The sequence below is a fragment of the Perna viridis genome, chromosome 6 (assembly GCF_037379345.1).
Source record: "Perna viridis isolate PV_CMFRI_1.1 ecotype Kerala chromosome 6, ASM3737934v1, whole genome shotgun sequence".
Taxonomy (NCBI): Eukaryota; Metazoa; Mollusca; class Bivalvia; order Mytilida; family Mytilidae; genus Perna; species Perna viridis.
The window spans coordinates 25,304,726-25,448,904 of NC_142450.1; the positions used below are offsets into that span (position 1 = coordinate 25,304,726).

General features: G+C 31.9%; 1 protein-coding gene, 1 long non-coding RNA gene and 1 pseudogene across 11 annotated transcripts; 1 reads left to right on the forward strand and 2 right to left on the reverse strand.

Moving 5' to 3' along the window:
- Positions 1–10,851: 10,851 nt before the first annotated feature.
- Positions 10,852–105,896, reverse strand: LOC148614239 (glutamate receptor ionotropic, kainate 2-like). 8 transcript variants are annotated; one of them, XM_088588210.1, is made up of 19 exons: positions 93,582–93,714; positions 88,811–88,969; positions 76,863–77,026; positions 35,262–35,420; positions 31,188–31,442; positions 22,753–22,934; positions 21,161–21,214; positions 20,763–20,936; positions 19,810–19,962; positions 19,102–19,203; positions 18,219–18,314; positions 17,802–17,831; positions 17,011–17,223; positions 15,813–16,373; positions 14,599–14,824; positions 14,008–14,273; positions 12,917–13,186; positions 12,067–12,156; positions 10,852–11,719 (listed from the first exon to the last, which is right to left on the reverse strand). In XM_088588210.1, the coding sequence occupies exons 3-18, from the start codon at positions 76,951–76,953 to the stop codon at positions 12,133–12,135; spliced, it is 2,856 nt and encodes a 951-aa protein (XP_088444336.1). In that variant the 5' UTR covers positions 76,954–77,026; positions 88,811–88,969; positions 93,582–93,714; the 3' UTR covers positions 10,852–11,719; positions 12,067–12,132. The 8 variants fall into 8 exon arrangements, with proteins under 8 accessions (XP_088444336.1, XP_088444338.1, XP_088444340.1 ...); XM_088588212.1 differs by lacking the exons at positions 88,811–88,969; positions 93,582–93,714 and adding an exon at positions 105,634–105,896; XM_088588214.1 differs by lacking the exons at positions 88,811–88,969; positions 93,582–93,714 and adding an exon at positions 100,045–100,198.
- LOC148614240 (uncharacterized) lies at positions 69,904–72,247 on the reverse strand (annotated as a pseudogene).
- Positions 85,120–104,231, forward strand: LOC148614241 (uncharacterized). Of its 3 annotated transcripts, none has more exons than XR_015923605.1 (3): positions 85,120–85,242; positions 90,870–91,062; positions 104,017–104,231. It is a non-coding gene; the product is annotated as an uncharacterized LOC148614241 (long non-coding RNA). The 3 variants fall into 3 exon arrangements; XR_015923604.1 differs by lacking the exon at positions 104,017–104,231 and adding an exon at positions 93,145–93,588; XR_015923603.1 differs by lacking the exon at positions 104,017–104,231 and adding an exon at positions 92,755–93,125.
- Positions 105,897–144,179: the final 38,283 nt, after the last annotated feature.

Sequence of the window (144,179 nt, forward strand, 5' to 3'; positions counted from 1 at the left end):
TCCCTTCGTTAATGATGAGAATTTCGATTCTTTTATATATATCAAAGTAAACGCTGGATCTACATTGCGTCATTATATATATTTGGTAACGTTTAAAAGAATGCGTTATATATATTCTTATATATTCTGACGGACATTAGCTGATGAAAAAGATATACATAGCACCATAGTGATGCTTATTTGAATAACGCACTGCACACATTTATTTTACAACGTTGACATATATGTGCATGCTTTAAGCCACATTAAGTTCCTGTCAGTATGCTTTTTTGTGTTTAAACACTGAATGTTTTATTATCTAAAAACAATTTTCGTTTTCACAAAACAACGTTTTAGAATAATTCAGTAACTCTTTTGCGACAATCGGACTCCTTAATATAATACCGTCTCATTTTAGTTTGATGTTAATTCTTATTTTTTTCTTGTATTATTTGCAATGCTGATATACCCGATTTTGTTAAACCGAACTGTTTTATTATATTTCATGTTTTTAATAAGGAATGCGAAGCCTTCTATATTGATGACCATCTCCATACATTCAAGTAAAGGAACAAACCTCTTAAAACTTACTGTATTATTAGTATTCAAATACAAATACACGTTGGGTAAAGGGAAGCCTTCTATATTGATGACCATCTCCATACATTCAAGTAAAGGAACAAACCTCTTAAAACTTACTGTATTATTAGTATTCAAATACAAATACACGTTGGGTAAAGATAACAATGAGCGTAAACATTAAGAGTTATTCATCCAAATATCGAAAACAAAATATTGTCAAAATGAAAATCAAGAAACAAACCAAAAACAAACACGTACATAATTCTCTGAAATAAAAGAAAAAAACAAAACGAAAAAAACAAAAAACAAAACAAAAACAAAAACAAAAAACAACAAAAAACAACAAAAAACAACAAAAACAAACAAAAACAAACAAACAAACAAACAAACACAAAAACAAAACAACTAACAAACAAACACAATTATAGAAAAGCACTTTACACCACAGATGATCTCAAAGAAGTGATTGAATGTTTCGTCTATAGTTGTTAAAGAATAACCGCATTATTTTTTTCGTTGACGCAGTTATTGAGAAGAACTCGAGAAGTACGAAGCTATACATGGTTCTTTGTTCTGTCATTGTAATGAAAAAAAAATGTTTGTTGCTTTGTACTCTTCAAAACCAGTTGAAATTGGGACAAAACGACGATGAATTACCAACTTTGTAGAAAGTGTTCTATAAGTCGTTAACTTTCTGTCAGAGAAATGTTGTTATCAAGACAAGGATAATTCCTTTCCTTTTCCTTGACAGCGTCAAGGATAATTTCACTCCAAATTTAAAACCCAATGTCATTCAATCAATGTTAGCCATGGCTTACTTGATCTATTTATTACTGAAATAACCTATTGTGAAACATCATAATCCGTAGGGTTACTTCAAGATTCAAAGCATGCTTGCCTCTGAGGGGATGTATTGAATTCGTCTTTATTATGATTTTGTCACATGTAGAAAGTTAATTGCTGATAACACCTGATATTATCAATGATATTTGAAGTTCATAAATGGTTTTGATAGGCTACATTTTTATTAGTTTGATTCTGTTTTTTTTATGCATATGTTATGACTTGTTTTGAATACTGAAAGACATTTATGCCGTATTGAAATTGAAATATATGATCATGTTGGCTGGCTTGTAGTTATGGAATTTAAATTTAATGATACCAGGTATAACGTCAAACTGGAGCACCTTGCGGTTAAGTCTAATATGATGCTAAATTGCATTCTGAAAAAAGAGCCAGCCAGCTCACATCCATTATAAACGATATACCTAAAATATACTTATATATGTCTTTGTAAGAATTGGTTTGTGTTCGCGGAAATTAAAATCAGCGCAGTAGGATAACGTTTGTTTGATATAATAAATAAAATGTTGTTCTAAAATTGATTAAGTGTCAATTCATTCCAATATGTTGAAATTGCATGTTCGATGTTTCATGAATTTTATTGTTTATTTGTTAAAGTGCCAGTGATTCATTTCCTCTGGGACTTTGGTACTGATACGGAAGTATTATGAAACAGTATGCTGTGCTATTGAAACATTTCACAATATGCAATACTATCAATGATATAACTCACTGCGTCCATCGTTTTTCGTTATTTTGGTCATTTGATACATAATTCAACGGAATTGGTTCATAGGGTGTTTCTAACACTTAGAAATCGATGGTAAAACAAAACTATTGACCGAACTTTACGACAAACATGATGACGTTTCATTCAAAATTGTGAACTTTCCTTTCATCTGTGGCAACATCCATTCAGCACCTGCGTACGGAGTATTCATATCACAACTCATACGTTAAGCCAGAGCTTGCCAAAACGACGTAGACGTTTTGTATCGCGCTAGGATTCTAACAAATAGGCTTCTGAAACAGGGTTATGTTGCTACAAGATTGAAGTCATCACTACAAAAGTTTTATGGTCGTCATCATAAACTCGTGGATCGTTATGGTGTGACCATCTGCACCATAAAAACTCATTTATTCAACGTCATAGTTTTCCTTTCCTCGTTTGTCTACCCCGGAGTTGACTTTTTATGAGCAACTAGGCGTGTGTTTCCAAAAAAACAGAGGATGCTTACCCTACCAGTGTACCTGGTCCATACTCCCAGTTTTTAGTGGAGTCCGAGTTATAAAGAATAATAATAAAGAAAGAGAAATATCGTGAAGTAGTTTGCTTTTCGGAACGACGTCGAGTTTTGAAAATGTGATTTACTTTTGTGCCGTAAAAAGTAATATCGTAGGAAGATAAATGACTGACTCTAAGTTGTGCTAGATTTCCCAAGATCATAATGTTCCCTCAATGATCCAAGCTGTGTACTAATTGTTACTTTAGTATTGAATAGCCATAACTCACCCGGGACAAAAGCACGCTTCTTGTGGTTGATTAATCTGGAAAGAGGAAGATTCAATTATTTTAAATGTCTTATCTCTTTTGTCAATCGGCCTTGAAAATTAAACGTGTTACAACTTATTGTTCATTCTACAACAAAGAAGCTAATTAAATGATATTACACAAAATGGTATTAAGGAAGGATAGTGGCGAATACAAATATGAATACTTGTTTGATAAATGAATATATCTTAGTGAATAAGCATTGGATGTTTTTCTCGCGATGCCCTCTTTTCGACCTAAAACTTAAAAGTAACTGAAATGAATGAGCTAGCGTACATCGACAGCAAAGTTTTTAATTGTTAAATAGATGTTTCATTGCATGTAAATAGTGCATACTGGACAGTGTTTCAAGGCAATTATTTTGCAGTAAATTGGTTAAACCTGATTTAGTTTTAGTGTTTTTTTTATTTATGTAGTAAAATATACGTCCATCTAAATAATGTTGTTTCTTTGTAATTTGTCTTCATTTGTCTGTAGAGCAAACTTTGGAATCGACTTGGTTTACTTGACAAAGTAGCAAATATCTTAAGTCGAAATCAGAAAAGTCGATAATTATAAGAAATAAAAATAAAAACTAGGTGAACAAATGATCCTGCATTCAATTTAAACAAATAAATACGCTCCCGAAGGAAGCGTAAATGATTGTATTATCGACTTGGTTTCCCAATACTTATGCCCTAAAAAGTATCAATATGCGGTCTTGCACCTTCGTTCAGGAGTTACAAAATGGCATCATGACAATTCTATTTTCGTGTATAGTTAAATGGGATTGAGAATCAAACCAGTCTCAGAAAAGAAAACATTCGCGGCCTTTGATAATTAAATACAAATAACATTATATCTTTATTTCCAAGCTATATATGGCTGAAACATCCACAGAGTTATTAAAACAATTGACGTAACGTCTTACCCAAAATACCATACGAACGTATAATGATATACATTAGAAACAGACAAACAGACTGGGAAATTTGAATCGTTTTATAGTTCTAAGTAGAAACGTGGTTTATATTAAATGGTATCTACTTACTCCTACTCGGCGAAATATGACGTTTACATATGTTATTCACTCCCTTCCATTACGAATCAACGTAAACACTACAATTATCGAGCATTGAAATCACAGCTTTCTTACATTCACAACTAAAGATTGTTTTTTTAACATAAAAAAAAAATTTACAAATATACTCGAACATTGCCTTACTGTATGGTATTCTATGAAGCAACAAGCTTTGAATTAATATTCCCACAGGTTATTGACAAATGATACACTAGAAGTACGATTTTTATCTTCAATGAAATGAATAGTTATTTCCTCGTGTCACCACGAAAATCGAACATACTGAGTAATTCTGCAACTTTATCTTTGAAACAGATTCTATAACATTACGTCTCTAAACATTTATGTACTCAAACCTGTACTTCGCGACCACCTGTATTCAGCGCACACCTGCCTTAAAATGTTTGTCCAAGTATCTCTATGTAGTGCATTTTATACGTAAATAACCTATTTATATAGATCACCTGCTTAATGTGGCCAGGGTTTTTCTCCTGCTTTTTAGAAGGTAATTTTAGACAGATTTACTGCAGTTCATTGCCTCAAAGATAAACAGAATTTTCATTGCTGAAGGAAAGGATATTTTTAATACTTAGTTTTTTAAAAAAAACCACCGCTTAAAAAAATGCTTTTGGGATATCTATTTGTAGAAAAAAATTCTGTAGAGAATTTAGTAAGACTGCTTATGTGTTATGTGGACATTTATTCAAGAGAGTTCGAATAAACACAGAAATTCAATAACAATGTAATGTAACGATCAATATTTTATTGATGTTATACAAACATGTTATGCATGATTGAAAAATGAAAGCTAAAACAAAACAGAAATAGAACACAAACCCGAATCAACCATGGAAAACTTATGTGACAATTTATATATCAAAATATAAGCTTTACTTTGATGTATTCATTACATATCTGTCGATGATGTCTTCAATACTCTCATCAATTCTCCAAATTTCGATTTATTAGCCCTACATTATCGAAGAAAGAAAGAAAGAAAACACACCCAGACTCCCAAAACAAAATTTAATGAAAGAAAAACTAAACAAAAAACCCAAGTACTTATAGTTATATAAACTAACAAAAAAATTAACCACGAAGTAAACAAAATTTTCTCTTTGTTATCGAAACTTTCTACTTCTTTACATTATATCAAATAATACAGTGGAAAAACTAAAGATCCTAGAGTTTGTTCGGACAAAAATGTTAAAGCATATTTTAAAGTCCATTTCATCACTTACTGAAACATCCTTAAACCCACGTATTCTACAGGAAGTTACGATATTTTGACAAACAGGAATAAGTTTACCACTTTCACAGTAGTCAAACAAGTTTGTTTTAAAAGTAAATCAGCTATTGAAATCATTGGAATACTTGCTATTCTCGTTATATTGCTATAGAGAACAGAAGCAGGGTTTTGCAACGAAGTTTATTGCAGCAAGTCATCTTTATCATCTTGGTCCTGCCTTACACAATAAGAAAGCCATAAACGGTCTAATGTGTACTAAGTTACGATTAATCATGTTCTTACTCGCAGCTTTGGTGAGAACTAACTACTGACAATTCGAACCTAAACATGGTGCTTGCTTAATGGGTTTTAACGCATGTACTTTTGTTAATGGAAAAAAATATTTTTAAGAAATAGTACCATCAGCACAATACCATACATATGCTGAACATGTTACTTGTATTTGCTTATGCACGTCATATTTATTTGGTCAATTGTTCAGTTATAAAGGATTTGTGTTTCACACGATTTCAGACGAGATTCTCTGTTTTTCTTCCCATACATTATTCCAAAGAAAACCTTTCCATGATTTACTGATTCATGATTCCATTATTTTTCTGGGTTAACATTATAGCTTTGATTCATGTAAGGCATGACTATGAGGCCTTTGGTCACAAAGCAAATCCATTAAACGAAATATGGCCTTCTCTTTCTGACTCATAACATAAAATGTGATGGAACTAAACTCATACGTTATGGCAGAACTTGCCGAAACTACGCAGACTTATTGTATCGCGCTAGAATTCTAACAAATAGGCTTCTGGTGCAGGGTTATGTTGCTACAAGTTATCACTACAAAAGTTTTATGGTCGTCATCATGAACTCGTGGATCGCTACGGTGTAACCATCTGCGCTATGAAAACTGATTTGTTCAACGTGTCATAGTTTTCTCGTTTGTCTACCCCGGACTTGACTTTTTATGAGCAACTCGTCGGGTGTTTCTAGAAGAGCAGAGGACGCTGACCCTGCCGGTGCACCTGGTCCATGCTCCCATTTTTTTAGTGGAGTCCAAGTTGCTGATTCGGTTTTGTAACTTTGTATGTATGATTTTAGTCACTTTATGTTCTTTGTTGTGTATGTCTGTTTTCCATGTCTGGTCTATGTCCCTGGATTACATTCTTTTGATTACCGCTATAACCTTGCTTGATTACGCTTACTCTTGATTCTATTATTTTTCTGGGTTAACGTTAGAGCTTTGACTCATGTAGGGCATGACTTTGAGGCCTTTGGTCTCAAAGCATATCCATTAAACGAAATATTGTCATTTCTTCCTGACTCATAACATAAAAAAGTGATGGAACTAAGTGGTAGAGTCTTTATTTGAGCAAAACATGCAAGTCTCATCCAAAATTATTTACTAATAGTTACAACTTGATTTAATTGATGGGTACTTTGGACCTCGATTTAAGATAGAAAATCAGTCAGGAATGATAAATCTAATACCGTATATAGTTTGTATGTCAAGTTTAGAGTATATTTTCGTGAGCAATTAAAAATTGCTCTGTAAAATGTCGTAGGAGTAGTATTTATTTTATATCTTACTTCTCATGAGCACGATCAGAAGTCTATTCTGAATATTTTGAATCAATATACTAGCATTTCACATGATTAACACCAATAAATACATTGAAAATTTACCATGTAATGATATTTGTTTGTTGAGAAGTCTTTTATTATTCTGCTAACCTCAAATACAGAGAAACTTGTTATATGGAATTACTTTTAATTCCGACTCAGAAGACACTGAAAAGATCTACAAAAAACTGGTTTCACACACACACACACACACACACACACACACACACACACACACACACACACACACACACACACACACACACACACACACAATAATAATAATAATTAAAAAAGGGACAAATACAGAACTCAGTCCCAAAGTGTTGATAGGATGTTGTCTGTAGACATTGCAAGTTAATAACCATTTGATAGAACCGGTTCTCTAAAAGATTAGGGCGTGTTTTTTTAAATCATCTAATAAGTCTACGAACTGCTTCTTGGTCGAGGATTTCTAGTCACAGCCAGAATTATTTATTGGAAATCTGTTTCCCTATAAAAAATTCATATCGCTATTATTTCCAATTAAAATTGAACAAAAATAATGTATTGTGTCTGACTTCCTGTAAAACCATATTGCGAGGCTGCTAGTGTTTCGTTGATCAATACAATATCAAGAAAATCAAAATTTATAACCGCATTCTAATGCTTAACTTTTTGTCAAACTCAACATCTTGCTATGATTTAGAATTAGCAAGACAAGCTTTCGTTGAAATCACATTTCAACAGTAACAAAGAAAAGAGTAGTTAGAACATATTTCCCTTTGATGTAATAAATGTGTCAGCTTTACACAATTTGTGTTTTTTTTCTTAAACATTTTCTGCAATATCAATATCTTAATGGTGTAAACTTAACAGCTTTATTTGATAATAGAAAAAAAGTATCAAACGTCAGTTAGGGGACAGTTCAGATATATCAAAATCCAAGTTTGTGACCTGACCGTCTTAACAGAAAGACCATCTACATACACAATTTAAAAAACTTAATACAATACATTTACATATGAATTCTTAGGATAAAGAAAACAAAACAATACACAAAAAATAAAACCAAACAATCAAATGATATCGCCCTCTAAAAAAAAAGACGTGAAAAAAAACTGAATGCGACATCAAACGCTCCTTAAAGTAGAGCATGGCATACTCAGCTGGCGACGCCAATTACATTGCAAATGAGAAAAAATCCGCTGAAAAAGAATTCAACGAAGCGATTCACAGTTGGGCGATATTATTCAAATAAAAAAGTTTCATGATGTTAATGAAGTAATCAATTAGGAAATGATGAGAAAATATCTGCAATAGATGAAAGATATCATTATATTACATCGAACAATATAAACTAAGAACACTAAGCAGCTGACCTTGTTCTTGATATCACGTAGCAACAAATCATGCAAAACTCAATTGACCCAGCGTCTGAAACTTTCTTCAAAATCTTAAACTTATATTGTAAATCTAGTAACAATTACCTTCGCACCATTAAATATGAAGCCATAAGATAAAACAAAAAACATAAACAGACAAACAAACATACCAAAACACAAATATGAAAATACAATACAATAGCAAAATCTAAATAATTTCAACCAAGCAAAAAGCCATAACAACCCTGCAAAAAATTGTTCCAGTTCTGACATTTTACAATTTTATAAGTTGTATTTTTATACTTCATGTCAGTTTGTTGAACTTTGATTTCGTCAATACGAGGGTAATAGTCTGCTCTATCACATGGGTCAGAAGGTGTCTATTACCCTATTGTGAAAAGCTGAACTGGTTCTAGTAAAAATTAGGTACCAGGTCAATCTAAGTCACACATCTTATTGACATATGTGTTTGTAAGCAGGGAAACGGTCCACCACCGATACATTGAAAAAAGGTCCCAAAAGTGGTATCATCCACAATTTACGTTTACAGTTTCAATTGAATGCAAAATTTAAAGAAAATAAATAAATTTTAATGAGGAAAATAATAACAAAAGACAAACGTACAAAACTTATTGTTAGGACTTACGTTAAAAAAAATGACATTTCGTATAATAAAATAAATAACATATAGCTTAGAGGGTGATAGAGAGTCTGTTACCCCTTGAAAATACACTGTCACCCTCGGCTACGTCACGGAGTGACAACGATTTATATGGGTAACAAACTACTCTATCACCCTTTTATCTATATGTTATTTATATAGTATAACCCGGCCATCTCAAATAGACAAATTTAGAAGCAAAAGTATGCATGGCTTGAATTTTGATTTGACTCGTTTAATTCCATAAAACTAATCCTTTAAGTTGGCAAGTTGGTTAGAAAAGTTCAATTTTGTCCCCATGTAAAGTGTTTGTATGGAAAGACTTTTCAGTGTTGCATGATTAAACTTCAAACTTGTAAATTTTCAAATATTTATAAAGATTCCTTTTACATGACCCCTTTCATTAGGTTCAAACATATTTCTTTGACAACAGGCTAATTAAATGGAAAGAGACAGTATCCAAGGACGACTAGATTTAACTTGTTTTACACATGAATTAAATGTTCTAGAGTTTTTGGTACGAATTGCCTTATTTGGTTATTCACGAATTTGATTGACAATAATATTTCAGAAGATGGTTTCGTATTGTTGTGGTCATTGAGTGTTTATATGAACATTAACCACACCATTTTATCCCCTTTTCAGAAAACCCCTTAAAATATGTCTGTTTTACTGGTACGACTTCAGAAAAAAAAAAAAAAAAAAAAAAAAAAAAAAATAAGTGAAAGTTCCAGATGTCAACTGACAACATTTTGAAACATTAGGTATTGTGTTTCATAGCTGACGATATTATACATACCTTAGTAATCTAATAACTTCCAAATATACAGTCTCGCTAAGGATAACTTTAACCATTAATCTAAATTGCTGCCGGAAAACTTGACTTTGTCAAACGTTTCATTCCCCCGTAGGTTTTTGCCAATCTTGAACGTAGTGTTTTATGATTGAAACCACTCATTAGTTTGGTTACAGTGTCATCCTTGGAGACCAAGCCGATGATGAGAATTCGGTAGGTAGTTTATCTTTCTTAATCACGTTGTCATAGCCAGACTAATCGTGTGTTAACCGGGTTAGGTTTAGGTACAAAAGGTTGTGAAAAAGGCACGTAAAGTTGTACAAAAGAGCGTTAGATTGATGGATAAAACGTTTTTTAATTATAGTTCTACAAAGCGCATATTTGTATTTTTCATATGAGTTGTCCACTTGTTGTGGTACAGCCAACATTAAAAACAAAAAGAAAAAAAAGAAGAAGACGAAAAAACCAGTGAATTGAATAGTTATGAAAAAAGAAAAGAAAAGGTCATTTTCTTAATCGATGTTTCGAGTAGTATGTGGTTATCTGTTATAAGTACTTAAATAACAAAAGACAATGAAGATGTATGACTATAAAGTCATAAATAATTTATAATTATACTTAAACTAAAATCAAGGTATCTTTTGAAATAATTATTGTTATACAATTGATTTTGTTTTCTCGAACTATAGTATGATCAATATTTAGCTTGACATCATAAAAACTTTTAATTGGAAAGATCATCTCATTTTTTTTCCAGTAATGTAACCTAAAGCTGGTACTGTATGTAAACTTTGAGATCACGTTCAAACTTTATGAAAAAAGACTTATATACATTATAGATGAATTTGTTTGGGGCAAACGTTGGCTCAGGAGGCATTATTACAAAATCTACAAATATGAAAGACAATGTTCTGGTCCATACACCGTGTATTGAAGAAATTTAAGTCATTTGCTCATTTCTGTTTTCGTGTGTGACAATCTTAAGTCTCTCTTCGTTGCATATTATTTCTGTCTCTGTGGTTACTGCCATATCTCTGTCATATTACTTCGTCTCTGTCACATAACATGCGAATATTGAATTTCGTTTTGAAGTTTGTTTTACACTTGGTTCGCGTCAAACGTAGTCTAAAGGACAAATGAAAACAAGCACATGAGTGGCATAGTTTTATTTTTAAAAATCATGTCCTCTTCTTCGAAAAGATTCGAATGATCAATATGCATTGGTTCATAAATATTTATATTTAGATCAAAGTAAATGGAATGATGAACGATATGGTTACATTGACAATACATAAGGATGGTAAAATGCATTAATAAAAATATACGTCATTTTGAAGGTGCACTTTAACTATCATACACTGCAATTACACACCGAAAGTTTAAATTTGACAATAAAGACAAGTCAAAGGAGTCCATGCGACGACCAAGGAATGATTGATGGAAGGCCAGGACGGTACGTTGTTCTTTTAATACAGTGCTGAAACTTTTTGTCAATTTTTTCGCTGTTTCCTTAAATCCGCCAAACTGTTGTTTCGGAATGCATGAGGTTTTTGGGTGATAGACTGAGAAAGAAATAACATCAAAGATTTAAATATGAATCAAATTTTTAAAGTTAGAAGGCATGGTAAAGAATACAAGAATTGCTAAGGATATTTCATACCTATTTCAGTTATTCGACCTGCTTCTTTTCGTTGTTGATAATATATAATATCTAAAATCAAGATGTGCATGGACTCCAACTATTACAAATATGTATGTTATTTATGACTGCGGTTTTAAAATGCTATGGAAAGTTTTGCATGAACACAACCATGTAATTCTTGGGTTACTCCTAAACCTATTAGTCATCAAATCAAAAAATCTTTTAAAAATCTGTAACATTTGTTAATCACATTCTTCAAAACTTGCTACTTCAGTCAGAAAGGAATATCAACCGGTGTCAGAAAAAATAATATCATAGCTGCCATCATAAAAATCCGGATCCATGTTTCTGCTGGTTGTAAGTACCTTTTTCAAATTCTGAAAATTGAAATGAACTTTTTGTATAAACATGACAATGATCAACTGTAACATTTCATATGAAATCTTTCAACAGTTTACATGACAAATATTGATTTCATTTTACGTAATTTGCAAAGTTATCTCTCCAAATCAGATGTACAAAAGAAATCAAACATTATTATTTGAAATGAAGGTCAATGCATAATTGACGATATAGTATCATTGCCAGTGCATAAAACTGATAATATGCATAAATAAAAAGTAGATTTCTTTTGACAGTGGAATTTATCAATAAAACATTTGAACAGATTGATTTTACCAAGTTTTGACCAAGAAACTATGAACAGATTTTGAAATATTCTCACCAGCTTCACATATCCTTCTCAAAGAAGCCAAACAAACTATTTTTCTCCACCACTTCAAAAGAACCTTTAACAGGAACTCCAGCCAACCATCTGAAATATTGTCAAAAGTTTTATATATTTGAACTGGAGAGGGAAAGCAGACATGTCATTTACGATCACTATGCACATATTGGTATTATTTTATTTGTTTTTGGTTGTGACGCATTTTCAAAAATCGACAGTCAAAATAGTTTAAATTGTATAACAGAGACAATTCGAAATCCTTTGTGGATCTTGCGTTAGTTTCTGACTTTCTATCAACTTTACTAAAGCGTCTCAATGTTGATCATGTAAATTTAACATGAAAAAATCTCAGTCTTACTTACATTTGCTCTACATTTACGTATGTGTTCTGCGCTAGTTCATTATAAGACAAGGAAAATCTTTACAACATGTTTTAAAATGGTTTACTCAAAACATCTGCCAAATATAAATCAAACGATCAAACATCGAAATGTAAAGAGTTTTTGCGTGCATAGATGCACTTGCATATAAGATGAATAATTATTTATGCTTCGAGAGCGTGTATATCTATATGTACATTTTGCACCAAGAGGCCAACGTTAATCGATTTTATTACAAAATATAGCCATAAAGTGTCAGCACAAATCGTATTAGCTCAAAAAGGAAGTCTGAATGATAGAGTTCACCATTATTTGTAGTTACTCTTCTTTTCAATTTAAAATCGATGAAAACCTGAAAAAAAACCTTTCATTCAATAACATGCGGAACTCTCTTCCTGTCACTGTCACGAAACAAGAAAGTATGTCTCAGATGCTTTATATATCAGTTTGAACAAAGGTTTTCATACCTCTTTTTCGCCATTGTACACGGGTAAATAGCCAGAACTGCCTGCAGCACGGCTACTCACATCTCTTCGAATATGATTATTCGGCTGGTAGTGTATGGCTTGTAACTGCACTCCTCCATTAGGTAAAATGTCAGTTGGCTCTGATTCATCGATTACACATGTCTGTGGAAACCTGTTATCGTTAGATCCCGCTTTTCGAATTTTCTTCGATGAACCGTGGCATTTCAAAGCAAAACGTAGTTCTTTAGCCATTTCTGAACACATTGACTCCTGTAAATGACAAGGCAGCATAGTGTCATTCAAACTTAAAGACCATTTCCAATGCAACATAGATTTATAAGATACAATTTTTTTGATACATTATGGAAGCTTTCATGGGTTTAATACTACATTACATCTCAAACATCTGATGAACAATCATAAATAAGAAAGAACTATTTTGTCATAACCAGAAATATTCTAATAGTTATATTTAATGAGTCATACGTCAATGAATTTCAAAACCCGAAAATACATTATTTTAATTATTTGATGTGTAAGAAAATATCATAGAAAAAGAATTAAGATTCCCTGACAGTGTCAACTGACGATATAGGATTTCAGCTTATTTATTTATTGTGCTTGTTTTCCGCCTCCAATTTCAAAGATGGAAATAAGATAAATGAGTTTGTCGAAGTTAATGGAAAATTTCTCAGATCTACGTATTTGTTTCCTTATCTAAAATAAGTTTTCCATGGTTGTCAATTTGTGATGTTTTGCCTGCCTTTCTGAGAGATTTTCTTGCTTTCCTGATCGAAACATGGTAATAAAATCAACAAAACTGAGTGGAATAGTGACACGTTTCTAACACGGATGAACACTAATCTGTCTTCATTGTCTATTGGTATCAGCTAATGTCAGACTAGCCAAAAGAAAGTCAATATGAATTTTATATTTGGAAATAGTATTTGAAATTATTTGACACACAGATACGGTCTGGTAGTTGATAATAGAATCAACGTATTGATGGATATCTTAAATAGGAAATCATTTGTGGGAACAGAAACACATTTCAAATGAGCAAGTTTTAGAATTTTACAGAATAATCTTACCCTATCTTCTTTTGCATTTTTTCTGGTTTTTACAATGAATTCTATAATAGCTACGATCACAGATAATGAAAGGCCACCCATCAGCACAACAAATATTCCACCAACATTGTACACTCCCAGAGGATTGGCTTTTCCTGCGGTGGTACCACTATTTTCTGCTTCACAGTTTTCCGTGCCAGTCCACCATTTATCGTAAAGGGCTTGAATTTTGCCCTCTTCTTGGAAATGTAAAATGGCCATGGAGAGTTTATCCCTCAGTGGAGATCCTATAGTATATGATATATTATCAATAACCAGTACGGATTTAAAACCACGTGCTATGTATACAAAATGGACACCGCGAGACATTTTATACGTAATTGCAATGTATGAAAATATGATTTACATTTACAAGATTGCGAATACAAATACATGTATTCTTTAAAAACAAATAGTGTCTATTAAAAAGTATCTGAAACATTTGAACAACAAAAAATGTTGTTTTTCATTCCTTATCAAAACTATAAGTTTATTAATTTCCTAATAATACTTGCTGAAAATACGAACGATATGATGTATAACAAATATGATGTATAAAGTAGCATGCTTTACCCATTGGTGTAGCCATTCCAAAACCTTTCGAATCGAGTAGACCGCCTACTTGCATGAGATTACAGTTTTGTTTAGTTATATAGTCTATCCCCGTTGATTCCATGAAGAAAGCATATCCTCCTTCTTTCACTTTTTCTATACCCTCATCTCCTGATTTTGTCATCACAGTGTGCTCATTTAGTTTCATGTAATTCCACATTCGTTGAAAAATTTCGAACTGAGAATTCTACATCAAAAGAAATTAAGTTTGATGAATTAACACGTCCCCAAACGAACTATTACAATATGAAGATTAAGGTATTGTCTACATTTAAATTGAAAGTTAATGGTTCACTTTTGCATTTCGAATTATCCTTTGCCTTAAATCTTTTCACTCTATTTGCTATAAAATAAAATAGCATTATTCAATCTGCCAAATGAACAAGACCAAATACTTTGAAATATAAACTACATCAACTGTGATATAATCTTTTAAGTGTGTGTTTTTAAACTATTGACCAAACATTACGACAAACGTGATGACTTTTCATTTAGAATTGTCAACTTTCCTTTCATCTGCGACAACATCCCTTCAGCACCTGCGCATGGAGTGTTCATGTCACAACTCATAAGTTATGTCAGAGCTTTTTGTATCGCGCTAGAACTCTAAGAAATAGACTTCTGGAACAGGGTTATGTTGCTACAAGATTGAAGTCATCACTACAGAAGTTTTATGGTCGTCATCATGAACTCGTGGATCGTTATGGTGTATCCATCAGCACCATGAAATCAGATTTATTCAACGTCATAGTTATCCTGTCCTCGTTTGTCTACCCCGAACTTGACTTTTTATGAGCAGCTCGGCGGGTGTTTCTAGAAAAGCAGAGGACGTTTACCCTAACGGTGGATCTGGTCCATGCTCACAGTTTTTAGTGGAGTCAGAGTTGCTCATTTGCTTTTGTTATTTTGTATGTATGATTTTATTTACTTCATGTTATTTGTTGTGTATGTCTGTTTTCCATGTCTGGTCTTTGTCCCTGGATCACATTCTTTTGATTACCGCTATAACCTTGGTTCCCTTGATTACTCTTTTATAAAGCTGACATTTATAACCTGTTTGTCTACCATGTCGGTTTATGAACGTCAAAGATTTTAAATCCGCTCCCTTAACCTATGTAGCATGAAGCTGCTACATGTACAAAAATATTCATTGGCACATGACAGAATATTCTAACCTTAAAGAATGCCATGGTAGTTCCGTCATGGCGAGTACCATATTTTATTTCAGTTTGTTTGGCTAAATCTTCAACGGTTTCAATAGGCGACACCATTCGCTCAATTGTCAAAAAGGCAGCTAGGTTAGCAGTATACGATGATATGATAATTAAAGTAAAAAACCACCAAGTAGATCCAACAATTCTAGTCGAACACGCTCTTGGGTTAACGTCTGAACCTTGTTGCATAAGTGTTCCTATCGCAAACCAAAAACTATTAGATAGATTAAAAGTGTTCTCGACTGTATCGGAATCTGGAATGCATGGATGAGGGTTGTACCACTCGTACGGACTAAATCGTGCCAACACGAATATACTAAAACTCACTGTTAGATACGCTGCAATGAGATATATCCATATTTCCATTGCTAGCGGATTTAAGAAAGAAAATAATCCTGGTTTCTCTTTCTTTGGCATTTTGAATAATATACTTATTCCAAGATTAAGGAATGGTTTTGAAAAATCTACATATTGTTCACGTTCATAGTTTATTGTCAATGCCGCCATGGACATGTCTGCTCTCTGAAAAGAATTATATATATTTAATACTTGATTCCAAAGCTGCCTAAAAATAGTTACCTGTGGATATTTCTCCATAATAAATGTATTATTTCAAAAAGTATAAGTTTCTGTAAAAAATGCTTTGAGTTTCTCATTTCTGATATTAATTTAAGCACCATAATAATTGAATAACACTGTTCAATTTAAGAATAAGCACAATATAATAACTGAAAAATAAAATTGAGAATGTTATAAAAAAAGTCATATTGTATTGACCTATTTATTTGACCGATTTATCATTTTCGGTCTTTTCGGATACATATCTAAGTACAATAATATTTTTACTATGTTTCCTGATCTTTATATTCTTTACTTAAACCATTTTTGTTAAAAGTTTTTTATTTGACTAATAAAGAGCATGTAAATGTGTTTCAAAATTAGGAAGCCGATGCTGAGTTTCAGTGGATCATAGGTACAAATTTAGGAAAAGTAATGTTATATATACCCGAAAAATAAAAAAAAAAAGAAGTTTATTTACTACGTATAAAATACATTAAATAACATAGCAACAACAGTTTGCTTGATTTTATCAAGCATCTACATAGCTTTTGAGCTTTATTTACAATTTCGTTATCACGTGAACACACTACAACAATACCTTTTCAATAAGTTCTTGAATAATGCCATTCCATCTATTCGTTGTTTTGTCGTAAGAACCATATACTTTGTCCGGAACTATCCGAATTTCGTAATCAAATCCGACGTGTTTTGCGATTTCCTTGAGTAAATCAACACAAAATCCTTCATACCGGTCGTTTCCCTTTAAACCACTACGTTGAATGTTTTCTTTTTCGGTGACATACGGAGCTTCCTGAAAAATACGTCGACTTCAAAGAAAGTAATCTGTAATATAAGACAATTACCTGTTGAAGCTGCATTTCATTATTTGACATTCTTGGTAAATAAAAAAGTTGTTTATTTCGATTCCATACAATTACCGATTTTGCTAACTGAAAAAAAAAAAAAAAAAAAAAAAAAAAAAAAAAATGTAATGATTCAATCAAATACTGCCTATTCCAAGTTATAGATTTGAAAAAAAAATATTAAATGTTTTCTTGGTGAAACTTCCAGATTAGTTTTTGACTGAAATAAAAAAAAACAAAACAAAACAAAAAAAAAAAACAACAAAAAACAAAAAAAAACCAAGATGTGAAACACCAAATGAATGGCAATGAATGACAATTATATCTAGTATATTGTACAACAAATACTTCATTAGGAGTACATGGCGAAAAAGTAAGACAAATGTATTACAAAATTTGAAAGTGTAAATTAGAATATATATAAGAATTTTATAACAATTTGCTAAGCACTACTCTAGAAAGCAATAACTACTTTAGGATGTTAAGGCAGACATTTATTTCCTAATCTAGTTTTGTTTACACTTACAAGAACAGTTGATACAATAAATGGTCTATCCTGAAAATAGAATTACAAATATAAGAAAAGAAGGACCCTGGTTTCATCTGCTTTACGCTACCATGAGGGCGGATTTTCTTATTTTACAGACCAAATCATTGCAGTAGTGAAAAGCCCCTAAACCAGCCATTTGCCATATCCAAACTTTCCACTCATTTCATAAATAACACATGACCATAAACACATCTACTGATTTGAGATAAAAATAGCTCAACATGAAAGTAGCAAATAATGAAGCGACATAAATACTCTACCGAAACAAATTATAGAACAGGCTTCACAAAGACAACAAAACCAAAGACATCAATAAATAACATATGTACACAAAATAAGTAATAAAAATGAAAATAACTTCCTTTCATTAATCGTTAACATCCAAAAACATACCAGATTCGTAGAAACTATTAGTGTTTTGTTTCCTAGTAATATGTATGGTACTTCTGAACTTATGTTTAATCCTTTATCAAGAGTCCACGTGCCAGTCTAAAATAAAAGGTCAAATGACCATTGTACATATAAGGTTTCATGATTTTCCTGAAATTCTACCACCAAATAAATAAATTCAAAATGTATATTTTGTCGTCTCCATCGTCATCAAATAACAAGTGTTTACTAAAAGTATGTTTAAAATCAAAAAGTAAACCATTATTACCAAAATAAGTAACAATTAATAAAATAGTCACAACTTTCTACAAAGGTACAAAGTTGTTTGTCTTTTTTGATTAAATGGCCATTTCTTGAAGAACTTCTTTAGGTAGAAAAATATACAATTTCCAAAAAAGACTTATACGTCATATTTATCCATAGGTATTTAAAATTATGTAAAATGATAGCAAGTTTAAATCTCCTGTTCACTTGTGAAGCCAACTACCCAAAGCAACTCTTTAGGTAATTTTCCTGAATTCACAGCATGATAAACAATATACACTAGCGTTAAAGTATTTACTAGTACTGAATATTGTTGTATCATTCGTTTGTTACATGAAAGTAATAAAAGTCATGTATTGTTTTTGTATTTCGTTGTTTTTAAATGATTTTTTTGTTGTTACCTTTCATTGTTGTTACTTTTTATTGTTGCTATCTTTCCATTTATTTTTTTTTTCAGAATTTGATTTGATTTTTTTTTTTTGCGATCTCTATTGTTTGACGAATGTGGTTATGGATATAATGGAGCGGGATCCATTGAGGTATGAATCATGTACCGCATCTGTTTAATCTACGCATTGACAATAAACGTTTTAACTGAGCCTATCTCATAAAGTATACCTACTTTTTCAAGACCTTCCTTTCTCAACTGAACAGTGTCTAGGCTGAACAGCAGCCTCCGTCCATTGTGAAGAGACAAATCACCGGTTAACCCTTTTACGTGTACCTTTAAAATAATGACTTTAAATTAAAACAGAAGAAGTACAACGTTTAAAGCGAAATACTATCCTCTATCCAAATAAAGAACAATAATAAGACAAAAGTAAACCAAAAAAAAAATTAATAAAAACAAAGAAACAAAAACAAAACAAAAATAGAAAGAAAAACAAACAATATAAAGCAATAGAACAAAACAAAAACAAAAAACAAAACAAACAATTCACAAAAACAAAAACACAAAAAAAAACAAAAAACGAAAACGCAAAAAAGAAACAAACAGCAAAACAAAACAAAACATCAATCACATAGATTTTAGCTCTTGCAAATAACTATCGGAAAAAGCACATCAGCTGTGATGTTTTTTTCCATGTCAGGCCGTATTAATGTGTACAATTGGTATTCAAATACTTAAATAAAACTTAGAAGTTAATATCGGTTTATATATCGTATTTGCCAATCTGTATATACAACCGAATGAGATATTCTCACCTTCTCAGCTGAGGATTTGATCTACCACACTTTCGTAATCATTTGACGAGGCTATGTTGATACTGTAAAAATAGAGCAACTGCACTTGCTTCCAAAAGCTTTATTAGTAATCTTACTGACATACCGTATTAAGATAATCATACAAATTGAGACCAGATTTCCATGGATCGTCCCAATCGCACGACACGTTGACTGGGCGAAGGGTATGGCGTTTATCAAGTTCGTCTAATGCTTTGGCATAAAGCAGTACCGCATCAAATAAAAGTGCAGATTCATACTGCAACATAGAAATAAAAAAGAGCATATAATCTTGATTACAGATTATGTCATTTTTAAATGAGGTTTTGATTCGATTTAAATAAATGTAGGGTGGTTAGATGGATGAGCACAGAGACAATAATTATATTTAGATAAGAAAATATATCGACTTCTTATCTGAGAGTCACAAGAAGTAGAGAATTTATCAAAAAGTCTAATAGCGCATGAGAAATGGGGAGTTTCATTCAATTTGTTTTCGATAATTCGACATTTATAACTGATTGTTTACAGACCTAAATAGATACTTTGATTCATTGCACTTTAGGAGAGGTCTTGAAGTTAACAAACCTAGACACTCGGAACAATTTTTATGTCACAATTTGTTCAAGCGTTTGAATATTGAATGGTTTGGAAAGAAAAAAGCAGCTTTCCCGTCGTCAATATTATGAATTTATAACCTATGATATATTGATATGTTTATATGCATTAAGCATGTAGGAGTTGTATAAATCATTCATAAAGGAAATAACCCGCACGAATCATGTTTAAATGCATAAAAATCTGTCAATACCTCATTTAATTCAAGGAAACGATATTGTCAAATGCTTACTTTACTCAAAAGAGAAATGATAAACAATATAAACTTCCTGCTTTGTAATTTAAACTTATCTAAGTACTTCTCGAGAAAAAATTACATTGTATTTGATTCCCAAAGTGAAATATGAATTAAAATGACAATGCTAATCGAAGGCTTTATTCTATAAATCAAAATGGAAATCAAAATACAGAAATTGATAAGTCAACATATATGATAATTACTGGAATGACATTCTGGTTCTCCATACTGAGCAAAGGAAGACGTGTGTTCATCTGGTACCAGTACATGTCATCAGATATTGCTTTCACAAAACCTCTGCTTTGGTCAACCAGTCGGAAACCGGTGATGTTCACGTGGTTATATTTATAATCATTCAGATTGATAGTTTCAATGTCCTAAAACAGAATTCGTCCAATTATGATCATTTCTACAAACAAACGTTACGGACAGCTTAAGCAAATTTCAAAACTGGAACAATTTTTCATATTCTTCTTTACATTATAAGATAGGAATAACGAACATACTGATCTTCTTTTATCATATCAACTCAAGCTATAATTGGAACTTGAATATTATTGAAGTGTTATCTATTTCGTAAAGAATCAATACATTTACTTACCAGTGTGGTCAGAACAAAATGATAATAAGGATTGATCATGCCTTGCTGCAATGCCTGAAATACACGAGTTTTTAAAATGAGAGCTGCATTATTGTTGATAGTCTATTGCCGGATTATACTAACTTGCAAATGACGGGTGCCGCTTGCACAGCAGGACACGCTTACTCTTCCTGAGTACATAATGTCATTCCCATTTTTTTGTGATACTTCATATTACAAGTGTTTTATTTATGTGTTAAATGTCATTCGGTTTGCTGTATTTTGTATATAGATATTCCTTGTTTTCTGTTTTCACGTTCCGGCAATGTACTTAGATTTTGATATATTTGAATTGTCGGAATTCGCATCGGAAACTTTTTTCGATTTGTTTTTAAACATTTGATATTTTTACGAGTTATTTGGTTAAAATTACCATATTACATAAACTATTGCTTTAAAATATGCATTAACACGGTAGTTCGTGGTCAAGCACCACTTAGTTCGGGTATTAAGAAAGTCGCAGGAAAACATATTGAGATTCGAAAACTTTGCAAAATGCAAATTCGACCATTACACGACGTCTTATTTTCAATCAAAACGTAGTTATTTACATTTAATTTATATTTCCACCTTTGCAGCTCAGGGTAAGAGATAGCATTCATTTTACTTAAAGATGTAATATGACCTTTACTTGTTTTATGATGAAAATAGCGTCGTCGTCGTATCTTTCAAAAACATTGAACTATTACGTATCAATCAATTATGTATGAATTTATTGTAACGTTACGAGCAAACAATTAACAACAGTAACAGGTAATTGGTAGTAGTATCATAAAATTAATTATTAACCACTTTTGTTAACATTCCTCAATATCAACTCCAAGAAACACACCATAGAATCTTCTTTGTGATGTTTACCTACATTGTTTTTGCAATACAATTAGACACCCTCGTGAGTGCGTCTCTTGTATGTCAAAATCTTAATTACATTTTGTCAATTGGCAATATGTTCATATTATTGGTACTGACAGCTAATGAGTAAACAATCACTTCATGTTTCTGCTTAGATAATTAACAGATACTTTTAACAATTACTTGTATGAGCGTTTGTATGTTGATCGTAGGTCAGGAGTTCACGCAGTCGAAATTATTTTTCAATCGTTTAAAACAAAGTAGACAAAACATCCGACCAAAATAAAAACAGTGTATGAACTAACATTGCACTATATCATACATTTTTTAGTAATACGGAATAATGTCTATCTGTTTAGATCTGATACATAGATGAGAATGTTTATCATTTAAAATAAATAAATAAATAAATAAATAAATATGTAAATAAATCGCTTTTTGAAAATGGAAAGACCCAACGTTGTACCAATAAGACAAGTACTAAAGCTGTATAAATATCAAGAACTTAGTAGACTAAATAGAAAGGAATACAATTACATATAACATTTATTAAGCCTACTTAAATAAATGATAAAATAACAACACAAATAACTCCCTCAACATCTTACAACTGCACCAAATCAAATCAGAATTCAGAGACTTGTTCTATTGAAATGTAGTGTAAGGAAATTACTTTGCTGCAATGGTGCTAACATTATTACCATTTTAAGCAATAAAGACGTCTGGGGAGCAGTGAGATCAACTATGATATTGGTCCAGTGCTTTCTCTTTGCTTCCGTTAATAACTCCCTCATATTTTCACCCCCATCTGTCTGTCGTAGATGTATAGCTTTTCCCATTTGTTGCGAGAAGTGTCTTATAACATATTGCATTTTGGCCAAACCTAGAACAAAAACGTGATAATGCATCTGTGTTGTGACAATATATATTTCAAATAAATAAAATCAATTCCTTTGTGATCCGGAGAAGACCAACTTGTGGGTGTCTGGTTCTCTAATTCTTTTCCACATCTAAGACAATGGAAATATAATAGATAATTGTCGACAAACATACAGTCATGCGTACAAAAGTTCGAAAAAGTATAACCTGAAGATACTGATTCTCTGAAAGTAAAATTTATTGTTATCATAATCGGAGCATAGTGAACAATCAACTCTTTATTAATTTGACAAAAAGTCAAAGGTGTAAAATTCACCGTAAATTATGACGTTATAATTACATTTTATGACATAATTAATTACGACCAAATTTACATTTTTTGTGAACATGGCTTTTTGAATAATGGCACCATGTTGTTTTGAATAGAAAGGTATCGCAAAGAAATCCAACAAATAAAACTATTAGTTTAGTTGTAAAGTAACACGGGTTCGAATAAATCTCTAATAATGTAATAATAAATCATTTGCACCTTTTAATGGCTTCCTTACTGACGAATATGTGTTTTGCTACATATGCACGTTTTTCGTTATCATTAATCAACTAATTGCTGGCTCTAAACGTTTGTAATACTTATATCCTCAACCTGCCGTTAACGATAGTTGAATTAACAGCACTGCTTTAACTTCAATCTAATTATGAAATATATTGCTACACGAGAAGACATTTTAGCTGCGCCACACAAGGCAATGTCTAGAGATTGATTATTGTTTAATGGAAACAAGTTAACCATGAATAATTCTGTTATAATCATCAACTCTCTGCTCTATAACCGATGATTGGCGTCGTTTATTGTACAATTGATATTGATTGAAATGCTTTCCCCTGCCAATACAGATTATTACGTTGCAATATTTATTTTCACATCAGGAAGCCACTCTTTTCATTGATGTTACGCATCAGTGTTCCTAACGAAAGGTCAGTGGATGATTACTGGGACGACTACAGGCTATATTTGGTTTAATAAAACATAAATTTAAGCATTTAAAAATAGTTTTTGCTTGCCTTTGCTTTATCCTTTATTTAAAGCGATTGGTTGTGTATTCTGATTTGAAAAAAAAAACGAATTTGATGTGTTAAAAAGTTATGACAGCGAATCCTCTGTGTTAACGCCATAAACCTTGTGTCCTTCCATATTAAGACTATACATACACTGTATTAATAGCTAATTCAAAGACTTAAATAAACCTTCTGTAAACAATATCAAGAATCAAGAAAAGTGTCATTATAATTAATCGTCAAAACTGACGGTATATTTACTTGATATTTTGTCACTGAATGAATAATAAAGAATGAAACGTCACAAATATTGCTTTGTTTTGTTCGTGGATACTGCTACTTTTAATTTTGTATCTTTTGTGTGATGCTTAAAGCGTTAATTTCCAAATATTTGCAGTATAAATGTAATGCTATAACACTCAGTTGACAAAAACTGTAATACTTGAATATACGAATTCGACTTGAACCGGTGGAAATGCACGAACAGCCTCGTATTTTTCAGCAGTTTTGGACCTCTTCCTCATTCAAAACTTGTCAGTGCTATTTTATCATTCATATTATTTTAAAGAACATTTCGGACAAGAACAGAGTTGCTTTTTATCAATAATAATCACTTAAGCACAAAGAATAATATACAGAAAACATTCATTACTCATTATTTTAGAAGAAACTGAGTATTTTTCAGCCAAGGACCGATATCTTAAAAAAAATAATTTGGTAAGAGACCTTTTGAAACGCATTTCCTCAAACCCCTAATGCAGGAGTCTGTTACGCAGATATTTATGGCGTTCAAGGAATTTAGAATAGTTAGTACTTTGTCAATTGTGAAATATAAACACCACATACAGGAGATGAAGGTATATTGCTGCTCAGATAAGGACAATGTATGATATTTAAATTTAAGTCGTCTCTTTTATCATGAATCTTGGTGCTGAGAAGACCATTGTTGTCAAATTCGAGATGTAGTGCCAAAAAGATGCAGAACAAACCGGTTCTGTCGTCTCCTTTATTTCGAGCTCTGGTGGATATATTAAGGGTAACTATTTACCAAAAGAAGGGTTGTTGGTGGACAATACATGTTCAATATATCTGTATGTAAAGTAAAAGCATTTTTTATATATCGGCTAGGAGAGGAACATAGCAAGTGTCCATTGGAATGTCAATTTATGATGAGGCAACGTATTGTAAAGAATTGAGAAGTAAAACAGTTTGGAGAGGACTAGTTTCCGAAAATCTGCAGGATTTTAGCTTTTGAATTAAATATTTCGAGTTGTTAGGTATCCACATATGATTAATGCCACTACCAGAGTAGGTGGTATTGAAAATTGCTTGCTGTCCATCCTTCACTACGAACAATATCTTTGTAAGGTGAATTGACATCTCCTTGATGTCAATTCAAGATGAAGATCCAGGCATATATCTTTCTTTGTATGAATTCTTATGAAGGTCGGGTATCCAACACAAGTAAGGTAAGTCTTCACATTTTGTTTCGATGTTGAAAGAAGGCATGAAGGACTAATGGTTGTTTAAGACTTGGAAAGTAGTAGGTTTGTATGTGGCATTACCTGGGGTGTTACCATCAATGCCCAGTGCCTTAATAGGACAACTGAGGTAATGGGTTGTACAAACAAAAACAATGTTGTTTAAAGCTTTGTTCCCAGGGACTATCAGGCGTAGATTGATATAAAGTTAGCTTAAACAAAAAAAAAAAAAACAAAAAAAAACAAAAAAAAAAAAACAAACAAACAAAAAAAACAAAAAACAAAAACAAAACAAAAACAAAACAAAAAAAAAAACAAAAAACCAAAAAAAAATAAAATAAAAATAAAAAAAAAAAAAAATAAAATAAAATAAATTAAAAAAAACGAAACAAAACAACAACAACATTGATTCTTCAAACACAGGACGAACATATACATACAATATTAAAAAAAAAACTTCCGACTAAAAACCCATCTTTACCATATTCACTACAAACACATTTCTACCATTTTAACATTTTTTCTTACCTTTAAACAGATTTGTACAGTTTTAATTATAACAGTTGTTGCCCATTTTTTATTATTTTGATTATAGGTATAATTCATGTGTTATGTAATGTTGAAAAGGAAAGACAATCACTATCTATTTGATTATTTCAATCGGTGAATGCCACAAACATCAGTTATACATGGAGTAATTAGTTAATTTACCGAAAATCTCTGTCCATCAAAGCATTTAATGTATAGAAATAATTAATGTTTCGAATAAAAGGTTAGACACGTCTGAACTAGATGTACCTATTGTACCACTCAGGGGTTGTCCGAAAAAAAAAATTGACATTTGATTGAAACAACTTATCAAAGTTATCTTGTTTCAGCCATGTGCTTTCTTTCATGGTCAAAATTATTGTCTTTATTTATGTAAAATTCGTATTGACCAAATTGTTTTCTACAGCCATAAAAATTATCGGATTACCATAGGAGGTATTGGTTCTTATCAGCGAACGTTTAAGCTACCAGAGCTCTCTTGGGTTGTGATATAACATATGATGATGTAGATAATTTCTGTCATTAGAGACTTCAAATTGTATTTGTAGTTTTTATTTTAAAAGATTCTGCTTCTTTAATGTGTAAAATATTACTTTAAGTCATATTTTGCCATCTAAAATAAACTGCAATGTGTCTATACAGCAGACAGAATATAAATAATTTCAAATTATTTACGAGCTGTAGCTGATGATATTAGGTCGTCTGAAAAGTAGTTATGATAAGAGCAAACACCACTTAAACCTTTTTAACTGGCTTAATCTAAATAAACATTTATGGTGATGTCTTTTTTTCTGTAATATATACTGTTAAATGCACACAACATCAAAATCAATCATATTAAAAACGGCAAGAACTAAATATCATTAAACAGATAATAACAATGAAATGATAAATGAGAACAAATACAAATGAATGAGGTCCATGCTCCCAGTTTTCAGTGGAGTCCGAGTTGCTCATTTGCCTTTTTACTTTGTATGTATGATTTTAGTTACTTTATGTTCTGTGTTGTGTATGTCTGTTTTCCTTGCCTGGTCTTTATCCTTGGATTACATTCATTTGATTACCGATATAAACTTGGTTCCCTTGATTACTCTTTTATAATAATGCCTTCGAAATCATTTGAGATATTTTCTATATTTTGCGACGTATTTCCACTTGGCTATTAGTGGTCTTGTTTGCTTCAACCTAGAAATCCTTTATTTTTCTTGTATAAAACCATGAACCAGATTCCACCTGGTGAGACGTAAAAGACACATGTAAATTGCGGCTATGGGTAAACGTCGAACATTTCATTTATTGACGAAAAAGCAAACATTTATAAAAAAAAAAATGAATTCAGATGTGAATATATTATACTTGAAGTTTTTAGTTTTACATTTAGTCCTCAATATTGACACACCGGTAAATCAACTCATTAAAGAAAGAAAAGGTTGTAATGTTTTAAAAAAATGAATATATTTATTTATATCCTTCTAATTTTTTCTATTTTAAATTGAAATCTTGCCACATTATTAAGCCATACGGTGCTAATCCACTTTGCTTCCAATATGTTCGTCGACGTATTTCCAGTCACTGGCGCCTTAAAATCAGATAAGCCTCTGGTACAAGGGGCTCGTAAACCTTGGAGGGTAGCCCATCTAGGAGAAGGAAAACTCTGATCTAAAACCTCTGCTACCTTGCGGCTACACCCTTCGACAGGGAAAGGCTTTAGGAGATAACCTCGAGGAAAATCCAGAACTAGGAATCTTCCTTCCTGTACTTCCAGGATCAGAACTTCTGTTTAGAAGCTAAGGGTGAGGTAACCCCGACAGAAAACATATAGTGCTGAAGACGGAGGTGTTGAGCGATACAGCGCACTCGAACAGACCACAAAACTACGCACAAACAGTCAAAATGACACTTGAAACAATGAACAAACGATTTTGTGCTCGCCCTGTGAGGACCTACCAGGAAGGTGCAGTGCCGGTCTCTCTGTCTCGAAGGAGCCCAACCAATGCTACCGGAGGTACCTTAATTTTGTCTTGTGGAGTCAGGAGACAAACAAGGAGAGCTACTGACCATAGAAAGATCAAACCGAAAAAGAAAGAGCAACTTCATATTAACATCGTGCAGTGGAATGCAGAAGGGTTATCAAATGAGTGCGAAAACAATGAAAACATGTAAACAATGTGAACATCTGCTGTATTACAGAAGCAGAATACATTGAAAGCAACTATTGGGAAAAGCTCGTATAACATCGTAAACTTCTACTGTTCAAATGATAAGAAACTGTCACTAGACACCATACAAATACCAGACAGTTCATTCCTCATTGTAGGTGATTTCAACAGCCAATCACAAAGTTGGGGATATAATACCATAGACAAAAGAATGGAGACCAAAGAAGACTGCCATGATGAAAACCACCCTAAAGAATATTAACAATATGGTGAAAGCATTCAACATTGTTGTATTAAACGCAGCAAAGGAAAGTATATCAAGAAGTGTAAGAAAGGACTTAAAGCCATACTGGTCCAGTGAGATACAGGCAACACATGAGGCACTCACAAGGGCAAGGGATGATGCAGAACTTAATCCCAGTCAGGAAAATAACATCAAACTTCCAAAAAGCAAGACCAAACATATAAGAACAAAGATTGAATGTCAAAGGAAATGGTGGAGAGAGAAAACATCATCTATGGATATGGAAAAAAAAATACAAAAAAGCTTTGGAACTTGACAAAAGCACAGAATGATGAGGGAAGCAAAGGTGAACAGATCATGCTAGAAGTTGAAGGAGAAACAACCATAGTGAAAGCGGCAGCAAATGATTTGGTAAAGGCTATGTGAAAGAAAGCAACACTGATATACCACCATCACGGAAAAAAGAAGTAAGAATTGAGTGAAAGATCAAAGGTGCCAACACATGAACTTATGCAGCGAAATATCACCATATTTGAGATGAAGGCAGCCATCAGAAAAATGAAAATGAAAAAGGCACCAGGTCCAGATAGCATCACCAATGAAATGCTTCAACACCTTGGCTTGGCACCTTAGCATTAACAACTTTGCTAGAGATTCTCAACCTGAGCTGGAGACAAGGTAAAGTCCCTCAATGTTGGAAAGAAGCTATAATGATGCCAATACTAAAGAAGGGACAGAACAAGTCGAAAGCCTCAAGCTACCACCCAATTAGCCTAGCAGGCAGTTGCTGCAAATTAATGGAGCGTATAATCAACACGCGGCTACAGACATACTTGGAATCGGAGAACATTCTTGGTCATGAACAAGCTGGTTTTAGACAGTGCAATAGCACAGAACATCAGACATCAAATCTATCTCAAGTAGTCGAGGATACATTTCATTCAAAGAAATTAACTTTAGCTGTCTTTGTAGGTCTTCAGAGAGTATTCGATAAATTCGGAAAGATGGCCTTCTTGTGAAACTTCTTAGATTTGGAGTAAGAGGACGAATGTACAAATGGACCAACTCATATCTGTACAATAGAAGGGCAATAGTACTCGTAGATGGGAAGCATGGCCGAAAAATACTTCTAAAACAGAGTGTACTACAGGGAGGAGTATTGCCACCAACTCTCCTCATACTCTATATGAATGACCTAGTTCCAGAGATACCAAATGGTGTACAATCAGCAATCTACGCAGATGTTCTTGTCCTTTGATGCTCTGCAGACCATGGATGACATCCATATCACAATGGAAGATCAGCAAACATACCTTGGTGTAACCTTCGATAAAAGACTTACATGGAAACAGCATATAATGACAGCAGAAGCCAAAGCCAGACGAAAACTAAACATCATGAGAAAACTTGCTGGTATAAACTGGGGTGCTAATGAGAAAGTTTTGAAATCTGTTTACGAAGGAAATGTACGCCCACATCTAGAATATAGCTCTTGGATGACAGCCACTAAGTCTCACCATCAGACTCTAGATAAAGTCCAGAATCAGGAACTCCGCATTATCACAGGAGCCATGAAACCATGACCTATTGCTAGTATGGAGGAAAGTACAAACATACAACCATCAAGTAAGAGAAGAGAATGTAAAGCTATGATACAGACCACCAAATATAAATGCTTACAAAAGCACCCAATGAATGAGGGACTTAAACAACTATCATCAGACAGACTCAAAAGATCCAGCTTCACTCTAAAAACAAGAACATTGCAAAGAAAACACCAAGAAACATCTACCTAAGCATGTCAAACCTATAGATTTTAAAATGAATGACAATCTATGTGCAGAGAAGGAGGACAATATAACCATTCAGACAACAGTTCCGGTTCACAGAGAGAGAAGATATGGGATAAACCAACCCCCATTACAAAGAAACTGTATGTATGGACCTATGGAAGACTACAGAAGACGGCCAGATTTGTTGAGGAGACTGGCATTCAAGTGTAATGGCGAACGACAAGAAGAAGACGTATTTCCATATGACTGTTAGTGTATGCTTCATACCCGAAATCAATTATTTGTCAAGTATAAATCCATGAACCAGTGTTCACCTGGTTAGACATAAAAGACACATATGTAAATTACGTCTATTGGTGAACGACGACCATTTCATCTATAAAACCAAAAACTTTCAAAAATGAATGTAAATTTGACTACATTATATTTGAAATGTTTATTTTTACATTTAGTCCTCGATATTGGTACATCGGTAAATCAGCTTATGAAAGAATGAAAACTTGCAATCTTTTACAAAATGAATATATGAATTTATATCCTTCTGGTTTTTTTCTATGTAAATTATAACTGTGAAGAGAGTTAAAATAGGTACAACTTTACCTGATTGGCCGTTGGCAGCCACCTGTTAATTGACCTAAGGTTATTCCATCGGATATGTTAAAATGAACATATATTGTAGCTTAGACTATTCAAAAACTGTTAAATAACCAATCAAACATGGGAAAAAAAAAAAAACAAAAACAAAAACAAAACAAACAAAACAAAACAATCAAAACATAACAATGAAAAACCTTTTCATGCTGTGATTGCAACATCTAGCGGTTTGGTTGCAAATCATTTATGGTTTGTATCAAAAACATTGCTAAAATAATGGTAGACATAATGACAGACCTGTTTTAGCATTTAAACATCTTCGTTTTTTGTTGAAGATATAAAAAGGAAAAAACAAATTATACTTTGATATTATATGCTTACCTTCATTATTCCCATAAATGACGAACATATGGTCCATATTGTAATAGTTGATGATATCTAAATATGCCTTTGCTAATTCAGATGGATTCGGATGAAGATTAACAGAGAAACTGGCAGTGGGACTAAAGTTTGCCTCCTCGCGGACCTCCAGATGCGGAATGTGTAAGTATCTACTGACTGAATTTGTGAAAGATGATATTTCCAATGAATGTGGTCCAAAGAGTGCTGTAGGTGACCTCTCTATTTGTGAACACACTGCAAAATAATAAAATCCATCAACTGATAATCGCAAAAAAAAAATAATAAGAAGAAATGTTATCAAAACAAAATAAACAAAAAAATCTGATATTATTGGGAAAGATTAACAAATGCTATATTTGCTTTTATTAAAAGATGCTATATTATTTAAGATCACGTACTAGCCATTGTTGGTATATGAAAAAGGAAGACATCATTTTGTCATGTAGCCAATGGAAATCATATAGCGGGTATTTTTGCAGTGTTATGTTTGCGTATTTAAGTTGCCTGTCTAAAAGGGCCAAAATAAATTCTGCAAGATATTACTCTGTGTTTCAGTACTTATCTTCGCCCAAATCAGAAAGGTGAATTGTTTTGTATACCGTTTGCTTCAAAATCGCCGATTTTCACATATTATGTAAGAACGTTACAAGTCAGTATTTGCGTGCAGTTTTTGAAGACAAGGAAAGTACAGAAAGAAGGAATGTAAATTTCTAGCTAACGTTAGCTTTTCTAAACCTATTAATCAAAAACTTCACCGTATTAGTCCAATACAATGAGTTTAATTTTAACAAGCTGATGTAACATATTTGAACACATATTTCAATATATTTTAAACAAACATTTACATTATTCTCCATTAAACTGAGTTGCTCACAAATAAATAAAGCACATTGTAAATTTTGTTTTAATTTACAATTCTGGTACAAAAGTATGTTTTCAAAACGATGTAAATATATCATAGTACATGCCAGCCCTGACATTTGAGAGCTATGTCTATTACGACGTCTTTTTTCTGATACGGAAAAGGCAAAATAAATACAAGAAAGAGCAAGCATTCGAAATATGAATTTTTGCGTTGATTTGTTGTAAACCTGCCAGTTTCTATTACCTGCTTAGCAGACCACTATGGCCTAAAACATTTTCTGTATTTGCAGCCACACAGCCCGCTTATTCGCTAAAACATGTTTTCAGCAAATTTTATATCAATAATAATTTCATTTTATTATTTCCATCGAAAATGTTAGCCAGTGAAAATTAAAGAAGTTAATTCAAATTTAATGTAGATCCGAACTGCCTTGTTTCCGTCTTATACAAAGGTATATGCTTATACTTGCAAACTATACATTGTATTTGAATTACACATATGTGCGTATTGCCTCAGTTAACAACACTCTCATGCTCGGCTGTAGTTCTTAATGATAGTGACAAGAATTATGACAAATATATGTTTAATGAATAGTTCTGTGATGAAAGACACTTTGCTAATTAGTTTCAGCAAAAAAATAGGCAATGCCAATCATTCTATACAAATGGAAGGTTTTAGGACCATGTTATGCATACATCATTGTAGGCGCGGAATGTGTCCTAGACTTAGCATGTTGTAAGTTGTAATTGGTTACTAATGTACAATTGTAAGTACCTTAGTTGTCTGATACACCTGTGATGCAGATGTACTAACAGGGCTATTTACACAATTCAGTTGTACATCTTTCTCTTGTATACTTAAAACTGGATTTGAACAAATTCCCAACGATGTTAGAACTGTCAAATTTGCGATGCACATTTTGGTCGTCCCCCCCCCCCGCGGGACTCGATCTTGTACCGCTGTAACATCTATGGCAACACCGCCTGTACAAAGTCCAGTGCCCTAGACCACTAGATGTCACAGCGGTACAAGTTCGAGTCCCACGGAGGGAACGACCAAAGTTTGCATCGCAAATTTGACAGTTCTAACATCGTTGGGAATTTTTCAGACTTTTCTATACGTTTACTTTATCTTCCCTGTATCAATTTGATCCAATGGAGCAGTGTAGTGAATAGGATCGTCACATCCCAAGACGTTTGTATAATATTGATTTGTTGTGACATGCATCATTAATTTGATCCTCTATTCTACATAATAACACCTAAATGAACTGTCCCGTACTACCATACATTGTGTACTAAGTTACAGCCCTAGATTAATCCTACGAGATGGAGTGTCGCGGCCAGCGAAAGCTATATTTTATACAGCCTAGCTGGCCGAGTGGTCTAGGGCGCTGGACTTTGTGCAAGCGGTGTTGCCATAGGTGTCACAGCGGTACAAGTTCGAGTCCCGCGGAGGGAACGACTAAAATTTGCATCGCAAATTTACCGCCCGCACAAAGTCCAGCGCCCTAGACCACTCGGCCAGCTAGGATATATATATATATATATATATAAACGTCTCCGAATGTGACAACTCTATTTGCTACACTGCTCCATCGGTTCAAATTGATACAGGGAAGATATGTAAATGTATAAAAAGGTCTGAAATGGTTTATATATTACAAATTGAAAACTGTAGGTAAAGACATCCTTGGTAAGTGAATTGTCTGTAATACTTCAATATGTCTACAATTAATCCGTTGTATGGAAATGAAAATGCACTTCTCTCATAAATAAACAAACAAACAAGTTTTGAGTGCCAAAAGCAAATAAACGCTTTGCTTTTGTTAAGTGATATCTAAGGATTGGTTTTGACTAAATAGCCAACTTTGAGACACTTTACACCTCATGAACAGCGAGGCGTTTTATAAACAAGTGTGAACTGCTCCAAAGTCGGTTGTGCGATCATTACTTCATAAAAATTTAAAATAAATCCTCATTTTTTTAAACTCTTATTAATTAAAGTCAAAGTAAAGATTTGTCCCTTCATCAAACCCCTATATAATTTGAGTTATTTGCATCGCAGACTGCGGACCGATTAACTTTAATGACATCACAGTACCAATTTTACATATGTGTAAATAAAGCTTTGAAATCAAGATGTAACCAAAAACAAAAAAAGACCATAGGTTGAACAGAATTTCTGAGCTTTTCTTGCAATCAAAAGATAACGACAGGAGTATGTAAAAGAAGCTATTGCTAAAAATATTAACTTGCAATATTGTGTAGTGTGCAGATCCTTTCGGTACAGTATTCCATAAAAATATAACTCTTTGAGTAAACTAAATTGTGTGTATCATTTTATTGTTCCTAGAAAAGCAGAGGACGCTTAACCTACCGGTGCACCTGGTCCATGCTCCCAGTTTTTAGTGGAGTCCGAGTTGCTCATTTACTTTTGTTACTTTGTATGTATGATTTTAGTTACTTTATGTTCTTTGTTGTGTATGTCTGTTTTCCATGTCTGGTCTTTGTCCCTGGATTACATTCTTTTGAATACCGCTATAACCTTGGTTCCCTTGATTACTCATTTACATGAGGGCTAATTTTACTGAACATAGACAACGTAGAACCTGTTACCAATTATTATTGCTATTAGCTCCCTGAATTTCATAATTATGAAAAGACAAATACATCATCAAAGAGAAAAGGATATGAAAAAGAATTTTATGATGGTAATTATTCTCATTTACCTACATCAAATAAGATTTAAGCGAATCAAATCGTCATGAATTCGTTAGAAGAGATATAGTATAGGATAAAACTTTATGTCTTCCAGGGTCAAATGCGGTTGTGTACTTTACAAGCTTAGTTTTATTGGATTGAATAAGTTTTATCATTTTTGTAGTAAATGAAATTTTTGGCGTTTTCATTTCAACAGTCTACAAGCGTAAATGAACATAAAGACAAATATAAGCACTTTGAATTAGTGTATCAGTTTAAATGGTTTTGTGTAATAATTCTTAATGTACAATTTTAGTACGTATTCTGTAAATATCTATTTAAACCTCGACCCAAGTTGAAATACTCACAAAAAAAAGTAAAGATAATATTTCGCATTAGTGATGACGTCATAATGCATTTACTACATGGACATCAAAATGCACCTCTTCTATCACGTTTATAACTGTTAGCATTATAAGTACCTACCTTCTTTCGTTGCTTTGAAGAGATCTTTGCTTTGTATTATCCTATTATCATATTTCAACTGGGTACCAGGTAGGTAATTCGGTTTATGGTTTATCCAATAGATTGCATGTTTGAAAGCATTTTGTATCCGTTCGTCCTCTTCTTCTCCAAACAAACCACCTGCATAAAAAAATGTCTGCGTTTTTTACAGATGTAAGACTATATTAAAATGTAGAAATAAGTGATAAAATTCCATGTAGCTGAAAAGCATGCCGCTGCCTAAAATCAAGTCAACGTCAAAATTGGACATCACATTAACAAACGACTCACCGATGTATAAACTGGCAAGTTTGGACAGGATTCGTAACATAAAAAGAAGTAATAATAAAAGCGAAGCGAACAAAATGGGATCTCAGAAGTAATTTGTAAATTTGAGTAAAACACATACTTCGAAGCTCTTATACATGTCCTTTATTGTTATCAATCGGAATACACAAGTAAAAGGTATCTTTCCCCTTATATGCTTGAAGCGTGAACAGGTATATTGGTAATGACATATCGTGATATCAGTGAGTATAAACTAACATTTCGAATGGCAGACTTATATATGTACCATTTTTAACCTGTATCGTTCTTCCGGTTTTTTGTACGACAATTGATTTTATATGACTGAATTACGAATTCGATACATATATACTAATTATTACTTCTGGTAAAACAAATTGGTTGCTTTTTAATAACTTCATTAGAGGTAACCTGATCCAACTACTCCCTCTTTACATCATTTCGAATTGCATTTGGCTTGAATTACTTAAAAAAAAACGGTTTGTATGGTCCCGATTGGTAAGATTGATGACATTCCGCGCTGGGAATGCATTTATGACCAAACAATTCATATGGTTATTGAATATCTATGGGATCAGACCGTCCACTAAATTACTTATATTGCGTGCAATGCAGTTCTATGACTTTACTAATGGGTTTTATTGTCGGATTTTTATTTTATTCTAATTTCATTTTCGATCTTATTCTTTGGTGTCCTAATATTATTTAGTACTGAAAATCTTTTATGATCCCAACGAGGGAGAGTTTGAACTACAATGATCTTCACAGCATGCTATGCTATCTAATTTTATGTAACAGGAGCCATTGTTATGGCTATATTAGTATGATTAATTTTCGGTTTTCAATCTACAATTGTGCGTCTATTTGCTTCACGTAAGTTCATTAATACCCATTTAATCAGCATTCAAAAGGCTTTAAGGTAAAAAAAGTAGGAAGACAAGGGAGGTAAAGAAACATTTATATAAGAAGGAAAACAGGATTGTTATTTTATTTGTTGAAAAGGCGCCAATATATATATATTATGTTGTGCAGAAACTTTTGCCATTCAAGTATTATAACATCATTCAAACATTTTATGCATTTTTGAATTCAAGCTCTATATGTCAAGCTGTTTAGTGACCTTATCGCAGAGGTTGGGGTTAAAGAAGGGTAGTCAACATTTTAAAAATCATTGTAACTATGCCGAACATAGCTACAATGTTGAGCACTTACAATTCATTTCAAAAAAGCGAATTTTAAGATTGCAATATTTGCCAAGTTGTAGCTGTTTAAACGTAAGTAGAAAATACATCATACTTAATGTATCTCAAGCGAGTTTAGTTTGCTATAACTAAGATAATAATCTACTAATTTGACTTTGTAAGTAAATAAGTCTACAATAATGTTGAATTACCACTATGACTGCCTATATCATCCTTTAAAATAGAACGGAACTTTACGTTTTGTGCTTACGTGAAAAAATCTAATTAGTACCTACATAAAAGACAATTTTCCTTTTAAATGTTTTCTTAATAAACTCCTTACCATATTAGTTGTCTTTCACCACCTGATCTTGTCACTTTATAATGTGCTTAATTCAATAAATAAAACGCTTATTAAAACAGAAACTCCTAAAATAATAGCGACTTCATTTTCTGAAGAACCATTAGCACTACGTAAATTTGGAATTATACTTTTGCTGAACTTTGTCCGATAGTTGTTTGGCGTGAAAGGCATTTTGACTTCGTCCTAGATTTTTATGTTTGAAATGCGAAACAGAGAAGAAAACAGATTTGGTGAAACGCAACTAATGTACCATCGTATACTCCTGTAAAAATAAAAGAGTTTACCACTAAACGGTTGACTGTAAAAATGTTTTTTCCTCAATGATTTTGCTGAATCAGAATGGGTGTTTTAATATAAACTACATACAGATATAAATATGTAAGGGAAATAATCATATTTTCAAATTGATAAATGTCCAATAAAAGTCAGGGATAGCGACCCTCCAAGAAAAATAAATAAAATAAACATAATAAACAAAAATAAAAACAAAACAAAACAAAACAACTAAATCAAAGCAAAGAAGAAAAAACCGCACACACAACAAAACAAGAACCAATTCAAATAAAAAAATAGTTATGCATTATGTACTTTTATCATTTAGTTTAATCGAAATCAATAACCCGAGATTTAGCATTTATGTAGTCCTTTTATATGTATCAGGAACTGTCATTCCCACGAATGTTTGCACAGCAAGTGCTCAAACGGATTTTGTTTTACCGTTAGTCGCTCAGAATGATTCAAGTACGAATGTAAATTGAATACATCAATGAGAATGAATGATTTGTTATTTGAACAACTTGGTTTGAAATGAACGCCTTTACCCTTTTATCGATTGCTAGTAGATTTTTTTTATCTAAATATATACATTAATTTTGAGAATTATAAGTACACTGTAAAAGGTTACTAACTTTTTCAAACAGACGGGAAGGAAAAAGTGGAAATATCGTTAATAGTACTACATAGGCGTAATTCAATTGTCGACTTCCGTATTACAAACAAATCAATGAGTAGGCCAAACGAAAAAAATCAGTCTCATTTCTTATACAATTGACTCAAGTTTAATTATAAAGAAATGATTATTCTAAAGGTATCTTTAAAAACTGGCCCTAGTATAAGACTTTGGTGATACTTTCAGTGCAAACGTTAAACGTTGTCAATTTTATGAGAACGGGCAGTATCGTTCCTAACATGTATTATTTTCATACATTGCAATTTCTATGGAATATTTGCTTTCAATCTAGTTATTGTGTTAGACCAGAAAGCAAAATTGGTTGCATTTATTTTCAGAAGACGTCACTTTCTTGCGTCAGATTGATGTTTATTTATTTATGTTAAATTATGTTGAACATGAAAGTTGGATTGACGCCTTTTTTATTGACGTTGTTCTGACGTAATTGTTCCAACGTTGCATCAACGTCGGGACAGTAACGTCTGAATGACATTAGGTTTATGGCGTTGAAACAACGTTCTTACTGTTAAATCTGAATAATGTCAAATTTTTGATGTTAAAACAACATTCAGATCATGGGTTCTGAATGAAGTCAAATGCTTAATATTGAACCAGGAGTATTGTCTGATATGTTTAGGTTACTGGACAATGGAAAACTGGATAGCTAAAACTAGAATAAATATTTCAGGTCACATCTTCATTATGACAATGATCAATATCTATTGACGATGACCAGATGTTGTGCACGTGTAGAACACATCCGATCCAGCCACACAGCATTATTTTATATTTGATAACATATTTGCAGATGCGGCATAAATATTATATTGTGCTTGCCACAAATGTAATTATACTTACTATGCATGGCGCTACACATTTCAAAAATAGTAATGAGTGCGCATACTCATGTTATCATCTATCATTTACCCGTTGAATTGCCGCAAAATTTCAAAAAGTTTCTTTTGGAGCTTGGTTTGACTTTTACATCCTTTAACACGTTACATCTTATACTTTTGTATGGTTTCTATTGTTTTTTTCTAACTTAATTTTTGTTTGCTTGGCTTTTCTTTTATAATAGGCAAGTTTGGAGGCTCCGGGCATTCCTATTTGAACCAGAATTAAAGTTTTTTTTTCTAAATTTTCTGTATTTCGTTTATCAAATTTTTATTTTTTGTGTTGTACTTTTATTTCTTTATTTGTCGGAAACTTACGGTAGAGACCCCCTCGGAAATTCTGGATCTGCCAATTTTTTAATCATAAAAATGTTAGTTTTATTTTTTTTTTAATTCCCTTTTCTATTTTTGTTATTGTTGATGTATCAATCTAGATCGTGAGATTAAACTAGAGACACAAAGTTGAAATGTTCAACTATGTTCTAGCACTATTTATTTGCATATGCGCTGGTGTATATGTCTGAACTGGAAGATATATACGACGTCAAAATATTATAAGTTAATGTTCATTTTTGACGCCCAATTTCAAAGTCTCCATGACCACAAGACAAAAAATTTCCAAAATATATCGACGTTCATAATCCAACGTCTATCTGATGTCGTATCATGTTGTGAACTTCAATTTAACGGTAGTACTAGAAAGAAAAAAAAACTACGTTAGACCGACGTGGATATTCTAACGTCTAATCTACGTCATTATCCGACAAGTCACAATAACAACGTCAATAAGACGTAGAGAAAAGAACGTATAGCAGACGTTGCCTATGGACGTCACTTTAACGTCATTATTTGGTTGCCTGACGTCGCAACCAAACCCTAACCAATATTCGATGTTGGATTGACGTCATGTGTTTACTGGGAGTAGTTCCCTTTAATTTTCACTTTGAGCATGTTGTTTATACGTTCCTACATTTCCAAATTTAATCTTCGTTACTACATTTAACATGTTTAATAGTATTTTTATGGTCTTGTATTTTAACGGAACAGCCTCCAAATAGACATCTGAATTGCTATATAATTATCTAAAGCTACACAGGCGAAGAGAAGCAAATTTCACATGACACTCATCGTACATTTCACATAAATAAAACGTTATTTTTTTAATGAAAATTATGTGAAGCTAAATTGACTCGAAAATCTAATTAACTCATTTTAAAAATTAGTGTGGAATTTACGTGAGGCTCGATTTACATGAATGTTATGTGAACAATATTTCTCTATGTATTGAAGTAAAAAAAAAAACATAATTATACATTTGCAGTATACATCCTATGATATTTATTGTCCATTTAACGTACGAATTTATGTCCTTATTAACCAATGAAACATGACATACAATACTATGACAGAGATAAACATACATCATTATCCAATAACTAGCTTCTATTGTTTGATCATTAGGAATGGATGTGATGCGTAAAGTATTTACGATCATAGTCTAAAAACTTGGCAATCGTACATCATTTAGCAACGATAGTTTTACAATATTTTTTTTTTCTCTCATAACAATATTTGTTCTCACTGTTTGCATTGCCTTTATTAGATAGGTCATACAGTCAAATTATTGATATATATATATATATATAAGAATGCTCCGTGCGTGTAATAGGCATTATCTACCCTAAATTAAAATTTTCGCGTTAACATCATAATCACATACGAAACTATTGTTACAATAATCATATCGGCAGGTAGTTTTTGCACTTTTTGCTTACAATTATAGTTAATGAAATTTATACACCTTGATAGATATTACATTCATGATATTTGACGGTGTTTCTTAAGAATATTAGCCATTTTTAAATTACCAACTTTTTTTTTTTATAAGATATTCATTCATAGAACCCTGGATAACTTTATACGAAAGTTAAGTTAAAGACGATAAACGATTCAATAACCAATTGTAGTTAACAATTCCAAATAATTTAATTTGAGATAAACACTGTAATCTAATTGGTTAAAATAATTCTGTTATATCTCGATTGATAAAAAAATATTGACACGCCCCTATTCAGTTAAATTCAGAGCTACTTTTTTCATGTTTAAAGATAAAAAATTAATTTATAAGAATTGGCTATGATAAACATTTTGTCTTTTGAAAAATAACATAAATTTTCCATGTGCATATTTTGTTTATTGCACTTTGCACAATAAACAATATGCACATGGACAATTTATGTAATTTTTCAATAGACAAATTTTTTTATCATAGCCAATTCTTAATAGAAAACTAGACGACACTATCTTGTTATGTTTCAGACATTACTTTTATTTCATTTTTGTCTCACATTCCTTAATTACTGTTCTATATAAGAAACCAGAATGGCATGGCATTAATATATACTTAGCACAAGTATGAAGTATACCTTCCATCTATATAACCCTGAAACCATTAGTTCAATAAGGTCAACAAATCTTATGAGAACTGATAAATACATCATTACTAATTTATGAAGTGATGTGAATGCAATTTGTTGAGAACGTATGATTCGGAAGATAATCTCGATAAGTCACAACTGCTTGTTTTATTCAATGTATTGAGGAAAATTTGAAAGGTTTTCGAAACAATATCTGTAATCTTTCAATCAAAGAATAATTCGAATGGAATGGTAAAGATATGAAATAATTGCTCCATCACACAAAGCAAAGTAGTCAATTTTTCCATTTTAAGTGAATGATTATTTGCAGATTTCCTTAACCGAATAACTGATTGCATGAGCAAATTTCTATAGCTAGCTTCTTTAATTTAGAAAAAAACCATCGAAGCAATAAATCTTATGATTAAGGAATCTTTTCCTATGTAAACATAGAATAAACTGACATTGCCAATTTCTGATTGAAAAATCTAAATTTGGAACAAAATTAATACAGATGTCTTTTTAAGATATTTTAAATAAATACACTATATATGTAGGAATGGGACTCCCCAAAATCGGATTCAGAAATTTTATTTGAATTCATTCACTATGTGTTTTTCAGAAAGTGAAGAATATTGCACAAATGTAATTAATCAATTATCGTTTTTCCCTTAAAAAATGACTAATGCAATATGGTTAAAAAAGAAAAAAAGTGAGTTGGTTCCTTATATTGCAGTGTTGAGCAAATGAGTTGTAAGCTTCTCGTTCAAAGACAATATGAAAAATATACTAAACATCAAAAGGTTCGTAGTAACGTTACATTTAGACGCGAGCTAAGGTATAAACTACCTGCACATTAGATGTATTAAGCGTAGCAGTACGTTAGAAAGTATTATTTGTTCTCAGTTTATAACTTTCTTTCCATGTGTTTTAAGGATATAGGTAAATAAGACGTATAAAATAGTCAAATAAGAAAGTACAAAAATGACAACCAAATACTGTCATCAATCAAGCCAGTTTGCAAGGGTTTTAAGAGTAAAACTTCAAACTTCAATTAAGAGCAATGAGTGTAGTTTTAGTACATATATAGCTTATCTCGAAGATGCAGTATTGTCATATCGACCTATGAAACGGAGATATATCATAGTACGAAAGACCTCGGAAATGGAAAACGGTACGACGGTATTGATTAATTTACCATCTCTTGACAAAACACAGTAGTCGCAGTGGTGAAGATTTTATTCATGAACATATGATACCACTTGGCTAAAGGAAACATCGATGGTTAAAAGGGTTTTATAAGAAAATATTTATCTACTTAACTAAGTGAACAATTATTCGTGACAAATTTTAGCTTTAAGAAGGTCTGTATACATGTATTTTTGTTAAGTCTCGATACAAGTGTCTATATCTTTGAAAATATAATCAAACATAGTTTAAAGAGGCATTAAAATGTGTAGGTGGAGGTTTAATTATTTCTATTTTGAATGTATTGGTTCAACGCAATAAAGGTAAAAATGGCTCTTTGTGTTTTTGTTTGATATTTTAAGTGTTTAATCAATTGCAAGATTTTTTTGTTTGTTTGAAAAAAGTCTAGTTCCCATGCCAGACCTTATAATTACAGCATTTTATGAAATTAAGGAAGTGTTTGCTACAAAACTTTTTTAAATATTGCAAATTCTATTCAGAATAATAAATAGCATTTTACAAACGAAAATATATAAACATCTTCGCAAACTTTGTGGGTAAGTTTAACTCAAACCAAAAGTAAAATTTCAGTACCGCTCACCTGTTTACATAGATTCAGAAAATTGGTACGGCTTGTTTTCGTTTTAGGTTGGTAAACTCAAAATGTCTCTGTATATTTTTATTTCGTATTTAAGTTTTTGATAACTTTCCTGGTATTACATATAACAGAAACAACTAAATCCAATTTAAAAAAAAGTTTGATGTTGAAAGCAGTTGTATACTATATTATGCACACTATAACAACACATTTTAGTAGTTGTTTGTTTTAATGAAGAAAACTGGTAAATTAATGCAATAATAAACTTTATAAGCATAACATTTTTTTACCTGACCAAAATATCTTGGATGAAGTTTAAATTATAATGTATAGCTATAAGTTAATAAAAAAGTATTAAATTAATACAAATGCAATAGTGCTTTTATAGAAAGTAGGAATCTTTTTATTAAGAGGAGTACATAATTTTCAAGGATGAATGGCAATGAGGATAGTAGGGGAAAGGGTAAATGGTGTTTGTGTAAATGGGCAGTTTATATGATACAGAATTACTACATGAACGTTACTTTGTCTTTTATAATTAATAATTATCCAGGGTTACTTACCTGGATAATCTATTGACCAGTAAACCATAATGTCTGTATTTGGTATTACTGTAGTTGTGAGAGAATTGCCAGTACATTTAACTCTTTCTTACAATGTAGACAGAATAAAATTAAGCATTAAATCATTTTGACGTTTCGGTTATGGGATATCACAATGTAGTCTACTTCTAGCCCAGATATTGCTTCATTATTCTCGATGAAATCTAATTTTCCTCAAGCATCTATACTGGTTACACTCGTGGACTTGCGATTTTTCACAGTTCTTTATGTTCTGTATGTCAATTTACTATATGTCATTTTGATGCAGTCAATTTATTTATATAAACACCTTATTGCTATTGAAATAAATAATGTAGTTTTACGAATTAATAATTGATCACATGAGGAGATTATTATTTTTTCGTCATTAACACTACCTGGAGCTTCATGAACGACAAAAAAAAAAATGTTATTGTTTACATGTAACACTGTATTTCTTTCAACATGATTTTTAAAGAAGATATTGAAAAAAAAAAAAACGATTTTGTTTCTGAAACGATGTTCTATATGTAGATGTTTCATAGCCAGTTAGACCAAATAATATAGAAGCGCAACTTGTCTTTTGATATTATTAATCATTGCACTTACACTTCGGTGCTGTGTGTGCCTAGCAAATTAATCATCATGACATTTGTTATATCTAAAGGCATTAATTTTGTCTTCTTTTTTTGCAACTCTACCGTTTTGTTTCGTAATTTCAATAAAAATATTCTTTTAGGTTTAGCTATCAAAAATATATATAAAGTATAAACTGAGGTAATATGAATTTGGAATTTGAAATATCTTAGAAAAAAATTCGTTAAACCTTTCTCAAAAGAAGAATGCTTGGGGAAACTACTGAAATCATACAATCAGCATGCAAGAAAATTTCAATTTATGCTATCTTCATTGCCATTGTTTGGAAGGAATAAATGCCTATCTTTGGCGAAAAACGTATATTCAAATCTATAAAAAAGAAAACACGAGTTGAAATACTTAAATAATTGACATTATTGAATGAATTACTGCACCTTTCTACTATCTAAAACTCAATTAATACTAAGACAAATATTTGTGCCCAGTGTATTCAAATAAATGAATATCTAAAAGTCATATTTCAACACAAATAAGCAATTTTAAGCTGCCCATTTGTTTTGAAATATACCTAAAATAATGAGCCGTAATGATAGCGGGAGGTTTAGCACGCTATAAAACCTGGTATCAGCAACCATTCGATCCGACATGCCTAAACAAATTCAGGGCCATTGCGTCGGGTTCCAACTTGCCCTGATATTACCCTGATATTGCCTTTACTATACCCTATTCCCTTTAAGACTTTTCGTTTTGACTACTGCCTAGATTTAATGAGTCTCATAATTTTGTCATTCCCCTTATAACAGACTTATTATAAGCGTTAACTGTACATTTTGATAATTGTCATTGTAACACAGAACATTTAACGAACACACATGCACGTTTAAAGAATCAAGATATATGTATTGAAATTAATATATATTTTAGATGTGCTTTTTTAATATCCATGAAGAGAAAATGTAACTAAAAAAGATCCAGAAGTAAATTCAATGAGGAAAATGTAGTTGAAAAAGATAAAGAAGTAAGTATGTCTCTTTTAAGAAACATTACCAATTTGTTTTCAAATGAGTCCGTTTAGAATAAGCATTTTTCAGATATCTTTAAGCAATTTCCTTATTTTTGTAAAGCATATATTGAATTAAAGAACAATTTTAGAAATTGATGTTCATCAGTTCAGTCTCCAGCGGATATATACATTAGTAATCTTTTTATTTTAGAAAGTATCAAGGTTTTTCCACGTCTACATTACTAATAACAAGCATAGCACAACAATCACGGAGATGTGTTTATAGAAAAGAAAATGAGTTTCTCATGTACAAGACTGTTCCCGAATTGAGACGGTCAACAGTAGAACACTGGTCTACACTCTTTCCGACGAAAAGAAAAACAAATTAGAAATGTTTTGTTTATTTTGGATGTCGAACTCCAAATGTAACTTTACCATGCCGTGCAAATATTAGTGTAAGAGACCAAACAATCAAGGCAGAATATACAATGTATACAAATATTTGTTTATAACTACATAACCTAAAAATGTTAAAATTTATCTTTGAAATATAGTGTTTATACCCTCGTCCATCTACCCATCAATAACGAGAGATTTTATTTGTTGTGTTTGATGCAATGAGAACATTTTCGTGTTTAGATTTATGGGTTGTGATCTGCAGTTTTACCGTGATGTTAAATATGATCACAAAAGGTGACTTTTTAAACTAAATTTTGAAATGTTTCTTCTTGTCAAATAGCAAGAAAATACAGGAATACGTTTAGTGACGTGCATTCAGTAGCCGTTAAAATTTGTCTAATAAGTACCATCTTTCCATTGAGCCAATTCTGATGTTTTGTATAAATTGGCTATTAGCTTTACTATTAACCAATCAATTTGTTCAGTGACAACAATCAAAAGACTATCTTTTTATTTCGATCAAGATTTCAACCCATTCTAATCAGGACATCATACACAAGTATGTGGATGCACGGTATTATAGTTACGTAATATCCGCGACATTAAAGTAGTTGTAAATAAAAGAGGAAATAACTATTAACATGTATCAAGATGACACGATACCGATGCTCGTTAATTGCTTAAGTTTTCAACATTCTCTTTCGACCGTTTTCAGTTTTTAAATTACAGAAATGAACTGGGTGACTTATTTATGTTCTATTGTATTGCAGTCCGAATCCTAGTTCCCTTCAGTACTATATGCAATATAGCGTATGGATGAAAACAGTACGCTCACAGTCTTACTGGTTATACTAGTGGGTTACAAGACAAAAAGCAGTGAGATGATGTAATTAAGTTTAGGAAATAAAGATACCATATAAACATGTGGAAAATTTAAAAAGGAATTCTAATAGCAGACTGGCACGAGACACATTATTTAACTTAGCAAACATGAGATCAAATGTGAACTTAATACAACTAATAATTAGGACAACGGTAACAAGACTGTCTTCATTACTTAAATATCTTCTTGAAATTACAAAGATAATATCACACAAAAACAAATTCCTTAAAAGAAAACAATTGACGTATTAGGCTATATTAGACGGAATATTTTGTTTTAATACAAGAGAAGAAAAAAAAACTATAATAAAAGTGTTTACATGATATATATCTGACATTATAATTCCTACGCACAATATTTAGATACACGTTATTAATCTATATTGTTTCTGTCATGGAAGTATTGATATTATATGAAATACGACATAAATAAGTTTTTGAATAAAATGGTACACAATTGTGAAAGCAGAAGAGTATGAGTATGAACAGTAATACCATACTCGAAAGACAGACATCCTAAGGGTGAAAAACTAATCTAATAAATAGATATCATTAAATATACATTTCGTTTGCCTTACTAATGCATTATTTTACTGGAAGCTATCGTTGATTTCAAGTGTTATTTAATGTTAGTATTATTGTATATAAACTTTTGAAATGTTTTGTTTGGTTTTGTTAGTTAAATAAAAGACTTCAGTGAACCAAACAAAATTTGTTGTGGCGTTTATTAGATACTTGTAATGTAACATTTATAGTTCCATAAACCAGCTGATGAAGAGTTACTTGAAACGGTGTTATACGATATCACGATTAAATTCCGTATTTTGTGTATCCTTATACTTAATAACAGCAACTATTGTTTTTCTGTATTTAAATTTACTTTTAAAAAAGGACAAAAGGGCCTACAAAGTTAACTGTATTGATATTAAGTTATGACTGCATATTAAAGTAGACGATTGCATATATAACGTCCCATTAAATGGGTGTATAGTACAATGGGGAATGGCACATTGGGCAATGGGGAATGATGCACGAGGCATAGCGCAAGAAAAATCGGAATTAATTATGTATATATTGATAAATTACGAAGACTAACATTATTTTAATTGTAAAATGTACTTAGTATGATAAAATGACTATTACTAGACATATTTAATATGTAGTATTACGAATGAAGCTACGCCTAATATGAATAGGAAAAGTGACATTGGGAATTGGGCAATGGTAGGTCATGTACTAGAAAGGTATTACAATCTTAACATATAATAAGTGAACACTTTCATATCAAAGTTTCTGAAAGCAAACGTAATACTTGACACAGTACCTAAAATAAATTTATTTTACTGGGCAAAAATCACCAAAAAGTCCAAATGGAAAACTACATTGCTACAAATTTTGCTTGAAAGATTTGTTTGAATATTATTTCTTTCTGTAAAGGAAAACGATATGGAAACAAGATGATTGTGTAATTGTACGACATATCTACGAGTTTATGGTCAAACTACTAACAAACACACTGTTCCCGTAGGGAATGGTCTGAATTTAAGCAATTCGTTTATGTTATCAATACATTTATACCCAAGGATTAGATGTAAAGTAATTTACAAAAGCTGGCAATTATGTCAAAAAAGTAAAGATGGTGTTACCTTCCAAAATAAGAACTTACGTACAAATATTAGATAATTGATACTTCTTCAATTCTTTGTGGAACTTCTGAATTTGGAATTTAACTTAGAATCGTAGCTTCTCGCGTTCTGACTATTTGTCGTGACAATGAGAACAGATTACCGAAGTAGATTTCTTATTTTGCATTTTTAAGTTATTGAAAACATTGTTGGCGAGGTATGACGGGTAAACTGAATGTGCTTTTTAAGGGAGCATTTAGTCGAAAAGTTGTGGAAAAACATTATGACTATAAGTTAATACTAACAGGAGCAAACATTGGAAAAAAAATGTAAAAAAATAATAGTTTGAATATCAATAAGAAAACTCATTCACCTAACTTACCTATAGTGAGCTCTTTCGGTAACCCAGACACATGAATTAATAAGAGAAAGATAATTGAAGTATAAACAATGATCCTCTTGCTCGACACCATCATGAGGACGGGACGACATAGTCCTTAGCACTCACGTCAAATATGTTCATTAGCTACACGTATAAATTCGAACTAAACAAGATATAATGAAACAGACAAAACTGCTTTAAACACAATAATTAAAAATTTCGTATCACAAAAATATCATTCTTCAGTATGTTTATCGCGTTCACATTTCTAAACAATTCCCATAGAGAAACTCTTTCAAGACGAAGCAGAGCAAGAACTGAAATTTACTTTCAAAGCACTCAGAAACAAAGTTCTTCGTTGTCGCATTTGATCAGTTACTTTACTGGTATCCTCGCAGAGGGAATAACTGTAGAGCATATTTTGAAACGTGATACAGACAATGAGAAAATTGAATTAACTAAAACTTAGCATGAATCAATCACTAACTCCGAAGACACCAAAGGGAATATCGGAATTTCGATAATTTTTCTTACTATCTTTCCACCACAAACTGCGACCTTACTCTCACGCACGATTTAACATCTGAGCTTTTTTTGTAAATAGCATTGGTTCTCTCGTTATATCCTATAATCAATTCAGTGAATAAAACATATCATTTGGTTACATAGATAATTATAGAGTAATACTATCTCTATTCTACACGAAAATAAGGCGGTGATAACAGCTTATTGACAAATCAGTAATTAGTTTGCGCCAATGAATTTCTCATAGATTTTTTTTCTAATAATTCGATGTAAGAATATGTTTACTCTATTTATAATGATATGCATTTAATGTTACTGTATATTGTCATACCGTTTGTTTGTGTATTTAAGAAAGTGAAAATCTACCAAGTAATAGTTTGTTCGTTATCCACAATAAGCATTTGCATCGTGAACGATGGAAGAAAACAATATTGCCAATTATTATTTTGCAGCTGAATATAATTTTTGTTTCACTGTTAGTAAAGTCATTTGAAGTTTTGTAACAGAAGATAACACATATTTTGGCGTTTTCTCGATAAATTTATATCTGTACTCATTGAAGCATTAAAATTCCGTAAAATTTCTAAACTATCCGATGAACAAATGATTTGATTAATTTTTTTATTAAATATGTTAAATGTGTTTATTTTTTAGCAAAAAAAAGAAGACTTAACAAAACAAAACTGATTATGTATATGCTAAAAATTAAAAAAAAGTATACACCGTATGTTTTGTGACAGCAGGTTTTATAATGGGTATATCTATTAACGTTTTTATCATATACAGGTAAATGCCAACCGGGAATATTTATAGATGAAAACATGTAATAACAATGTTAAAAAACAACGATGCGCTTCAAGACAGACTGAGAATCTATTAGGCAAGTTTTCAGAATTCTCGATCTCTAATTGTCTACGATTATATATACTAATTGGTATTACAGCACAAGCACATAATGCATGCTTCCATGTGAATAAGAAGAAAATGTCAAGTAGAAAGCAGGTGCCTATTGATCTGATAAAAATACATGCCTGTGGCAAGAGTAACCTCAATAGCGACTGTCGATAAATTTCAAACATGACCGCTAGCAACTTGTGGGTGGGAAAATACAGAAGACCATCGACGAGAAAACTTTCTCCTTGCACTCTGAATCAATCAATAGACGAAGTAAAATCAGAACACTCTATTTAAGTTTTGATATTAAACAGCACTTTTTTGCCTAAACATTAATGAAAACCATATTAAGTATTATCAATTGAGAATATATCTTTTCTCAAATGTCATATTTTCCTATCAAATATTTTGAACATAAATGTTTTAGATCTTAAATCCAAAATCATACTCAAATAAGTATTTTGTGTTTTTTTATCACTATCCGCACCCATTGTAAGTTTTACTTTTTTATTTTTGAAATGCGTCAATAGAACTTACACATTTTAGTTACCAACACGGAGCTCGTGTTCACAATCACACTTTCATTAAAACCACAGGAAAGGCAATACATTTGAAAATGATTGAATAAGAGCAGCAAAAAATATTATTCCATTCCATGGACTAATAGATTATCTATTGTAATAATACGGCAGAAAAAAAAAACTTTCAAGTTTATTCAACATTGTTCTGCCATTATTTACGCCTTGTTAAATTCCAATATCATTCTTACTATTTCTTTCTGAGTCTTGATGTGACGATTAACATTAATACATTAACTGAATTGAACACTTGTTCAGCATCAAGTCATTACTGTCAGTGATAGATCAAATTGAATTTATTAGGATACAAATTTAATAAGTACTCAAATAATCGTAAAATTAGATACTTCAAGGAGATAGCAGCTTTTAAGATTTTCTCAGAAGACGCTATGCACTCAAACGTCTACATTAAAACCAAATATTTTTTTTTCAAATCAAAGGAAGAAGAAACGTGAGAAGATAATGTACCAAACACCGCCTGTCTGATTAGACGAGTAATAAATGTTTGTTTAAAGATCAATCTCATTTTTGTTTTGTAAAATCGATCCATTAAAAAGTCACAAATAAAATTGTAAATTTCTCAAGTATTATACAAAAACCGAGACAGAAATACAAGTTTGGTCTGTTTTACTAATGACAGACTATTGTTTAAATAGTGTCATCGTATATCCACTTACCAAAAACTCCATTGCATGAAGACGATAATGATTTAAACAGGTTTGTTAGAATTGATATATCATGGGTAGTATAAATATAAATGGTGTATTTTCTTGAGTCCTAGAGTTCACTCCAATCTTAAATTTCGACCAATATGATTAAGTAACTTTGGCGTTAAGGACTGAGTTGAGAAATTACTCAATTGGAGTATTGTTTTTGAAGAAACACGGTTCCGTAGATTATTTGTATAGACGGATGTTAGGATTAACTTATAAATATAAAGACAAAAGGTATTGTCAATATGTCCGAAAAGGCAATAACACAACTTGGATGACAATTGCAGCCCAAGGCCACCCATCAATGAACACTTACACTACAGGGCAGGCTGTAGCTGGCCCCCAAAACATCATTCTACACAGGTAGAGCGAAAGAGTTGTCCCTGTATGCTCAAGTAACATCAACATAAACTAAAGGTGAAAACGAAACAGAAACGAAACTAATTTTAACACAAGATGAATACTAAAGTGCAGTTATCATTATGACATATGTAAACGATTAAAACGATAAATGGCAAATTCATTGAGATAATACTAAATTAAAACAAGCGAAGTATGAATTTTGAGCACTTGCGATGCATGTAATTTCATAACTTAAACGTATTTTGAAATCATATTAAAACGTATAAATGTAACTTAGAGCACAAAAATTACAACAGTCATATTGTGATATTTTCTTATCTAGCTTTAAATAACTGCAATATCTCATTTTGTCTATATGCTGTATGTTGAGGTACTACATGTGTATTATTGAATGGATGTTTTGGTGTGTTTACAGCAATTTTTACCTTACACTAAAGTTGGTAGGTTTAGGTCTTATAATATTAGATTAACCCCAACGAAGATTTTAAACATGCACCTATCCACAGTCAGTCAAAATATGTTGCCATTAATGTGTCTTTGTGTCAATATATTAATTTTCAGTTTGATTTTGAACAATTTTTATCGCTCTAGCTTTTACCATGAGTTTTGTTACTTTTTTTAGTGGAGCCTTCAAGGGCTTACTTGAAAATGCATTTACATGTGTTTAAGACCTTTTGGTAATCTCTGAAGTATTTATTTTTTTTCCAGATTCTACGCTGCTATAATTAACTATATCCATTCTTTTTTCCATAAGTTTTCATTTAATTCGATACTAAAGCCAAAAACAAAAGATTAATAAATGGGTTTCCAGTTTGCATATCAAGTTTTAGATTGCAAGTCACGAAAAATGTCAATTTATCGTGATTACGAAACATAAGACAACAATTTGATGATTATTCAAATATATGGGAAAGTTATCACTTCCTTTTTAACGTTTGCTTGTACCATTGTTTCAAAAACAAATATTGATCATCCTGGAGACATGTTATATTAATACTTTCAAATTGATTGCAAAATTTACGTGGGATAAACAATGGGATTTTCCGACCAGGTTCAGATTAAGATTTTTTTCGTTTGCCTGTCTTCCTTCACAAAGATACTTGTTAAATGAAAGACCTGAAATTTCGTGGCAGGAAGTCTATGTATTACACTTCATTTTAATTTGTGCCGATTACACATTTGATCAAAGGTTATCATATAAAACACATAACTGATGATATCACAAGTTTTGTTACTCCACCACACTATCCTTTCTACTATTTAGATGCATGTATTAATATCTTTACTGATCAACATATTTGTTTATTCAGTCCATCTGCTTTTCGGTTCAGCTGATATGTACTTGACAGTTATTCCTTATACAATATTTCAAAACATACAGATAAAGTAAAGTAGAAAAATTAATTACACATTAAGATATCAAAATAATAACATTATTTCGGTATTTTCGATACAATCATTGGTTTGACACATCAAGCTGGTATAAGCACTTAGCCTTTTTAAATGATTAAATCATGAAATACATGCATCTGTCCAGTAAAAATAAAAAAAAAAGATTTTGTATTGACCCGAACAATCCTCCACTCGACGTTTGATAAAATCATAAATATTTAGATACCATATATATTCAGAAGACCCAGACTTTTTTCACCACCGACAACAATTCATGTTCATTTTGAAAGAATATTATATGCAAACAATAGTATTACATAACAAGCCGAATGTCTTGGATCAAATCGTTCATTTCAATACTCGTATTTCGTGCTATACTGTTGATTAAACTTTATGCATGACGTTTATTGTTGATATTTCACTCTAGATCATTATAATTTCATTTGTTACATCCATTCCAGGAACTAATTGTGCATTTATTGTAATGTGTATCATTAATATGGGTAAATTACTACATGGGATGGGTTTATAGGTTTACATCCTATTTTTTTGAATTTCATATCAATATGATAAATTATTGACTTGAAAGATAAAACTGAGTGTAGATTAGTCTACAACGAATAACTCAAAACTTTCAACAAAGAATGCATTTTTTTATCTATATAATCCAGTAAATCTATATCATTCAACTCTTATATCGTCGTCTGTCAACGGAGAAACTTTTCTCTATCTAGCAAGCTAGCGACAGCCTTGTGTTCGATTTTGATTTCCTTCCACAGAAATAACAAAATTACAAATGTGCCGAAAACTCCTATATTTTCAAATTGACATTATCAAAAATCTCTAACAGCGCAAAACACCAAAAATGAACAACAGAAAAAAAAAGACACGATATATTCTTTAAGCACAAAAAGGTATATGTATTTATACACAGTTTCTGTTTTGTCAAAATTTTACAGGATAGATAATGCTAATTACAATTCGAATACTTTATTACAGAAACTAATTCTATTTCAAAAGTTTTACTCGTTGTTTGTTAGGGTATAGATATCTCAGTTACACGCAAAAAGGATTTGGTCCCAATGTCGTAGTTACCCATTTCATTTTAAGCCGTTTGGGTCATATAAACAGGTCTTCGGGTATTTGTAAACTAACATACCCAACCAGTTCACCTGGTAAAAAGGTGCCTGTCTTGCTCATTTACGGTTAAATTCATTCTTTCAGTTACATTTAATTTGTTATTTGTGGTGTCTTGTTTCATTGTCTAGAGTTTGTCCCAGGCTAATGGATATTATAATTTCAGTTAACCGGACATCACCAAATAAGCAGACAATATCACCGGATAACCGGTAAACTTCACCGGATAATCTGACTAAACCACCAGTTAACCGGACAACACCATCGGATAACTGGAAAACCAGATAATAACAACGGATAACTGGATAATAATACCAGATAAATGGATAGTGTCACTGGATAATCATGTAACGTCAAACGATAGCCAGTAACATCGCCGGATAACCGAACATTACCAGTAGATACAGTTGTATCCGGATAACATAAATGGATAATCTGATTATACCATAACATAGTAAAAATACCAACATATCAACAGGCAGAATAGGCTGATCTTCAAATTCAAAGCAACGATCATTAGTGATGTCCACAACTCCCTGGAGGACTACTGACTTTTGCCTATACACTTATTTCTTCCACTAGACTGATATAGATATTTCTTCTACAACCTCCATCAAAAAGTGAGATGTACTTTGAAACCGAAGGTCTAGAAATTACACCGTAAAACTCCGTTGTCAACTAACAGGACTTCAAACAAGTAATACTCAAAGAAGAATGTGTTATCAAAAAGCGTGTCCAGTCTTACGGATCATACAATGTAAAAACCCAATTCAACAGACAAGGTAGACTAAACATCTCTAATCTCAGCCCTACGACCAGTAAAAAACGCACTAGGTATCTATTTAAAAATCCGAAGTAGAAGCTTAACAAAGAATTTTTTAAGCGACCTAGACCGTAAGCAAATCCCATATTGACTTCGAGTGATATGCCAAACAAATTCAGGAACAGCCAATGTTACTTTATGTTCTTTGCTGTATATGTCTGTTTTCCATGTCTGGTCTTTGTCCCTGGATTACATTCTTTTGAATACCGCTATAACCTTTGTTCCCTTCAACCTTTCAACCAAGACACGAATTAGCAGAGAGCATAAGAGAATAGAATGTTCCTCGTCCTTGTCATCGTTTCCTTCATTTTACCTTCAATATTGGCAATTTTACTCCTTTATCGATCTCTTTTTATGGGCTAAGATAGATATAAGATGGTCTCGGTTGGGTCAAATAAAAATAAAACATTTTCACATAGTCGGACATCGGCTGCAAATATCCTCGTTTCTGTACAATTTCTTGTATGAAACAGCATTTAACATGTTATTTTGAGCAACTTAACAAAATACGCACACATATGAAATACATTTGAATAAATCATTTAATGGCAAGTATTTGCAGACAAGATTTGTTAATAGTCGATTTAACATGTGAGAACTTAATATTATCAGTATGAACAGGACTATCTATTTTCAAATAATCATTAGCGTGTTGAAATAAGATAATTAGAAAGAAACCGATTCATTTGAACCAATAGTTTAATTCCTCGTTTTTAAGAATTATCTTTCCTTCTGTCGAACAATTCATCATTTATATAAGAAATAAGCATGCAATACAACTAACGTTGTGTACATGACATACGCCTTGAATATGATCAGTGGTTGAACAGCCAATATTTTGAAACCGAACCATCTATACACAAAAATATGCTTGGAAACACATGTCCTAGATTTTAAATTTTGAAAATACAGCTTTTAACTTCAGCGGAAAATCAGTCTTTAATGCAGAGTATGATTAAACATTTGAGCACCCGATAGAAAATATTTCCAAATCTGTCAATCATTGAAGGCCCATTCAATAGAAGGTGAAAAAGTAAGGAAAATTGAACTTTACTTAAGAAAACAACCAAACAAGTTTTTTTAGGCATTATATTAACAAGGTATAAACATTAAATTTGATACATTGATTACAAGATTATTTAACCTCTTTTCTTGCGACAGAAAAATAACACTACGTTACTCCTTATTCTTGTCCTGCCTCTTCACATTTAGTCTCCTGCTTCCTTTACGAATTTGGTGATCTTCTACAAATCATCCACTTTTCCACATAGATTTTCCTTGACTTATGTTGGTAAAGGCTATATATGTTGTCTTAGTGCCTGATGATTCTTGCATGTCTGTATGATGCGAGTTGTTTCCTGTTCTGCCTCACCACATGAATCGATTGGAGTTAGTAAAATTTTCATTACTCTGTTTAAATGTTTATTTAATATTTTTTGCGCTGTCTTCAGTCAGAATGTGACAGATTGTTAATTTCCTGACAATTGTGGTAACTGGTCTTTGGTTTGGATTTACAGCAAAACGACTTGCTAGTGGTCTTCATCTCATAGATTTCTCTCATGTTGTTGCCCAACATCTTGTTTTCCTATAATGTCAGCTTGTTTATACCCTACACTTCATAGTGAGAAGGGATCCATTGTATCACTATTGTACACTTTTGATGTTGAAAAACACCTGTTTCAGAAATGGTAGCATGTAGTTTGTCAAAGTATGTAAAGGATAACTATCAGAAAAAGGAATTGCGTTATGTTATTGACATAGTTTGTGATGGAACGTATAACATGGATGATGGCTTTAAGTTTGAACAATATAAGCATGTTTGTATTGCTTCAGACTTTCATTCCCCAATTTGTATGTTGGATGTATATACAAGCTCCTCCAATTTGTGTTGTCTGGTGGTTGATTCATCGGTGGATACTATCATCCAAGATTCTAGTGGGTACTGCTCTTCTAAAATAGCCGAAATCATAATTTTCTTATTAGCGTCAGACTATTCATGTTTGGTACTGGTGTGTTGTTTCTGGCATTCTCTGTTAATCGTCACTAGGGTAGTCATTTTCTATGATGGTGATTCACCACAGGGTAATGAAATGCGTATAGTATAGTGGAAACCTAAATTGTAGTCTCAGTTGCCGATTACTAGCCTATTATTAGATGAAAGGGAATTCGAGTGCGTATTTCTTTCCCTGCCGGTACAAGGCCTCTGCAATACTGAGATTTCTTCAATGTCGCATTTAGGCAATACACGTCAACTGGAATCTTGTTTCCAAGGCTTAATAAATGTGATCACGTAGCAACAAGAGTCTCAGAGACAGAGTACGTAGACCTATCCTCGAGTGGATATACCATAGCACTTATCAACCGTGTCCATGTTTTGTTTCAAATAGCTTCACTTGCCATTTATGGGAAAGGCTTCCGGAAAATACCCAAAGGATAAATCCAGTATGGCATCAAATCAATAAAGTATTTGTGCTTCCAGGAGATGTATAATACCAGAGGTTAAAAGAAAGGTTACCATAACAGGAACACCAAGAGCTAACGAGTATTCACTTAATATTTCCATTCTATTTTATTCCTATTGACGTTTGCTTATGGGTTATCAGGTCGGTAATTTTGCTACTTTGTTATTTTGTTATTTCCCTTTAGGTACCAGTATCGCATTGATACATTTGAGCGGGTGTACGTCAAAACATGAAAGTTAATAAAATAGATCTCCTTTTAAGATTTTTTAAGCAATTGCATGTAATTTTGAACTTGATTTTTGGCCCTATTTAAATATGTATCCAAAATGTGTTGTTTTTATTTCCATACACAAGACATGATACATGACGGATGAAAGGAAACATGTCCTTCTGACTACAACGTTTGACGATATTCCAATGTTCGTTTACTGTTTTTTTTTAAAGTCAAAATCAAATTTGAACATTTCCTGAAATATTCTATATGCAAGAAAGTTTAATTGACTCAATCAGTTTAATTAAATAAATTCAATTTTTAGACATTATCTTGAAACATCCACCGTTAGCATAGAAGCCAATGGAGAAATCTATACGATACTGAGACCTGATACCATTTTATTCTGAACTTTATATTTTCTGGTTTTTAACTATGGTACAGTTTGACTGATTATTTTAAAAGTCTGGAATTGAAAATGTTTTGAACGTCGATACATCTGATGAACGACTTGTATACTTGAATAACGCCTTGTAACACGTGAAATATTATTTGCCCCATTTTACGTATACGTATACAAATCGCACTATACTCGCACACGATTCATGTGCTCACAAACTTTCATTAGATATACATTATACATGATTGCCATTTCAATTATATCATCACGATATAATTATGTTGATATCGTCACGATATATTCATGACTTAATATCCAAGCACACACATTTATTAATTCAAATATAAAATTAAAATTATGATTATGAAATAATCAGTATTGACCAATTGATTGCTTGATTATTGCTTGATTATTAAATGTTTTTAAAGAGCATAAATAAATAAAATATTAGATGTCGCATTATTCATTCAGATGAAAAACAATGCGCACGAACATACACCAGTGACACGAAGGACACACACGGAAAACACACAATACACACCAATATGTTAATTGTACCAGTATCAACAAATGTACAAAAAAAAATAGGATCGATTGGGGAATGGACACTTGCAGGCGAAGAATATTCAGATCACGTATGCTATAGACATATGGTCTGAAACATTCCAACCAATATAATTATGTCATATATCTTCGTATATCAGCTGTAGAAATACACAGCACAAAAATATTACAATGCATACCAGTACAATAATGTCACAGTTATTTGATTAATCGATAAAATATAGGGAACAAATGTCATTTTTTTTTCATTTATCTCCCGTTTAAATTGAGAAATGCCGGTGGATACTGATTCATTATTATTACTTAGAAACATGTCCAGCGAGAAATCTGTAAAAAGATGCATATCTTTCTTTTGACTACTCATGCATTTGCTTGTTTTAATTGTATGGAAATACCATAATTACTTGAGAAACAATTTAGTTTAAATTTCCCCAGTTTTAAACAAATGTCACTACTGATGCTAAAAGTTAACTGCCCGTTGATCTTACAACAATAAGTCAATATTCTAACCTTTTAAAACAGTATTTTCTTATAATTTTGTAATACTTTTTGACATACAGAAATGTAATATATAGGTAACTAGACTAGACATACGAATCGCCTATGCAAGCGTTATATCAGTTTTCTTAGGTGTCAGAAAATATCGATAATGATACTTTGATTGCAGATAGTGTTTAAGGTTGTTACCAATATTCTGCTTATTGAAAAATATCGTTAACTAAATATTTGGACAGTGAAGAACTTCCATGTTCTGTAGTTGCCTTTGAGCACACAGAGATAAAAGAGACATTTAATGCATGCTATCATAATACAAATAATATATAATATTGCCATGTAATCTTGGCAGGTTCGTGTTCTTGAGATAACGAAACAAAACACTTGAGAGCTTCCATATCAAAGGGAGTGAGGCTACTGAATTGATATTAAAACAATTAATCAGCTGTTATGTTTGATTAGTAATGAGACTTGGGAATTTATGACATAACAGTAATATTCTAATCGACAATGAAAACGTAACGAATAGCGTTAATTTATTCATCAGGCTTGTGAAAAAAATGGGTATCTAACAGTATGACCAATTCGTACCTTCTTGTTATCGTCACATAAAAATATCAAGTGATTGTGTTGTTTAAGGTAAACCTTGAATTTTTTTCATATTAAGGAAATAAGGTATTCACAACGAAAAAAGCGAGATAATGTAATAATTGATATTTGATTAGCATTATTGCAGCAAAATGTATATGACCCCTTAATTACTATGAACAGTATATAACTATATTATATACTTGCATTAAAATATGCGTTTTTTTTTTCATATGCATAATAAATGCATGTTTAAATCCAATATCGTTCACCCTATATCGATACATTATATCACACCCTAGATCTACGTCGTATACTCTTTATTGCACCCATACTCGGAACACACTTGACAATACACGCTCACTAATGATTTTGTTCGAATTGGTAAGTAACGTTGAAATAAGCCGAAAAGGTCACCATAGTTTTAACGGAATAGTAACTTTAATCATTAGGGCTGCTAAGTTATACATTTTATATATTTTGGATGAGAATATGTATGGTGCGTATATGAAAGAGACTACAACCCAACCGGGAAGACATTGTCAGCTCAAGGTAACCGACTGGTCTTTAATCAACGACGAGTAGACCCTCATACCACTGGGAAGACTGCAGCTGGCACCAAAACATCATTACAGCGAATAATTCCCCATTTATACTCAAGTAACTTTAAAACAAATGACAGGTGAAAACGAAACAAGATATACACGTGCAGTAATTGATTGAACATTCCATTTTTTATTTTGTCAGTAATTATGATGATACGTACGGTAGTGTTGTTTATTCATATTTCTATGTACGTGCTAATTTTTACTATTTCATGTTTTTGTTTTTTTTTATAATTGTGTCTATTACCCTTGTCTAGTTGTTATAGATGAATTAAGCACTTTTTAATTACCGTTCCATTCTTGGTCACCTCAATTTTCCTTTTATGATGATTGTAAAAACCATCAAGGTTTGGGGGTCAGATAAATAGATAAATTTCATTTCTAACGTGCCCGCATGCAAATTATTGACTAGATTAATATATGCAATTACTTGGATCCCTCTAATCCACTGAAACCTATATCACGTGATACTCATATAGAAGACTCCTACGATAACTATATGTATAAAGTTTAGTAACTCTTCTATTTCAATGAAAATAGTTTTTTTAGTTCCAGGTTTTTGTTGTTTTATTTTTTGAAATAATATTTCGAGAAATCTTATAAACATACTGGAAATCTACTATGATTAAGAACGGCGCCGCTCCCCAAACGATTGTTCGTCTCGTCTTCTTGATCGTTATCATATTTTCTAAGAAATATGTGAGTATTCGTTTACGTTTGCCTTACTTTGTTAAGATTCGCTGCTTTGTTCGTAACTCTTGTACATATCTTTTACATTCAACGAGCTTTAAACTCATAAGCCCAAAGTGTGGGCATGAGTTATCCAAGTCTGTGTACAAAGTGCATGAAACAACTGCCTTATCATTATATAAAAGGTGTTTATTGTAATAAGTGAATAAATAGGCGAGGTTGTCCAACCATTAATCGCAGTTTGCATAAGGGTTATAAAAAGACACAGAACTGGTAAACCCCAGCCAATTGTCAAAAGCAAAACTGAAGGTCCGTATAATAAATGGCAATATCAAGACAAAAACTGGAAGGTTGGCAAATTGCTATGGGCCAGATTTGGTACAGGCGTTTGTCATTGCAATTGTGGGTTAAACCAGCATTAAATAGGTTTTATCGTTTTATAACAATTTCGAAGTAAAAACCCCATAACTGAGGAAATATTTCCAAAAAGACAATTATTTGAAGAGTTTAATGGATAGAAATACCAAACGGTTGAATTTGCCAATGGTATCATTTTGAAGGTAATTTCCGTAGTGCGATCTTCGAAAATTCGAGGTCAAATGTCAACATCAGAGGCTCATTAAAGTAACAAGATTTATTCAATTTTGTCTTTTTCGTGGAAACCGTTTGACTTATTTTGAGGAAATTTGAACATAGTTTTGCTTAGGTATTTTTCTGCGTATGGGGTGTTCATATCACAACTCATACTTTATGCCAGAGCTTTTTGTATTGCGCTAGAAATCTAACAAATCGGCTTCTGGAACAGGGTTATGTTGCTACAAGATTGAAGTCATCACTATAGAAGTTTTATGGTCGTCATCATGAACTCGTGGATCGTTATGGTGTATCCATCTGCACCATGAAAACTGATTTATTCAACGGGTCATAGTTTTCCTTTCCTCGTTTGTCTATCCCGGACTTGACTTGTTATGAGCAACTCGGCGGGTGTTTCTTGAAAAACAGAGGACACTTACCCTACCGGTTCACCTGGTCCATGCTCCCAGTTTTTAGAGGAGTTCGAGTTGCTATTTTGCTTTTGTTACTTTGTATGTATTATTTTATTTATTTTGTGTTCTTTGTTGTGTATGTCTGTTTACCATGTTTGGTCTTTGTCCCTGGATTGCATTCTTTTGATTGCCGCTATAACCTTGGTTCCCTTGATTACTCTGCAAATATGGTCAAAACATTTTGAAAAACAAATGAAAAACTATAGATATTTCATGAATATGTTTTTAATTTTTAACAAGAATTACAGTAAATGGTATATCAAAATATTTGTGGAAAGTTTAAATGAAATCCTCAAAGAATAAAAAAGAAAACAAATAAATAAATAAATAAATTTGAAAAAAAAGAACAACGCGATAAACGTGACAACAACATCTTCACATCAGATTACATTTTTTTTGTAAAAAAAAACAAAACACGGTTTTGTTTATGCATGTCAGTTTTGACATACGTCACGAAAACAAAGAAAAAAATACAAAACAAAACAAAACAAAGAAAAACAAAACGGATTTGAGTTTATGGTAGCCAAAGTTAATACATTCATTTACAGATTCATTAGTCCTGACAATTCCATTGTTTGTGTCCATCAGTGATTTATGCCCCTGCAGTGACCACGGTTGTGGTCGGTCCAGGACCATATATCATAACATTTCCTTTTTCAATGTTACATGTAGTAGCTATTTAAACAAACTTTACACACCCTGAACCGCATGTAACTTCATTGTCTTATAAAGCTGAACTACGGAGACTTCGAAAAAATGGTTTATATAAGATGAGGACATACGTTTTGTAGGTTTCAGTTGGTCTTGAGCTGGCATGTCAGTTATCTGCCAGTAGTCCCTTTTTGTGCATTGATAACGTATATTTAGTTTCTTCTTTATTTCTGTTTTAACAAGGGACTCATACTTTTTAGAACTGATTTTTAAGCGTGTTCCATTGTGTTATATTTTTTTGTTTTACAATGGACATATTTGAAAGGCAAATTGATTGTAATAACGCTAAAGTACCTTGACCCCGTCACATTTTTTTCACCTGTCCCAAGTCAGGCATTTCTAGCCTCTGTATTTCTTGTTCTGTTTTCACTATCAGTTTACTTTTATCTTACTGGAATGTAAAGGGGCAATTATTTCGTTGTACCTGTGTAAAATGTTGTTATGGGGACAGTTGCAGGCATTTGTAAATCGTACCTTTCCTTTCATAAAATCTATCGTATTATCTCATTATAACTACATTTCCATTGACTTTTCCTGTTCAAGTAAAACGTGTCAGATCATTTGCCAAAAGTGTTCTTAATGGTGACATCATTAACATTATGAATCTCATTGCATGGGCGGTTAAAACAGGGCTATAAATCCAATATCGACACAAAATTTACAATTAAAGGATCCAATATTATAAAATAACATAATACATACTGCTTACTCATGTCGAACTGTTTTAAATTACGAAAATTATCATCAATTGTGAAACATTGACAAAACTGTAATTTTGTTTTAAGATCTAAGATGGTTAGCTATTGAAACACACTTATTGCCTTGCTATTTGGAGGATTTCATTCAAACTTTCAGCAAAATATCTTGATATACAATTAAAAATGAATGCAATGCAATAAATTAATACCAAAATGTCAATAGATTTTTATTTGTTTCCTTTTTATTTCTGAATTTGTTAGGTCTCCTAGGAAAAAGCAGATTTGACAACAGATTCATTTTCGAAATTAAGGATTGTTAAAAATAAAAGATTACCGATTTTAAAGAAATAATTTTACAACCAGTGATGAAAAAAATGCAAGTGAAAAAAAAAATAAAAATAAAAAAAAAATAAAATAAAAAAAAAATAAAGAATAAAAAAAAATATGTGATTTAGATTGTTTACAAAATCCCTTGAATGAGTACGTTAAAACATTGAAATGCAATTTGTATATTGCAACTTGCTTGTATTTGTTGGAGAGTTTTCATTCTACTTTTCTACGGTACCCTTATTTCGTCATATGTTAAAACACACATCTTTTGTTTGGCAAATCACAATTGCTTTCATCTCTTGGTTCAAAAATATGACAACACGACAAGACAACTTGTAAATATCTTGTCCGACAAAGCACTTCCGAAAGAAATGTGATTCTAATCACGTCTCCAAGACCGCCCTGAAAAGGGCATCACGGCATTCTTGACATACCACTTCTTTCCATAAAAGTAATCAATTATATTTACAAAAGGTCTTTTTTGTCATGATCATGACTAGAAAGAAGAGTTTTTTTATTTTTTTTAAAAAAAAACCTTTTGGCGACGGTTAACCAAGACGTATTTGTATATCACATTTTATGTGCTTCTGGGTGACATTTAAATATTGCCACTTTGTAAATTTGCTTTCTTATTTGTATGCCATAGTAAAGGCATTAAAGCGTTGCAACTAATTGTTTGCTTTTTCTTGCAAATTCTCGCAAATGAATAGTTCAAATATAGTATTTGTCGATTTCTTTTGTCAATATTTTGCTGCTGAATTCAACAGTGTTCTTCATGAGCGAAATGAAGGATTGGCCTTTCTAACTCACTTGATGACTGACAGGTTAAGTTCATCTTTACTTCTGCCATCAATAAAAGGAGAAAATTTATTTTAGATCTAGAAACATAAATAACTTATTTTGATGTGTATCATTTTAAACAACCTGATTAATAGTCGTAAACAGCTAAAACTGTCTTTATATAGGACTTCAGAAATACACTTACTTTTTTTAAGTACAAACAAGTAGCCAGTTAACTCTAAAGTAGACGGAATACACTTAAACTGTTAACCATATAAACATATACATGTATTGTAAGACTCTGTGTAACTTCTTATTCCAGCAGGTCATTAGTAGGCAAATCATTGGTATAAACTAGCAATTCACTTACAGTAGATGTAGTTCAATATGAATGTTTTTATCTCGCATTGAACTATGAAATCGTTTAATAGGGATTTTACGAAATAAAAGGTGCCTTAAAGCTTTCGTTATATACTCACTTACCAAGTAAGGGGTATATAGTAGTAGGTTGTACGTCCTTTCTTCCGTTCGTCCTTCTTCTCCTCCTTCCATAACACGGGTGGAGGGGGACTATTACTCCTCCTATACCACTGTATGGAATTAGATGACACTTTAAAAGAATCTTTATTACATATTCCCATTGTGTTGCCCCTATGCTAGATATTGATCCGAATCTGTTTTCGGGTTTCACTGAGCTAAACAAGGACTTTTTTATTTGTAAATATGCGGATATGGGGGACCCATCTCTTATCCGGTACTCATTATATACCACTGAATGGAATTGAATGACACTTTCACAGAATCTTTGTGAAATAATCCTATTGGGCACCTTATATTTTAGATTTCGCTCCGAATCAGTTTGGGGATTTCACAAAACAAAACATAGACTTTGCCATTTGTGAATATGGGGACACGTGAGACCCATCTCTTATCCGTTACTACTCTAAAGCCACTGTCAGAATGGAATTGAAACTTTCAGAGTATCGTTATGATATTTTCTTTTTGTGCACTTCTTATTAATATTTTGATCCGCATCATTATGGAGGTAAAGAAGTACATGTTATTTAATGGGCGAATGGTGGTATTAAGTCGGTGAGCATTGCTCACACTTATACTTAATCTAGTGTTGTGTGAGAGCAGGAATAGAAAGCCTTAACCTCGAAATTATCTTAGATCGCAATTATCAAATTGTATAGGAAATGCGTTAAAAAACAGCTTCCCACTGTTGTAAGTTCGATATTTATTGTAGAATGAGTACATGCAAAAATACAAATTATTCAGATTTCAGTTCGATAGTAAAAAACATAGAAACTAAAGTGCATAAAAAAAAAAAGGAAACCTGAACTAATTTGTTTTTTTTTTACACAAATGTATCGGTTATGGACATTTGAAATCAGTTCAGAACATGTAAACGTTTTTATAGACAATAACAAAAATTGCCTTTAAACAATATTGAATCGTTTTTTTTTTTTTTCATATTTTGCTACACATTTATGTATGTAACATATTTAGGCATTCCTCAACAAAATCTCGACGGTCATAGTTGCTTCTGCATTTCCCGTATGAAATGTGTCGTTTTTGAATAGATCAGAGATTAGGAAATGACTCTTTCTTTTACCGATAGTGAAATTTATGCACTTTTATTTAGTAATTTCTAAGTAATTTCATTTTTATTTAAATGTTTCATTTCAATGTTTCGTGAGGTCAAGACAATATTTGGTCGCTTCTTTATGAAAGACCTATGTCCATCACACGAGAAATCGTTGATTAAAGGAAGATTTGCAAAGTTATGTAGATTTCAGTCATTGTTCCTACTTGTTATGCCCACGTACTTCCTGGTGAGACAAGTGACAAAATGTCAAAGATATCAAAATTGCATATATAATAAATCAAAATACAAACATACAAGTTAACTTGACACATACAAATCTTTCGTTTCTCTTTAAACAAAATATTGGTCAAAGTAAACAGTGCTACTGAATTAATTGAGACCCGAGCCATAATTGACAATGATGGGTCAAAGGAAACTTTTCAGAATAATAGTACTTGATTAATAGTTAAATCAGATCATGGAACCAGATAATTGTTATCAAAGATGTTACACTGCAATAATTAATTCTTCAAATACAATTACTGAAGAAAATGTGCACTTTAATTACAACTTTAAGAGCTTAATGTCTTCAATATCAAAGACTGTAAAAGCTTTGAGAACAATATAGCTTACACATCAGCTATAAGTGGGGATGAATAAAGCTTTGAATCTTAAATTGATAAATCTGTGTTTTGTAGACCCTTTGAACATTTCTAAATAATAGAGACTTCAATACTAAGATTAAATAAACAATGATTATCAGATATATTTCATATTACATCAGATAGTTTGATTTTCAGTTGCTTAATAATGACTTGAAATAATCGAGGAATGTTTGGTATAAACTCTGAACCACAAACACCAAGGTTTATAGCCAGTAGTTATGGATACAGAGTTTATATATGATAATTGTCCTGTTCCAGCGGTTTTTATACGCCACCAAATTGCGAGGGCTATGTATTGACTGACAAAAACATATCTCATATTATCTATTAAAGCCTTCAAGTTTAAAACCTACTTACGTTTCGTATGAAGGTTGAAGTTGACCTATTCAACTAAAGTAGTGCAGTACATGATTTTATTAACTGATGACTTAAAATACAATGTAAATTGCCCCTTTAATACAACAGGAGGTTTTAGCAACCATAATTATGTAAATAATATTTCGCCTCGGGCCAATACAAGTGATCTCAACCCAATACGACTGTACTTGGACATAATACAGGATTAATATAAAAATTACCATTTAATAACCCTATATTATTACACGCTAACGTTTGGTTACTCTCTGAAATAAATATTTCTTTCTTTTACAAAAACATCGTAAATATTTTGTAAATATTTGTAAATAATCTTTCAGGAAGGGTAAACAAAACATATATAATTTTTAACTGTTGAATAAAAACATTAAAGTAGTTTAAACACCAACAATATGCGTAGCGGGAAGGTTTAGTCGTAAATCATTATTATTAGTTATGTTTAAAATTGCATCTAAAATGGTGCAACTTGCCTCGTCGAAAAGACTTATTAATGACTGAAATGCAGAAGATCGCATAAGACGAGTGATTTATTTGATCGCATGTACTGCTAAACGTTATAACGTGTCGCTGACTTTTGATACAAGTATGACATAACAACAGATAAAAATTTTAAATGTATCTTATTACATAAGATACTGAAACAATATCCTCGGAAGCATCAAATACAGGCGATATAAATATCTTGGTATTCTGTAAAGAATCAAATGATAAGGTACGATAAGGGCCGTTTTTGGCCTACTCTTCAAATAACTTTATATTTTCCATATTAAAAGGCAAGGCATAGTAGCCCTCCAAAATGACAATTTTTCTTGTTTATGAAAATCTTTGCTTGCCTAGCAACGGATTTTAATGTATACCATGACACTTGGGGAAAACGCTTCTTAATTTCAGCAGATATTAGCCAACATCAATGGATTACACCCTGCTTTGAGAATATATGGCAACTATCTTAATGTGGAGTAATTAATTGGATTTTTAAACGACATTTACAACAGCGAATCAACTTCCCTCCTCCCCCCCAAAAAAAACCCGTTTTTTTTTGCTCAGCAACCATTTATTTTCATGCCAACCAACTATCATTTCTTTCATGTTGCCTATAAATTTTATTGAGTGTTAAACAATGTATTTTTAATACGTCAGTTTTACTGAAATTGTGTAAACACCTATTTATATTTATATTAATACTCCTAGGAACAAGGCAGTCCATGATTACCCAAAATATTACATAGCAACCATTAATGATTATAGCAACGAACAATTATTGTGATATATTTTCGCATGTTCTAAAATTGAAAAAAAAAAGAAGCTTTATGATGTATTTTTTTTATAGAATCGCTATCTGAAGATATAATTTTATTGTTCAAAACTATACCAGGCAACATTGGTTTCCATGGTGACCCGAAAAAAATCGCCATAGCAACCATGAGTATATTTTGTCAATAATGGTTATATCTAATTACATACTGAGAACATTATTTTTATTGGGTTATATAACATCACATGGATTAAAAAACTGCACATTCTTGAATATTGTTTTGTAGAGCTATCAGAGACATACAATACATGTATTATATACATCTTACAGTATGTAAATGCACATGCTTCATTACATGGTCATCTCCATTTTAAAAACTCATCGATCATGTTCATAATAACAAGTATCGGTCAATCACTTCAATGCATTTGGTTAATAAAATTTTAAAATTTAATCAATATATATGGCTGAGTTATATATCCCCTTGACGTTTGTAACTATGTATTTTGCTAATTTGAAAAAAGGGAGTTTTGGAGTAAATGTACATGTGACAACGACTCACACGATACAGGTATACTCGAGAATTATACAACATATCAAGGAACGTCATATTTACATGTATTTGTTTAGCTTAGTTTATGTTTTGTTTGTTAGCTTTTTTTGTTTTTCTTGATTGATTTTGTGTGAATACATTACTATTGATCGTTTCTTGCGATACTGACAGACATTATAATTCTATTGTTGTATACAGAGTTATTAAATCCGGTTTGCTTCCGTGTTTTTATTTTATGCTGAATGTTTTCAGAGTTTGATACAATCATGGAAGGTCTGAAATTCAGGGTCATCAGCATAGAGTACTTTTTAATGTAGGGGGAAATAAAAAGAATTCAGTATTTAACATAATTTAATGTTTTGGATAAAGAAAGGTTGGGTACTTGAAAAAGACAGATACATGTATGGAAATAATAACGAAATAGGACCAAATTATTCCATGACAAACTGACGGACAGACAGGAAAAAATTTCGCCCGAAAAATAATCTCTTACAATATCTTTTTAGCATTGTAATTTACTTGTAGCAGAAGTAAACAACACAATTCGGACAGATCGGTTGAAACCTATGACCCTTCAAAAGTTCGTTTACGAGAACAAAGTGATTTGTTTTGAATATTTCAAAGACCAAAGATAATCCAATATACGTCTTACTTTGTATTATCATTCCAAGTCACAAAGTATTTTATTTTTTGACGGACGTATGAACACTGATATTTCTATGTCCCCGCCGCAAATGGTTACAGCGGGGACACAAAGAAAAGCAATTAACTTTATACAGGTAAGACTCCTCTGATCATACATGTACTTTAAATAGTTAATTTAAATGTATTTCCCTATATGTGTCAAGGGGCTTTAATGTAAAACTGGTATATGAATTCTTAATCAATATCACTGACATGTCATTCCTCGATTGGTCATCACTCTTTGATTCTGACTCTGTTTCAAGCGGTGGCATATCTCTAGCATTGATAATAGAGTCGGAGAATCGACAAGATGGAATTGGCTGTTGTTGCCATCTACTATACCCTAGATACCAGATAGTGGAATAGATATGCGCACAGCACCCAACAACTCGTGCACCGACTTTGCAGGTACAATACCAATCTGTGATGTCGTCATCGATTCACAAACTATAGACCTTCGACGAGGAATGTCTCTATAACTCTAATAACTCTAAGCAAGTTGAGTCTATCCTTGCATGTTTGGAGAACATAGTTATCATCAGACAGATGACTCTCTGTATTCCTTGGCGATAACTTGAGTTGGTATATACCTATAGTTATGTCTCTGATTTGTTGTAAGCTTAGCCTAGGAAAATCGAGCACATTTTCAGTTCCGTTAACCTATGTATACATGGCCTTTTTCCCGATAAGATTGTTTTCTTCCACAATTTGTTGTATACGGTTTGGTGGTTGTGCTCTTTCTACCATTTTTTGCCCCATTTTTTTCATTTCCGAAGTCATTAATCAAAGGAGAACGGAAGCAGTTTATCAAGGCTGCACAAATCATTACAAAGTCTCCTATGTGAGGGACAAAGCGAAACTTTGTCTAAAAAGTGCCATTGTCCAGTGTGGTGGACCTGTTTTTCAACAAACGGTCAGCATTCCAATGGGAACAAATTGTGCTCCTTTACTTGCTGACCTATTTCTTCACTCTTATGAGGCTGACTTTATAGCTGATTTGATCAGAAGAAAGAATATCGTTAGGCTAGATCCTTAAATCTCAGTTTCCGCTATATAGATGATGTATTATCTTTAAACAATCCTAATTTCGGGGATTTGATACATCGCATCTACCCAAAAGAACTTGCGATAAAGGATACTACATACACTGTGCAGTCAGCCTCATATCTTGACCTACACTTAGAAATCGATGGTAAAGGAAAACTATTGACCAACCTTTACGACAAACGTGATGACTTTTCTTTCAGAATTGTCAACTTTCCTTTCATCTGTGGCAATATCCCTTCGGCTCCTGCGTATGGAGTGTTCATATCATAACTCATACGTTATGCCAGAGCTTGCCGAAACTACGCAGAATTTTTGTATCGCGCCAGAACTCTAACAAATAGGCTTCTGGAACAGGGTTATGTTGCTACAAGATTGAAGTCATCACTACAGAAGTTTTATGGTCGTCATCATGAACTCCTGGATCGTTATGGTGTATCCATCAGCACCATGAAAACTGGTTTATTCCACGGGTCATAGTTCACATTTCCTCGTTTGTCTCCCCCAGACTTGACTTTTTATGAGCAACTCGGCGGGTGTTTCTAGAAAAGTAGAGGACGCTTACCCTACCCGAGCACATGGTCCATGCTCCCAGTTTTTTAGTGGAGTCCGAGTTCCTCATTTACTTTTGTTACTTTGTATGTATGATTTTAGTTACTTTATGTTCTTTGTTGTGTATGTTTGTTTTCCATGTCTGCTCTTTGTCCCTGGATTACATTCTTTTGATTACCGCTATAACCTTGGTTCCCTTGATTACTCTTTAATTCGCCCGTTGGCGCTCTCAATGACCCATCTTACTTTAGTGATCAGACGGGATCAATTAGCATCCTGTGTAGTGTGTTTCTTCTCCCCTTTTTTGATATAACATGGCATCTCAACATTTAAATTCATATGTTCAAGAAAGGTTTGAGCATCATTGTTATTACCTTCTGCAAAATAGGGGCCAATCACACTCAAAATATAACCATAGGACCCGACTATTAGCATGGGCTTCACCAGAGTTCTGTTCTTATGCAAACTGTATATACGTTTAAGGAACTGGTGATAGGAACTTTTTGTATATAAATGTAAGTTCCGTCTAAGACCAATACAGCCACATCATCTTGATTACCAGATGTTCCGTGGGTGTTGTGGGTTTTTCCACAAACTCAGAGTTTTTGATGAGAGATTCCTGCGCAGAATGAACAGCTCTACGAATTTGACGTGACATCAGGCTGAAGAGAGTTCCCAAGATCGTATTAGATAAGCCAGTCCGGAGCTTCACCAACAAAATGCCAAGGCACGTATGCACAGAACGTACATCGGAATTCCTCAAGTCTTTGACTTGCATGGCAACAACGTCAAACTGACTTATAGTCAAAACAGTTAAACTGACATATCCGATAATGCTAGTTGGACGTCAAAATTCAACTTCCCGACATCTTTTAACATCAAGCGTGTTTTTGTGAGCAAATCATTTAGGTCAGTTCTATTCAGAAATGTAGTCTGTGATGTTTCCTTCAAGACATTTAAAGCATTTTGCTTAAAATATTTCCCTTTTAAATCATTCGAGCAGCATCTGCTATTTGTGGCAATAAAATACCCTTTATCAATAACTAAACGCTTGAGTTTTGGCCTCCTTTGACACCATAGTCAAATGGTGTCTGCTGGTATTTTGCTTTTTGCACACTATACATCTGCGATGTGATTTTGCCGTTGAGGCTATCTAAAGTTGAATCGTTTAAGGGCTGAGACTCTGCTGTTTCAGTTCCCGAATCTTCATTTTCAAAATTATCATTCGCAACAATCACATCTTCGACCGAATTTACCTTGATTTCGCGACGAACTCTAGTTCTGCATTCGGAACAAATTCTATCTTCATCATAAACACGTCTATTCAGAATTGTTTCTATATGGGATATTAAATTAGAATTTGATATAGCGCATCTTAATGTGATTTACTCGTTTGCTAAATACCAAAAGTATATTTTATAATACAAGATTTGTTACGGATGGACGGACAGACGGTTTTCTAAAGTGTGGCCAATTTTCGCGGTGAAGCCAGAATATCAAATTCTGTATTTATCTCATCCATTTGTACATTGTAACTACATAGCAATTCATATCAAACGCGTACATGTAGGTCTAGACAAAAAAGAATGACCCACTGACAATAAAGCAAATTTCCCTTCTTAGGGATTTCCCGTTTTAAAGCAATTCATGTAAACGTGTACTTTAACTCCCAATCAATTCCATGTTGATTAGGTCTTTCAAAATTTATCTACTTATATGAGACATTTGTTAAATCGTATCCTATTTTATGCATACTTTTTGTTGAAGTTACAATGTACATGTAATACTTTGTCGTAAGTCTATGATTTATAGCAGGGAAATTTTGTATACTATACAATAGTTAATAAATGACGGTATGTTTTTTTGTTTTGTTTAAATATCAAGTCATATAGGCTTCGATTGTGCAAACGCTTAAAACTCAGTTATTTTCATCGAGAATATACATTCAGGAGGTGGAGTCGGGGTCAGCAGTTCTTGCCACCTTCACTCCCGTTTCCTGTCCCCCTTATTTCCAAGTTCCGTTTTCCTGCCCGCTCCCTCCATCCCGGTTCCCGCTCCCTAAACACCCCTTTAAAATAACACTTCGGTGGTACACAGGGTGTCAGCATTTCCCTTCCCTTTTACTCCCCGGTTCCCGACCTCCCATTTTTTTTCAAATAACCCAAAATGTCACTCCAGGTTTCCATACTTTCATATTCCCGGTTCCCGTCCCTTCCCTCCCGGTTCCCGTTCCCATATTTAACTCCCGGTTCCGACACCCCCTAATTCACGGGTTTCCACCCTCTCTACACCCCCTAAAATATAGAACATGGTAAGTCCCTATAAGAAAAGCATCTTATATTGATTAGTTACCATCGATATCATATACGGTAAAGCCTTATAAAGAACAACAGCAAATATTGATCTCTTTATGTCACCATGTTGATTCCAGTTAAATTCGTATAATCTATAATACAATATATTAATAGTAAAGACATGTCCACAGTTGAATATGAAAATAAAATCCGGCGTCGAGACTCGAACCGCTATCTCTCGCTCTGTGGTTGGTCACACTAACAACTTCGCCACGGCGAACTATCCAATATTGAGTGACAAATATGTATTTATCCGTACTTTCGGTACATAAACATCTTTTGTAATTGGTTGCGGAAATAAATAATTTTCTGATTTCACTTAAAAACGTACACCCAAAGGACGAAAAATACGCATCATTGAATCTTGTCGCATTTTTGTATTCTGCAAGACAGAATATTTACAACCATCATATATTAAAAGTCAAAAGTATTTTTTACACTGCAATCAGCGATACACTGCTGCAACTATTCCAGGGAAAATGTATATATATGTTATTTTATATATAAACAAAAAAAAAATAAATATATATTAAATACATAGTAAAAACAAAATTGCCAGCACTGAGATTCGTACCGGCATAGTCTGCTTCAATGACCGGCACGCTAACCATTACGCCATTACGTCCTGTTCACAAATATTCAAACTACGGCCGCTTGTAGGAAATAATATTAAGCGATTCCGAACCTCTCGTACAAACTACACCCAAGGGACGAACAACTTGCATTTATGATTCCGGTCGCAATTTTGTCGTCTGCGAAACAGATCCCTCCACCCTAAAATAAAAAAGAATAAAAGGTCCTATCGGTTGGTTGAAACAACCTCCGCAAAATGTTCAAAGAAGCTGAGTAATACATGATCAGGATCTTTTCAGGAAATAATAAGATATTGCAAGATAAAAACGAAAGACCGTGTTTTTGTCCCCACATTAATTCCCCATAAAAATATCCTTTGACCCCATTTTCTATGTCGTGCTTGATTTTAATATGCTAAAAAACTACCTGGATATGGATTCCATAAAACATTAATCGATTCTGGCGGTAAAAATCCTTAATCAGTTAATATTTTAGTCACTTACCAATCAGACGTACATGTTGACATCGCTTCGGAAAAGTGCCGTCCGTTCACTATTATCATGATAGTAAACAAAGTCCATTTTTCAGCTACGTTTTTTCATTTTTTGAGGGTATCCGCCAACGTGACCCGGCCACGATAATGTCTTTTGAATATGATTCTGCGTTACGCGAAATTAGTTTTTTTTTCTGTGGGTCACGTTGGCGGAGGCATTAAAAAAGAATAAGTTTGTGACGAAAATCGCATTTTTACCCTCATTTTCTGTTTCTATGGTGTTTTGACGTCTTCAAATATAGACGTAGGTGACACTACGATTAAAATACTAGGGATATGACAAAATTGAGATGCTTGGCCATCGTTTTCTTCTTTTAATTGGCATGTTCGTCATAAATTATTTTTTTTGAAATGGGGGGCCAAAAACGGGCCTTCGCTTACTAACTCTTTTTTTTTACAATGTAGCGAATTCACAGATGCCAATTTGCAAATTATCATATTTAGTTGATAATTTCTTGAACAATATAGGGTGTCAAATTAGTGATATATATTCCAATAAAGCATTAAAACATTACCTTCATTGTCCTCTATTATATGCATTGAGCTGATGTTATTTTCAATTTATGAGAAATAGAATTACTTTCCGATATTAACAATTTTATTCAGATGATTTAACATGTTTCATTAAATGTTGTTATTCGGGTCAAATGTATTGACACAGAAAATTTTATTCTACAAGCTGTTGTTTTCTTTAAATATTTATAAACACAAAGTATTATTTGTCTTCAATTTTTCAGTTTTAAATGTATGTGTTAATACTTAATATGAACTCTATACAAATTACAGACACAATGTATTGAAATTCTTATCATATTTAATTATCAATTGAATCGATTGGATATTTATAGCCTTAATCTGTATGAAGATTACATTAACACTACTCTTTAGACGATTTTAATTAGTGGTTCTGCATTTGACATGGTGAGGAAGAACCACGTTATATACTCCCCTTTTTACCCGTCAATATTCAGACTTAAATATCGAAGATTGCTATGTGCATTTACGCAGTCTCAGATAAAGAAACGTTATGATCTATTTATATTGGGCAAAGTTTAGAAGACAGGAACAGAGCATTTTTTTTTCAAATAAGAAAATAAATCAAACTGTAAACGTTACAAGCTAAGGAAACAACTTTTACATACTCTACATACACATACTACATACTCAAATTCTCCTCCCCTAGAAATATATATATTATAAAATGTATCCATGTCAGTGACAAATTCTCCACTACAAAGCCATGTACCGCATAGTCAGTGGATTATGCAAAGGAATTGTGTACATCCTGACAATTAGAAATCAGAAAAAAACAACCCCCAACAAAACAAAAAAACAAAAACAAAAACAAAAACAAAACAAAAACAAACAAACCAACAAACAAAGAAAAAAAAAAAAAACAAAAAAACAAAAAAAACAAAAAGAACCACAAAACTGTTTCTGTATGACCTTTTGATGTAACAGGGTGGTCTATCTGGTGAAACAATTAATCTTCATCGAATTGGTTCAGCAGTGTGAATACAAGAGAGGAAACTTTATCTACAATGTAGTTTTACGTACGACACATTTTGAAACAGATACTAAACTACCAACAATATCAATATTGATAATTTCGGTACATGTTTTTTTTTGAAGAATTCACCTTTAATCAGCAGCATTAGTACTTAATAGTATACTTAGAAGTTCATGATGATTCACAAGAAGAAGTTGTATACAAGAACTCAGTACTGAAGATATCGAGAACGAAAGCTGAACCAAAAACCTGTAATCTCTACCAGGGTATATCAAAGGGTCTATTTTGCTGTACCACCATAATCAATATAAGAAACGACGCCTCAGCTCAGTTTAGGGTTACTAGATATTGCGCTGCGGTAAATTGTGGTACATCTAATTCGAAATCTGATCATATCCTCAGGGACCGATGTCTATCACCATTGGCATCGTTTCAGTGGTTTTAAAATTTAAAAAAATACAAATTATATTAAAATTAATTATAACAATCAAGAAAACTACTTACCGACCAACATCTCCTCAGGTAAACTGCTAATAGAGCGGAGTATTCCACAAATAAATAAAACATGTACAATTATCGTTTTTGATGACGTCATAATTGAGACGGAGGAACATAGTCCCTGTTATCGATACTGGTCGCTGTTTACTGGTTGAGACCCTGTGTTCAATCTGCAAAATAAGCATATGCCTATTATGTATTTCATATTGTTAACCTGATATTTCCACATTCCCGTCACCATTCAAATAGTTCTTATTTTTCATATGCCACTTCAGGAGGTAGTCCTAGGCTAACTGATTCAATTCTATTTAAAAAAAAAAGCTTGAACGGCTTTGGTGAAATTGAATATGATACATACACATAACTGATTGTGTTTATGGGTTACTTTGATGCTTACATGCTATTGAATGCTAAATACAAACGTTCCAATGAATTGTAATAGTTGTGTTCCATACCTTAGGTCTACCTCCTTAAATTATGATTATATGATTTAAAAGTTCTAACACCTTCATGAACAAGCTAAGTACATTTCAGATTACTTATTAAATTAATACAATTATCTCTGCAATTGAAATGACTAATCTCTCTTATAACTTGACCGAAATATCAATAAATCACTATACGAAAACAAAATAATCAAAATGAATGACGCTATTATTTCAGCAAAGTTGTATTTGTGGTCAAATATATATATATTGTACCCCAAAAACCCATTGATATACCTACCGGGAGAAATGAATTAATTCAGCAAATGTTTAATGGCGATTTACCTTGCAGCTAATAGTAATAATAAGTGGCTTCATTGTATTTTTATTCAATTATATTACTCATGATTGTGTGCAATCAAAGATAGAGAAACCATTTTTAACATTATACAATGAGTTGAAAAATACCAATATAAAGAAATTCCAAACAAATATTTATTATCATTAATGACAGAAAAACAATAAACAGAGCAAACAGAAGAACCAAACACAAAGCAACCAATACAATGTTTTAATTATTTGAAAAATAGCAATTAAAACGAATTAATAAATTACTTTTCTTCTTTTCTTCGAACTGTGGCACGTGCCGCAGACCAAGTAGGACATGGTTACCCTTCCGAAGCATCTAATTCCACCTTTTCATGGAATTCGCATTGCATAGTGCTCGAAGTTTTTGTGTTATGTCTTGTTTTCCTCATCCTCAGGTTTTATTAATAGCATATATTATCCGTGAATTATCTGTTTTAACGCTTCTATATTTTTTTGTCGATTTCATGTACACTGAACTGTATATTAATCAAGACAAATTTTGTCTAAAGGAAACTTGTAGAAAGGGAAAAAAACTGAATTTACATTTACTGACGAATTTTTTTTACCACTTTGAATAATTTGAGCATGCTTCATATTTTACATGGACATACATCTAGATGTATTACATATATTTCTATATCCCTTAATATATTAAGCCTACGAATTTTATGTTGTAGCATTTACTGTTTTTCTTGGAATACGGTCTTGGATGTAGGTTTTCGTAAGAGTTTGAAAGATGCACAACATATTTTCGGTGGTATAACTATATTTCCTCAGATGATTTTCATGATTCTTTTTAAAATTTTAAAAATTCTAAAGCAGTTGTTATATTCAAATAATGAAACGAGTATTTCATTGAGAAAACTATGCACAAACGTTCATAAAAATATGAATATATTCAACGTAACAATAAATACTGGATTTAATTATCAATGGGGTTTTGAATAATTTTCAAACAACGATTTTCAACAAACAAAGAATTATCAATTACATTATTTATATCTTATTCAGTACTGCCATATGTATCAATTCTATAATTGTGATTCTTTTTATCGTTCTCTATTTCAATATAATTTAATTCATTGTTTACAATTATAGGATGCTAGTTGACCATTTACTGTAAGAATTGCATCGACATGGTTGCAATTAATAAATACCAAGGGGAAACTGAATTTGTAACATTTTAAAAATACCATTGTATACAAAATTATTGTTGTGTTGAATTAAATGTTGTAGAAAAATTATTCTTTTTATAGGGAATCATCAAAGACCATATTATGTTGGTTGTATAGAAATAGCTGTTTTCCACTCTTACTTACGATTGTTGGTAAATTTTGGACTCGTTTGATAACTTATTTATCACCTCTGTAGATTTGATAATTACTTCCCGGTTTACTATGTATCAATACTCTTATTGATACCAGTGTTTGATATTAACACATTTGATGAATCTCTGCTGAAGAAAGAACGAAGAATCAAATCAAGCTTTGAATGAAAAACAATTAATTGCCTTGGATTTCATGCTAGTATACAGGTTAAGAAGTATCTTTTTTTCTGAGCAAATTGAAATAAAGAAAATACAAAACAAATCTTTACCTATTTACAGGATAATTAATTTTGGATGGCATACTACCAAAAAAATATATATATAAAAAATGGAGATTTAAGCAAAGATTCAAGATTCTGCGGAGTATAGTCATACTGACTATCAATGGCTTTAATTGCTTAAATATTAGAATATTGTATGAATTTAATCAACGATTAGTTAGTCAAATGAAATTAAGAATAAAGACCGTAGGCGCGTTGGCATTATAGAGTCCGAGAGTAAAACAAAAATACAAAAACATTCTTCACAAGTAACATCATTTATTACACCGCTAGCGTGATAATAGACAAGTTTAATTGTAGAAGTTTTTACCATATCTAAGAATTGTAAGCAATGAACGAAAACGTGCTTGGAGAAATTCGTATTTAAATGATGTGACTGTCAGTCTAGAGGTATGCAGTGTAATTATCCTCATTTATTAGGTAGATATGCTGTCATTCCCACGATATCAATTAGAGGGAGCAGGTGTTTGAACAAGATTTGTTTCTTGATTTTTGCCATTGTAGAATTTAATTAATCATATACCTATGATAAAAGTAATAATTTATGTACCCGGTAATGCAGATGCAAAAAGTGTCCTGACTTATAGCATTATTGCATGACTGTATTCTAATATCTTGTGTCGAATATGACTTACAATATTCCGCATTGGCAGTAAGGTTCTCTTTTCAAGATATAGATTTATTTCAAAGTCATGCGTACATTATTTGTGTTATTTCCATTCTTGAATCTTGGCGTATGTTATACCTTACATGTAATAAAATGTTATTCTGTAATGAACATACAGTCCTTTTTAAAACGATTGTTCCCTTTACTAGATGCATTTGGCAACAATAACAATAGTCCTGACTTCGTCTACAAATTTCTGTTTTTTTTTTTAGCTTAATGCATGTAGATGGTAAACTGCAATTACATATCTGTCAAGAAATAAACTCTACCCGAAAAGTATGTTTACATTTTTTGATATACATTCTTTTTCATGGAAAAACGTTTTTATATCTGGATTTGTGCATCGTTGTTTTAAAGTTGTTTTCACTTCTAATAATGCATTACGTATTGCCTTGTTTTGTATTTATTTCTAAATTCGATGGCTGATTGACGCACGTGCTTGCACTCATTTACCAATATTTCATATGATTTATGTACACCTATGTGCTTGCAATTATGCAAAATAAGATATCAAATTATAGGATTTACAAATATAAGATACACAAACGTGTCATTAATTCTAAGACTCAGCTTTCCCTCGCCCTCGCTTTTTATTGGGCGTGACAACGACATATAAAGTTCATGTTTGTGAGCTCGAGATAAAGGAGACTACAGAAACAGCCTGTTCTGCATCTTTTTGAGCTACATCTCGAATTGACAACAATAGTCATCTCAACACTAAGGTTTATGATAAGAGATACGACTTTAATTCTAATATCATAAATTATCCTTACCTGTGCAGCAATATTCCGTCACCTCTTGCATACGGTGTTTATATTTCACAATTGATTCGCTACGCTAGAGCAAGTACTTAATACTCTGATTTCCTTGAACTCCATAAATATCTGCGTAACAGACTCCTGAATCAGGTGTATGAGGAAATGCGTCTTGAAAGGTCTCTTATAAAATTCTTTTTTAGATATCAGTCCTTGGTTAAAAAAATACTCAGTTTCTTCTGAAGCAATGAGTAATTATAAGATAATTAATTGGAAAGAATGAATAACCAAAATATAATCACGAATGCCGAAGAACGCCTAGATTTGACAATGTGCGGAACTTGTTCCGCGTACGTGTTAAACCTTACTGCATTCTTGGCATGAGTGATTCACGATAACGAATTGATTATTCTATTCATTATATAGATTTCCTCAATTATTCGTTGCTAATTTCAACATAAATTTAAAAATTTGGGAACAGCGGATAGATATCAAAGTTGTTATGTTTCGGCGGGAGAAAGTCCGAGAGTGAAATTACCGAATATTTCATAAAACATTGCTATTCATATATATATAGGCTATATAGCACAGCTGGCCGAGTGGTCTAGGGCGCTGGACTTTGTGCAGGCGGTGTTACCATAGATATCACAGCACTACGAGTTCGAGTCCCGCGGAGGGAACGACCAAAAATTTGCATCGCAAATTTGACAGTTCTAACATCGTTGAGAATTTTTCAGACCTTTCTATACGTTTATATATGTTCCCTGTATCAATTTGATCCGATGGAGCAGTGTAGCAAATAGAGTCGTCATATATATATTTATTTATTTATTTTTTGTGTTTCTGTTTTTGTTTTTTTGTTTATTTCGTAAAATGTTCTTTGTGCTGATGTGACAATTGATTTACCGATCATGACAATAGAATACAAATGCTTTTTAATCACCACTGGTATAGTCACACCGCAATGGAATAGGAAGATTTAACGCGCTTAGAACTAGGTTTAATCTACCATTTCGTCTGATGTGCCTGTACCAAGTCAGGACCATTGCGATACCAGCTGCTCCGATGGTGTAATATCTCCTTTGCCAGATTTATTTTAGACTTGACTTTATCATGAAACGGATTAGTGTTTTGTAACTTTGTTGGTACCCTCATTTGCACACTCTCTTGAGTGAAGTAAAAAAAAACACCAAAAATGTTCCAGTAATGTGCTAAAGAGTAATCAAGGGAACCAAGGTTATAGCGGTAATCAAAAAAATGTAATCCAGGGACAAAGAGCAGACATGGAAAACAGACATACACAACAAAGAACATAAAGTAACTAAAATCATACATACAAAGTAACAAAAGTAAATGAGCAACTCGGACTCCACTAAAAACTGGGAGCATGGACCAGGTGCACAGGTAGGGTAAGCGTCCTCTGCTTTTCTAGAAACACCCGCTGAGTTGCTCATAAAAAGTCAAGTCCGGGGTAGACAAAAGAGGAAAGGAAAACTATGACCCGTTGAATAAATCAGTTTTCATGGTGCTGATGGATACACCATAACGATCCAGGAGTTCATGATGACGACCATAAAACTTCTGTAGTGATGACTTCAATTATGTAGCAACATAACCCTATTCCAGAAGCCTATTTGTTAGAGTTCTGGCCCGATACAAAAAGTCTGCGTAGTTTCGGCAAGCTCTGGCATAGCGTATGAGTTATGATATGAACACTCCATACGCAGGATCCGAAGGGATGTTACCACAGATGAAAGGAAAGTTGACAATTCTGAATGAAAAGTCAGTCATCACGTTTGTCGTAAAGTTCGGTCAATAGTTTTCCTTTATCATCGATTTCTAAGTGTAGGTCAAGATATAATTAATGGAAAACGATTAATTTGTTCTTTAAAATGATTACCATTAGTACTTTATTAAAGTCTTCAAACACAAAAGATATAAAAATAATCTAATTTCTTTTAGTCTAATAACAATGAACTAAAACACGAGGGATGTGTACATCCAATTTCAGATGCAAATGCACTTATAATTATATAACTGACATATTTAGTTAGTAGTTTTCCTTTTTTTTTCATCATAGGGGAATTTCTTACTGTACTTGAAGGTACAGCGAGGAAATGAATTTCTTCGAATATGTCAAGATTAATTCATTTTCTAAGGTATATTATGCATTAGAAAGATAATGGAATACAAAATAAAGAATACCGGCGTTTTCTAAAATAAAAGTTTTAGGGAACAAAGTGAAGCGGCTGGATTTCTAGTACATATACAAATGTGTCGCTTTTGTCATATAATTTTATCTGTACTGAACATTTTCATTCCCATATTTTTATTAGAATACATTGTCCATAATTCAAATATCTGTATGATAGACAAGATAAAGATTGTCGCCAAAGCTATGTTCAGAAGTAGGAAGTTGGACGACTAAGCTTATTGTTTTACCTTTTGCAAATAGCAAATAGCGGGTGTTTCTAGAAAAGCAGAGGACGCTTACCCTACCGGTGCACCTGTTCCATGCTCCGAGTCCGAGTTGCGCATTTACTTTTGTTACTTTGTATGTATGATTTTAGTTACTTTATGTTCTTTGTTGTGTTTGTCTGTTTTCCATGTCTGGTCTTTGTCCCTGACTAACATTCTTTTGATTACCGCTATAACCTTGGTTCCCTTGATTACTCTCTTAAACAGCCGGCTCATTTCACAACAACGAAAAGCAAATTTCAATCAAAGAAAACAATACAAAACCATACACACACTGTTATTGATTCGGTAACAAAGCTATTACCATTTTGTTTTTAAATCTTTAAAAAACAATACTTTGACTAAGAAGCTAGTCCCAAAATATGCCACACCAGGGACTTAAAAATGATCACCCGAGTACTGGAATGATCACGACCTTTATTTTGTGCGATATTTAGACGCTTTGTTATGTTTTTTTTTTACAATATATATTAAATTTGAGTTAATCTGCCAAACCTATGACTCAAACACGTGCAAGATACCGCTTAAAGAGATATAATGAATTCTGATGTTATCGTGGAATTAAATTTTATTTTATATCTTTTATCCTGAAGTTCAAGGTTGTACATGACATAGTCATGGGATATCGGTCTAAATGAGGATGCATGAGAATTCAAACGGGGTTGACATGGAAAAATACGTTACCAACTTTTTGGTAAGGCAGTCATTATATCTTTTGTCACGTAATTTCTTTTTTCTAATATTGTTATTAAGAAGCTGTCTTTGTAAGAATCATGCAAAATCTGAAAAATGTGATACACCCCAAAAAAGGCTACATATTTTTATTTTTGTAATTAAGTTGTTTTATGGGTCTATACTATGTAATGTGTAATTATTTATTCAAACCTGCCTGCTCTTAGGAGATAATCATTTTGAAAATCCAATAGATTCTATTGTATTTGATTGTCATATACAGAGTTATCTCCCTTAATTTTGAAATATACAGTGCATTCTATACAATTTTTATCTCCTAAGAACACGGGTTATATGAACAATTGAATGTTTATTTCTGTTAACTATGGCAATTCAAACAAATATAAAACAAACAAACAAACAAAACAAAAAAAAAAAAAACAAAACATGTAGGCTTTTAACCCAAGAATCACACTCTGCATGATTCTTAGCTGGAGTGCTACTTAAAAGTCGTGCTGTATGATGAATATGTTTATAAAACAATCAAGCACAAACGTTTGACTCCTGATATAAATGTAAACATATCTTATTTGTACCATTCTGTTTCCTTAAAGTTCTTTGTTAAATTTAATTACTTCCACCCAAATAAAATGCAAGAATACAGGTCTATATCTATAAATATTAACTATTTAAACAAATAAAACATTATTTTTCGCAAACACTTACGCTAAAATTGACTCTGAACGATTTGAAAACGCTCAATAAACACTTTACTTATGTCCGTACGTGTATTTATGTCGAATTCAATAATTTATTTTGGAAAGCTTAAATATAATTACAGTAAACAGAAAACAACAGGAAAACTGAAAGTAACACAACAGGTCCAACTGAAAATATCAATTTAATCTTAAAAAAAATAATAGCAACAATATACATTTTACCGTTTGACATTATCACACAAGTTAGTACTAAGTGACCTAATTATTAATTTGCATGAGTTTTGTGCTAGTTTGTGCATATTAAATTTAAATTTCACCCACCATCACCGCGATAAGTATTAAATTTACAATATCTGATATAGAATACATTTAAAAAGACAATTACAGATCACAATCGTGTATTAATAGATACCAAATCGCAAATTATACAGATTATTGACGCCATTTTATGTTTTCATTAGTATGAGAAGACTAATCATTGTATGACATTTCTCATCGGTCGTCAATCTAGAATCGCATGACATTTATAAGCTAGCATGAATCTCTAATCTTCATTATCTAATAATTTCCCTCTATTGTTTCGTCATTAGCTATGAAAACGAGGCACGAGACATTCCACTATAACGCTACAACAATACATGTTTAATACAGTAACAATTTTGGGAGTATTGAAGATCATCTGAACTACTGCAAGTAATACAGATATATTTTTACATAACATTTGAGTATATACTACAGTATGCTAGAATTATTTGATATTTTTTATACACGGAAGTTTGTATTTCCAACAGTATTTTCACAAGTCTTATGTTTACAATCGAATTTTAGTTGTGTGGCTGTAAAGTAATCATAAAATATTATCGAATGGCAGTAGTCAGAATATTCTGAATAAAAGTTTATAAAAATATGTTGAGGGGAATTAGCAATTTCGCAAAATTCAATGCCCCTTTAATACTGTCGCAAAACATTTCTTGTGTATAGTAGCCCCTCTCGAATTTGCTCACTTGCTAGAATTTGTCGATATAACGTTAAGATAAAGATATGAAATCTCATTATATGTATGAAAGGATTTTTTTTTAACATTGAGCATTTCGTTTTGTTTTGTGGGTTAATGTTCAAAAATAAAAACAAATTATATTTCGCTGTACCAGTGTAAAAAAATTGTCTCGGGGGCAGCTGCAGCCTGCTCAGTGGTTTGCGGATTTCACTGTCTTTCATTGAAGACTCATAAGTAGCCTTGAACTGACATTTTAAATACCGGTGGGGCTGTTCTCTCTTTAACATATTAACCATATAGATGCACCAAAAAGTGTTTTGCCTCTCCAATGGACAGATGTGTTATCTGTCCCCTATTGGAATGCATTTACAATCAGTTGCATTTTCGATTTCCAACGTTTCCAATTGAGCAACTAAGAATTGCTTATTACATTCCGCACATTACATTGGTTATAAACCTTTCATAATGAAATGAAAAAAGTAATACAAGGTAATGTGCAATAGGAAAAAGAAAGGCTATACCTACAACTTCAACAGTTTGTTTGTTTGAAAGAATTTCAAGTCCCATGTTTGATAAACGGAAGTAGAAAACGTTTTGGTGACGATGTAGAAAATTTATTATATGATACTTTTTGACTAAAGGACAAGTTTAACTTGAACCTATTCTATTTGAAATAAGTGCACTCGACAAGAAACATTATTCTCATCACGTCTTCTACAGATAATTTATAGTTCTGTCCATCAGTCATTGATTTAATCTAAAATAATATTTTCTCGACAATACGTTCTAAAATAAAAATAGTTCTTCGTCAAACTTCATTTACAGTAAACTGGAAATTTAATACTTTTTTCACTCAATAGCATGATGTAAGTATTATGAAACGTTTCATCGTTCAGCACTTTTTGAATTTCAAAATGTAGCTATGCAATAAAGCAACAAGTTAAGTAATTGAATTGCTTGACTGACAGGTTTTAAACATATTTGAAATGAACCATTGATGAAGTTCTGTTTGAAAAAATAGCTGCCTTTACATTACAAAATTGGAAGTACACTCTTTCATAAAAACTGCCACTTAAGTGCAGCGATGGATATTTATTGACAATGTAAATTACCAGCTTGCAGTACTTCCATATTGTAAAAAAGTATATATTACACAATTTAAAAATCGATAATAGGGAAAATGTTCCAGTACTATCACAGTTATGAATTCCTCGAAATATATGACGCATTAATTTAGCTAATGAAATTCTCTACTGGTGATGTTAAGTTTGAATAATCCACACTGGTTTGTAATCTTTATAAAAAAACTAATCTAGCTAATGGTCTTGCATCGATGTGCAACAAGTACAATAATTTAACCAGGCAAATCCTCTTGAATGATCATAAAAGCTTAAATATTTCTTAGCATTTTATACTCATCATTAAGATCGCAATACATATAATGAAGCATACAATTATGACAAGTGTTTGATTGGTAGTCCACGCGCCATTCCAAAGTAAGTATGAATATCAGAATAGGTGTTATAATTTAAAACAAAATTAAACAGAACAGTCTTCTCGAAAATGCACTTCTCTAACAATACTTATTTTATCATAATTCATTTTGACAACTTTCTCTCTAATCTTTCTTTTTTTTATGTTTATAAAATGTTTCAGTCATAACAAACCTTTGGAAGTTTGATATAGTAAAGTCTTGATGTACGTAAACAAGAAAGATTAACGGTATCCAGATTACGTTGAATGCTTACATTATGTTAATTTTAAATGTCAAATGGAATACTTTTTACTGGGTATTAGCTGGACGGTTCATGTGAAATAGGAATTGTGTGTAAAAGAAACCTTTTCCCAATTTACTTGTTCTCTACAAGATGAGTAGGACAGCATAACAATGGTGCATTCGATATTCAAATCTGACTGTTTCATGTACAGAGGAAAACCCTCATTTTCTTATTGAAAAACATTTCACATGAATTAGAAAATCGAATGATCAAACACCTACTACCCACCAAGTTTATCAATAATGTTAGTTTGAAAATATTTTCTTTTTTTTTTTTTGGAATTTTCCAAAGTGTTGTACATGGTCTTTCCCCAAAAATAACATTTCTTATCATTGTCCACCAATGCGTGATTTCTACTTTATTTTATATTACTAGACACAAGAAATTAAAAAAAAAACTGTTCTTTTCATATCTGTTTTATGTGTCGTCCTGACATGATGGAAGCTTTTATTAGTTCTGTAATGTGCATTTGATCATACCTCACAAGATGACAACCAATGAAGGATGATTAAATTCTGCAAATTACACGATAAAAAGTATTTGTATATGATAATTGATTACTTCACTTGTTTAGACTCAAACATATATTGACAGTGATGGGTCAAATTGAATTTGTAAGAGTTATGGTACTTGACTAATAGCTAAATCAGATTTAGTGAGCAGATAATTGGAAGTGAAAATTTTCCTCTGCAACAAAAAATTCCTCAAATACAATCAGTAGGGAAAAACTGCACTTAAGTTATAGCACTGAATCGTAATGCGTTCAGAAACAAAATATATAAAAGCAATATACCTTTCAAAAGTTATGCTAATGTAAATGTTTGATAATAAATTTAAGTTTGGAAGATCATTCTAATTTAACACCACTATTTCCATTACACAAATAAATTATTGTAAACAAAGTTGAGACAGAAGATTTTGGATTGTATTTTGTTTTTAAAAATACGTTAATTTTGACCTCATATTTGATGAAAATAAATAGTGGACATGTAACATATATCGTCAAAATCAATCCAAGGATTTACCGTCGAATGAACCTTAAATATTAAAACTACCTTTTGGCATACTCCTTTTGGTCACTATACGAAATATTGGTTTTTATCTTATCATCTGTATCATTTGCAACAAAGCAGTGCTCAAGGTTTTAGTCATGCAGTGTCAAGGCTCAATCAAGGAATACAATGCAGGCAAGAAATTGTTTTTAACGTTAAACGTCCACACGTGTCGTTACCGTTTGGTAGATTAATAGCATTTAATATGCAGAACACATTTATCTGATATAATCAAATGGAGAATTTTACTAAATATCTAGAAGTTGTATTATAAAGTAATAACTCTGAAGAAAGTCACATGTGATTGTGTTCTGTATCATATCGTCCAAGAAAGTAATACTGAAGATTACAAATATTTTGCCACGATATGCTTGTAACACGAACATGTATTTGAAAACAAATGTAGTTAAAATTTCAGTTATAATTATACTCACCAATTAACGGTTATATTCACAAACTTCAATTACACTCTAATATATTCCAAATGTCACTAATTTAAATGTAAAGGTCCGGTTCAGTGACGTCATAATTGACACAGATGACCATAATTACACATGTCGATCGATTAACAATCTTTAAACAAAACACTTTATCTGTGAAGGAAACAAATTAAGCAATATAACGTACAGATATTAACTCATTGTATAAGCTTTCGCCAATGTGCACTGGCATTGATTTCACGCTTTTGGTATACCAACAGAAGATAATCCAAAACAATATCACAATTATACCTGTAATTAGGAAAATAAATGTTTGAACTAATTGACCGGCACGTGTCAAAATCCTGGAGTCAAAACTATATCAGAAAAAAATCCTTTATGTACAACAAGCACTGCTGTTAAGTATAGATCTGTTTCTGCTAAGGCGCTTTGTGCCACTTGATTACCTCAACATCAGATAGTAATACTATAACTCCAGAAGCTGCACATTTGTTTAACCGGTGTTGTCTTCTGTAACTTCAGTATAATAAATTGATATTAACATGCTTGTCTTGAAATTTACAATAATTCCGAAATGAGCAGATTTGATTTTCAATTCTGTATATGTATAACGCTCGCTTACCTTTTGAAACTTTATTCATCATATTAAAATTTGCAATACATATGATTAGGTTTTTTATTTAATAATCACTTGGTTTAAACCACTGCTTGTGGTCCAAAGATCCGAGGTTCTGTAGCAGCCCACTAGTCTGACTTATCTAACCCATATATAGATACATAATAAGTATTTGGTCGATGACACTGCTGGTGGACATATGGCTACCGAGGGTATTCAGCAACCAAGTAATATGGTTTGAAAGACGTGGTGTACCTCTTTTAATAAGCAGTTTACTTCTATTGTCATGATGTCATGCACTTTGTCATTACTTTTAGAATCGACATTAACATAAGAAAAATAAAACAAAACAAAACAAACAAAACAAAACAAAACAAAACAAAAATAAACAAACAAACAAACAAACAAAAAGCAAACAAACAAAACCAAAAAAAAAACAATAGCAACAGCAATTTAAAATCTAAAAAAAAAACAACATGAGACAAAACAAAAAAAAAAGAACAAAACAAAATATATGCAATCGTTTCTGATATGAATTGATTTTGATTCAAAATTCTGTTTTATTTATAAACGCCTACTGACTTTATCATTTAGTCTTGAACTCTATTGTTAAGATCAAAACAAATATTATTTGTACTATTTTCTGTTATATTGTTAAAATACTGACATATGTACTGTTGCGTGTTGTAACATTGTACTGATAAACATAATTGCTTAAAGTAATAAAAAAACAAGAGGCTCTCAGGAGCCTGAATCGCTCACCTGGTTGAATTTTGCCTTTCAAAGGCAATAAATTTAACGAGAAGTTTTCCAACAATTTTGACTCAAGACTCTTTGGAAGGACTTCTCAACAATTGAAAGTTTATTTTAATCTATCATAGTTATCATAAGATATTGACTGAAAACTGTTAAAAAAGTAGTCATTTTCCCCCTTTCAAGGGCAGTAACTCTCAAAAGGAGTCATCTGACAACTTTTATCCCTGACGACTTTTGTAGTTCTAATAACATGGATCATTTCAGCTGTTGAAAGAATTTTGCTAAACCTAACGGTTTTGGAAATATATGCAAAAAACTACTGTCTGACCCCTATGTTCAATTTTTATTAACGGTTGTCATGTTTTTTGACGGATCAAAAATCCCCTCATCAGTTCTATTCAAAATACCCCCGAAGAACATTCATACCAAGTTTTGTTTCATTTGATCAAGCAGTTTCAGAGGAGAAGATTTGTGAAAGAAATAACATTAAAAGCATAAAAGCAGCAAAAATCGTTAAAAAGGGCAATAACTTCAACATGGCTAAGCAGATTAAAACAAAAATTTGACCACAGATAGATCTTATCATGTTGAAGACTTTTTTCGAACAGCATTTAGATAAACCTCACGGTTTAGGAGATGTATGTCAAAAACGACTGTCTGATTACTATGTTTTATTTTTAGTAACGGCGTCCATGTTTTTCGACGAATCAAAAATCACCACATCAGTTCTATACAGGATACCCCAAGGAACATTCATATCACGTTTGGTTTCAATTGGTCAAGTAGTTTCAGAGGAAGAAGAGTTTTGTATAATTGTTAACGACGATGAAGAAGACGCCAAGTGATGGCAATAGTTCACATGGACTTTGGCCAGGTGAGCTAAAAATTGAAATTGAAAAATACAATAATACAGAATGAGATAAATATAGATCAAAACAAACCGTGAAATCTTATACAATGTCGTAAATCATGACGTTCCCATTTAACATGCAGTAGATCATCTTAAGGTAACTAAACAAAAGGCAATTAAGAGTAAACCGAATTTAAAAAAGCTAATTTATAATAATAATTAGTTTTTCAAAGTTTTCTTTAAAAAATCATTTAACACTGACTGAAATGTGATTTCTCATAAATATGAACTGTCATATATTTTTACTTTGTAAACAAATAAATTGGTACGGTAATGGCAAGCCCTACACAAAAATACATACAAATGAAAGGATAAATTTCGATAAAAACTAAGACAAAACAAAACAAAACAAAACAAAAAAAAAAAAAAAAATCCAGAACGACGTGAAAAATTGATTCTGTACGTGTTAAGGTAAATGAGTATTTTTAATTGCTTCGGTTTTAATTAACAAATTTGACTTCTTAGCTTGATTTATTGACTGCAATAATAGCTTATGTAACAATTTGCTTCGGAAACCATTGATGCCACATAGAACTAGTTTTCTAGTTTACTGTCACGTTGCGTTCATTATATTTTTCGATCATACCCAATTTTGCGGTGGTCATAGTTTCTGATTTTCTTAAGCATTCGAAATTTGAAATGAACCCCGAATAAACAATGTTTTTTTCGTCCTACAAATCCTTTATTTTTAAATTACAATTGCCTTTTCTGCATTCAGATTAGTACTTTTTAAAAACCATACATCCATCTCACACTAAATTCAACTGAATGAAAGCAAATATAGAATAATAACTCTTGCAAAGTGCTAATTTCATGTACAATCTATTCAAATTTAATCTCAAACGCGCAACACCCAAATGAAAAAGTCAAACTGGTTATGGGGTATGTAACTGATTCTGATTGAGAAAAAAAAAAGAAAATTCAATGGGTAAAACACCTTCTGTCTGATTTTTATAAAGACTGCTACTTATAAGTATATTATGTCGTATTATACTGTATTAGATATTGAAGTGTGAGATCATTCAAAATGACACGATTCATGTAATTCAATGTCTAAAACATATGATTAACTATAAGATGAAACAAGATACGTGCAGTTCCGAATGTGTGACGACGCGTACGCACAAAAGATCTCGAGAAAACAAAACAAAAAAAAAAAAAAAAACCGATCACATAATAAAGACGTTATCAAAAGTTATCGAGTTAGACTACTGCATCCATACTTTCAAAACTAATCTAAAACGACATAATAGTCACATGGAATACACTCATGAGACATAAGGAATACAATCATGTCGTCCTTAATCGTTTTGATTAATTTTGATAAGTACAAAGGTAATCAAGATCATTATCTAGTTTGAATGCAAACCTCTAGTATTGCTTGTCCACTTTATTCCGATGGAGAATCAAAACAAAGCATGCTAATTCAATTTTTTAAGCTATAGAATATAAGACAGAGTTCAAAATAATTATAACCGATTGTACAAAACCTCGTAGAAATCCCTTGGTATGATATATCAAACTATACAGACTAAGTAACTGAAAAGATGAACAAACTCCCTTGAATTGTTTCCTTAATTAGCAGAACATAAAGTGAAGGATTTTGTTGCGTACTGGTGTTTATCATAACAAATAATCAATAGTTTTTTTTTTCAGAATTGAAATGTACCAAATAGGAAGAACAATTTAAAACATGCATGTAGAGTTGTGTTCTTTGAAAATCTACCATATGTAGAGCCGTCTATTTAATAACACATGTTCATTTGCCTTTTTTATTTTGCTTAAATGATTTTAAACAAATAAAAATATTAAATAAAACAATCTATTAAAAAAGGTATTTACATGTGAAACGTCATAATTTTTCCGGGCGTTATTTTTCAATTTCCTTCGTCAACCATTTTGCATGGTTGTGAATTTCTCTAACAGACCTTTAAAAGTAATCACCAAATTAAGTTCGGAAATTTTAGCTTAGGTTAAATTTGTAGGATATTTTGTGATCGCAGATGTAAAGGAATTTTCTGAACGCAGCCAGTATATTAATTTCAGATACAAAATACCACTAGCAGAAAATTGAGGCCAGCAAATGTCGATGTTGTTATATCATATGACATTTCTCAGCGGTTGTTGCACTACAATCGCATGACATTTACAAGCCGACGTGAATCTTTAATCATCATTATCTAATAAATTCCTTCTTTATGTCGTCATATGCTACGGAAACGAGGCATGAAACATCTACTTCAATAGTATTAGTATATGTATCATACAATAACGAGAGTGACACAATACAAGAGTAATATTGCTTTGGAGCAATTATCTGAAGACGATTGTTTAGATATTCACTTCTAGGAGACTACAGAAACAGACTCTTCTGCATTTTGTGGACATACATCATGATTTTGACAACAGTGGTCATCTCAGTATTGAGAGATTAATGATAAAAGAGACGACTTTTTAATTTTAATATCATAAATTTTCCTTACCTGTACAGCAATATTCCTTCATCTGCTGTATACGGTGTTTACATTTCACAATTGATTCGCTACGCTAGAGCAAGTACTTGAACTCCCAAAATATCTGCGTAACAGACTCCTGAATTATGAAAACACCAGGAGTATTTGGGTACGCATTTGCGACACATCGGAACATCATGGGATTATCTCAACTTCTCGAAACTTCTAAAGCGGTGTATAGTCATTCTTAATATATGTTTAAGCATTCTACTGTTCTGAATATATGTATTTTAACTTTTGGTAAGCAACACAATTGTTGGTAACTGTTATAAAAACACCTTGCTATCCATACTATTTATATAACAACGTTATCTAAATATGTGGTTTGTGGAAGAATGTGAATGAGTAATCAAGGTAACGAAGAATCAAGCGGAAATCAAAACTATGTAATCTAGGGACAAACATCAGACATGGAAAATAGTACTGGATAACAGACATGGACTCCGCTTAAAATTGGGAGCACGGACTAAATGAACCGGTGAGGTAAGCGTTCTCTGTTCTTCTATAAACACCATCCGAGATGTTCACTTAATGTCAAGTCCGGGGTGGACAGAAGAGGAAAGGAAAACTATAACAATTGAACATATCAGTTTTCACGGTGCAGATGGGTACACCGTAACGATACACGAGTTCATATTGACGACTATAAAACTTCTGTAATGAAACAGAAAAAAAAATTACCATCCTACGAACAGTCCCGTTCTAAGTAAAAACTATCGTAGGGAAAGAGAGGAGTACTGGATACGCAGACTAGGTACTGCAATACCTTACGGATGCAATGACAACATCAAAAGTATGGGAAACCTTTCAAGCCAATATAACAATAACATAAATGTGATGAATTTATTTGACAAAAATCCAAGACGGGAAAGAAGTCATGGCCAACGCCACTATACGTCACCTAAGTTACATGATGTCTCCATAGATGGTCTCCTTCCTTTCATACAAAAACCTTTTGGACTTCATCACATTAGAACCAAACTTTATTCTATACCTCTCACTCTACTACACTCCCTTTACAAAACAAGTCCTGGCACTCCTGTTTCTGACCCTACTTCATCATTATACAGACTTGTTGCTATCATTTTGGATATTGGTTTCCACAGACTCTTTAAACCAGTTTGTGTGAAAAGTCAAGATGAAGAAAAACGATCATTTCTTCCACTAGGTTTGTCAACAAAGGTATAGATGCAATTAATTTGGCTAACATCCTCCATCACAAAAACGTTACCAACAAAATTCCCCCATATTTCAAAGACAAATCCATACCAATTATTTCATATTCTTATACTTCACCCATAGCATCCAAAATTTTCAATTATAAAAGGCTATTGCAGAACATCGAGATTGAGGACTTCAAGGCTAAACCACCTGACTGTTCTTGCAAAACCTCTCCGTTCAAATATGGTCCTTCTGGTCACGTCGTAACGGGAGATTTAACTATTATCGAAAACGAATCTCTGCGTAATATCCTTTCTAAAGGTCCCAAGTACCGTGAACCACGCTCCATAAATTGAAATTATAACTTTAAAGTTCTTATGGATGCCATCGAGGACTAGGCAAGAAAATGGATAAAACGAGAACAAGAAGACATTGATTCTCTCTCAGAGTGATTGAAGGCCGTGAGGTCTTTAATTTTGAAACGTTTTAAGTTTTAAGTAGGTCAATGAATGCCAAGGCTACATCAGTTTTCAAAGACCCCGATGTAGCAAAAACATTGTCTACTATACATGACAAATATGTTGTCGTACCAGCAGACAAAGCCCAAAACAACATTGTTTTTGTCTGCCAAACGTTTTATATCCAATGATTATTATCAGAGGTAGACGTAGAAAATAATAGCAGTGATAAGACCTACACTGCTACCAATCTTTCCAAAGAAGAGATTGTGGAAAACCATAAATCTGTGCTATCCTCTTTTTTGTTTCTGTGCCAAGGACGATGATTGTGATTTACCGTCTATGTACTGGATTCCTAAACTTCACAAGAATCCATAAAAACAACGTTTCATAGCTGGATCTGCAAAATGTACCACCAAACCTCTTTCAAAACTTTTAACTTCTATACTCACAACTGTCAAAGAGGGTCTACAGTCCTACCACAACACTTGTTACTCCCGTAGTGGTATTAATTCAATGTGGATCCTGAAAAATTCAAAAGATCTTTTGGAGACAATCAGTTCAAGACTATTATCTGAATATAATAGCATTAAAACCTATGATTTTTCAACACTGTATACTTCTATTCCCCATCCTCAGTTAAAATCCCGACTTAAAAACATTATACATCTCCAAAAAAGATACAAATATATAGTTCTTGGTAGAGATTCCTCATACTTGTAAGAAATAATTCCAAATCATCTTCCAAATATACAGAAGAAGATCTTTACAAAATGCTGGAATTTTTAATCGACAACATATTTGTCCAGTGTGGTGGACGTGGTTTTCAACAAACGGTCGGCATTCCAATGGGAACAAATTGTGCTCCTTTACTAGCTGACCTATTACTTCACTCTTATGAGGCTGACTTTATAGCTGATCTGATCAGAAAGAAAGAATATTGTTTGGCTAGATCCTTCAATCTCAGTGTCCGCTATATAGATGACGTGTTATCTTTAAACAATCCTAATTTCGGGAATTTGATACATAGCAACTACCCAAAAGAACTTGAGATAAAAGACACTGTGAAGTCAGCCTCATATCTTGACCTACACTTTGAAATCGATGGTAAAGGAAATCTATTGACCAAACTTTACGACAAACGTGATGACTTTTCATTCAGAATTGTCAACTTTCATCTGTGGCAACATCCCTTCGGCTCCTGCGTAGGGAGTGTTCATATCACAACTCATACGTTATGCCAGAGCTTGCCGGGACTACGCAGACTTTTTGTATGGCGCTAGAACTCTGACAAATATGCTTCTGGAATAGGGTTATGTTGCTACAAGATTGAAGTCATCACTACAGAAGTTTTATGGTCGTCATCATGAACTCGTGGATCGTTATGGTGTATCCATCAGCACCATGAAAACTGATTTATTCAACGAGTCATAGTTTTCCTTTTCTCGTTTGTCTACCCCGGACTTGACTTTTTATGAGCAACTCGGCGGGTGTTTCTAGAAAAGCAGAGGACGCTTACCCTACCGGTGCTCCTGGTCCATGCTCCCAGTTTTTAGTGGAGTCCGAGTTGCTCATTTATTTTTGTTACTTTGTATGTATGATTTTAGTTACTTTATGTTCTTTGTTGTGTATGTCTGTTTTCCATGTCTGGTCTTTGTCCCTGGATTACATTCTTTTGATTACCGCTATAACCTTGGTTCCCTTGATTACTTTTTCAATAATGTAGCAACATAACCCTGTTCCAGAAGCCTTACTGAAAGAAGTCTGGCTGACACAAAAAGGTCTGCGTTGCACAACGTATGAGTTGTAATATGAAAACTCCATCCACAGGTGCTGAAGGCATATTGCCACAGATGAGAGGAAAATTGACAATACGAAATGACAAGTCATCGCGTTTGTCATATAGTTTGGTCAATAGTTTTCCTTTACTATCAATCCCTAAGTGTTTCTTAAAAACAAAATAAAAACAAAACCAAAAAAAATAAAAAATAATAATAATAATAAAATAAATAAAAAAAAACAAACAAAAAAAAAAAAAAAAAAAAACACAAGCCAAAAAAAAGGGACTTTAAGAATTTCCAACATTTAAAAAAAAACAGGGTTATTATGACTTCATAATGCCTTTACTTAGACCTAAAAGCCAGACAGTTGCCTTTTGTCGTCTGACGATTACAACTTCTTTGAAAATCACCGTCTTATAATATACTTGATTTTCATCAAATTAATCATCTTCCACAAACTTTCACATTTAATTATGTAGCCTCCAGAAATCAATCACTATCAAACTTGATAGAGTTTACTGCTATTGAATTATATAAACTTCCCATTTACACAATTTACTATTCCCCCATTTCCCATTTCCTATTCTCAAAGAAAATTCCACATAGGGAATATCCCATTTTGCATTGAAAAATCCTTATTCCCCAAGAATCGTCATTTTATTTTTTTTCTGAATCAGTTATTTAGATTATCAAATTGAATTTGATATTATTACATTCTTTATTATTTACACTATTTTTTTAAAGTTAAGTGTAATATATTGTTTGTACCAATATACCCTATTAAAACTCATACCCTCATCCTTCTTATTCAAAATCTCTACACCCTTTTCCCTATTCCCCAACATTTATATACCATAAAAGGGGAATTTTACTCCACGCAAGTACTATAACTGGTCCATACACCATTTGCTTGGTTAAGGAGACTCAATTGGCAATCGTGGTCATGCAAAATTTTCCTAAGCGATATGATGAAAAAAAAACACATTGTGACATATTACGTTGCTATAGCTATGCTGAACAAAGAATAGCTACTGGACAGAAATAATTAATATGATATCTTTTACGCAGGATTTTTCTTTTTTTTTCACTTTATTAAATAAGATACTTCCTAAAAAATCATTGGTTATCTTTAAGAACATAATGGTTTTGCTTAGAGGAGATAATTCAAGCATTGTTTTCTTTTCGTCCACAGTTTTACACGTTCACAACATTATAAACTAGTATTAAAGGAACTCTTTATATCTAAATTTGCATATCGACCTTCAAACAGAAAATCAATCAATGATTATGTATCCAAGACGGTCTTTATGATTTTGTTAAAACGAGCAGACAAACTATATTAAGTTTATTATCAGAAGCACACTTGAATAAATGCATTATTCTCACCACGCACATATTGGAAACAAAATCGTTTAAGATTGACTCCTAATGGATGGCACATGTTTATTAGAATCATTCCCTGCAAACAATTGTCTAAATTAGGGAATAATATTTAAGATGTATTCTATGGAAGTACATCGAGAGATGAAGTATGCTTTCAACATTGTTCTGATTTTCAAGGCAATCCAAAAATTTTAATTCATCTGCTGTCTATCAACAATTCAAATGGCATTCAATTGAAAATAAAGTTAGCAGTTAAGTAATTGTGTTCTTAAAGTCAAATAACGAGAGACAACATTTAAGTGATATCACTGATTGTACTTTTCTTAAAACGTAGGAGGTAAAGCAAAGAGGATATGGACAAAGGGGATTTTTGTCAAAATCAGAATGTAATACTTGTGTGAACCCTTTTCTATGTGTACATAAGTTATTTTCACCTGAGATGATACATGAGGTGCTGTACCTAAAAAAACAAATTTTGCTTTAAAGTCTTTTTTCTTAAAATCAAATCAAATCAAAACAACAAATAAAGAAATTAATGAAAATTAGTATCGGAGCGTCAACGATTTGATTTATTTGTATATTAGGTCTGATATTTGAATGGCTCGGATATGATGTATGCAATTCTATAGTTATTTTATAGCCTGCTTTTTAAAGTTTCCTATCGTCCCAATCGATTGAGACAGTACCCTTAACAACATAAAGATATATGCTGAACATAACTCCTGTTTGATAACTCAAAGGTCTGTCCCTAATAATCAATCATGCTAAGATTAATTTAAAAAAAAATCAATAAACAATTGAAACATATTTATATGAAAAGTGTTTGTGTGGAGCTAAGAAATTAAAACATGTGAATAAGATGCATTGACATATGAACTGGTGGCATATGTTTAAGGATAGATAACATTAGCAGTGGTTCGTGCTCTGTTATTACAAAGCCAATGGTGATGGTCACCAGAAATTTAAAAAGAATAGAAAATGAAATAAACGAAATATATACATGAATTTAAAAAAAACTGTAGAAACATTAATTTTTAATCGAATAAGGAGTGCTGAGTTTATTAAAACTTTCAAGACAAACATGCATTCGTTGACTTCGACATATTAAAGACTGTTTTCATAAGAATGCGACAAAACTACAATGGTTAACAATATCATTTAAACATAATAGTCTAGGATATACATAATACTTTGTGGTATCCATTTCTTAATGCATAAATTGAATCAACAAGAGAATGAAAAGATATAATTAATGTGCTCATATGGTAACTTAAAAAAAACTAGCCGTTGTTTTAGTAGATTTAGTGATTCTTTTACTCATTACCAAAATGAAAAAAAAAATATGTTGAAATACGCCTTTTATCTCTAGTATTGAAAAATAAATTAAAAAAAATGGAATTATGTTTGTATACTTTTTATTCTTGACAATAAGTTATATGTTTTACTACAAAAGTACTATTGTTCGTAGGGTACCAATTTTCGTGGTTTTCGTTGATAGGTCAAACTACGAAATTTGGTTCCCAACGAAAAGGAGATTTCCATTGAAGTGTATACTAAACACCTCAAAAGCCCGAATTCAGGAAACATGTGTTTCTTCCCTAATCCACGAAAATTGATATCCACCAATTAAAGTATTTTCACAGTACTTACCTAGTAAGCTATTTTTGGAAATCCTAATTAACATTTAAAAGTAAGACTGGCTATGTGTTCGTTCTTGAAAGAGCCGCCATCACAATACTAGAACACTCAGATTAATGAGTACTTATACGTGTATATGGTGTATATGTAATCTCGAATAAATAAAGAATGTGATACAACTGCTATTAAACATGAAGGACACAATCAAAATCATTTATACTCGGCGTCACATAAATAACATACTGTTAAAATTTGAATAAAAATATTTTCTACGACTTTATTGACACCAACCGTCGTTTAAATTGTCTTAAATGACTTGCTCATTCGTTTAGCCAAACAGCTTCTCAAAAACAAGTCGCTTATTAGCTTAAATCATGCGTAACAAATCCTTACGGGAAAATCCCATACTAATATCCGCCATGTTGGTTTTTACGGGACGATTTGTTTACAAACGAAGTTCGTAAGTTCCCGTCGAACTCCAGTGACAATCGTCTGCTTGATCAACTTCTCGGTATTGTACGTTGTTCGCGTAAAATAAATCCGAGATATCCGAAATAACGCCGAAGTGCATTCTGGGTTCTTCGGTTTTTGGACAAACCATTTAAACGTAAACAACATCTCCTAGCAACCCGATCACTGTAAACATGGCCGACTTTTTACAATGTAAATATTGGCACCTAGAATTAAAATCTGACCGGAATTTAACGATTCAATGTTTAGGGAGAAGCCGTTTGGCTAAACGAATGAGCAAGTCATTTAAGACAATTTAAACGATGGTAGGTGTCAATAAAGTCGTAGAAAATATTTTTATTCAAATTTTAACAGTATGTTATTTATGTGACGCCGAGTATAGTCGTGCACTAAATTCCTACCAAATGTGTGATTGAAACTTTGGATGTATGCATACAATATTTACAATGAATACGTTGTTGACAACTTTGACCTATTTCACAGACAATCTATTAATCTAACCTTTCGAATAGACAATTGAAATTTTTTTTTTTTATCATGAAATCAGTTGCATGGAAATGAGCATACAGTTTTATATCATATGTCATTAAACAGCACTATCAATGGAAATGGAATTCGCTCTGAATAACATTTGTATCATCATAATGCATGGTCCGGTTTGATCTTACGAATAAATGATAGAAACACAAAACTATTTTAGATACAAAGATATTTTCTGGAAAAAAATCAAAGCTTTCCTTTTAAAAGTTCTGATAATGTGTAAAGAATATATGAAGATCTGCTTTTCTTTTATTACCGGTTGTTTTTTGTTGTTTTTTTACATGATTTTTGATATGTGTCGTTTATATAATGATAACATTTGTTTTGCATGTTTGTTTTTTGCAATTTCTATTGATTTTTTGAAGAGCGTAAACCTTATTCAGGCAAAATGTAGTCACGTTAACTTAACATTAATTAATATTAAATTAACGTTAAAATGTAACGTTACGTTGACATTTATCGGGCATCTGATTGTAGATGAACCTTAATAATTAGATTATATTAAGAACAGATTAACCAGCATTATCATATTCAAGTCAGCTTTACGTTGCCGTTATTGTTTCTCATTTAAGGAGGTAGACTTAAGGTAACGGAGATAACTTTTGGAATTATTGATATGTTTTTTATAATTTTCAATTTTACCAAAGCCTATCAACCTTTCATTTGAAACAGAATGAAATCAGTCTAAGTTACTTTAATGTTTACATTAGACTGATGTAAAATGGTGGATACAAACGTTCCAATGATTTGTAAGAGTTGTGTCCCTTACCCTAGGTCTACCTTCTTAAGTGATGTGTATGGTACATGACACAGTTTAGTTTAAGTGGCTCAATTTTGCCTGTGTACGATCTCAATCGATTGCTTGTATTGTTGCTCTGTTTGATTATTTACTTCCATGCTTTGTATATGTAAAGATATCCCAGTACGCAAAAAATGTGTATTTACGCGTGTGTAGTCTATTCATAAAATATGTGGTTTCATGGCATCTGTGGAATCATTTAAACATACTCAAGATGCACTGTTTGAAAAACGCAAATTCAAAACAAATCATTATATATCATCCAACTATGAATTCTTCAAGTTTTTATATAATATTTTTACTTAACTCACTCAGACACAAAAATCATTACGGTGATACGTTGAATATTACTGTAAACTGGATTAATAGTTTTTGTTTTGAGTAATTATGGAAGCGAATGATTGTCTTCAAAATTTCACTCATAGTTATATGTAATTCATCAAGTGCACTCTATACTGATGATCTGCTATTTGATTACAACTCTTACATGTCTTGAACTAAAATGATATCTATATAAAATACTTTTGTCAACAATTAAATGTATGTAGCACACTTAATGTTGTTGACTTAAGTATTTATGCAGATAAACGAGAATATCTGTTTCTTAGAAAGGCCTGTTTATCAAAATACAAATAAATGTTCCTCCATAATGTTAATTACAGGATTTCAATATCAATATTTAGATTTCAATCAACTTTACGTCCTTATTTAACAGTAAGTTTAAATGACTATTTCTAATTAGGATGGGTGACCTATTTATGTGTAAATCATACAATTACTTTTAACCAACTTACTATTCTTTATATATTAATTTTAGTAATTGCATTTGTTACAGTTCTTGATTTGCATATTCCCAAGCGGGTGTGGGTCAAAACATGGAAGGTATAAAATATAGTGCGTTTTCTTTTTGTCTCTTTACAAATTAATGTTCTGTCAAAAGATACAAACAATGACTGATAAGATATAGAAAATACAGCGCTATAAGTTTTTTGTTTTGTTTTGAAAATTTAACATTGTAACAGAAAAATGTTCCTCTGAAAATGCTGGTTTGATGAGTGCAAAGCGAAAGTGAAACTGGAGAAAATGGGTTTTTATAGTTCAGGACTTTTCTGTCTGATCGCCGTGGACTCACTCAAATCTCTTGGGGGATATTAATTTTCAATTGTCCTCAGAAATGATACATAAGTGAAGTTTTGCTCCAATTTACATATACCTTTTTTTAAATCCAAATGATATTCACTTCAGTTCAATGTGTCAAAGTTTTTCTTTCCTCTTTTGTCTACCATGAAGTTGACTTTTTTATAAACAAATCTCGGCGGGTGTTTCTAGAAAAGCAGAGGACGCCTATCCTACCGGTGCATCTGGTCCATACTCCCAGTTTCAATTGGAGTCCGAGGTACTCATTAACTTCTGTTATTGTGTATGTATTTTTGTGTTTACTTTGTGTTCTTTGCCGTGTGTGTCTGTTCTCCATGTCTGGTCTTTGTTCTTGGAGTACAATCTTTTGATTTCGCTAGAATATTGGTTCCCTTGATAACTCTTCCACTAAATATATAAATCTATGGGAGTATTGATTCTATACTGGTACCATTAGGGGTAAGAACAATTGATATAACTCAACCTTTGACATGAATGCATTTTTCAAAACACGAACGTATTATGCAGTTGTGTTTTATCATTATAACTAAATAACTAAGCGCAAATTAAACTATCTTTGTCACGTTTGAATATTAAGTTGTAGGGTGTTCGATATTTTATGTTACATTTTAAAAATTGCTTACCTAAGAAAGTGGAGGAATGCTCCAAAAATTTGTATACTCCATTTTGTTTTGTTTTTTTGCATCAGAAAATGCAAATGACAGAAAAGGGTGTGTGTGGTTGAGACATTGCGCCAGTATAATGAAATTTAAAACAAGACAAAATATACTGCTAAACGTTTTGAATGCATAGGGTTTTGAAAGAAAGGAATTTTCTATTAGAAACTCTTGTATTGAATCAAAAAATGGCAAATTATTTTCTATTTTAATCTGAACAATATACAACTTATTGCCATTCACGATTACAGGAAAAATGACTTCCCCAAAATTGGTTACTGCATTTAATTTATGTCTTATGTCCGATGTCACTTGTAATAAGTCAGCAAATTAATTGTCCATTTGTTCTCATTCAAATAGAGAGATGCACGATGTTCGATTTATTACAAATGAGGAATTGGTGGATATGTCAATGAGACATCAACTTAATAAGCCACAGGTCTTCAATGAACGATAACAACACTCAGACTCACACTACAAGGCAAGCTGCAGAGGGTAATTTTCTGAATGTACATAAATTGTCGGGCATATACATGCATACATGTAATACAAAATCCCAAAATCCGTGTAAAATACATTGCCACATTTTTCTTAAGCGCCCATGACCGAATAAAGTCCCACGCTAGAAATGTTCCCATCATTTCAAACTTACGAAAAAGAAAAAAAAAACGAAACAAGACAATACAAATAATAATAATAAAAAAAAAACAAAAAAACAAAAACAAAACAATATAAACAAACAAACAAAAACAAATACAGGACCAAACGGTCCAACTTAATTTTTTCTTTCCTCTATAACAACCCTCATTGAAATTATAACTCACAATTACATTTTCATTCTGATATAATTACATATTGTTCAATATTTTACTTGATGAATTGTTACAAAGCATTGAGGGCCTGACGACAGTTAAAAAATTAAATAAAAATTAAAAAAAATAAAAAAAAAATAATGTGGCAGTCAAGGACAAGTTTAATTATATAATTATATAATTACAAACTCTTAGAATGAATCTAAATTTTTACCTGGCATTGTATTATATCTTAATCAATTAAAAGACAGTACTTAATTATCATTCAAAGCAACATGTTATGCATTTGTTTATTTATTTATTCACTGTGTGACGTATTTTTCTAGGATGGGCTTTTATTCCTTATTTTTGTACCTAAATATAGGTCAAAATTAATTTTCTATGGCACCATCTTGACAATAGCTTTAATTAACGGGGACATTATACAATGCTTTTAACAATTTTGTATTATTCTAAATTCAGGCAAACAAAATGGGTAGGAAATAACGAAACCACTCACACGGCGTAACATATTGTTCACTATCTTTCGTTTTATTTGCAATTTGGATTTTATTCCATTTCAAGATATTAAATCAAATATCCCTTTTTATCAAATTAATGATATAGTTTAATTTCAATCTGCAAGTAACTTTTATCATTCCTTAACAACCGTGAAAACTGACTTGTTTTCTTCTTTACCTTTCATAAGAAAGTATTCCATTTCTTCCGTTCTCTAAAATTCGGTCCTTCGACTGTTAGGTAAGCTTTGACATACTGTTTGTGGACAATCGTTAGACGTATTTTTTTCCACAAGAAATAATAACGCAACTTTAAATGTAAAAGTATGAATTACCTTATACTACTTAGATTTTATTTTAAAGCTTTTAAGTGCTGACCTCAAGGGGCGTAACTTTTGCAAATTGACTAACTTACGGAGTAACAACATCTTGATATGGGTAAATATATGTATTTCGAAGGTAATGAATTATACTTCGTATTATTTGAAATGAAAAGATAATTTTTAATGAACCTTTAATACTATACGGCTTTTCCTTATTTACCTATCACAATATAAATGACCAAGCTTTGCCAAAAAGGTTAAAAAAAGTTATGCTTTAACATTTCGAAACGACAGAAATAGTGCATAGAAAATTCTTTAGATGTATAAAAAAGCCAACATACTTACGAAGCATCAGTTCCCTTGCCTTTTGGTGTTTTATCAAAAAACACTAAAATCGATATGTCTTTTTAGTGGAAACAATTTGAATACCTAGTAGTAGCCACATATTCAACCAATGTATGGTATGTTCGCATGCTATATTGTAAACGTGTTACACTTAAGATATAATATCTCTGTATTTCTGATTAAAGGTCCGTCATTTGTTCAACCAGTATTTGTAGAAATCTGCTTTAAAATATTTCTTTGTTCTGTAAATTCACACTATAGTTGTTTTATTAACCGGTTTTATATAATAACAATCACCTCATCACCTGCTTGTATGCACTAGTCTAGTCTTTATGCTTAATAAACTCCAAACAGATCATAATCCAAAACAACGTCACAATTATTACATTAATTAGGTAAGTAAACTTTCTAATGACTTGACCGGAACATGTCAAAATCCTAGAGTCAAAATATAATCAAAGAAATGTTATGTTATTGAATAAGAGTTGCTGGGAAGTATAGATTTATTACTACTCCTTTGCTTTAAACCACTCGATGCAATTAATATAAAAGCCAGAGTGAATTGTGGCTGGAAACGAAGTAACAACCCACAGTGTAAGGCAACTCTTTCAAACAGTGAAACAATGACATAGTAAATTTGGTTCGGAGAGTGTAATATGTAGATTACATATTTATCATATAGATAGCAGTGACTTACTGAATGTTCCCAGTTTAAAAACAAATCGATATTTCACACTGTTTAATAAAGTCTTTAATTTCAGTCTTGGACTTGCTCCTGCCAAAACGTCAATACTAATGTCAATCCGCCGTTCACAACTAGATCCTTAATCTAGGCGTTCTTTGGCACTAGTGATCATATTTTGGTTTTACAATATTTCCAATTAATTATTCTATTATTATTATTATTCAGTCCAACGAATACAATGGAAAGTCAAGATAGTCATATATTTGTGCTTGGCGTCATACAATGTCCAAACCATTGAAATTACTAATAAAGTAAGAACTATTGATTAATCACCTCTTATCGATGATTTAATTATTTAAAACGACTGGATTAATCCAATCTTAAAAATCTTTAGAATGCGGATTGTTTGAATCTGATTGCATTTAACTTTAGCATCACAATATTTTTGTTGACAAACCGAGTGTGATTCTGTTACCAAGGCGATTTTTGGTTGTTAGTAGTGTGACCAAAACCAAATGTACCACATAGTTTCGTCTCTATAATTCTTCCGAAAGTAATATTAGTCCTAATTGTTAATTGTCAGATACGTGCGAAATTCAATGGTTTCAATTCGAATTACGAAGAGCGAATGAAAATGGAAAAAAGGACTTAATCAACAATGAACTTTATAATGAATGTGAAATAATTCGTCACACCGTGTACTAACCTATAATACTTTCGAGACACACACACACACATATAAGTGAAAATAATAAAATAGAGGCAATAACAAAATTAAATATTAAACACAATACAAAAACACAATACAAAATAACACAATAAAACAAAATAATAAAAAGAAAACATAAAACATATGAACCAAAATATATGTATATCTTGATAAATCATTATGGCTTTTAATTCTGATTCATTAAGTAAGTATTGAAATACAAAACTAATATTTTGATATATATATTTTTATATTTATTCTTTTCAAACTCTGAATATGTGTGTATAAATCGATATCGGTTGGTTATGAATATACACAAATAATATTAGGTGTAGTTTAGTAATAATATTTCGGTCAATTATGTCATTTCAATAGAATAACGCCAAAGACGATGTTGTATAGTATGAAACAATGTTTTATTGTCCTTGATGAGTATTCAAGATGGAATCACCAATGCATCTTTTCAAGTTACATACACCCGCAGAGTAGACAGAAAAGATCTAATTATCTATACATTCTAAAGAAATTTCGTTCCACTGGCGTGCCTCACCCCAATAAACCCTTTGATAAAGATGCTATGAAATATCAATTCAGCGATTCTCGAGGTTAGAGATGAAACATGATGAGGGAATTTATTGAAGCGACTTGCTGAATAAGTTTTTGTATTATTATATTCATTTTTCTGGAAAATATATTATATAAAAACCTAATAATGGAAATAGATAAAAATATACAATACAAGACTGACTGGCTTCAACTTTACAAATCTAAAGATGCAATATCAATAAGAGTTGTATGAATTTGTATCATTTTTATTCACGTCACCACAAAACGGTAGGTCAGCGACAGTCATCTTATGTAATGCACCTGATTAATGGTTTAAGACTTTAAATGAAGTATAGGTGGCGCATTGAGAATTTTTTTCAATATTTTTATTACCTTTTTTACGAGTTCATTTATGCTGTTATTTCATCAATGGACCATTTGTTTTTGCTTTTGTTTCCCTGTTTTTCCTTTTTTTACCATAGTTTGATTTCATTATCGGACTTTCAGTTCTTCAAAAAACCAAACACATTGAGCCATCTTAGCATAACTTGTCGTTTGTGTTAGAAATTATTTGTTTTATATATCATGTTCTCTGCTTGTCGTGTTGTGTTTTTTTGGTTTTTTTTTGCTGTCATTTATTTCCTTATGGTTTGAACAGCGTACTCGTAATTCAAGACTAGTTTTACAAGCTTAGCACTCTTCAGGTCACAACTGTGGTCTTGCTTTGTGTGTCTTGACTTCGATTTTTGCTTGACCCATCCTTATCAGTCAATAATATGAAAGTGTAAAACAAAAATCCGAGAAACACCTAAACTTACCTTTACATCCGTGGTGAGTGAGCTAAAAGAAATCTAGGCTACACTTATGTCTGCAAAAATTACCTCATTTTTTTCACTCATATCACACTAACCATATAAGTAAAATACATTAAAAAATGATAACCTTGGTAAAAGGTATAGTTGCTGCGTTTAGTCAAAATGCAATTTATTGCAAAGTGGCGAATCCTGTTTCGTATTTCAATTTTGCAAGTTTGAATTATCATTTTATTTTTTAAATTTAACTTCTTAACATTATAAATGGAATAGCAAGATGTTTTATGACATGTTTCATATTTTGGGAAAGAATTTTAAAGAAAGAAGTAAAAAATGATATAAAATTCATATCCTTATTCGTTATTTAACAGAGTCAAACACTTGTCTGCAAAGAAGAAATTAGTTGTTTCAGGGTTGATAATAATAAAAAAAAACATTGCTTCCCGTCAATCAAATTAAATAAATTCTGTAACAAAGCAATGCTTGGTTTGAACTATGTAAACCTCAATATGATACATACTTCAAAATAACTGACAAGAATAAAGAAACCAAATCCTATTTTAAGAAAAAGTATTAAACTCTAGGGTGATATGTCCAATTTATAGGATACAATTAGGATAGGATAAAGGCTTTATTATCATCACTTGTAGTTGGTAATATTAGTAACAGTAAGTGCACAAATAATAACAAAAACATTCAAACATTGTTAAATGGTAATGAATTTTAAAAAACAAGTTATGGAAACTGTTGTATTGCCTTAAAGTGCAAATAATATAGCTGAACTATTTATGTTATAATCATCAAAGTATTACTACGTCATAAAGCAGGAATGCTATTTTATAGTGGTATCAAATCTCATCATGATACATTATATCACGATCACATCAATTTAATATATATTTCTCTCTTTTAAAAGATCTGAATAACTATGTTTGGATAGTATCTTCTGATGACCGTCGTCTTATTGGTTTGGTTTATTCGTATGATTCGATACGATTAAAGACAAAGAGAAGCATAGTGTTTGCGATCTTCTATGAACTCAATCATTGTGAATCTCGGTCAAATACAGCAAGCACAAGTTTAAACAGAAATAAGTATGTCAGCCAGCATAAAGGAGGTTACTAAACCCTTTTTAGCCAGTCAAAATAAGGCTATTTTTGTAAAGAACTCAAATTGTAAGAACAAATGGATAACCTATTAGTATCGTTATTTTCAAAAATGTCACTCAAACTTTTTTTTCAATCTGTGTACACTATACAAAGAGCATTATTACGGTAAATGAAACAATTGTTAAGCGGTCTTTTTAACTGTGGACATGACAAAATGATTAGTTAAAGTAGCTGATATATAATTAATTTTGTCTTCACATTCTTTCAAGTCTTATATGAAATAAGATTATGCAAAAAAAGAAAAGTCGTAATTCCTCTTGAGCAGAGGATTGCTACTACTCTGTAAACTTCCGTTAATTTTAATTCAAGAACACAGTTCATGTAGTTCTCAATATTATAAAGGCAATCATTTTCTTGAATCTCGAACTATACATTATTTTTTATGTTGTTTCATGTAAAATGTCGGTTGTTTTTTTTCTCGTCTCGTGTAGAAAGAAGGTATATTTATCTGTTCAGCTCTTGCTGGGTGTTTGAATGGTAAAATTAAACTACATTATATGATCAGGAACAGGTGTTATGATAAACACAATACAAATTGGTAATTGGTTGTCAATAGTGTACTAGACATTGCCTATCCCACAGGTAAGTCAATGATTTAACAGAATGATATAATGCACCTAGCAATATAAAACATGACATGAAATCGACATGAAACATACATACACAAAGTAAATCAAAGAAGGGAACCAGGAATTCTTTTAACAAAACAATCTTAAGTGTAACATTAGTCGTAAAAGAGTAATCAAGGGAACCAAGATTGTAGCGGAAATGAAAACAATGTTATCCAGTGACAAAAACAAGACATGAAAAACGGATATACCATAACACATATTACATAAATTAATAAAAATAATAACGTCATAATAGATCACACTAATGTGGCGTAAAAGCTTACGACTAATTTTACATTTACCCATAAGTTAACGGCTGTTATTGCTACTTTACAACTAAAACGACTTGAAAGTGCCGTACGTGTCATTTGTGTACAGTGGTCTTTTGGATGCCATGGAAAGTAATCAACATATCTAATGCGTAAGATTCTGCAGGAAAAAAAAGGTTTTTGTAAAAACAATTCAGGAATATTTGTCGTCAGTCAGAAGTAAATATTAAAAGAGTGCTCTAAAAATGAAATCAAATAAACATATCTTTCCTAATATAATGTTGATATATATGTTTCTGTTGATAATTAATTACCTTTCAGTGCTTATTAGTAAAAATGTGAGACTTAAAAAAAACAATGTATGAAATTTGAAAATTCATTTTACCACTTACGTAACTTTGCATCAACTCCAGTGTAAGTTTCATATGTGGTTGATTTGATTTATGTCATATATAAATGCCATTAACATTGCTGAGAAACATTATGAAATAGGAAAACAAATAAAGTAAATTGCATTTGTACATTAAATTCAGTGATTTATGTGTGTTTCTCATATAATTGTTATCAATGAATTTTATTCCACTCAGTACATGACAACAAGTTAAAGTGAATGCAGATGCAAAAATCATAAGAACCATTCTACTTTGAAACTGCTTTGTGCAATGGTATTGCGTCATACCTTTCAATTCGACTATCACAAATAATAATAATAATAATAATAATAATAATAAAAACAAACAAACAAACAAACAAATCAAAATTAAAAGTGAAAAATATTTCAACAGGTAGTTCGAACAATACCCTTAAGGTGTGTTATGAAATGTATCATTTTCCTATTTACATCGAGAAAATGAGCTGAATTGTAAAAATACATGGAAACCAGTTAATGTACGATAACTTGTATTACTGATTGACATTAGATTATTATCTAAAAAATGTTCGACAAAGTAAGAAAAGATATGAATATACTGCATTTAAGGAAAGTAATGCCTTATTTGGGCAAGTAGAATACTGCATTTAAAAAAAGGGTACAAAGCCTTTAAACCATATTGATCACCCTCACGTTAAGGTATTGAAATAAATCACGTACGAGGAAAATTTATTTAAAGTATCGGTAATTTTAGGATCGAATGAAAAACAGGACATACTGTAATGAAATAATGCAGCCATGCTTTGTGAAAGAACATTGTTCTTTCCTATCTTAAAGTCGGTTATCTTTTTTGGAACTTAGGCCAATTTTACCAATGTTTATATGGCAACATTTCATTTTGAATGATTGTATGACAGCTGTGATATTTATTATTCATTTTAGTTAGGGGAATTCCAAAGAGTTAGATGTTTATGTTAATGCATTGCACTAGCTTTGAGTAGTTTTGATGCTGTTGTTGCATTTTATGTTAGAAGTACTCCGGTCACAGGTTCATAACTATATACATAATTGAAATGCTTTCAGAAATAATAGATAAAAGATGGCTTGTTTATGCAATATCAGAAGTTTTTCTGAAACATTTATTATAAAGAATGCTAAAGGAATCAAAAACAAACAAACAAACAAGCAAACAAACAAACAAACAAACAAAACAAAACAAAAACAAAAACAAACAAACAAACAAACTATTAATTAAAAAAACCGAGGTTTACGAATCTGGTGTGGAAAAAAAAACTAATACTAAAGAAGCAATCAAAACAAGATATTTTTACAGATATGTTTTGTTCAATCATCGTTGGAAATTTTACTCATTATTAAAGAGAAAACTTAATAACCAAGATTCGAATGGTTATCAAAAGAATGTAATTATAATCAAGAGATAGCGACTTGGAAGAAAAACAATAGATATAGAACTAGAAATAACTAACATGTAAAAAGCAAAACCAAATTAACAACTCAGGTGTCAATGAAACATGGAGCATAGACCAGGTTCATCAGTAGGATAAACCTGCACTCTTTTTCTTTAAATACCTACCGCGATGCTCATGTAATGTTACGTCCGGGGCACAGAAAAAAATAATGGAAAATGATGACACTTCGAACAAATCGATTCATATTGTGGACATGGATACACCACAACGAGTTCATGAAGACGACCATAAAACTTGTTGTGTTGAGTTAATCTTGTAGCAACATAAACATGTTCCTTATACTGTCGATATACGGGGACAAAAATGTACTGCTAGTGATGATTCTATACTTCCGTCATTAATAACCGATTTTGTAGTTTTAAGACACGATATTTTCAATGAAGCTGAATATGACAGTTCTTATATATACGCCCTATGGCCAGAAATAGTTTGATCCGTATAAAAAAGAAGGATTAAGTCTATATTCAGTTACTTCATTACGGAATGGAAGACAACATGAAGCCAGAATAATAGAATTGCTTATGTCTGAAAACTGGAAAGGAAGTTTATCCTGAAACCATTTGTTTAGAGTTGTTCTACTGTGGCATCTGTAAGGAATTCATTAAAAAAAACAAAAAAACAAAAAAAAACAAAAAAAAAAAACAAAAAAAAACGGCTGTTGACGAAGTAATAATATAGGTGATAATAGATCTACCTAGCAGGATGACTGTTCGTGAAAAAATTGGGACTAGAATAGGATCTAAACACTAGATGCTTGAAAACAGATATTTGTCCCTTCAATTAATTCCATGAAAATGTCATAACTCAAGGACAAGGAGATATGTTTTAAATGCATACGTAATGTACGTCAATTTATAAGCACGACCTAGCCCCTTAATAATTTGAATCACGTTTCTTTTTTTGACATAATGCAATGTAAATTCATTTGAGTTTTCAAATCATTTCAACTAGGATTAGATTCATCATGACTAGGAGCAGACAAATCGATAATCAGAAGTTTTTTTTTCTTAAAATACTTTCTCTCTGTCACTCCAATAGGACTAATTCAAAATTGCTCATAGGGAATTCTTTGCACGGATCATTTAAATAACCTTTCATAATTTTATGTTATATGAGACAATCAACACACTCTGGTTGATTGATAGCCGAAAGCAGATTTTTACACACAATTGCAGAGTCCGGTAAATAATGAAATCCTGTATGAAAACAAAATAGAGGTCGTTTAGAAGGTATTATTTGAAACTGGTGTCTGGATTTGACGATAATTCGGTTTCAAGACGATCAATAGGCATACTCGCGATGAAGTGATAATTTTCCAAAAGCTTTAAAAATTTAAATTCAAACCCCTTTTTAAGGGTCAGTCCCTACTCTCAAGGGCCCTTTCTTGTTTTTGTTTCAAAAGACATTCTAGCTGAAAATTGTCTTTTTTTGTACACAACACACAAACATGAGCTTTGTTACACAATGGCGTTTTACATCGTCTTAAACGATTATAATTGTTACATTTTTTTTTTGCCAATGTGAATAAGGTACATAGCTACTACTCGGTCCCTGCCGTTGAAGCAACATAGAGCAAAAGCCCGGAAGGTGTAGAGTGATGGAGTATTTGGTCGAGAATTGGCAAAAATCTTACAGAACAAGGAAATGTGCACGGCAGACCAGTCTACCATAATATTTTGATAATGTATATGTGCCGCAGCTTGAAGAGGAAACAGCTTATGGCACTCATAAAAACCACACCCATTATAGTGATTTGCAATGTCAATAATTAAGGCATAGGCTCATGTTCATTTTGCCTGTAAGGAAAGGCCGAACACATTACATTTTAAGTACTTAAATTTTGCAAATATTCTCCTAGAGTTAGTATGGGGTCTGGCTTATCCTGGCGTTTGTCATCTAGATTCCCACGCCATTGCCCCATGAAATATAGAATTAGTAAGAATGCCACGTTTATATCACTACCTGTTATAATATTCTTAGCTGTGGAGAAATTTTTTTTACCATAGAAAGTGACATAGCCAAAATGCCAAAAATTGAGCGAAATATCCCCTGACAATTATTAAGTTCTTGCTCTTGGCTACCGATCACAGAAGGATCGATCGTTCTCAGACCTATTTCGGATGTACGAGTTTTAAAGTATTGAAAAGTTTTCGTTACGTCTTGTATGATTATGACGTGTCAAAGTCTCCGGTGCTGATACCAAAGTTCGAGAAATTAGACTGATTTGTTTCATTGACTTGGCTTGACAAAAATTTAAAACTTTGCAGTGATGAATAGAATATTTAAGAAAGTTTAGACACATCTGGTGTCAGGTCATTGTTTACATTCCATGTGCATTATGGGATCGGGTACTGACTGTCGTGCTGTCATGGCCGCTCTCCTTACACATATTCATTATCGAATCCTATAGTAGTCTAAATGAGGACATTCGCACAGCATTGTCATGAAAAGGAATGTTCTATTAGTAAGCTCTTGTTTCAGTCGTTGTACTGTCCAGTTGTCCAAGAGGTCCGGGTCATATGGTCGGCGTTTTTACTCGTTTATCCCGGTAGGATCCATTCTATGAGTTCCTCGTGCGCCAAGAACAAAAGTCAAAGTAAAGTTATTAAAGCTAGCTAATCCAACGAAAAAAAAAATATTCGAAATAACCTTCTAAACTTGCGCGGGTCTCGAAACCCCTGTGATATCTATGGCAACACCGCCTGCACAAAGTCCAGCGCCCTAGATCACTAATTCTACGAGGAGGAATGACCCGGCCAGCAAAGGCTATATTATTATATAGCCTAGCTGGCCGAGTGGTCTAGGGCGCTGTACTTCGTGCAGGTGGTGTTGCCATAGATGTTATATTGGTACGCGTAGGGAACGACAAAAATATACGGTCAATACATTTTGGTTGCCAAAACAGAATACTTGCAAATTAAAATAATAAAAATTGCGTACGTACGGTCATTGCGCCTTCCTTTGACTTTAACTTTTGTCTAAAATATTTGTTGTTTAACGTAACTGATTTCAGCACAAGCGTTTAAAGGAAGTAAGGTTCAAAATTATTAGATTTAAAGTGAAATCCTTTTATCACAAAATCAGATTATATAAGACGATAATCATTTAGTTGTTGTCAAAGATTTTCTGCTGCAATAATAATTCTTCACATGTAATCGATACGGAAGATCTCTACTTAACTGCCATTACTAAGAGCTAAATGTCTTTAAACATAAAAGACTGAAAAGCAGTTGAAAGATTCAGAGAACAATAGAGCGAATACTGCAGCTTTTTACTTGATGGCTATATCTTTGCATCTAAGAACAGATAAATCTGTTCTCCGGAGAAGGATAATTGTGAAGAACATAATATTTGAGTCCTTTCTCAGAATTAACTTAACCAAGCCTTTCAGGTTATATATCAAAAGAAATTTAATATTAAGAAACACATCTCCGTGCGTTAAAGTGTCTGAAACAACTGTGTAAATTGCAAAAAATTGCATAACAATTAATTCTCATTATGAATAGTACTGTACATTTGCGATGAAGAACTGGTAAAGCTAGAACTCTTCCGTACAGGCAAGGATGTGTTTAATACCATTTAATAGATATAACACAATATATTTGTTGACACCTTTACAATTGCCGTTATATTTTATGATATCGGCTTGTTGAACCGTTTAATGAAAGACACAATCTAAAATCATGTTGTTAATGTTTAGTTGAAATTTCCGTGGACAAATGAATAGCTTAGCACGCAGGCGCACAAAACAAAAACAAATCTCTATTAAAAAACAATACAGCAGTTGACTTAAGCAATTTAATGCTAATCACTAGAAGATACCATTGGTTACACATAAAGTTATAGTTTTTCGGATTTTAAGCTACTACCATTTTCACTTATTCTGATAATATTTTACCAAATGCCGCTACTTTATTGAAGATATGAAAGTATACTTTGTTTTTTTTTTCTTTCTTATTTTTGAAAACTTTTTCTCCACTATAGGGATATATGTTACAGGTAAAATTGTAATCCAGTAGGATCCTGAATCCTCCTATGACACATTTGAAGTCTGTCTAATTACTGGTAGGGCAATGGGGAATTCCAATTTGCCTTTGATTTTAACCGGTACAGACTGGTAGGTCTCAGAATCCTTAATTGGCAAATTGAGATATCCCACTTTGTCATTCCACTGGATTCCAATTTGCCCAGTAACATATATACATTGTTTAGTTTTAAAAAGAACACTCCATACATGTAATCTATTCTGACATTGACAAGAGGATAATTTTAGGCATGCCAGTGGTAATTGTTATGGACAGCGCTTTAGAAAGTCAATTGTGATTAGTCTTGGCTAAGTAAAATGTTCTGTTTACAACTATCAAGTTATTACTGAATAATAAACTACTTTACTTGGTTCATATCATACGTCTTGTCATTCTCTGTATGGAATTATAATGCAAAACAAATAATTGTGGTTAAAAGCATACAAATGTACATGTGATGTTTTACATTTAACTGCATTGTCATTCTCCTTACACGTTGCGTTTTCTTCATTTTTCTCCTTCTTTTATCTGTATTCTATGTATCACAAAAGCATTGAACTCGTATCAGTATTATATAGTAGTATTGAACACATTGTTAAATGTTATAGGCCATGTTTAACGATAACTCAAAGGAACTAACACGAAGGTTAAAACGACTTTATATTTAAACTTATCAATATGTCGTGCTCAGGCGTTGACAGAAATTATAAAAAATGTACTATAGTAGAAGCATACTTCACACTGAAATCAATGTTGTATAGAAAAGAATCTGACATGAAGGAATACACACTGTTTATGGTTAATATTCATTTTGTTTATGTTTGTATGTTTGTCGTAATTTAAAGTCGGGATAAAAATAGCCATGCATGGTTGAACATCAACATGGTGATTAGAAATTCCTATTCTAATTTAGAAGTGGATTGATCTATTCATTATATGCCGCTTTTACTGGACTCTGAATAAACTGTCATTATATACTATATTCCACCAATTCTATAAGTCTTTTATGTTTTTCCAGGTATTGTTCTTAATTAGATAGGAGTACGTTACACAAACCACGCGGGCGATTTCTATCGTTTCTTTTCTTTGAATTATTGTGTGTGTTCTGTTCACTTGACCTATCTATACCCCTTTAGATATTTTTTTCTCCGAAAACACTGCTTGTTGTCCTCGACTTCCTTTGACCAAGACATGATTATTTGATACATGTAAAGAGACATTCTAAGCATTCCTTCCTATCTACATCAACAACAAAAGGTATTATAGTATACCTTAGGCTTTTACAAAAAATTAAAAATTGGTATCAAGTTACTTCATTAATCTTACAAAGACATCTTTAATACCAGAGGCCAAATAGTTATGCGGTAATGACAAGGCAGTCAGTGCAAATAAAATAACTAACTATCTGTGCAGTGATTATTGCGCATTTTCTAAAAAAATGGTATTGATTTATTTTCTGGGCACCATAAACAATGTGTTGTGCTTTTCTTGCTGGAGGTCTATGTTTTCAGTGAAGTTTATATATTAAACAGAAATGTGCGATAAAGAGCATAAAAATTCACACCCACAAATATAAAAAAAATAACTATATTTTAATGACAAAATGGATAACTCGAATATTCAGTTTAATGAACTCCCTGTATATGTACAGTGAATATTTTTTATGTAACTGATTTCTGGGGCAAATGTTATCATTTACACACTTCATTCGCATTTGTCGGCATCTTTAAAGCACATTAAGAAAATTAAAGTATTATGGCAACGTTACACGATGATCATATGAAAAAGTTGGCATTGATATTTTTTTACCTCAAGTTACTTTGTAAATTGCCGAAGCAATCAGCCATCTTTAAATATATTCAATGATTCAATGCATTGTCATGGCCAAATCGGAACCTACAAACATTGGAGATTTGAAGCAATGTATAGATTAACATAATTTTTACATGAGAATCAAGCTTGTACAAGGGTATATAGAGGCAACTCTTTTGCTATACCAGTGTATAATGATAATTTAGGGCAAGCCACAGTCTACACTATGGTGTTTGGGTTTCGTCGTTGTTTATTGAGGACCAATTGCTAGACTTGAGCTAACATTATCACGGCGGCGTTGTTTTCTCATTGACATATTACCATACCTAATCCCAATATAGTTTGAACCAGGTCGTAAACAATAAATCTATTTTGATATCTGATTTAGGTTTATTTTTAGTGCTAAGCCTTATTAAAAATACTCCGTTTCTTACAAAAACGTTTAAAGACGATGGATTTTCATAATATCATAAAAATACCTTCTTTATATTTTAGACTGTTTAATTCAACCAACTATGCAAGAGTGGTAGTGTTGTGACCTTTTGGTATTGCATTTCATAGACTGTGACAGAATTGGAAGGTTTAGCTCACTATAAAACATAGCTGACGCTTACCCAACGATGCATCTGATCCATGCTCCCAGTTTTTAGTGGGGTCCGAGTTGCTCATTTGCGTTTGTTACTTTGTATTTATGATTTTAGTTACTTTATGTTCTTTATTGTGTATGTCTGTTTTCCATGTCTGGTCTTTGTCCCTGGATTACATTCTTTTGAATTGACTGATGCATGTCAAATACCCACCAAACTTACTAAAATTTCTTATCAAGTACACTTACAAACCACATAACATTATTCCACTTCTCCTTCGTATGTTACACTTTTGCGTTAAAACTGTGTACTAAATTGGTACTCTGCAAGAGTTTTCATACTTTTTAGGTTGATTATAGTGGGAAATACATGTATATGTTACAGTTGATAGAGATATTTACTATTCAGTTTCCCATTCCCAGGCGATGCAGTTCAGGAAATCATATTATATGTATGATAATACAGTTTTCTGCAGCAAAACAGAAAACGTATTAGTGACATTAGTTTCCGCAAGAAAAACCAAAATCATCTTTGGTATCACTACAAATACAGATGATGCAAAATGTGAATGGTTGGAAAGCCTACATATTTGTTTTCTTTTTTGTGTCCTTTTTTTTAAAGATGCATCATTTTACAGAATTTGCATATTTTTTGCGATGTCTATAATCAATGTTTTGATCTCGTCCACCTATCACTAGTTCCTAAGTTGTATTTGAAACAAGAGGAATAGTTCATGTCTTGACATATCTGTTGTTTCTGTTGGCTGGATACTTTTAGCAAATCTATCTTACATTGGCAGCAATATTTCCAAATGAATTTGCTTGAATAATAATATTGAAAAAGTTTAGATAATATATACAGATAAAAGTAGTTACGTCTTTGCTTAATATCTAGTATACCTTTAAATCAAAGGAATTTATTTGCACTTTAATTGTAGCATGAAGCTCTTAACAGCTATTATATCAAAGAAAACAAGGGTTTGGTAGGATATGATAGCTATTAAGTTCAATAAATGAGTATTTTATTGCTTGTGATAAATCGTCGTTATTAATTAATATTTGGAAAACCTTTTCTTTGTAGGTTGTTGGTTATCATTGTTAATATACAAAATGGCTTGATGTGACGATACAAATATTAGTAAATAATCAAGTTCCATCGGTAATCTGTCTTACTGACATTCAAATGGACGTCAATGCAAATAAAGTAATATTCATTCAATGATCTCCCTTTGTAAACTTTCTAATGCTATTTTTCACTGTAATGATATGGAGCAAAATATAAAATGATTGCAAATTCACACTACATTTGTGTAGTACAGACACATAATCAATTCAAGCTAAAATATTTTTTTTATTCCGGAAAAAGTAAAAATTGTTATCTTATTAAAAACATCAGTTGTTGATGCATCGAAATAACTTGATATGACGTCCTCGAAACATCAATACCCGATATATCAACCCCTGGGCAATTCAAATACAGAAAAACATATATTTTGTTTGGTCATGTTTTAAAAGAAATATGTTTTGGTAGGAATTGTATGGTACTTATTTACGAGATGGCCTTTATATTCTCATATTATACATCGCCAACGCTCGGTTAAATCTAATTGACATAAAGACAAAGCCCATGTATGAATGAGTACAATACATAACCTCACTGATTATTTCTGAATATTGTTTTCCTGTATTTGTTGTTCCCTGTCTCATGTATGTGAGTTAGTCGTTATCAGCTGTAATAATAGTATGATGTAATTTGAACTTTTTGTCACGAAAAGTTTTATTCGTCGGCTCTTTCTTTTGTGATTGAAAAGATAAATACAATGGAATTATGATAAAGATAGATAAAATAAGTAAACAAAATCGCAAAAAAAAAAAAAAAAAAAAAAACACAATTTGTTCAGATTTTTTACCACTTCTCATTATTTAAACATAACGTTTACCTTTATGCTTCACGTTGGACTTTAAACCGTAACAGAAAGTAACTGATATCGGTAATGTTCCAAGCTATCAATATGAGCAAAGAAACATTATGTACATGTATTTTGAATTGTACAAAAGCATCCACACAATAAATTGTTATATACATGGATGATATGTGAGAATTTTTTTTAGTGTTTCATTGCATGTACAATGTATCATCGATAGTAATGATTATTAGCACAAACCTAGAAAACTATTAACAAATCTTAACTGTATTTACAGACCAAGGCTTTTTAGTTTTAGTTACAATTCTGAAAGACAATACTTACAATTTCCAACTAAAAGAAAGACGTTTAAAACAACAAAGAAACACTTGTTCACTGTCGGTATTTCATTTGGAACAAGAAATTCTCTGTTATTCACTAACCCATTTTTGACTATTATGTTTGATATAACAGGAACATAAATAGAGAAACGCAATAAATGCATCATCCTATAACTATTCAAAATATTCAATACTTACAGAGATCACCAAAAGATCTAAAATACTTTTAAACACACCTATAAGTAAGCTCTGTAAGGCCCGAAAACAAAGTAATAAAATCTATAGTAACAGTACTGTGACATTTCAAAAGAAAAGTTGAGTACCGACACAACGACAAAATAATGGTCAAAATCATGACAGTGGACAGGCGCATGTCTGCAGTGTGGGTTAAACTAGTTTAATAAGGCCTTAACCATGCCTTTTAACGTAATGTCAATACTGAACTGAAACAACAAATAAAAACACAATAACATTCACTCAGTACTACATCCAATTCTCCTTCATGAAATACTTCAACATTCAACATATAGACAAAATGAGATATCAAAGAACGCTCACAGTTATATAATAAATAATAAAGAATGACAATACCATCAGAATTACCAGCATTGACCTATAATAGTAGCTGGTCGAGTAAAAAAGAAAGAACATCGTTCTACCAGATACTTCGATATCATTTGCCGCTGTATAGATAATTTATTGTCTTTAAACAATCCTAGTTTCGGTGATTTTATACATGGCAACTATCCAACAAAACCTGAAATAAGGACACTACAGACGCTGTGAGGTCAGCCTCATACTTTGACCTACTGTCAGAGATCGAGGTAAAACCATTAGCAAACTATACGAAAAACGCAAAGACCTCTCGTTGCGTATTGCGAACTGTGGCAACATCCCTTCAACATCTGCGTATGGATTTTTTTACATCACATGGTCATGAGCTAATTTATTTTATTCAATATTAAAAAAAAAGAAATTTGACTTTTGTTCTCTTTCTATCTTTGTCCAAAAGAATACACATAGAACATATGGCTTTATCATTACACGTATAAACTAATGACTTGGTTTGCTTATTTTTATTTTTGTTTGTTTATTTGGTTTATTTTGATTGTGTTTTTTATTTATTTTTTTGAATTTTGAATTTTATCTTTTCTACTTGAAGAATATCGGTGAAGCAATGAATTAATATGAGGAGTTCGGCGAGGAATTAAATACATTATAACAATTATTAGTTCTAATAGTGACCATCTAATACTTGCCATATTTTTAGGTATTGTTTAAAGTGCTCCTGCAAATTACGAGTTTTTCCAATACTTTTATTTTAATAACAAGCAATCTTTCTGAATGATTACCAATGGCACTTACAATTCATACTATAATGTGCATTGCCACACCGACGTGCCATTGTGTTTATCAACAATGAAAGAAAATGAGATTCAAAGATACAATGTCCAAACCGTCAATAATAAGGTTGATTTATCACTAATCAATATTCATTTGACCCATCTAACATTTCGGTCATGCCTCTACCAAACCAGGACTATTGCGTTGGTTTCCAATGTCATGGTTTCTTACCCTGATATTGTCATTTGTCTAACGGACGTTAATTATATTTTACAGATTGAAACAATATATTACAATGATTAAGACAGACTTGACACTTCAAAGTGTACAGGCATATGCATTGTGCCACAACCCACTTAATGAACTGTGCTACGTTTTCTTCACATTGAAGTAAAAGGAAATATAATTGAGGTCAAATAGTGTGTTTCATCGATAAAATATGTTTTATCAAAAATTCGTTTCGGCTATGTATTACCCGTGTTTTGTAAAGTTTTAACAAACAGTCGTTACCAACATCAGTCAGGAAGTGATTCATGTATGTCAAAAACCAAGTTACAGACCACATAAACAGTCCTACTTTTGTATTGTGTTATTTCCCTTTTAAGATAAAAAAATGAATTGTGTGTTTGCTTGATATTGTAATTTATACAAAAATGTAAACAAATACATATCTGAATACAGAAAGGACTATCTTAACATTAAAAACATACTTGTTCGGTTACCTTTTTTTTTTAAACAGAATGAATCATCTAAAGCATTGGCATGGTCTGAATTTGTAAGGACTTAACTTACTTAACATATGTATTCAATTTTATCTTTTCATTTGTAAACTATCGAAAGAACTATATAAGAAAAAAGACAAACAGTATTCAATGTGCTGAATACGATGTGAAATTTACACAGCAATGACATGACATGATTATTGGCCTTTTAGTGTTTCTTAAAATTAAACGGTACATGTAAATGTTCTTATATAATTAATGCCTATATGAACAAAATAAAGTATCATTTATAGTCATTCAGAGATATATTTGCATTGCTTGTTTTTAGACCAAATTCTGACAGATGAAGGTGTTCAGCATGGTACGATGTATCTGTAGTTAGACTTTGGTGAAAATCGGTACAGCCATGTAGGAGTTATTGTCGTTTTATGGAAATATATTTTGCTATTTTTGTAGTTAATACTTAAAACAAAATCTCCTTAGAAACTACTGGACATAATTTAATGACAATTGATATGATCGTTCCATAGGTATGAGCGTCATGAATTTGTATCCAAGAAAAATATGACCGCTTTTACAAAATAGAATGTCGCTTATCAAGGCAGGGAACCATTTAGGCTCTTTAGAATCTCTCTTTATGTATACTTATGGGTCGATGATTATGCACTCCTTTTACAAAAGTCATTTTTTAACTTTAAATGTATTATACCATAAACCCAGGATTTGGAGGATGTCTGCGATATGTAAAAACAATAGTTCATATATAATGTAGAATAGAAAGAGCTGTTTTCCTTGGCTGTATATTTAAAAAAAATCCAAAAAGTGTAACGAAGGTTTAGTGCATGAGAACTCATATTGTGAAATATCATGTGGGAGAAGCATTATAAACTATGCACTAAAACTTTTTTTAGAACAGTTCATTTTATAGTGTATTGAAATTATGATTATATATATCAACATTGTTATGAATGATGTATACATGGGTCTTACATCTTGACAAATGAAGACCCTTAACTTCATTTAAGAGGAGAGTCTAGTTGAGGAATCACAGTAAAACTGAATTGGTATTTCAAGTTCCCCTACCTTTTCACTGTTTTTCTAACTGACGGTTCAGTATTTATCTAGTTTAAACGCAGATGACTCTCGAGAGATATACAAAGTATATGCCAAATCAAAACACAACTCACAACTGTCATGCAAACGCTGAAGGTGAGTGCTAATCTACATTGTCACTAAGTGATGATTGTTCTGTTTCTAAATCACTGGACTCTTATAAATGACATGCCAATACAAAAACGCTCAATATAACTTCTTGAATCGTTCTCCTTTTTTGTTTTTATGAGTATATGATCATTCATATAGAAAGAAAACGCATCACGACGTCACCAGAATTTATTTTATAGTTAAGTCAGCCATCTGTATTTCTTATCAATGTCTTGTTTTTATTTGTTTTTGGTTTGGGTTGGTTATTATTTGTTTTTGTTCTCATTTATCAATTTTTGCATCAACGGTTTCTTTGACACTACGTTCTTGTTTCGTAACAGTATAGATTTAAAAAAAATGTTTTAAGTATAAAACTTTTGACGTCAATCGCCGCACAATATATTTGCTGCTATGAATATGTAATTCCTGAAACCCTATAATACAAGTGGATATTGACAGGAGCTTTTATTGTAATGAAAACAAAATATATACAAGCGTTGTTATAGGTTAAGTCCAGTTACTTCAAAGAGTAATCAAGGGAACCAATGCTATAGCGGTAATCAAAAGAATATAATCAAAGGACAAAGACCAGACATGGAAGACAGACATACACAAAAAAACATACAGTAACTAAAATCATACATACAAAGTAAAAAAAGCAAATGAGCAACTCGGACTCAATTTAGGTATAAAATACATGAGGAAATATCATACAGTTTGCAACATTTTTTGTTTGTTTTTAAATGTAGAAAAAATTCTTTGGAAAAACCAATTTCATATTTTCGGCAGGTATTAGCCTCCATATTCGATATAAGAATAAACATACTAACATCTCTGCATATTATATCACACTATATAAAACGTTTTCATCATTGTCAAAGCTCAATCCCAGGCTTAGTAAAGACCAATATTTTACATTGTAAAATATCAAAATTGACGCTCAAATAAATTTTCTTGGCAAATGCATTTAGGAAATTTCAATTACGTGATAAAATAACGTGTTTTAGCATTTTGTATAAGGAAAAGGTTGGGCACGATCATTCTAGTTGGTAAGTCATTCAGTTAATTAAATTGAATATTCAATGTTCAATTTTCAATGAGTTCAAAAGCATTTTGATTATGCAATTCAACTAGATAGGAACTAAACACACTTTTATAAGTTGAGTCATAAACATACGAATATGGTATCCCTAAACAATAAATAAGAGGATGCACTTTAAGAATTCTTGTTGAAATAAACCCTTTAATGTTTTACCACGAAAAGGAGCTTACACAACACCTTATACTGACTACGAGGTCATATTAAACAGTCGATTTGACTTCGCCTCTAAGATTTTGCGAACACTTGTAATACCAAAATAAGAGTTCCGATGGGGTTTCTGACAAGAAAAAGAAGTGGAGAGGTGTTACACAGACACTTCATGCAGTGACTGTGCAAAATAACACGTAAGTCATTTTTTGTTACATTGCCCCTTATAAGCACTTGATTAGATATTCTTGGTGCACTGGCTATACAAAAAAACTACGACAATTAATGCATATCCAGTCTATTTGTATGACCACTCTTTTCATAGGTTGATACTTTGTCAATTGTTGATACGATTAACTGCAATGAAAAAGGAAACAAATAATAAAACTATGGAATTTACATAAAAGCGTCTTCGAAAATATAACATATTAAAATTTTCGACAAAATTCCAACAAACCAGGGAAAATATCAAAGTATCTGCAAGAAATTACTGGCACTACAGTAATATTCGTAGCACTAGCCACTGTGACGAACTAATTTGACGATAAGAAATTATCTTGATTATAATCTTATATATATATAACACCATAGAAATATAAATCTCCTTTATAAAAACCTTAAAACTGTTACCGAATCGTTTAGAGCAAAATATTGAGTAAATAGGCCAAACTATTGACGGCTATAAAAAGCGTATTGATTATATGGCAGTCGCGTGACTAAACCGTATACAGAAAGAGGGGGTTACAATGCAAAATTGTTCATATTTACGATTAATGCCAAGTTGACTTTTTCATACAAATGCGTTACTCGCGTAATGATAACATTAATTTGTTCAAAAACAATAAAATTGAGCATAACATGAATGATCGTGATCCAAACCACCAAATTTAAAGTATTCCCATGAAATATCCGTACAGAGTCTAGAAAATGATAATAGCGTACACACTGGAAGATAGCTCATATTTTCCACTACATGTATCTAGAAAATGTTGATTTAACATAATAGGCATGTTTACGTGCGTAACAGCGGGGATCAGCAAGTTAAGGGTGGGCAACGGTCAGTTAAAGTGCAATCTGAAAATCCCCGTCTACACTTGGTTTGATAAGTACGTAACTTTTAACGCCGGTGGATATAAAATGAATGTTATAAAGTTGGATTGTCATTAAATTTAAAAGTCATTCTGATAGAGTAATTTTTTCTGGTATCTGGAACTGTAACACACAAAAGTTTATGCTAGGGCATATGCAGTGTTCTTTCTATTCGTACTCCATATACGATCAAAGGTACATCTGATGACCTTCGGGGAGAAAGTTCAGGAAATGATTATTGATGACATCATCATAAGGTTCTACTTGCACAATAAAGTCAATTATTCCTTCAATCCTTTCGTTTTCTGATTCATTCCATTCTTTCTGAAAATGAAAACTCGAAATAATATGAAGTCAAGATGTCTGTCATCCTGTTGTTTTGATTACTAATTGGGTAGAGCGGTGAAATACAAAAAAAACTTTAATAAAAATATTTATATCTCTTCATTCAAGAATAATTTAACTAGGCAGTTTGTTGATAAAACCACCTTACATTCATTGTCAATCTCAATCTCAGTTGGAAATTTAATTTTGTTTACAAATTGTCTTGATATTGTTGTCTCATTGCTTCAATATACTGTTTTACCAGACTTGAAGTTTTAATTCTTGCAAAAGAGCAAATTTGTATTCAAACAGAAATACTGCACTGTTAAATACTCTCCTTTTGTATCAAACTAATAGTTAATGTTGCCATAGTCTTAAATCATCTCCGATCAAATCGCTTTTATTAATTCTACAAATACAAGCATGCAATGAGTAGCACTTTTATATGTTACTAGAACAGATGATCATCTCAGAAACCACAATTGCAATATTAAAATTGTATATATCTACTTTTCGACAAAATGAAGTAATCGTTCTGCCTTAGGTATTGACCCGACGGTACCAATTGATCCACACATGGCATATACTATCGCCAGAACGGCAACATAACCTATCAGCAAACCACATAAAGCAAGGACAAACATTATTACAATGCATGATAGCGTTGAATCAGTTCAGAAAGTTATTGAATCAGTTGTGAAAGTTATTGAATCAGTTGAGAAAGTTATTGAATCAGTTGAGAAAGTTATTAAAGCAGTTGTTTTTGGTGTGATATTCGTTTGTTCCGTTGATAATAAGATTGATTCCGTGGATATTAAGATTGATTCCTTTGAGATTAAGATTGATTCCGTTGAGATTGACATTGATTCCGTTGAGATTGACATTGATTCCGTTGAGAATGTAGTTGGTTCTGAAGACGATATTGCAAGTCATTTAAATATTTGTTAATGTTTAAGAATTGTGGTTTTACTCGATTTTTTTGGGTGTATTAATCGTTTTATGTTTATTTTTGTATCACACGCATTTAATTTTCACTTATTTTGAGATAACTATTTTGGGGAAAATGCAGCTAGTGCCAGTCGATAAAAACCTATTTTAAAATAGCCAATGTCAAACTTTCCTCTAATCGATAATCATAAGACGATATACCCTAGATTGAACTGATCGTCGAAACATATGACGATTATGGCCTTTGTATGTTTATTCAAATGAAAGTTTTAACATTTAAAGTAATTACATTTTCTGTTTTTTTTCTTTTTTCTTTCTTTTTTTTTTGTAGCAAACAAATAAAAGATACTTAATCATTTCAATTGTTTGATTGTAATTGTAATAAAATAGAAATTAAAAAAAATAGTTTTATGTACTGCAACAGTTTTTGAGCACTCTGAATGCATGAACCGTATATTTCAAACAAATGATATATTATCACTGACTGGATTAAACATTTTGTGGTGGCATTACAAACTTTGAAAGTCTTTAAATTGTCAGGATGCCCTCGCCCTGACTGTATGTAAATAAGTTTTGCAAGCTTGAAAACGTCCATGTCTTAGACATTTCGTTGGATCTGGAGAAAATTTCAGTGCTTAAACGGCGAAATTTGGCAACACGGAAACACATCAAACCAGTAAAATTACTTGATATATTTTTGCCTTTGAAATCTAATCTTTTAGTCGATTTCATGTCAATTTAGTACACAGTTATTGTGTATATTTCCCTGTGAAAAGTATATTTTCATAGTGTCAATATATATAAGAATACTACGAGCTTGATTGAACAAAAAATATTGCAACCAGAGGTGAACAACTATAAAATGCAAACAAAGGTCTTGATATTAATAAAATTACTAAATATTGTAAAATTCAAACCATTCATTTCATAAAAAAATAAACAATCAAGTTATAGACAGAGATTCAAGGAGATACTAATGATAGCTTTCTGATCTTCGGTTTCCTTCAAATTCAGAAAGCAAATGTTCATCTTTCGCCTGTTGACAGATTAAACAGTACAGAACTGCTCATTGTCTTACATGTCAATGAAATTAAAATTAGTTTAAGCGGCAGATAGCTGGTATTCATTTCTTACCTTTAATATTATTTATGCACAAAATGTCATGATGTGTGAAACAGATAATATAACCTAATACTTTTCGTTTAAGTGTAGGACTGAAACTTTTAATTATCCTTTTTTTCTCGTGTGATATCAATTAAAATTTTGCTGAGCAGGATCTCACCTAAACTGGTATCTGTAGTACAAAGAGGGTTTTCGTCATTTAGACTGTATAGAGTAATACTTTGCTGGTCCGTCAGGTAAAAACAAATAGTTTGAATATTAAGCATAAATGTTACATGTACGAACATATTCAAATACACCTTATAATAAACAGTAAGTCAAAGATGTATATGGAGGATTTTACAAATAAGTATTTTTAACATCATCCAGCTTAATTTAAAAAAGGAAAGATGTATATGTTTGTTAACAGGTATCTTTGAAAAGAAACATGTTGATATACATATATATATTTGTGTCCGTTTTTGTAAATTCAAAAGGTAACCGTTTGTTGAATTTACAAAAAAGGAATCATTTAACATCAAGTGATTTGAAATTTAAGTACACGGTTAAGACTATACACTATCATTACATGTCAGTAGTTGTTTCTTTCGTTCAGTTGTAGTTTTACATTTCATTATTTTACTTTTTCTCTCATCTGTTTTAGATCATGTGATTTTATAACATACTCCCGCCTGTACATAGATACATGTACACCTGTACTCAAGGAAAGTACATAGACGTTCTGTTTTCTTTCATTAAGAATTGTTTTAGACATTCTGTTTTCTTCTTTCAGGATTGTTATAGACGTTCTGTTTTCTTATTTAAGGATTGTTACAGACGTTCTGTTTTCTCCTTTAAGGATTGTGTTAGACATTCTGTTTTCTTCTTTAAGGATTGTTATTGACGTTCTGTTTTCGTCTTTAAGGATTGTTATATACATTCTGTTTTCTTCTTTAAGGATTCTTTTAGACATTCTGTTTTCTTCTTTAAGGATTGGTATAGACGTTCTATTTTCTTATTTAAGGATTGTTACACACGTTCTGTTTTCTTCATTAAGAATTGTTTAGACATTCTGTTTTCGTCTTTAAGGATTAGTATAGACGTTCTGTTTTCCTCTTTAAGGATTGTGTTAGACATTCTGTTTTCTTTTTTAATGATTGTTATAGACGTTCTGTTTTCTTCTTTAAGGATTGTGTTAGACATTCTGTTTTCTTTTTTAAGGATTCTTTTAGACATTCTGTTTTCTTCAAGAAACAAGAACAAACAAAAACAAAAAACAAAAAGCAAAAGAAACAAATGGAGAATACACGGGAAATTGATCTGCGTAATGTACACTTAGCAAAATAAATTTCATTCTGCCGAGACATGCATTAATCAAATTTTCAACATTAACTTAATTCTTATTTGAATTGATTGTGACACCGACACCATGTGTAAGCCTTTGAGTATTTGTTCGTCTTTAAATACGCCCGGTGGTAGGACTTGAAGTTTATTTCCAGATAATAACCTACAATACAATTTATGAAAGCACATTTATACAAAAATAATTATCATACTAATAAAAAGTGTGTATGCCTTAATTTGTCATTATTCAAAAATATATTACTCTCCTTTGTATTTTCTTTTTCCAGCGACCTTTAACATCTATCGAACAGTATTGTAAATACTGATAAACTCGCATGTGATGTTTTCATTCTAGGTAGTAGAGGTTGGTTTGAATTTTGTCGCGACGTCATTGAATCTGTTGTTTTGCTTCATTTTGTGAAAAAAGAAGTAGCGAGGGGACGTTTTCATTTTCCATTTCAAGTAAGATAGTGTCTTTTTTCCTATTTTATGGATTATCAGATTTATCGAACTTTAATAGATAAATTAAAATAGTTTAATCGCTCGCTGAACTGCGCGTTCAAGAACCCTCATGGTAGAAATCTGATATTCCTTTTGTCACAACTCTATAAGATATATAAACCTTTACTAGATATCAACTTTACAGAACTGCTAAATGTTAAACGAATCATAATAATAAGTAAAGACGTCACTATTTATTTAAAAAAATAAGTCAACTAAACACTTATTGTTAAATCGGTAATATATATTTTATACATTTCTTATATTTAGTAGGGATACATCACATAACTCAGTTTTAGAATTAGTGTCTGTCTACATGTAAAATGATGTAAGTTACGAAGCGTTGCAATAATGTAGTTACAACTAAAAACAATCACAAGAAAGTAACATACACTTCTTTGAGATTTACACCCAGGTTAGGGGATAGTGTGACGAGTCTATTGATACGTAAATCTCTGAAATGAATATATAAAACAAATTATATAGGTATATATTAATTGATTAAGGTTCATAAAAAAACAACAAACGAACCGAAAAATGAAACCAATCAGTTCAAACAGGATTTTAAAAGAGTAATCAAGGGAACCAAGGTTATAGCGGTAATCAAAAGAATGTAATCCAGGGACAAAGACCAGACATGGAAAACAGACATACACAACAAAGGACATAAATTAACTAAAATCATACATACAAAGTAACAAAAGTAAATGAGCAACTCGGACTCCACTAAAAACTGGGAGCATGGACCTGGTGCACCGGTAGGGTAAGCGTTGTCTGCTTTTCTAGAAACACCCGCCGAGTAGCAAAAACGATAGCAAATTTTCAGATTTAAGAAAAATGGTAATAAATGATTATTTCAATAAATAATGAGCCTTGACAAAAATGTTTTGAATTACTATTATATGTGCACAGTTCAAATATTACAACTCAAAAATATACTTTATCTTTACTTATTTTAATTTCAACATATCTTGCTTGTTTCCTGATCACGTTTTCTCATGTAAATCATTTCAAAAATAATTTAATGTTGATCTGCACATAAAGGGTAGTTTTATCGTAAACCAAATTCTCATGACGAAAATGTACATGCATAAGCAAATTTGCACACATGCAAATCTTGACGAAATTTGTTCATAAAAGTGTATTTGCCAAGCGGTCACATGTTCTAATGAAATCATTTAATGACGCAATCTTAGGTATTTTTGGATCAAAACACCCCGACCCATCCCGCATTCTAAATCCGAATTGTGGTTAAAATAATGAATACACTTACTTTTGCATGTTTCAACCACTGATTAGGCTTTTGCGTTTATTATATGATTTATATGACACTGTTTACTAAATGTACTCACAGATGTGTATGCTTTGCATAATCAAATAATCCATTTGGCACAGATCTAATTTTGTTGTTCGCCATTGATCTGAATTCAAGAACACAAGCAATAACAATATTAAATTTAGCTCTCACCTTTTTCGCAAAGAAAGTAATTTTATAAACTATAATGCATCATTCAAGACTTAAACCAAGAATTGGTTTGCGATTTGCTGACAAAGACGTCTAACTAAACATGTAACAATGCGTAAAGAAAATGTTAAGATGGCAAATTGATGGCGGTTTGTTAAAACTCTAAAAGCAGTGCTCAACATTTATGAATCTTGTGAAAAATGGGACCATTTAATGAGAGGAAGGTCCGTCCCACGTTTGGCCCGTCCTACGGCCCGACCTTTCGTTACACAAGGGATAACACTTGTATACCCATTACTCCTGCCACACAACTAAAAAGAATTGAATTAAACTTTCAGATAGCATTTAAAAATATTATCATTATTGTGTAACTCTTATCTAAAATTAAGATTTAATTCTATATAGGGTTTTCACAGAGCAAATTATGAACTTTATCAGTTGTTAACATGGACAAATTGGGGGCCCCATAACTTATCCGTTACTCCTCCTATACTACAGAATGTAATAAAATAAAACTGTTTCCTGTTCCAGTTGCGCACCTCCATTTAAGTTCAGGAGTTTTACATAGCAAAACATGGACTTTGTCATTAGTGTATAAGAGGACATTGGGGGAGGGCGTGGGGGTATTACTCCCGTCGCACCACTATATGAATATAAATGAAACGTTCGCATAATAGTAATTGCATGTTCTCATTGTGCACTTTTTATAATCGAATTTAATCCGATTCCATTTGGGGGTTTCACTCTTTATAATGATATTGATCTGAACCGAATTAGTGGCCTGACATATTAAAACATTGACTTTGTCATTTGTTATTATCGGAGGGGCCAATCTCTTATCAGGTACTCCTCATATATCAATGAATGGAATGGAATTGTGCACCGCGATTAGTCCAAAACAAAATCAAGGTTTAAAAGGTGCATGTAATAAAATGCGGTTGTGAGGCACCAAGTTAGTGAGCATTGCTCACACTTTTTTATTTTTAATTTTATTTAATGAGTTATCAACAAAGTCAGGCATTACAAAGAATTATGAAAATTTATAATTTTTCCAATTTTCAGCCCGGACTCTTACTAGAAGACCTATTGGCTCGTTTTGTTTCATCTTCATGTATCCAGTTATTCCATTTATACATCCCAAACATGAAAGATGTCCTTTGTTATGGATGTTACCATTTGGGCAAGACGGCATATTGACTGTATTGACATAAGCTCTTCTGGTAAAGTATAGTCAACCCTGAATCTATACTATGGCAACTACGGAATCAACCAGAAACACTATAATACAATATTGTAAATGCAATTGAGAACAAAACCTATGCATTAGGTCAATTAAAAGAGTAATTCATAACAAAATTTACCATATTGGAAGGTTACAAGTATAATATATTTAATCAGAGGTGACAAAAATTATCAAAGGTGTTTTTAATTAAGGCTTCTTCAGTTGCGTTAATAGGTTTCACCTTCCTCATACATATAACATTTTTGTTACCATATTCTGTTAACGAGTTAACACGACTCATGACTTTACATCTTAGCGAGACATTTGCAATTCCAATAATTAAGGCATGATGCTACGTCATTAAATATAAGGGTTTCTAACGGTCGTGTTTATTTTGTGTGCAAAACATCTAATTATCCTCAATTATGCCTTTCAGTATAATTTATTCAATACGACACATTAGTTGGTTCTTACGGGCGCATTTCGTCCGTTTTACAACTTGAACTTTGAAATCACAATAAATATAAATGCGTAATTTGCTTAAAAATCGTTTATTACTCGTGTTAAATCCTTGAAGACGAACTCATGTTCCAGTCCTGCATTATGACCTGATAAACAAAGCACAAGTAATAACCATGGACCCACCTTTACTTATTATAAAGTAATTGATTTTTAACTTTTTGTGCGATTTGATGCTATTAAAATGAATTGTTAGACAAGGTAATGGATCTGCGTAATTCAATTTCTGAATACCAGCAAAATACCTTAGTATCAACCACGAAAGAACAATTCATAATCTAAAGATAAAACAAACTAATGACGATGATAATTACAAGACAACAACAAAAAAATATAACATTTTTTAATGTAATGATAAGAAATGATAGTCAAGATCAATTGAAATGTTGTCAAGAACGATATCGTTTCCAAGAGTAATCAACGGAACCACAATTATAGCTAAATTTAAAGGAATGTAATCTAAAGACAAAGACCAGACATGGAAAACAGACACACACACACCAAAAGAAACATAAAATAACCAAAAAAATACACCTTATAATAAACAGGAAGTCAAAGATGTATATGGAGGATTTTACAAATAAGTATTTTTAACATCATCCAGCTTACACTAAAAAAAGAAAGATGTACATGTTTGTTAACAGGTATCTTTGAAAAGAAACATGTTGATATACATATATATTTGTGTCCGTTTTTGTAAATTCAAAAGGTAACCGTTTGTTAAATTTACAGAAAAGGAATCATTTAACATCAAGTGATTTGAAATTTAAGTACACGGTTAAGACTATACACTATCATTACATGTCAGTAGTTGTTTCTTTCGTTCAGTTGTAGTTTTACATTTCATTATTTTACTTTTTCTCTCTTCTGTTTTAGATCATGTGATTTTATAACATACTCCCGCGTGTACATAGATACATGTACACCTGTACTCAAGGAAAGTACATAGACGTTCTGTTTTCTTCATTAAGAATTGTTTTAGACATTCTGTTTTCTTCTGTAAGGATTGTTATAGACGTTCTGTTTTCTTCTTTAAGGATTGTTTTAGACATTCTGTTTTCTTCTTTCAGGATTGTTATAAACGTTCTGTTTTCCTATTTAAGGATTGTTACAGACGTTCTGTTTCTTCATTAAGAATTGTTTAGACATTCTGTTTTCGTCTTTAAGGATTGTTATAGACGTTCTGTTTTCTTCTTTAAGGATTGTTTTAGACATTCTGTTTTCTTCTTTAAGGATTGTTATTGACGTTCTGTTTTCGTCTTTAAGGATTGTTATATACATTCTGTTTTCTTCTTTAAGGATTCTTTTAGACATTCTGTTTCCTTCTTTAAGGATTGGTATAGACGTTCTATTTTCTTATTTAAGGATTGTTACACACGTTCTGTTTTCTTCATTAAGAATTGTTTAGACATTCTGTTTTCGTCTTTAAGGATTATTATAGACGTTCTGTTATTTTCGTTAAGGATTGTGTTAGACATTCTGTTTTCTTTTTTAATGATTGTTATAGACGTTCTGTTTTCTTCTTTAAGGATTGTGTTAGACATTCTGTTTTCTTTTTTAAGGATTCTTTTAGACATTCTGTTTTCTTCTTTAAGGATTGTTATAGACGTTCTGTTTTCTTATTTAAGGATTGTTACAGACGTTCTGTTTTTTTCATTAAGAATTGTTTAGACATTCTGTTTTGTCTTTAAGGATTAGTATAGACGTTCTGTTTCTTCTTTAAGGATTGTGTTGGACATTCTGTTTTCTTCTTTAATGATTGTTACAGACGTTCTGTTTTCGTCTTTAAGGATTGTTATAGACGTTCTGTTTTCTTCTTTAAGGATTGTTATAGACGTTCTGTGTTCTTATTGAAGGATTGTTACAGACGTTCTGTTTTCTTCATTAAGAATTGTTTAGACATTCTGTTTTCGTCTTTAAGAATTGTGTTAGACATTCTGTTTTCTTCTTTAAGGATTATCATAGACGTTCTGTTTTCTTCTATAAGGATTGTGTTAGACGTTCTGTTTTCTTCTCATTTAATTCGTTTCATTTGTTTGAATAAATAATTAAGTTGTTCCAAAAAAAAAAACAAAAACAAAAACAAAAAACAAAAACAAAAAACAAAAACAAACAAAACAAACAAAACCCAAAAAAACAAGAACAAACAAAAACAAAAAACAAAAAGCAAAAGAAACAAATGGAGAATACACGGGAAATTGATCTGCGTAATGTACACTTAGCAAAATAAATTTCATTCTGCCGAGACATGCATTAATCAAATTTTCAACATTAACTTAATTCTTATTTGAATTGATTGTGACACCGACACCATGTGTAAGCCTTTGAGTATTTGTTCGTCTTTAAATATGCCCGGTGGTAGGACTTGAAGTTTATTTCCAGATAATAACCTACAATACAATTTATGAAAGCACATTTATACAAAAATAATTATCATACTAATAAAAAGTGTGTATGCCTTAATTTGTCATTATTCAAAAATATATTACTCTCCTTTGTATTTTCTTTTTCCAGCGACCTTTAACATCTATCGAACAGTATTGTAAATACTGATAAACTCGCATGTGATGTTTTCATTCTAGGTAGTAGAGGTTGGTTTGAATTTTGTCGCGACGTCATTGAATCTGTTGTTTTGCTTCATTTTGTGAAAAAAGAAGTAGCGAGGGGACGTTTTCATTTTCCATTTCAAGTAAGATAGTGTCTTTTTTCCTATTTTATGGATTATCAGATTTATCGAACTTTAATAGATAAATTAAAATAGTTTAATCGCTCGCTGAACTGCGCGTTCAAGAACCCTCATGGTAGAAATCTGATATTCCTTTTGTCACAACTCTATAAGATATATAAACCTTTACTAGATATCAACTTTACAGAACTGCTAAATGTTAAACGAATCATAATAATAAGTAAAGACGTCACTATTTATTTAAAAAAAATAACTCAACTAAACACTTATTGTTAAATCGGTAATATATATTTTATACATTTCTTATATTTAGTAGGGATACATCACATAACTCAGTTTTAGAATTAGTGTCTGTCTACATGTAAAATGATGTAAGTTACGAAGCGTTGCAATAATGTAGTTACAACTAAAAACAATCACAAGAAAGTAACATACACTTCTTTGAGATTTACACCCAGGTTAGGGGATAGTGTGACGAGTCTATTGATACGTAAATCTCTGAAATGAATATATAAAACAAATTATATAGATATATATTAATTGATTAAGGTTCATAAAAAAAAACAACAAACAAACCGAAAAATGAAACCAATCAGTTCAAACAGGATTTTAAAAGAGTAATCAAGGGAACCAAGGTTATAGCGGTAATCAAAAGAATGTAATCCAGGGACAAAGACCAGACATGGAAAACAGACATACACAACAAAGGACATAAATTAACTAAAATCATACATACAAAGTAACAAAAGTAAATGAGCAACTCGGACTCCACTAAAAACTGGGAGCATGGACCTGGTGCACCGGTAGGGTAAGCGTTGTCTGCTTTTCTAGAAACACCCGCCGAGTAGCAAAAACGATAGCAAATTTTCAGATTTAAGAAAAATGGTAATAAATGATTATTTCAATAAATAATGAGCCTTGACAAAAATGTTTTGAATTACTATTATATGTGCACAGTTCAAATATTACAACTCAAAAATATACTTTATCTTTACTTATTTTAATTTCAACATATCTTGCTTGTTTCCTGATCACGTTTTCTCATGTAAATCATTTCAAAAATAATTTAATGTTGATCTGCATATAAAGGGTAGTTTTATCGTAAACCAAATTCTCATGACGAAAATGTACATACATAAGAAAATTTGCACACATGCAAATATTGAAGAAATTTGTTCATAAAAGTGTATTTGCCAAGCGGTCACATGTTCTAATGAAATCATTTAATGAAGCAATCTTAGGTATTTTTGGATCAAAACACCCCGACCCATCCCGCATTCTAAATCCGAATTGTGGTTAAAATAATGAATACACTTACTTTTGTATGTTTCAACCACTGATTAGGCTTTTGCGTTTATTATATGATTTCTATGACACTGTTTACTAAATGTACTCACAGATGTGTATGCTTTGCATAATCAAATAATCCATTTGGCACAGATCTAATTTTGTTGTTCGCCATTGATCTGAATTCAAGAACACAAGCAATAACAATATTAAATTTAGCTCTCACCTTTTTCGCAAAGAAAGTAATTTTATAAACTATAATGCATCATTCAAGACTTAAACCAAGAATTGGTTTGTGATTTGCTGACAAAGACGTCTAACTAAACATGTAACAATGCGTAAAGAAAATGTTAAGATGGCAAATTGATGGCGGTTTGTTAAAACTCTAAAAGCAGTGCTCAACATTTATGAATCTTGTGAAAAATGGCACCATTTAATGAGAGGAAGGTCCGTCCCACGTTTGGCTCGTCCTACGGCCCGACCTTTCGGTACACAAGGGATAACACTTGTATACCCATTACTCCTGCCACACAACTAAAAAGAATTGAATTAAACTTTCAGATAGCATTTAAAAATATTATCATTATTGTGTAACTCTTATCTAAAATTAAGATTTAATTCTATATAGGGTTTTCACAGAGCAAATTATGAACTTTATCAGTTGTTAACATGGACAAATTGGGGGCCCCATAACTTATCCGTTACTCCTCCTATACTACAGAATGGAATAAAATAAAACTGTTTCCTGTTCCAGTTGCGCACCTCCATTTAAGTTCAGGAGTTTTACATAGCAAAACATGGACTTTGTCATTAGTGTATAAGAGGACATTGAGGGAGGGCGCGGGGGTATTACTCCCGTCGCACCACTATATGAATATAAATGAAACGTTCGCATAATATTAATTGCATGTTCTCATTGTGCACTTTTTATAATAGAATTTAATCCGATTCCATTTGGGGGTTTCACTCTTTATAATGATATTGATCTGAACCGAATTAGTGGCTTGACATATTAAAACATTGACTTTGTCATTTGTTATTATCGGAGGGGCCAATCTCTTATCAGGTACTCCTCATATATCAATGAATGGAATGGAATTGTGCACCGCGATTAGTCCAAAACGAAATCAAGGTTTAAAAGGTGCATGTAATAAAATGCGGTTGTGAGGCACCAAGTTAGTGAGCATTGCTCACACTTTTTTATTTTTAATTTTATTTAATGAGTTATCAACAAAGTAAGGCATTAGAAAGAATTATGAAAATTTATAATTTTTCCAATTTTCAGCCCGGACTCTTACTAGAAGACCTATTGGCTCGTTTTGTTTCATCTTCATGTATCCAGTTATTCCATTTATACATCCCAAACATGAAAGATGTCCTTTGTTATGGATGTTACCTTTTGGGCAAGACGGCATATTGACTGTATTGACATAAGCTCTTCTGGTAAAGTATAGTCAACCCTGAATCTATACTATGGCAACTACGGAATCAACCAGAAACACTATAATACAATATTGTAAATGCAATTGAGAACAAAACCCATACATTAGGTCAATTAAAAGAGTAATTCATAACAAAATTTACCATATTGGAAGGTTACAAGTATAATATATTAAATCAGAGGTGACAAAAATTATCAAAGGTGTTTTTAATTAATGCTTCTTCAGTTGCGTTAATAGGTTTCACCTTCCTCATACATATACATTTTTGTTACCATATTCTGTTAACGAGTTAACACGACTCATGACTTTACATCTTAGCGAGACATTTGTAATTCCAATAATTAAGGTCATGATGCTACGTCATTAAATATAAGGGTTTCTAACGGTCGTGTTTATTTTGTGTGCAAAACATCTAATTATCCTCAATTATGCCTTTCAGTATAATTTATTCAATACGACACATTAGTTGGTTCTTACGGGCGCATTTCGTCCGTTTAACAACTTGAACTTTGAAATCACAATAAATATAAATGCGTAATTTGCTTAAAAATCGTTTATTGCTCGTGTTAAATCCTTGAAGACGAACTCATGTTCCAGTCCCTGCATTATGACCTGATAAACAAAGCACAAGTAATAACCATGGACCCACCTTTACTTATTATAAAGTAATTGATTTTTAACTTTTTGTGCGATTTGATTAAATTAAAATGAATTGTTAGACAAGGTAATGGATCTGCGTAATTCAATTTCTGAATACCAGCAAAATACCTTAGTATCAACCACGAAAGAACAATTCATAATCTAAGGATAAAACAAACTAATGACGATGATAATTACAAGACAACAACAAAAAAATATAACATCTTTTTAATGTAATGATAAGAAATGATAGTCAAGATCAATTGAAATGTTGTCAAGAACGATATCGTTTCCAAGAGTAATCAACGGAACCACAATTATAGCTAAATTTAAAGGAATGTAATCTAAAGACAAAGACCAGACATGGAAAACAGACACACACACACAAAAAGGAACATAAAATAACCAAAAATACACCTTATAATAAACAGGAAGTCAAAGATGTATATTGAGGATTTTACAAATAAGTATTTTTAACATCATCCAGCTTACACTAAAAAAGGAAAGATGTACATGTTTGTTACCAGGTATCTTTGAAAAGAAACATGTTGATATACATATATATTTGTGTCCGTTTTTGTAAATTCAAAAGGTAACCGTTTGTTAAATTTACAAAAAAGGAATCATTTAACATCAAGTGATTTGAAATTTAAGTACACGGTTAAGACTATACACTATCATTACATGTCAGTAGTTGTTTCTTTCGTTCAGTTGTAGTTTTACATTTCATTATTTTACTTTTTCTCTCATTGTTTTAGATCATGTGATTTTATAACATACTCCCGCCTGTACATAGATACATGTACACCTGTACTCAAGGAAAGTACATAGACGTTCTGTTGTCTTCATTAAGAATTGTTTTAGACATTCTGTTTTCTTCTGTAAGGATTGTTATAGACGTTCTGTTTTCTTCTTTAAGGATTGTTTTAGATATTCTGTTTTCTTCTTTCAGGATTGTTATAGACGTTCTGTTTCTTCATTAAGAATTGTTTAGACATTCTGTTTTCGTCTTTAAGGATTGTTATAGACGTTATGTTTTCTTCTTTAAGGATTGTGTTAGACATTCTGTTTTCTTTTTTAATGCTTGTTATAGACGTTCTGTTTTCTTCTTTAAGGATTGTGTTAGACATTCTGTTTTCTTTTTTAAGGATTGTTTTAGACATTCTGTTTTCTTCTTTAAGGATTGTTATAGACGTTCTGTTTTCTTATTTAAGGATTGTTACAGACGTTCTGTTTTCTTCATTAAGAATTGTTTAGACATTCTGTTTTTGTCTTTAAGGATTAGTATAGACGTTCTGTTTCTTCTTAAAGGATTGTGTTGGACTTTCTGTTTTCTTCTTTAATGATTGTTATAGACGTTCTGTTTTCGTCTTTAAGGATTGTTATAGACGTTCTGTTTTCTTATTGAAGGATTGTTACAGACGTTCTGTTTTCTTCATTAAGAATTATTTAGACATTCTGTTTTCGTCTTTAAGGATTGTGTTAGACATTCTGTTTTCTTCTTTAAGGATTATCATAGACGTTCTGTTTGGTTCTTTAAGGATTGTGTTAGACATTCTGTTTTCTTCTTTAAGCTGTTTTCTTCTATAAGGATTGTGTTAGACGTTCTGTTTTCTTCTCATTTAATTCGTTTCATTTTTTTTTGGAATAAATAATTAAGTTGTTCCAAAAAAAAAAACAAAAACAAAAAAACAAAAAACAAAAACAAAAAAAACAAACAAAACCCAAAAAAAACAAGAACAAACAAAAACAAAAAACAAAAAGCAAAAGAAACAAATGGAGAATACACGGGAAATTGATCTGCGTAATGTACACTTAGCAAAATAAATTTCATTCTGCCGAGACATGCATTAATCAAATTTTCAACATTAACTTAATTCTTATTTGAATTGATTGTGACACCGACACCATGTGTAAGCCTTTGAGTATTTGTTCGTCTTTAAATACGCCCGGTGGTAGGACTTGAAGTTTATTTCCAGATAATAACCTACAATACAATTTATGAAAGCACATTTATACAAAAATAATTATCATACTAATAAAAAGTGTGTATGCCTTAATTTGTCATTATTCAAAAATATATTACTCTCCTTTGTATTTTCTTTTTCCAGCGACCTTTAACATCTATCGAACAGTATTGTAAATACTGATAAACTCGCATGTGATGTTTTCATTCTAGGTAGTAGAGGTTGGTTTGAATTTTGTCGCGACGTCATTGAATCTGTTGTTTTGCTTCATTTTGTGAAAAAAGAAGTAGCGAGGGGACGTTTTCATTTTCCATTTCAAGTAAGATAGTGTCTTTTTTCCTATTTTATGGATTATCAGATTTATCGAACTTTAATAGATAAATTAAAATAGTTTAATCGCTCGCTGAACTGCGCGTTCAAGAACCCTCATGGTAGAAATCTGATATTCCTTTTGTCACAACTCTATAAGATATATAAACCTTTACTAGATATCAACTTTACAGAACTGCTAAATGTTAAACGAATCATAATAATAAGTAAAGACGTCACTATTTATTTAAAAAAATAAGTCAACTAAACACTTATTGTTAAATCGGTAATATATATTTTATACATTTCTTATATTTAGTAGGGATACATCACATAACTCAGTTTTAGAATTAGTGTCTGTCTACATGTAAAATGATGTAAGTTACGAAGCGTTGCAATAATGTAGTTACAACTAAAAACAATCACAAGAAAGTAACATACACTTCTTTGAGATTTACACCCAGGTTAGGGGATAGTGTGACGAGTCTATTGATACGTAAATCTCTGAAATGAATATATAAAACAAATTATATAGATATATATTAATTGATTAAGGTTCATAAAAACAACAACAAACAAACCGAAAAATGAAACCAATCAGTTCAAACAGGATTTTAAAAGAGTAATCAAGGGAACCAAGGTTATAGCGGTAATCAAAAGAATGTAATCCAGGGACAAAGACCAGACATGGAAAACAGACATACACAACAAAGGACATAAATTAAATCATACATACAAAGTAACAAAAGTAAATGAGCAACTCGGACTCCACTAAAAACTGGGAGCATGGACCTGGTGCACCGGTAGGGTAAGCGTTGTCTGCTTTTCTAGAAACACCCGCCGAGTAGCAAAAATGATAGCAAATTTTCAGATTTAAGAAAAATGGTAATAAATGATTATTTCAATTAATAATGAGCCTTGACAAAAATGTTTTGAATTACTATTATATGTGCACAGTTCAAATATTACAACTCAAAAATATACTTTATCTTTACTTATTTTAATTTCAACATATCTTGCTTGTTTCCTGATCACGTTTTCTCATGTAAATCATTTCAAAAATAATTTAATGTTGATCTGCACATAAAGGGTAGTTTTATCGTAAACCAAATTCTCATGACGAAAATGTACATACATAAGAAAATTTGCACACATGCAAATCTTGAAGAAATTTGTTCATAAAAGTGTATTTGCCAAGCGGTCACATGTTCTAATGAAATCATTTAATGAAGCAATCTTAGGTATTTTTGAATCAAAACACCCCGACCCATCCTGCATTCTAAATTCGAATTGTGGTTAAAATAATGAATACACTTACTTTTGCATGTTTCAACCACTGATTAGGCTTTTGCGTTTATTATATGATTTCTATGACACTGTTTACTAAATGTACTCACAGATGTGTATGCTTTGCATAATCAAATAATCCATTTGGCACAGATCTAATTTTGTTGTTCGCCATTGATCTGAATTCAAGAACACAAGCAATAACAATATTAAATTTAGCTCTCACCTTTTTCGCAAAGAAAGTAATTTTATAAACTATAATGCATCATTCAAGACTTAAACCAAGAATTGGTTTGCGATTTGCTGACAAAGACGTCTAACTAAACATGTAACAATGCGTAAAGAAAATGTTAAGATGGCAAATTGATGGCGGTTTGTTAAAACTCTAAAAGCAGTGCTCAACATTTATGAATCTTGTGAAAAATGGCACCATTTAATGAGAGGAAGGTCCGTCCCACGTTTGGCCCGTCCTACGTCCCGACCTTTCGTTACACAAGGGATAACACTTGTATACCCATTACTCCTGCCACACAACTAAAAAGAATTGAATTAAACTTTCAGATAGCATT

Coding starts and splice junctions, on each gene's coding strand:
- LOC148614239 (XM_088588208.1), bottom strand. CDS start 48,738: ATGATGGTGTCGAGCAAGAGGATCATTGTTTATACTTCAATTATCTTT. Junction 19,204..19,809: donor TGTATGATTATCTTAATACG/GTATGTCAGTAA, acceptor ATTATTTTAAAG/GTACACGTAAAAGGGTTAAC. Junction 16,374..17,010: donor TTCAAGAACTTATTGAAAAG/GTATTGTTGTAG, acceptor AATTCTTTTCAG/AGAGCAGACATGTCCATGGC.